This window comes from Girardinichthys multiradiatus, chromosome Y (assembly GCF_021462225.1).
Source record: "Girardinichthys multiradiatus isolate DD_20200921_A chromosome Y, DD_fGirMul_XY1, whole genome shotgun sequence".
Taxonomy (NCBI): domain Eukaryota; kingdom Metazoa; phylum Chordata; class Actinopteri; order Cyprinodontiformes; family Goodeidae; genus Girardinichthys; species Girardinichthys multiradiatus.
Window position 1 is genome coordinate 37028768 of NC_061818.1, and position 142631 is coordinate 37171398.

Here is a 142631-nt window from a genome sequence, read left to right on the forward strand (position 1 = left end):
TCCAAGTGTTTGCTGTGTCCCCTAAATGGCTCATAGGTAACTTCAAACAGGACCTCTTCTAAGTTTTTTTCAACAATGCATTTTTTTCTTGCCACTCTTCCATAAAACCCAGATTTGTAGAGTGCAGGACTAAAAATTTTCTGGTCAGCAGATTCTCCCACCTGAACTGTGGGTTTATGCAGCTCCTCCAAAGTTGTCTCCTTCTCTTATTAGTGCTATCCTTGTCCAGACAGTCAGTTCAGGTGGACACTGCCATATGTTGATAAATTTGCATTTGTGCCATGCTGTTTCCAACTTCAGATTAATTATTGACCAATCCTCCATGAGACATTCAAAGTTTGAGATGTTGTTTTATAACCTAAAACGTCTGTAATATCTCCCTGAGAAATTTGTGATGTGTAATGTTTTCTAAAAATGTCTGAGGCCTTGGCAGAACAGTCGGATTTAAAATTAGGTTAAATTACACACAGATGGACTGAAGGCCATGTTTCATTTTCCTTCCACTTAATAATTCTGTGCTTTTCATATTGGTTTATTTCATGAAATCCCAATAAAATACCACGAAGTCTTAGAAAAGAAGAGTATGAATGCTTTGGCAAGGCACAATATGTCACTATAGCATTGAAGGTTTACATTAACAATGTGACAAAATAAGACAAAAAAAATAGATATTGGTACTAATGATTTACATAGATGTTATACACTCATACAGATATGAATAATATGCCATTAAGTATTGTTTATATAGCCGATGTTTTTTTGTTGTTGCAAGATCGTGTTTAAAAATGTCTTCTCTGTCTTTGTTTCAGAACCATAAGATCTCATAGTTACATAGAACAATGATTGTAGAGGCTAAGATGAATCCCAATGTATCAGAGATGGTGAGATGTCTGGAATGAAAATCTATTCAGTTGAAACTAATTAGTATTTAACATCCATCTCATCCCATATTTCTACTCAAAATCAGAATCATCTTTCTTTTAAACTTTGGTCGCATCCTTAAACATACTTTAACACAATTCCCTTGTTAGGTTACAATTACGTTTTATCATAAGCAATCATTGTAAAAATAAAAACGTTCATCCCCTTTCAGTGACAGGGTTTTACATACCAGGAAGAAATAAGACAATGTGGTTTTTAATAGATCCTAAAATTATTTAAATCTATCCTCAAGAGCTCAAAAGCTTCTGTAAATTTAACAAATTTAAATTGTTCATTGTTATTTAGAAGTGTCTTGGTCTTAATTTGATATTTAGATTTTTTCCTCAATCTCAGTAATTGTATACTAAGCTAAAATAAAAATCTTAGCTTAGCACCAACACCTAGCTAACTAGCTGCTAGGTGTTCCAGAAGGAAATGTGTTTGTACCAATAAGCATGTTTTCTAAAAACATTGTGAACTTTTCTCTCATCTTTTGAATGAGCATCTTCACTGATTTCCTGTCAACATGAATGCTGTATGCCTAAAATTAAATCCAATAATTTTCCAGGACATCCTTCCAGAGATGGACCCTACATGGACCACCACTATCCTTGTGGTTCCCTGTGTGGTGGTGCTAACAGCTGGATTTTTTTACCTCTATGGTGCAATTATCGGTCTGCTGTCTAAAACATCAGTACGCAATAAGGTGGTGGTTATAACTGATGCTTTATCAGGGCTTGGAAAAGGTAACACAAACATAAAAACATTAGTGTCTTTGAACGCTAGTTAAATTTCCTTGTTTTGTGTGTTTTTCTTGTGGGAAGAGTGTGCAGGTGTTTTTCACAATGGAGGAGCCAGGCTGATCCTCTGTGGGAAAAGCTGGGAGAAGCTTGAAGAACTTGAAGACGAACTGGCGAATGCTTCTGATCCTACACTTGTAAGTATAATCAGCCTAAAGTAAGAAAAGGGACAATATAAATAAATGGTGTGGTGCAGGCGAAAGCCACAGATTAGATCTTTCTTTGCTGTTCTCCATGTCCAGGAGTGTACATTCAATTCAATTCAAAAATACTTTATTAATCCCAAAGGAAAATTAAATATTGTTATAGCTCATATTATGAAGGTTTCCTCAAAGAGCCGTTGTAGATGCTAATGGCTGTGGGCAGGAAGAATCTCCTGTAGCGCTCCGTCTTACAGCAGATCTGAAGAAGCCTCTGACTGAAGACACTGTTGTTGTAGGACAGTCTCATGAAGAGGATGCTCAGGGTTCTCCATAATGTTCTTCATTTTATGAAGAATCCTTCTTTGCACAATGATCTCCAGAGGAGTCCCCAGAACAGAGCCAGCCTTTTTTATCGGCTTGTTGAGCGTTTTTAAGTCCCTGGCTCTGATGCTGCTTCCCCAGCAGATGATGGTAGAAGAGATCAGACTCTCCACAACAGACTTATAGAAGATATGCAGCATCTTGCTGCAAACACCAAAGGACCTAAGCTTCCTCAAGAAGTACAGTCTGCTCTGTCCCTTCTTGTAGATGGCTTCACAGTTGCATCTCCACTCTAGTCTGTTGTCCAGGTGAACACCGATGTATTTATACTCCTCCACCACCTCCACTTCTTCTCCCATGATAGAAATAGTTTTTGACTTATTCCTGTTTCTCTTAAAATCTACAATCATCTCCTTTGTTTTAGTCAACGTTCAAGATGAGATCATTGTTTCCACACCATGCCACAAAGCGGTCCACCACCTTCCTGTACTCAGCTTCTTGTCCATCTCTGATCCAACCCACAACTGCAGAATCATCTGAGTATTTCTGCAGATGACAGGAGTCTGTCTTGTCCTGGAAGTCTGAGGTGTACAGAGTGAAAAGGAATGGTGAGAGTACAGTCCCCTGTGGTGCTCCTGTGCTGCTGACTACCTGGTTAGACTCATAACCCTTCAGTCTCACAAACTGTGGTCTGTTTGTCAGGTAGTCTTTGATCCAGGAGATTGTTGAGGCCTCCACCTGAGTCTTCTGGAGTTTCTGACAAAGCAAATCAGGTTGGATTGTATTAAATGTTCTGGAGAAATCAAAGAACATGATCCTCACAGTGCTACTGGCTTTGTCCAGATGACAGTGGGTTTGTTGAAGCAGGTGTATGATGGCATCTTCAACTCCAACTCCACAGCGATAAGCAAACTGAAGGGGGTCCTGATGGTCCATTGTTTGCTTACTCAGGTGGGCCAACTATAGACCTGTTGTCCTGACATCCCATATCATGAAGGTCCTAGAGAGACCTAGGACCTTCATGATATGGGATGTCAGGACAACAGGTCTATAGTCATTGAGGACTGATGGGTGAGTTTTCTTTGGTAAAAGAAAATGACATGACATAATTGCAGATTTTTTGATCATCTCCATTCATTTTTATCATTCAGTGGCAGGGCTGAAGAAGCTTCCAGTCATTGTCTATGTGTGTGTCTGTGAACACAGATCTTGTTATTTTTCTGATGAAGAAACCTAGACAGATGAGTCACTTAATGATTATTTTGTAGCTTTAATAAATGATTCTGACTCAAATTTGAATGAATGTCATGTTTTCTGCAATGATGAGAAACTGCTCCCATAGTGATTTTGAAATCTTCATGATTATTAGTATCATTACTGTGATAGTTTTCATCTTTAGGGTCATTTAAAGTGCCATTTTGATTTCTGGGGGGTTTTCTGGTACGTATCATTGGTACTCAAGGTTACCGAGGCCGGCCACCTAAGGGTTTATCTAAATTCTGCCAAGATGTCATCCTCATACTACTGGCCTGCAACTTGTTTGTCTCGCCTCCTGAGAGATTTAAAAACTCTCTATAAATGTTTGATTTTAATCAGTTTAGATAACAATTCTTTGAATGTTCATGAAATCATCCTGAAATGTTCTCTTTTAACAGCATTGTTGGATGTTTGTGTGTTTCTACTGCTTAATTGATCATTGATCATTGGTCGTTGGAAATTAGTTATAAATCTGATTTAAGATGGAATCAAGGATTCATTCTTATCAATTCTTCCATTTTAATTGAAGTGTTAATTATCTAATTATCTAAACCCTAGAAATATACAAAAACTTTCTTGTGTTTGTTTTTATCTGACAAACCTCACACCCTGAGAAGGTCAAGAATGTATCCTTCTGGCTGATTTAGAGATGAAGAGACAGACTGTGAGACTGACTGGTGTATGAACCTTATCCACTTGATGTAGTCTGATCATGCTGCAGTGGAGTGAAAGCACTCAGTGACACGTCAGATTTCATACGATAAACTGCAAGATTTTACTTTTAACAAATGCAACTAGAGTAAAATGTATGTAAAGATAGTTTTTCAACCCAAACATTTGGGAAAGGGCTAAACTGAAACACAACATCAAGTTGTGTCCTCATCCTTACTGCCTTTCCTCAGACATTCCCTCCGAAGATTGTGCTGCTGGACTTCGGAGACATGAACAGCATGACAGAAGCCATCGCGGAGATCCTGGATTGTTATGGTTGCTTGGACTATCTCATCTTCAACAGTAGCATGAAGGTCAAAGCTCCTGCACAGAGTCTGTCTCTGGAGATGGACAAGCTTCTGATGGACAACAACTACTTTGGGCCCATCACTTTGGCCAAAGGTAGCTGATTGGAACATGTTAAACTTGAGCTTTTTGATGATGATGATGTTACAGCACCGATGGTGACACCTCTGTTTCAGGTGTGATCCCCTCCATGATCTCTAGGAGAAGTGGTCATCTGCTCCTGGTTAACAGCATTCAAGGGAAAATCGCTGTGCCTTTCCGCACTGCATGTGAGTTTGGAGGCAAAAAGGTTAAATAAATTGTTTACTCAGAGGCCAGATTCAGAAATCATTATAAAGCCGGGATCATGGTGAGTTTTTCTTCAGCTGGTGTGTATTATTTATGGATATATGGCAGTCAAAAAGCCAGATTAGCCATTGGGTGTGAGGTGGAGACATCAGCCGATTAAAAACTTTCTCACTGGTTCCAAGATGATATCTGCAGTTATGTAAGAACACATAATTGGCAACTCTTCATAAAGGTGTGTAATCTTTTGAGAGAAGCTGTACCTGTTGCAGACCTGGGTGTGAATCACACCATGTCCAAACTGGACCACTGCTTCTGGGGACTTAACTGTTTTTGTCAGTGATCGTGTTTCACAAGGAGGTTGAAATGTTGTTTCCCAGACGCAGCTTCCAAACATGCCATTCAGGCTTTCTTTGACTGCCTGAGAGCAGAGGTGGAAGAGTTCGGCATCTCTGTCAGCACCATCAACCACACCTTCATCAGCTGCTCTGCGTCCAAAACAACACAGGCTGCAACCTCGAACTCCCTGCTTTGGTCCCGTAAGTAGAACCAGGAAACCAGGCTGAGGTTTAAATCCAAACAATACTGGGCTAGTTTAGAGGTTTAAAATGTGAATCGATGATCTGTGTATCTTCTCTCTGCAGTGTTTTACACCAGGAAGCCACGTGGTGTTTCTCCACATGAAGCCACCGCTGAGATTGTAAGAACCCTGAACAACAGAAGGAAAGAAGTACTGATTGCTCCCTCTCTTCCCAAGATGGCCATTTATGCCCGATCCTTCTTCCCCAACATGTTCTTCGCTGTGATGGCTGCAGGAGTGAAAAACTCTGCTGCTTCTGACAGCATGTAAAGATCCTGCATCCTTCTATGATATCATGACAGTTGTTGCACAACATTTTATGATTGAAAATGACATGCAACCATTTAGGCTAAAGTAAAACTCTATGAAACAACTTGTTATAACCTGTTAAGGTTTGTCAACTATTAGGAGCCCCAAAGATGCAAAATGACAATCTGTCATCATAATTGCTCTTTTCTTCTGTTGTTTGTTTGATTATTTGTTTCATTTAGGGTGTTTTTCTTGCTTTTGATTTAATCTTTAGTTTGTTAGTGACATTAAGACATTATCCAAAAGTTTAGTTTATCAATACTGCCGTGTACTGTTCATTGTGTCTCAAATAAAAAAAGTAAAACTCTTCACATTAAATTGGAATTTCTTTCAAAAGGACACAATTGAGCATCATTCTGGTTAAAAAAGTTGAACTGTTTCCCATTATTGTTTATTTTTTATTTTTATTTTCAGTATTTTTCCTTGACTGGACACAAACATAATTCACATAAACTGCAAATATTTGAACTAAACTTACATTTCAGCGAAAGAGAAATAAAGGTAATGACAATGATCCCTGACAAGACAGAGCATAAATAAATCCAAATGTATTTAAAAAAAATACATTATTAAATGTAATAAAGAGCTTTATATTTTTATTTTCTACTTTATTTCATAGTTAAAACCTATACACGAATATTAATTTGTTTTAAACATAAATGCATATTTTGACATATTAAAATGTTTTTATTTGACTTTGTTTAAAGTTTCTTTAGTTTAAAATCAAAAAGAAAATATTAAACATTGAAATGTTGTTTTAATTCAAACATATTAACATGTAAAAGATTGTTTCTTTCTTTTGAATTTAATTTTATGTCATAAATATAAAAATATTACACTGTTTCTTATTAATGACATTTAATTTATCTTATTTGTATTTTTAAGGTAAATATAAATACATATTGGATTGTTTCTTTTCATTTAATGTGAAAATTTATACAGCCATATTAGAGCATTTTTTGTTTGTTTTCATTTCAAGGTTAAACATGTTAATAAACATTTTCTTTTATACTTTATTTTTAAATCAAATATATTAACATATCCATATTAGTTACCCAGAGAGTGAACCAATGTTGTTTTGGCAACAGTTTACGTTCCACCATCACCTGTTGCCGACACTGCATGTGATGCCATCAGCAAAGTTGCTGCTAAGCTACAGACACAATCTGTTTGTGGCAATATCTGGTGATTTTAACCATGCTTCACTCTTCGCTACTCGTTCAACGTATCAACAGTTTGTCAGCTGCTCTACCCGAGAAAACAAAATGTAGAATTTGTTTTATGTTTTCATTCATCTTTACAGCAAGACTCTTCCTGGCAAATCAGATCACAATCTTGTTTTTCTCTGCTCGAAATATAAGCCCCTTGTTCAGAGGCAACCTGTAATAAAGAGAACTGTGAGAAGATGGTTACAGGAAGCTGAAGAAGACCTGAGAGGTTGCTTTGAGGCTACAGACTGGGACACATGGAGAGGACACCAATGGCATGACATACACAGCAAGGAGAAGTACAAGAAGAAGCTGGAGAGCAAGCTCCACCGAAACAATATCAGAGGTGTGTGGTCAAGGATGAAGAAGATAACAGGCTTCAAGCAGAAGGACGATCGGACCGATAGATGTCTGGACAGAACCAATGAACTAAACAGTTTCTTCAACAGGTTCAGTTAGAAATAAGTTCAGCATCCTCCTCTCCTGCCCACAACCAATCAGACATCCCACCCTCCTTTGACCCACAGCTTCCCTGTCACACCTCAAATGATTTATCTTCCACCTCAGCCATGGACCCTTCTGCTTCTACATGTTTGCCTTCTGGACCGGAACAAGGCTGCAGGTCCAGATGGTGTCAGCCCTGGTGGCCTGTGCAGATCAGCTCTGTGGGATTCTGCAACACCTCTTCAATCTTAGCCTGGCCCAAAAGAAGGCTCCAGTGTAATGGAAGACCTCCTGTTTTGTTCCGGTACCAAAGAAACCTCACCCATCAGTCCTCAGTGACTACAGACCTGTTGCCCTGACATCCCACATCATGAAGGTCCTGGAGAGACTCCTGTTGGCGCACCTGAGTAGGGAGGACTGTACTCTCACCATTCTTCTTCACTCTGTACACCTCAGACCTCCAGGACCAGACAGACTCCTGTCATCTGCAGAAATACTCTGATGGTTCTGCAGTCGTGGGGTGGATCAGAGATGGACAAGAAGATGAGTACAGGGAGCTGGTGGACCACTTTGTGGCATGTTGTGCAAACAATCATCTCATCTTGAATGTAAATAAAACAAAGGAGATGATTGTAGATTTTAAGAGAAACAGGAATAAGTCAAAAACTATTTCTACCATGGGAGAAGAAGTGGAGGTGGTGGAGGAGTATAAATACCTTGGTGTTCACCTGGACAACAGACTAGAGTGGAGATGCAACTGTGAAGCCATCTAAAGCTCAACAAGCTGATAAAGAAGGCTGGCTCCGTTCTGGGGACTCCTCTGGAACCTCTGGAGATCATTGTGGAAAGACGGATTCTTCCTAAAATGAAGAACATTATGGAGAACCCCGAGCATCCTCTTCATGAGACTGTCCTACAACAACAGAGTGTCTTCAGTCAGAGGCTTCTTCAGATCTGCTGTAAGACGGAGCACTACAGGAGATCTTTCCTGCCCACAGCCATCAGCATCTACAACGGCTCTTTGAGGAAACCTTCATAATATGAGCTACAACAACATTTAATTTCCCTTTGGGATTAATACAGTATTTTTGAATTGAATTAAAACGAATATATATATTATATATTTTTTATTTTTAAAGTCATACATATTAACATATACTTGATGGTTTCTTTAAAGTTTCTGTTTAATTTAAATTAATATTTTGGAGGTCAAATGTAGTACATTACTATGATTTGTTTGTTAATTGCGCCCTCTGGCGGATGGGTTGCAGACGACTGCTCACCTCGACCACATTGCGCATGTGTGGTATTTGTAAATGGCCTTAAAAATAGCTTATAGACTGTTTACCTTTAGCCACCGGGTCATTTCATGCAATGTCTTCTCCAGCGAATCAGGCTACAGCGAACGGTTTACGGTTAAACATGACCGACAGAACCGACGCTTCACCGTCTCTCCAGGCAGCGGCGCAGGTAAATTCTCAGCCGGGGCGGAGGCTCTGCAGCCTCGGTAGATTTAGCAGGATAGTCCAGGCTCCACTCCTGGCCTCTGGAAACAGATACAATACAACCCAATGAAAACAATCCCATTTTAATTTCAGTTGTTAAATTTGATCTAAGTGGTAGTAGATCCGTATTTGGGACCTAATTTAGAAAGGAGCATCAAAAACTTATTTTTATTAAACAGTTTTACTCCTTAGATCCATCTGAGTTATTCTGTAATTAAATCTACATTACACCTCTGCAGCTGTTTTATGTAATGTAGTGCTGCACATTTGAAGATCATTAGCAGTAGTGAAGCCCTCTGGTTCTGTTCTCCCAGGGCCCAATGAATGTGCCGTGCTGTACTACAGGTTCACTGGGCAGAAGGAGGTGGACCTGATGTCCACCTTCGTTCCTGAGACCATTCGAGGCCAAGGTATTGCTGCAGTGCTGTCACAGGTAAGACGTCTTAATTTGGGTTTTATCAGGTAGGTATTTTAAATGTGACATCTAAAGGTTTTTCATTTTTTGCAGGCAGCCATGGATTTCCTGGTTGAGGAGAACCTAAAGGCACACATCTCCTGCTGGTATATAAAGAAATACATTGATGAGCTGCCTCAGCAGCAGTATAAACACCTGATTATCTCCTGACTGCTGCTTGGTATTCCACTGCAGGCCAGACTGGTATCTTCAGTCACTTCATAATCTGCACAACTTAAAGTGAGATTTGAATCAAATCAGTGGTTTTGTTTGTATATCATGAATGAAATTTTGAAGCATATTTAGAAAATCTAAACTATTTGAAATAAGATTTAGAGTCGGCATTAATATGTTTGAATTTTTTCCTAATTTATTCACGTCTGTACAATTTATTCTTGTTCGGAGATTTTTTTCTCATTCTGTTTATTAAAGCATAAATTAAAAGCCTATTTTAATTTGTATTTATCAGTGTTGCTCTAATTAGCAGACTGTAACTGCAGAGCAGATATGCTCAAAATCACTGTATTATTGTGCTAGAAATGGTTACCTCCAGCAGAGTGCAGCTGTTTTCACTTCTCATCCAAGGGAAAATGATGGTGCCACCTGTATAACGGTGACACCTTTCCACATGTGACATTAAAACCACAAACCTAATGGCTTCTATTCAGATTTTAGGTGATAAACCAACATGATGCAGAAAATAATTGTAATTGTCAGCATTGTTTACAACTAAAAACTTTAGTGTTACATGAAAGTAAATTTAGCTCCTTTAATAAAAGTCCAACTAATTGTATGCAGATGTCACCTAATTAGTAAAGAGTCCACATGTGTTTATTGCAGCAGTTCTGTGAAGGCCTCAGAGGTTTGTTAGAGAACATTAGTGAACAAACAGCATCATGAAGACCAAGGAACACAGCGGACAGGTCAGGCAGAAGGTTGTGGAGAGGTTTAAAGCAGGATTAGGTTCTAAAACAATATCCCAACATCTCACAGAGCTCTGGTTGGCTGGTATGGGCCAACTGCACACCTAAGATACGGCTGCTCCTAAACTGGCTCTGCAAGTAGAGCATTAATCAGAGGCCCATGTTGACTTTGGAGGAGCTGCAGAGCTCCATTGTGTTGGTGGAGAGGCATCTATAAGACACCTATTAGTCACTCGTGTCAAACCTGGCCTTCATAAAAAAGCGGCAGCGAGAGAGCCATAAAACTTGTTTACAAAAAAAAACAACTTCATATTTCCCTGAACAAACAATTCCAATTTGAAACATGGTGGTGGATGCATTATGCTGTGGGATGCTTTTCTTGCAATAGGGACAGGGAAGCAGGTCAGTTGATGGGAAGATGAAGCTAAATCCAGGACAATTCTGGAAGAAAACCTGTTAGAAGATTTGAAACTGGGGTGGAAGTTCACATTCCAGCAGGAGAACGATCTTAAACACACAGCCGGAGCCACAATGGAATGGCTCACTTAAAGCCCAGACCTAAATTCAATTGGGAATCTGCGGTAAGAGTTGAAATTACACACTGTCCACCTTATGTGACTGAAGTTGAGCTATTTGGAAAAGGAAGAATGAAGTCTCAACCTTTAGATGTAAAAAGCTGGTGAAGATGTACTCTAAAAGAGCTGCAGCTGTAACTGCAAGAAAAGGTGGTTCTACAAAGAACTGATGCCGAGGGGCTCAACAGAAACTCACTCCACACTTTTCAGATTTGTAGAAAAATAAACTGAAAAACATGCATTTTTTTCTTTCTACTTTATATTTATGCACACCTCTGGTTGTAAAGTGACAAAATGTTTGAAGTGGGCTACAGAATCACATTGCCACCAGTGCAGAGTTTCTCCATTATTGGCAGAAGGTGGGCATCAACACGGACCATCATAAGCAGCCTCCAACATCTGGTGATTATCTGTGTTTTCCAGCTCAAAGATCAAACCCAGGGATGCACGATATATCTGCATTAACATCGGTATCAGCCGATGTTTAACTGTTAACATATCAGTATCGGTCCCATTAGTAAAACTGGGCCGATATTAACAACCAGTGTTTATTTACATCTTGTTGCCGTTTGTGTTTCTGGAGGGGGATATCTGTGGTATCTGTTGGTTGTGTAATGCAGGACTGGGGGTGTTTTAAGTGTCGAAAGGGTTAGGAAATTTATATAATATCTGTAAATATTGGTTATCGGCCATAACATCAATAATATCAGTGCATCCATAATAACATAAAATGTATTAATTATGAATGTATGAATATTGATTTTCAAAACAATGACCTAAAAGAAGACAGAACTCATCGTCTTCTTTCTCCTTTGTCTTTATTCATTCATCAGCATACTGCATGTCTGACCAAACACATTGCTCTTATTCACGGACATTAAAGAGGCGGAACAGTTAACAGACAGGATGATTCCAGTTGGTTTTAAAGTGTCCAAATCAAAAACTCTACATCATTTTGGTTCCATAAATACATTTCCCACATTATTTTTCAGTGACTGGTAACTCCCTGTTAGCAGTCCTGGAGATGTGTAACGGCTGATGGATCCAGCTCCCAATATATATGTGTGTGTCTGTGCATTTGTGAACAAGAGAGAAACAGAAGTGCGGAAATATATACAGACTGATCCATAAATGGTGCGTTTTTTTTTTTCTCTTTTAACACTGCAATAGGGGACCAAACAATTTGACACAAAGATTTCATCGTTGATGGGTTTGTTTTTAACAGATCGGTGGAGATAGGTTGATGTGGTTTAGTTTTTGTCTTGCTTTCATTCCATGTATGTGGGGGAGCTGGGAGAGGCCGGCATCTGATCCATGATCCTGCAGACGTATCCGGCAACGTCGACTGAGCGCTCCTCGTACATCTGAATGAATGGGTCTCTCTGGTGTGTAAAAATAAAATAAAGGGGGGCATGAGAAAGAAATTCTACTGATGTATATTATATTTTCTCTTTGACTAAACCTAAACTTACCAGAAGCTCTCTGTACTTTGGCCTCTTGGATTCATCCTTTGTCAGGCTGAAAATGACAACGTAAAGCATCACGTTTGAGAGGGTAGTTTGCGTATTTGTCCACGACGGGGCAGAAGACTACACCAAAACATGAATAAAAATCTAAACAAGGCACATGTTTGTTAATGCATTGAAGATTTCTCACCACACGTTAACAAAGGAGATGAATTTGGGGGAGAAGCGCCTCTCGTCTGAGTTGCTGAGCTGCGGTGGGTCTCCTCTCACCACCTGAGTCAGCTGGTCGAACACACTGTTCCACTTCGGGTAGGGAAACCGTCCTGTGGCCAGCTCGTACTGAAATATACACACCCAAAAAAATGATGAAGAAAGCAGAGAAAATAAACCTAAGGGATAAAAACCCGGCAGAATGAAGAGCTTGTTTTCTAGACTGTCACATCCTCGTTAATTTAATGAAGTTTCTCTACATGAAACAGCCAAGAAGCTGCAGCACACAGGTACAACAGAGTCCTCTGGAAAGTACTGTGGATGAGTGCACTGAGAACAATACCTCTTACAAATAAAACTTTGCTCCAAGATAACAATAACATCCAATCCAAACACGTTTCAGGATTATAATGCAGGAAGACTTGTACATTCAGCATGTCACATGCTCTCATTACCAGTTTCCACATGCACCAGCAGCACGGTAACCATTTATAGACAGACGGATGAATGAATGGAGACAAAGAGGTGGTTAGACAAACAAATGGATGTTCAGATGGATGAAAAATTTGATAATTGGATGGGTGGATGATGGATGGATAAACTTATTTCTTCATGATGGGTTTTCTCTCGTTGCGTCAAGAAAACAACATCTCAGACCAATTTTGTTGCCATGATTTACAGGGGTTGGAGAATGAAACTGAAACACCTGTCATTTTAGTGTGGGAGGTTTCATGGCTAAATTGGACCAGCCTGGTAGCCAGTCTTCATTGATTGCACATTGCACCAGTAAGAGCAGAGTGTGAAGGTTCAATTATCAGGGTAAGAGCACAGTTTTGCTCAAAATATTGAAATGCTCACAACATTATGGGTGATATACCAGAGTTCAAAAGAGGACAAATTGTTGGTGCACGTCTTGCTGGCGCATCTGTAACCAAGACAGCAAGTCTTTGTGATGTATCAAGAGCCACGGTATCCAGGGTAATGTCAGCATACCACCAAGAAGGACGAACCACATCCAACAGGATTAACTGTGGACGCAAGAGGAAGCTGTCTGAAAGGGATGTTCGGGTGCTAACCCGGATTGTATCCAAAAAACATAAAACCACGGCTGCCCAAATCACGGCAGAATTAAATGTGCACCTCAACTCTCCTGTTTCCACCAGAACTGTCCGTCAGGAGCTCCACAGGGTCAATATACACGGCCGGGCTGCTATAGCCAAACCTTTGGTCACTCATGCCAATGCCAAACGTCGGTTTCAATGGTGCAAGGAGCGCTAATCTTGGGCTGTGGACAATGTGAAACATGTATTGTTCTCTGATGAGTCCACCTTTACTGTTTTCCCCACATCTGGGAGAGTTACGGTGTGGAGAAGCCCCAAAGATGCGTACCACCCAGACTGTTGCATGCCCAGAGTGAAGCATGGGGGTGGATCAGTGATGGTTTGGGCTGCCATATCATGGCATTCCCTTGGCCCAATACTTGTGCTAGATGGGCGCGTCACTGCCAAGGACTACCGAACCATTCTTGAGGACCATGTGTATCCAATGGTTCAAACATTGTATCCTGAAGGCGGTGCCGTGTATCAGGATGACAATGCACCAATACACACAGCAAGACTGGTGAAAGATTGGTTTGATGAACATGAAAGTGAAGTTGAACATCTCCCATGGCCTGCACAGTCACCAGATCTAAATATTATTGAGCCACTTTGGGGTGTTTTGGAGGAGCGAGTCAGGAAACGTTTTCCTCCACCAGTATCACGTAGTGACCTGACCACTATCCTGCAAGAAGAATGGCTTAAAATCCCTCTGACCACTGTGCAGGACTTGTATATGTCATTTCCAAGATGAATTGATGCTGTATTGGCCGCAAAAGGAGGCCCTACACCATACTAATAAATTATTGTGGTCTAAAACCAGGTGTTTCAGTTTCATTGTCCAACCCCTGTATGTGGATGTTAAAGCCATTTCTACAGATAATAGGAGAACCTGTTTATTTCAACCCAGAAGTCCTGACAGTGGTGCTGTCAGCTGGTGTTTAGCTGAAAACATCTATCCGAAACCAAAAAATTAGGGCTACAGATGATCCTTCAGTGTCATGGGGTGGATACAGAGCGATAAAACTGGGTTACTCATTTTTGCACCTCAACGTCCGAAGTGTTGCAAATAGCAAACCAGTTTCTTACTGATCGTTCTGCTAAACAGTGTTTTGAAATGAATGCTACTGTCTACAGGAACAAATTTTGTTTGCTTTCTGCAACAAGCTGCTGTTTGTTCTGAAGGATGCATGATTGCATGTTTACACAGCCTGGAATACTCTGAAGACCAAACTTCACTCTGCTGTAAGCTAATTAAGCATTTCAAGGACACACGCTTAATTAGCAACACAGCAACACTGTTTTTACTAAGGTGGAAATATCATTTTCCACTCCCTCCCTGGTTTCAAGTAATTTTCTGCAGAGATGTGGAAGACCAAAGCAGGATGAGCTCACCAATGTGATTCCCAAACTCCAAACATCTGAGCGGACATCGTATCCCTGCCTGGAAGCGCTGGGGTCAATTCTCTCCGGCTGGAGAAAAAAAAAAGACAGAATTTGAACTTGAAGTTTAAAAACTAAAGAAAATACAATGCACACCGGGAAATTACACACTTATACATTCCGGTGGTCTCAACTGAATGTTTTTAGTCATTATCCCCTGATTTTGAGAAGCAGACAATATGTAGGAGAGAGTTGAACAGTTCTGCAACAGGATGCAGCATGAATGAGCTACTGTTTTAATCTGTAGCACACAGGATGCCATCATCTCAGGCTTAGACACATGCAGCTTCTGCTCTGTCCTCTTTCCTCTTCACTCCAACACCAACTCAGAGTAAAGTGTGACAGAGGGCTGCAGTGCAGAGCGCAGGATGCATCTCACTGGCCCATTTACAGGCCTGAAATAGATGCTGATGTCACTGCTGCAAAGGAGCGCATCACATCTGCAGCAATGCTTGATCGCTAAAAATCACTGCAGAGGAAGCAGGTAAAAAACTGTTTTAATACAAAGATCATTTGTATTTTATTGAGCAAAGCACTGTCTATGTTTTAGAATTTCCATCAGAATATATTTCAGATTTACTGATTTAATCCACTATGTCAGACTATTACTCAGTTGAAGCAGGTTCTAAATATTTGCTGCCCTCATCTAAAAGTTTTTTACCCCAGGAAACAGGAGCTGGATAAAAATTAAATCAATCCACTTGGTGCAGCTGCTTTTAAAGTCATGCACCAAAATGATCAGGATTTTCCTTGTTTAATCTTCATGTTTGCCGAATACAACCTTAAGCATTTTCTCAAGTGGTTTAAGTGGATAGATGGTAGATATTTTAGTGATTTTTTTATTATTCCACAAAAAATAAAACATTTTAAAATGTGTATTTTTCTGAACATCCTGAATGGGTACACCTATATTTGTTAAGTCAAAAATACGAGTGCACCTAATGTTGTGAAAATTCAACAATGTGGTTCACTATACACCACAGAACCTTGACTGGGTGATCCCTCCACTCCTGATTGGATGGCACATTGATTGCACTGGGTGATCCCTCCACTCCTGATTGGATGGCACATTGATTGCACTGGGTGATCCCTCCACTCCTGATTGGATGGCACGTTGATTGCACTGGGTGATCCCTCCACTCCTGATTGGATGGCACGTTGATTGCACTGGGTGATCCCTCCACTCCTGATTGGATGGCACGTTGATTGAAGTGGGTGATCCCTCCACTCCTGATTGGATGGCACATTGATTGCACTGGGTGATCCCTCCACTCCTGATTGGATGGCACATTGATTGCACTGGGTGATCCCTCCACTCCTGATTGGATGGCACGTTGATTGGAGTGGGTGATCCCTCCACTCCTGATTGGATGGCACGTTGATTGGAGTGGGTGATCCCTCCACTCCTGATTGGATGGCACGTATGATTGGAGTGGGAGATCCCTCCACTCCTGATTGGATGGCACATTGATTGCACTAGGTGATCCCTCCACTCCTGATTGGATGGCACGTTGATTGGAGTGGGTGATCCCTCCACTCCTGATTGGATGGCACATTGATTGGAGTGGGAGATCCCTCCACTCCTGATTGGATGGCACATTGATTGCACTAGGTGATCCCTCCACTCCTGATTGGATGACACGTTGATTGGACTGGGTCATGGGCACATTTAATGAGCTGGGTGAGAAAATGATGATCTCAAACATTCGGTCATGTCTTGCTTAATAGATTACTCGTATAAGACGACAAAACATTTAAAAGCGTAACAACTGACAAGGTCATGCCCAGCTGTTGTTTTCAAGACCTTGGAATGCTGTCTGCATAGTTAGGAATTTGCTTTGACTAAACCGACTAAACCACCAGCCCTCAGAGGCCATGTGGGGTTACCTGGAGAAAAGACAGCTAAAGTGGATCAAAGTTCATATCTGAGAACTGCTGGCTACACTATATTTTATTGGATATGATTAAAAATATTTGGACTTTTCATACATAAAAAAATCTGTTTAATTGCTTTTTCCATCTAAAATATTGCTTTCAGTACCCATGATTTGGACCTGGATGGTATATGAGAGAACTAGTGTCTTAGATCATGGAAGTAAATGTATTCAGTCTTTATTACAGGTAGTTGTGTAGCAACCTCTTTTTACCCAACGAGCCTTTGGAGTAAAAACAGATCAACAACTGTCTGTAAGTGGGAGGTATCACAGGCTGAGCTCATGAGGGCAGAATCATGGAAAGTAAATTATCCACAGCTCACTGTAGTTTGAGTTGGTCCACACATTTTTAAACAATAACTCAGCCGCTAAACATCATTAGGCCTGTTGTAACCCGCAGCACTGGGATCAACACACCTGGTGTTGCCAGCTGGAAACAAGAAACTGGTGCTTAGATTCCTGCAGCCTGAGGTCACTGGCCTCGGGATGCTCCGGAGCGACTTGGATTGAGCGAATGGAGCGCCGCTGTTCCAACGGGAAAGGAGAGAGTGGAGCGGAGCTGTTGGACCGCTGGGTAGTGGTACTCCAGAACTAAATTTAGAATGGAAACTGCTGCGAGAGACCCAACAACTGACGTAACTCAGACAAAAAATAACCTCAGGTGATGCCGCCACAATAAGGTCACTGCTTGGATCCGTCAAAGCTTTCATATCAACTGTTTGCAGGAAATACAGTTTTCATCAATGTAATTTTAGATTTATTTATTGCTTTCATGGTCCAAATTGTGTCAAATCTGACCAACAATTTCAAGATCATAGCAAGATTCCTTCAAGTGCCCGACCAAGCACAAACAAGCTTTGGTTAGAAGCAGAACCTGATATTTATTTCAGCTCTACTGTAGCCAGCAAAAAACTAAAGGTTGAGCGAACAGCTGAGAAATGTTTTAATGTGAGAATAATGCTTCTGTTCATGCAGGTTTTTTACAACCCCCCCCCCCCAAAAACAACAACATGAAGAACGAGCTGCATAAAATATTTCAGAAGTATTTGAAATTGTTTTTCTTTAAAATAAAATTAGATTAGTACGTCAAATTCAGAAATATCGATAAAAAATTGCCCCAACAATCTGTCCTTTATGGTGATTTCAGTGACATTTTAAGTCCAGTTTTAGGAAAACTGCTCATACAAGTGTTGAAAATGCTGCCAAACCTTAGATAAGAATGCAGCGGTGGTTACGTTTTCAACCATACATTAAAACATCAACAAAAAGAACAAATTGAAGAAACACTTAAAAACAACCTGCTTGTCTTTAAAGAAATGACAGGAAGAAAAGACAAAACCAATGTTTGCAAACCACCGAATGCAAGTTATAAAACATTTATATGCTGCTATATATCATGTTAACAATAAAATCAGCGCTTGCATTTTTTGTAGACAATATCCATGACAGAAAAACAGAAAAATAAAAAGAAACCTATTTTAAGAAGCTTTACAGCTAAACGCCTGCTTAGTTACTGACCGCCATGTACGGCCTGCAGCCTGCATCTCTGGTTTTGGCGATGGAGTCCACCAGCTGGCCGCTGATGCCGAAGTCACAGAGCTTTATGTTGCCGTTCCTGTCCAGGAGGATGTTGGACGGCTTGATGTCTGAGTGGAGAGAGCAGAACAACGGATGGTGAAAAAGTGCAAACACCTAAACTCACAGCAGCTGAAGTCTGCTTACCTCGGTGTATTATTTTCAAGTTTTCTTTCAAGTGGTTAAGTGCCTTCACAGTCTGCACACCAAAAACAGATGTTAAAAGATGTTGATGGATAAAATCTGAGAGAAAATGTGTTTAAAAAACCCCCAATAACTTACAGCTAAAGTTATTTTTCCTAATATCTCTTCTGGAATCACGTCGTCTAACGAGCCATATACAAACTTGTAAAATTTGTCTAACGAGGTAGCCATGAGTTCCATACAAATCCAGCAATCACCCTGAAAAAAATCCAACAAATCGGGTCATTTCGAGAAGAACTAACCCACATTTTAAATCTTGTTTAACTTTAAGTGTTTCTGGAACAATTTGCTTCACCTCTCTGAACAGAGCGCCGTAAAACTGGACAATGTAAGGACAATCACTACTTCTCATCACCACGTCCAAGTCCATCAGCAGCTGCTTCTGCTCCTTCTCATCAACTGTTGACCGGATCCTCTGGAAGAAAAAATTACTTTTTTATTTAATTTTTTTCAGATTCCATGAGAGGCGTTCACCCTGAATAAAGACAGGTCACCTTAACTGCCATGATCATGTTGCTCGGTTTGTGCACCATCTTGTTGACAGAGCCATACGCCCCACGGCCTATTTCACCCAGATCCTTGAGATCTTCGGCTGTGAAGTCCCAGTGCTGCTCTGGGGAGATCTTCAGCTTCCCCGACGACTCAATACTGTGAGTTCTCAGCCTCTCTCTGATAAAACAAAAAAATCCATTAAGCATTAAACAGAAACCGGACAAAAGGCTGACTCTTATTCCCACAATAAGGTGGGGGGCTCACTCACATGTGGGGGTTCTGAAATGGAGGTCCAGCCGTGTTTAAGGAGAATCTAGTGGAGGGTTTGGTTGAGGGGTTGGCGAAGTTCAGTTTCAGAGCTTTGCGTTTACCTGAGCAGCAGGAGAAACATTAATTACTTTTTAATTAATTTAATTAATGGAGCAAACATGAAAAGCAGAGCAAAAGAAAAACAGTCATTCAAAGTAAAAAAGTAGGAATGTTAAATGTGCAAAAACAATAAACCATAAAATGAGACAACAGAGGGATTGAAAAGATGAGTACATGAAAAATTACTAGAATTTAATGGATTTAATAATTTTTATAGGGAAGGGGCGTAAGAATTGCAAAAACTACATAATCCAAAAAAACAACTAAAGACAGTAATAACATGTATAAAATCCACTAAGATTGGACTAAATTCTATCATCTCTGTGTGCAGTACGAGAATCAGTGCCCCTTGTCTTAACTTTTAATGTTTTATTTATTTAAACAGGAAACTCAAAACTCCCAGGATTGCTACTTAAATATTCCTAACAGAAAAACTGAATATCTAAAACAAAAAAAATTTGAGATAAGAAATATGAAGTAAAAAAAAAAAAAGGGACTCTAGTAACTGGGCGAAAAAGCTGTTCTAAGCCATGTTTGAATTGTTCACTTATTGACTGAAGGATGAAACACATCGCGAGTTAACCGTGTTTGCATTGGTGTTTCAATGTCCTGCAATAATTCTACTAGAAAGAGGCCAAGCAGTGCGCAGAAGTTGCAATTTAATACAATGGTGCACAAATATCAGCTGCTACAGTTAGCAAACGGTAGCACGTTTCTACTAATGCAAACGTTAGGGTTAGCATTAGCGTGCTAACACTTATGGCTGCACCACAAACATAAAACAGTAGACATTAAATTGTCTTTGGTGCCATGTAGAGAAGATGCATGTGGGCAGCCACCACGTTTTGAATTGCATCTGGGAATCGACACAAACCTGCACTGGGACTTGAATTTGGATGAACTGTTTCTCTAAAATAAATTTAAAACTTAATTTACCCCTAAATTAAAATATTTTATTTCATGTTAGTTAAGAATTATTTAGTATTTAAGTTAGCTAGTTTGTTTGCCATGAAATATTCATTAGAGATGGATTTTGTATTTTGTTTTTAGATGTTAAATAGGAGATGTTCCCTATTTGTTGTGATTAAGATGTAATTAGGGATGTTCTTCGATCTTTAAAAGAATTTTAAAAGGAGCTTATTAAAGGAATTGACCTGCTTGTTAGCAAAACCTCCTACATTGTGGCAACATATCTAAATGCGGTTTACCTCTTCTCCATCAACGGGCAGGGCCCTTAATCTGATGCTAGCTTTAGCATTAGCTTGCTAACATTAGCGTTAGCATGTTTTTGATTTAACTAACATCAAATATTTAATGTTTATGGTTGTGTTAGCATGGGTCTGTTCATTTTAAACTGCTAACACTAACACCTACTTTAATAAATGCATGACAACACTATTACTAATATTATCATTACGATGTTAGTGGCAAAGCTTAAGTAAGTAAAAGCTAATCGTAGTTTTAGCCAATATCATAAGATTAAAGTATTTGCGTGCTAATGTGCAGAGGTTATTGTGTGGGTTTTAAGACTAGCAATGCATAGAAAATAATATTCATTCCTTCTAGGTCTTACAAGTCTTGTAGTTACATCTGCACGTTATGCTTATATCACTGGACAAAGCACAATAAAATTCTGAGACGTGAATAGGAATAATTAAGTACTGCTACACTCAAGTAGTACTCAGAATAAGTAAAGACCAGGGTACCCTTACAGTGCTGTTAGAAAGTATCAGCCCAGTTTCAGATTTTTTAAGTATTTGGCTTCTTGGCACATTTAAATGGTTTAGATCAAATATTTTTTATATATCAGACTAAGATAACCTGAGTAAGTACAGAATCCAGTTTTTACATTATGATTTAATTTACTAGAGGAAACCATCCAATCCAAACCAGCCCTACCCTATATGAAAATATAAATGCTCTTCTTTTACACCAATGACCATAGATTTTTTGATTTCTTAGAAGGATTGTATTACAACTCTTTCATACCAGTGAAAGCCAAACATTATTAGTATTTGAATGTTTGGACCTTCTTCAAGCACAGGATGAATTCCTTACCACAGAGGACTTAATGATCTAATTACCTCTATTAGAAAGATTGGATTAGAACCAGCTCTTAGCAGTAAACTCCCAAGGATTATTAATATTATTTGATTTGTTTTTCTGTGTTTGATTTTCTGTATCATTGTAATGTTTTTCCTTATGTAAAGCGCTTTGAGTGCCTTGTTGCTGAAAAGTGCTATATAAATAAACTTGACTTGATTTCTGTTGAATCATAAATTACTTATAACTGCGTCGTTTTAGTTTAACTTAGATAGCCACACCCACATCAGTAGAATAATAAAAAAAAAATCACTTAAACAGAACCCATCTGAATAAATGAAGTAGGCCAAAGAACTCAAACAGCAACACATCATGCCCCAAGCTAAAGACATTTAAGAAAAGAAGAGAACCAAAGTCTTTGACATCTATCAGTCTGGGTTACAAAGCTTTCGAAATGCATCTAAAGCTCTGCAGGCCTCAATTGCCTCAGTTAAGGTCAGTGTTCATGATTCACCAATAAGAAAGAGACTGGGCAACAATGGCCTCTATAGCAGAGCTCCAAGGTCAAAACCACTGCTGACCTAAAACAACACAAAGGCCTCATATTTTCCAAAAAATATTTCTGGGAAAATATTCCATGGACTGACAAGACAAAAGTGGAACTTTCTGGAAAGTGTGGGTCATTTTACAACTGGCATAAAACAAGCGATCATTAAAAAAAAAACTAATAATAATAATAATAACGTCATACCAACAAACATGTTGCTGGCAGTGTGAAGGTCTTGGGCTACTTAAAAAAAAAAAAAAGAAAAAAAAAGAGACCTCTCCAAAGTTCGGACTCCTAATCGACATCCTGTGGTGTGACTCTAAAGAGGCTGTTCCAGCTCAATCTCCCTCCAATGTGGCTAAATTAAAGCAAGTCTGCAAAGAACAGTAGGACAGATTCCTCCACATTGACGTAAAAGATTCATCCGCAGTTATAACAAACATTTGAGGACAGCTGCTAGGTTCAAGGGTGGCACAAGCAGTTATTAGAGTTGGGGACCAATTATTTTTTCCAATGGGTCCAGGCTGGTTTGGGCAGCTTTTTTACCTTAGTAAATGAAATTCTGATTTAAAAACTGTTTCTTATAATTACTCTGGTTATCTGCGGCTGGTGTGATGGTCTGAGACATTTATGTGTCTCAAAGAGGTAAAAAATGTAAGAAATCTGTAAATACATTCACCATAAAGCACCAATGGCAGTGAATAAATAAATAAGTGAACATTTCAAAAACAGCATCTGCTGCAGGACTGTTCTGGTTTCTGATTCCTCCTATTTTTCAAGGCAGATTTGATATTTAGAATTAAACTCAATACAACAGTAAGCGTCATTAAAAGGTATTTACTCCAGTATATCTGGTTTAGACTGCAGTCATTTTAGCTAAACAATGCATAAAATCTGTCAGCTTGCAACTTCTTAGCGCTTCATTTACACCTCAGCTCTTTGATGTTGTAACAAAAATACAGCAAAGCATGCTGGACTTTAACCTGAATGCAAACATAAAATGGAAAGGTAAACAAACTTAAAAAGCTAAAAAAAAATACAACGTATTGTGATGGAAACATGCAAGACCAACTGCGCTGATTTCACCTCGCTTCAAATGTTTGGACCACCCAAAACACCACAGGAATGTGTGCAGGAATAGGCCAAACAGGGCTTAAAATGACAACTTCAGTGTGTTTTCACTACACACAAGTGGATAGTTGAAGTGCACCCACACCAAAAATAAAAACAGAAACGAAACACGTCAAACAAACTCTTCTTTTGCTTGTTAGTTGCACGCTGAAAACCACAGAGTTAGAAGGGTGGCCTTTAGTTTCTGTGCATGCTTGCAACTATTCGCTTATAGTCAATTAAAATCTGCAGAGCATATCTGCTTCTGGCACAAGCCTACTCAGACCAATCAGGCTTGGATTAGTGGAGAACAGCAGGACAGATCCCCTCCATACCAAAGTGTCAGGCGGAAAGAAAGAGATGAGTGCTGTTGGTGCTGAAGCAAAAGAGGTTTGGCTTACTTGGGTGAGCTCCAGACAGGTTTATCTGAAACCCTAGAGGTGAAAAGAAAGCTTTTATTTTTTATAATCCTCAGGAGACTGCTTTGTCAGTTAGACATCAGAGTCTGTTGCTTTAAATGTGTCTCTTTAGTTCCACAGCTAAATGTTAAAAATTGATTTACAGAAATCTACCTTGCTTTGCAGTGTTATTAGCGCTTCTGGAGGATCGTTTTGCAGACAGAATGCATTTTATGAAAAGAAATGGATTAGCATGCACCTATGAGACTGCTACAAACACTTGACCACAACAAAACGAAGGTAAATAAGATGGTAAACATGAGCGGCTGGTAAAAATAAGGGTCAAAAAGATGGAATGAAGAACCATTTTCAGATGGCTTGACAGGGAAAAGGGCATAAGAAGCGTTTTATTTTCTCCGGACAGCTCACCGTCAGACAGCATCACATCAGGAGTTAGGAAGCAATAATTAAGCAGCATTAAGGTAAAAAAAAATGAAATACAGTCAGAGGAATATAAATTAAGACTACATCAGGTCGTATTGTCAAATCATTTAGAATGTTAAGCTAAATAAATCACAGCCTATAGAGGTTTTATTAATGCTCTTACATAACTTAGCTGCAGTAATTCTTCAAAAAGCAGATTTAAAAAAAAAAACATTTTTATTTCTTTACTTTTAAACCAATAAGTGACAGAAGTGTGGAGCTACCTGTTTCACTCTGACATCTCCAGCAGGTGTTGGACTCTGAAAGTTAAGATGAGAGACAGTGTTTGCATAGAAATACAGCAGCAGTGCAGCAAAGGGAGCTGAACATTGAACATCTTCAGGTTTCACTTCTACCTCCTAGAGCAGCGGCTCAAGGCAAAGCTAGCTCTTTAAATCTGTTGGGAAACATCCAAAACTCACCAAACTTCAAGCTCCAAGCTGTGTGAAGCACAACTTTATTGTGTTTAGGTGTTTAAGACAATGTTGGGATAACCTTGACCTGCTCAACACCAACATACAAACCATTCAGTCTTACTGGATTCTGTTGTTTGTTTATAAATGCACTGAAGTGGATTCAATAAGATTAAAACAAGCCGTAGGCAGCTGGACAGAAATGGGACATTATTTATAATTAGGATAACTTTTGTTTTAAAATGGAACAACATAAGTAAACTAAAAATAACTCAATTAAGTGGTTTTATAAATGAAAAACCTCCAGTCGGTCGCGGCAGATGGCCGCTCACACTGAGCCTGGTTCTGGTTCTGCTGGAGGTTTCTTCCTGTTAAAAGGGAGTTTTTCCTCTCCACTGTCGCTACATGCATGCTCAGTATGAGGGATTGCTGCAAAGTCAACGCCAGTGACTGTCCACTGTCTCTACATGCTCATCCAGGAGGAGGCAATGCTGCAAGTCACTGACTGGATGCAATCTGCTGGGTTTCTTTAGACAGAAAAACTTTTTATCCAATTTGAATAAATAACTGAATCTGACTGTTCAATGGTTACGATTAATTGGAATGTATGAACCTGACTGTTGTGAAGAGCCTTGAGAAAACGTGTTGTGAATTGACGCTATATAAATAAAACTGGATTGAATTGAAAAGTTTCAGTTTGAATCAGTTGATCAATGTAGAACAAATTCTTTACAAAGTAACATCAGGGAACACAGACAAAGTGAATCGGTTCAATTTATATCCAATTACCCAGAGTCCAAAAAACTGCAGTCATTTCCAGTTCAACAGAGTTAACTTCAAGCAAGATAAAATCCTAGTAAATTGAACAAAGTCAGATTTAAATAAAAGGAAACTTACATACAGTCCATTTCAATTAATCTAGTTCCAATTCATTAAAGTCCACTTCAATCCAGTGGTGACTTGATTCAATATTATTCAATGTAATGAACCATCATTTGATTCAGGTGTGTTGAACCAGGGACCGAACTAAGACATGCAGGATACCGGCCCTGGAGGAGTTACTTTGGACCCCACTGACTTAAACCTAAACCTCCAATAACAGACTTTTAAATCCATTTCTATTTTAAAGTGATTCAATTCAACAAATTTTAACTTTCTAATTATTCCAAGTTCAATTATTTACAGTCCAATTCAATCACACTCATTCTAATTCGTTAAGTCAAACTCAGTAAGGCTTGAAGTCCACTTCAATCTGGTACTTAGGTTCAATTCAACACGGTCCAATTTATATTTACGCATTATAAATCCAGTTTCACACAGTCTAACTGAATTACAAGTCTGCTCCAATTCTACAGGGATTTCAACCAGACTCCAATAAGAGACGTTCCACCACAGCCCAGTTTACATCAAATTTGAATTACATACAGTCCAATAAATTCATTTAGCAATAATTTCATTTAAAATAGTCAGATTTAGGTCAAAGTCCAAAATCAGGCCTTTCAGATCAATCAAGTAAATTAAAAGCTATGAGCATCTAGTCCTATTCATTAGGGATAATACAAGTCCAATTCATGTCATTCAATTCAACAAAATTAGGTTTAAATCAAAGCCAGGTAGATGTTTCTATATTATCCAGTTTTAACTGAATATGACCACCTGACTTAGGCAAAAAATCTCTTTAACCAATTTCAATTAGGTTTATTCCAATTCATTATGGTCAACCTCCATTATTTAATCATTTAAATCAGTTTAATGTTGTCATGTATAAACAAAAGCCTATTAACATGGATTCCCATTTATTTTAGTTTGAATCCAGTTCAGATGAACACAGATTAACATGGAGGTTCAACTGCATACAGTCCATGCAGGGAAACTTGCTCCAAATATCAACCATGCACTTCAATCTGGTATTATTCCAATATAGTTTAGCATAGTTTGGTTTTAATTCAACTCTTTCCAATTCCATTTGAATTGGATTAAATACTTCAGTCTAATTTTAATAAAGAATCATTAAACTTGAATACTTAACAGCTTGAACACAGTTCCGCAGATTAAAACTAAAATGTTTTATATAAAGTGCAAATCAAATGAATTAGAATGAACCTGGGTGAATTGGACCGTGTGTGTTTGGACTTTGATTTTAAGCTGACTATGTTGGATTAAACGGCCAAATTCTGCTCTCTTTCTTACATTCAAAGTCCAGACACACACAGTTTGATTCAATGTCAATACAGCACACACTAATCCAGTAATGATTTCAATCAATTCTACACAGATTTAAGTCAGAGGCCAATAAGATTAAATCCACTTCAATTCTACTAAATCCTATTCAACTGAGCTTAATTCAGTATAATTCAGCCTAATTCAGGCCATATAAAAGTCCAATTCAACGTATTCTAGGTCAATCCAGTTCCAACCAGTCCAATTAAATTTCAAGATCCACACTAAACGTTTTAAGCACACACTGCAATTCAATTATATTTCATAGATTTTAATTTATTCACGTGTGAATAAAATGTTGTACATCCAGAGTAAAATAAAAGACCATTCTAGTGAAGATCATCACAGATTGTTCTGATCCTATACAGCCCAATCCAATAAATACAAGATTAATGCTTTAGTTAATATAAAATGCTATTTTGTACTGGCTAAAATCAAGCGACTGCATCAAACCTAAACAATTAACTGCAAAGTCACTCAGTAAATTCCCCAGAACATCAGGAAACCATTGTTCCCATTAGGTTAGCTTGTGTAATCAAGAAGCCGCTGACTCGTTGTGTAAAATGTGACAGCTCGATCATTCCTCTGGGAATATTTGGCAGCCTAAGGAGTAGCCTCCCTGGGTTAGCCGTGCTAACATTAACCTTCACAGCAACCGAATGAGAGCTCCCTGACTCACCCTGCATGCTGCTCATGGTTGTAGTGTGCTGGGACTGGGACTGGGACTGCTGCGGCTGCTGGAAGTGGTGCGCAGCCGATCCTGCGTTGTTGCTGCTGCTGCTGCTGTGGCTGCTGGGTGTTGTTGAGTTGTTTGAACTAGCAGTCGCCATTGTTGTGTGTTTGAACTCCATCAGCAGCGCCGGGGGCTGCAATGCAGAGAGACTCGGACAGCAACTTCACTCCCTTTTCCTCCTCGCTGCTGTGGAAATTTCAGCACCACTAACGGCGGCTTAGCCCCGCGAAACAAAAACAGGCGACGAATGTAAACGAGTATAAGTCCTTGAAATGACTAAATATGCGTTAACCCTGGGGGCTGCGTTAGAAGCGCCTTATCTAGGGACAAAAACAAACAGCCAGCTAAGCTAAGCTAGCTAGACGGGCTAACAATCAGCTGACATTTCAACACCCACAAACCGCAGCAAGATAGCAGCTGTTAGCCGGGGAGGGACCGGATGTTTTGTAGCAGCTCTTTCAACATAAAATACAAGGCCATTTATTCATCACGCTTATGTAAACCCACAAAAAAAAAAAAAAAAAAAAAAAACACTACTGTACGTTATTGACGTGTTTAACTTGCTAATTCTGCTCCCTTAATTTAATCAAACTGTGTTAATTTTCGTTGGCCCCTTTCCTCAAATCCTGTTTGCTAAAACAGGGCACAATAACTTGACGTTGTCACAAAGTGCGGTAGGTTATAATTTCTATTTCAGTGGAGAACAAAATAAAACAATGTCCCTCTCTCATATCTGAACGACTGCTATTCCGGGCAAGGCATGCAGTTAAACATGGTCCTTTTTCAACAAGATCTCTTATAATATACAGCTCCTCTCAGCCTGAGGCTCTGGTTCAAAATTGGAAAAGGTGGATTGTTTATTCCAGATCATCATCTGGCATAATGCACACATTGTTTCGATCTGCTGTGTTGAAGAAAAGGCTCAGCCAAGATGCACAACACTTTCTTTGCATCATATCAAACATGTTCTGGCTGTTCAACTGTGCGTTGATAATGCTGTATACCAGTGCTGCATTGTGCAAAAAAATCACATGTGAGATTCCTCAGGGCTCCATTCTCGGGCCACTTTTATTCAATATACGCTCCCCGTAGTTTTTGTTCCCTGTGTATGCTGACACAAACCTTATATTTCTGTCATCATAAGATCAAAGTCCCTTACAATCACAGAGTCAGTGTACATCCATAATACTAATGACTGAATGGAAAAAAAAACTTGCTTCAGCTTAATACTGAAAATACAGATGTGATTGTTTTTGGCCCCATAAAGGACAGTTTAGAAATCAGCACTCAGAAATATTCAATCAGACTAAAGACCAAAGAGTGTGCCAGAAGCCTAATTTTTAACAGTAACATAAAGTGCACTCTAAATCAGCCTACTGCTATCTAAAAAAATATTGGCCAAAATAGGGGTTTCCGGTCAGATGAGTACACAGACAAACTGGTGCATGCTTTTGTTTCAGAGGTTTAGATGATCCTCCAGAAGCGCTAATAACATTGCAAATGAATTATTGTATTGTCTTTACCATTTACTGCAACAAAAATAAATCAGACAACTGCAGCTCATCTAAAATGCCAGAGTCCTGACCAACACAACAAAATAAGATCATAACACATCAGTCCTTAAATAACTCCCTGTTTATCAAAAGACAGAATTTTAAATCTTGTCGATCCATTATAGGGCACTGAACAGTCATGGGTCTGAAAACATTTCAGAGCTGCAGACCAGGTAAACCCAGATCCCTCAGATTACCAGAGACCTGCTCACACAGTGTCCCAAGGGCCAGAACTTAAAAAAGAGGAGGCAAAATTAACTTTACATGTACGGTCTTCAGCTCTAGAACCAAGTCTTAGTAAAGCTGGAATGTGCAGAAACTGTTGGTTAGTTATATCAAGACTAAAAACATTACTGTTTACTGTAGCTTTCCATCAAACACCAAAGATTATTTAATTGGTTATTTTAAATTCAAATTGCATTTTATTTTATTTTTTTGCTTTTTATGTAATATTTTTAACTGTTAAATGTATCTGTGGGCTGCACGATGGCGCAGTTGGTAGCACTGTTGAAGGTCCTGGGTTTGACTCCTGGCCGGGGATCTTTCTGCATGGAGTTTGCATGTTCTCACTATGCATGCGTGGGTTCTCACCGGGTACTCTGGCTTCCTCCCACATTTCAAAGACGTGCCTGTTAGGTTAATTGGTCTCTCTAAATTGCCCTAGGGTGTGTGAATGAGTGTGTGCGTGGTTGTTTGTGTGTTGCCCTGCGATGGACTAGCGACCTGTCCAGGGCGTACCCCGCCTCCCGCCCATAGACTGCTGGAGATAGGCACCAGCTCCCCCGCGACCCACTATGGCAGACGCATAGAAAATGACGGACATGTATCTGTTTTTCTTTTTATGTATGTCTTGTTTTAAGCTCCTTTATTTTATCATGAAGCTATTTCACTTACCTTGTTTATAACTGCGGCTGTACATGACTGGCCCTATTTATGTAATCGTACTGATATTTTACTGTATCTTGATTGCATTTACATTAGTACTGATTATATTGGTCAGTGGAAAATTGTTTTAAACATGCTACACAAACAAGGTTTGATTTGATTTGACAGCAATACGAAAATAAATGTAATACATAAACACATTACTAAATATGATAAATAATTTTGTCCTTTTTATGTTGCTTAGCGCAGTTTTGTGACTGAATTATATTCTGACAACAAATGCCGGATGGCATTCCCCCGTGTTTCCGCAACGTCTTTGGAAGAGCACAGTGAGATTTGTTCAATAACACATCACTCGTGGAAAGACATTTGCGATTAATATCAAAATCATCCATTTTTTGCTATTAGACTAGAAAAATATCGACCATTGTTACATATTTTGTACAAACACAATGTGTTCTTTCAGCTGAAGACGTTGATATCGAGCGAACCCTCTTCATCAGTGCAGCGGCGGTACGTGCGTCGGCCTACTGACGTCTGTACGTCCCGTATGCCCGGGCGGGGAGGGGAAAGAGCACCGTTCCAAACAACAATGGGGGAAGTTTGTGAGGAGAAAAACTCAAAGTCATGGCTTTCTGTTGTTTGGCGAATAAGTAACGTTGTAATGTCTGTGTTCTTTGTTCTGGCTTCATATGTGCAGGTTAGTCCTTGAAGAATTAGTGTTTACTGTGACTGGGCTCTTTTAATGGTAATAATATCAGTTGTTCTGATCTCATTTTGCAGATCAATGACCCAGATGCAGGTTTATGGATGGTAGGTTTAGGGGCTTTGCAGCTTTTCCCCTTCTGGGTGTGCAGGTTGTGCTTGACGTGTTTCTGTTTCAGGTGGGTTATGGAGTCCCTGCTGTCCTTTGTGCATTTCTTGGCTTCGGACCGCATGTGACAGGTAGGCAGAAAGGGCTGGATGAGCATTTGCAGACTGCATTGGATTTACACCCTCTTTCTTGGTTTTCACTCTTGAGGACAAATTATTGAACTCTGTACCGTTCCAGCACATTTTACTAGTTCTAATAGCACCACCTAGTGGCTGATATGGTGACATTACAGCTGGTTGCTTTTTGGTTTTTAATTCCAGAAACTTTGCCCTGGAGGCGAGTTGCTGATCTCCACCTAATGATCTCCAGCGCAGCTATCTTCATATTAGGATTCAAACTTTACACAGAGCGAGTCACGCAGATCTTTCAGCAGGAGGAGGGCCGGTATGCTGCCATCTCATGCTAACTGGATAACAAAGAAATAAAGCTGTGCCTACAGGTCCTTCTCAAAATATTAGCATATTGTGATAAAGTTCATTATTTTCCATAATGTAATGATGAAAATTTAACATTCATATATTTTAGATTCATTGCACACTAACTGAAATATTTCAGGTCTTTTATTGTCTTAATACGGATGATTTTGGCATACAGCTCATGAAAACCCAAAATTCCTATCTCACAAAATTAGCATATTTCATCCGACCAATAAAAGAAAAGTGTTTTTAATCCAAAAACGTCAACCTTCAAATAATCATGTACAGTTATGCACTCAATACTTGGTCGGGAATCCTTTGGCAGAAATGACTGCTTCAATGCGGCGTGGCATGGAGGTAATCAGCCTGTGGCACTGCTGAGGTCTTATGGAGGCCCAGGATGCTTCGATAGCGGCCTTTAGCTCATCCAGAGTGTTGGGTCTTGAGTCTCTCAACGTTCTCTTCACAATATCCCACAGATTCTCTATGGGGTTCAGGTCAGGAGAGTTGGCAGGCCAATTGAGCACAGTGATACCATGGTCAGTAAACCATTTACCAGTGGTTTTGGCACTGTGAGCAGGTGCCAGGTCGTGCTGAAAAATGAAATCTTCATCTCCATAAAGCTTTTCAGCAGATGGAAGCATGAAGTGCTCCAAAATCTCCTGATAGCTAGCTGCATTGACCCTGCCCTTGATAAAACACAGTGGACCAACACCAGCAGCTGACACGGTACCCCAGACCATCACTGACTGTGGGTACTTGACACTGGACTTCTGGCATTTTGGCATTTCCTTCTCCCCAGTCTTCCTCCAGACTCTGGCACCTTGATTTCTGAATGACATGCAGAATTTGCTTTCATCCGAAAAAAAGTACTTTGGACCACTGAGCAACAGTCCAGTGCTGCTTCTCTGTAGCCCAGGTCAGGCGCTTCTGCCGCTGTTTCTGGTTCAAAAGTGGCTTGACCTGGGGAATGCGGCACCTGTAGCCCATTTCCTGCACACGCCTGTGCACGGTGGCTCTGGATGTTTCTACTCCAGACTCAGTCCACTGCTTCCGCAGGTCCACCAAGGTCTGGAATCGGCCCTTCTCCACAATCTTCCTCAGGGTCTGGTCACCTCTTCTCGTTGTGCAGCGTTTTCTGCCGCACTTTTTCCTTCCCACAGACTTCCCACTGAGGTGCCTTGATACAGCACTCTGGGAACAGCCTATTCGTTCAGAAATGTCTTTCTGTGTCTTACCCTCTTGCTTGAGGGTGTCAATAGTGGCCTTCTGGACAGCAGTCAGGTCGGCAGTCTTACCCATGATTGGGGTTTTGAGTGATGAACCAGGCTGGGAGTTTTAAAGGCCTCAGGAATCTTTTGCAGGTGTTTAGAGTTAACTCGTTGATTCAGATGATTAGGTTCATAGCTCGTTTAGAGACCCTTTTAATGATATGCTAATTTTGTGAGATAGGAATTTTGGGTTTTCATGAGCTGTATGCCAAAATCATCCGTATTAAGACAATAAAAGACTTGAAATATTTCAGTTAGTGTGCAATGAATCTAAAATATATGAATGTTAAATTTTCATCATGACATTATGGAAAATAATTAACTTTATCACAATATGCTAATATTTTGAGAAGGACCTGTATAAAGTCTAAGGGTTTTAAAACATTTGGAAAGGCTTTGACACCTTCCATAATAATGCATACTAATGTTCAGGACAAGCTTGACCCTCTGCAGTTGATATATTAAAGTCACAGAGCAGTGAATGAAGCTAGTGTCATTTTTATTTTTATTACACTGCTGAAAAAAATAAAGGGAACACTCAAATAACACATCCTAGATCTGAATGAATGAAATATTCTCATTGAATACTTTGTTCTGTACAAAGTTGAATGTGCTGACAAGAAAATCACACAAAAATTATCAATGGAAATCAAATTTATTAACCAATGGAGGCCTGGATTTGGAGTCACACACAAAATTAAAGTGGAAAAACACACTACAGGCTGATCCAACTTTGATGTAATGTCCTTAAAACAAGTCAAAATGAGACTCAGTATTGTGTGTGTGGCCTCCACGTACCTCTATGACCTCCCTACAACGCCTGGACATGCTCCTGATGAGACGGAGGATGGTCTCCTGAGGGATCTCCTCCCAGACCTGGACTAAAGCATCCACCAACTCCTGGACAGTCTGTGGTCCAACATGACGTTGGTGGATGGAGCGAGACATGATGTCCCAGATGTGCTCAATCGGATTCAGGTCTGGGGAACGGGCCAGTCCATAGCTTCAATGTCTTCATCTTGCAGGAACTGCTGACACACTCCAGCCACATGAGGTCTAGCATTGTCCTGCATTAGGAGGAACCCAGGGCCAACCGCACCAGCATATGGTCTCACAAAGGGTCTGAGGATCTCATCTCGGTACCTAATGGCAGTCAGGCTACCTCTGGTGAGCACGTGGAGGGCCATGCAGCCCTCCAAAGAAATGCCACCCCACACCATTACTGACCCACTGCCAAACTGGTCATGCTGAAGGATGTTCCAGGCAGCAGATCTTTCTCCATGGTGTCTCCAGACTCTGTCATGTCTGTCACATGTGCTCAGTGTGAACCTGCTTTCATCTGTGAAGAGCACAGGGCGCCAGTGGCGAATTTGCCAATCCTGGTGTTCTCTGGCAAATGCCAAGCGTCCTGCACGGTGTTGGGCTGTGAACATTTGTGGACGTCGGGCCCTCATACCATCCTCATGGAGTCAGTTTCTAACCGTTTGTGCAGACACATGCACATTTGTGGCCTGCTGGAGGTCATTCTGCAGGACTCTGGCAGTGCTCCTCCTGTTCCTCCTTGCACAAAGGTGGAGGTAGCGGTCCTGCTGCTGGGTTGTTGCCCTCCTACGGCCTCCTCCACGTCTCCTGGTGTACTGGCCTGTCTCCTGGTAGCGCCTCCAGGTTCTGGACACTACGCTGACAGACACAGCAAACCTTCTTGCCACAGCTCACATTGATGTGTCATCCTGGATGAGCTGCACTACCTGAGCCACTTGTGTGGGTTGTAGAGTCCGTCTCATGCTACCATGAGTGTGAAAGCACCACCAACATTCAAAAGTGACCAAAACATCAGCCAGAAAGCATCGGTACTGAGAAGTGGTCTGTGGTCCCCACCTGCAGAACCACTCCTTTATTAAGTGTCCTGATAATCACCAAAGATTTCCCCCTGTTGTCTTTTCTATTTGTACAACAGCTGTGAAATTAATTGTCAATCAGTGTTGCTTCCTAAGTGGACAGTTTGATTTCACACAAGTTTGATTTACTTGGAGTTATATTGTGTTGTTTAAGTGTTCCCTCTATTTTTTTCAGCAGTGTATTTACTGATGCGTTTCAATAAATTTAAATATCAGTAATAGGTTTCTTTATGTCATAAATTCAATTCAAAACATTAAACTTGCATATTATATAGATTTATTATACACAGAGTAATGTATTTCAATAGTTTATGTTAATTTTGATGGTAATGACTTACATCTCATTAAAAACCCAAAATTCAGTTTGTCAAAAAATTAGAATATTACATAAGACTGATTAAAAATGATTTTTATTGCACAAATTTTATGTTATGGCCTACACCATCATGAGGAGAACTGCCTACTTAAACGTTGTCCTGTCAATGACATCCACCACAAGGAGGTTGAGCCACTAATAGTCCTTCCTAAAGAAGCTGGCTGTTCAGAGTACATGTATCCAAGCATATTAATAGAAAGTAAAGTGGAAGGAAAAAGTGTGGTAGAAAAGGGTGTTAGAGTAACATGGATCACTGCAGCCTTGGGAGGATTGTGAAGCAAAGCCCATTTAAAAGTTTAGGAGATTCACAAGGTGTGGACTGCAGCTGGACTCAGAGCTTCATGAGCCACCTCAAAGATGCATCCAGGACATGGTCAACAACAGCCACATTCCTTGAGTTAAGCTACCCACGAACCAAAGACCCCATCAGAAGTGTCTTACTTGAGATCAAGGTTTGTGTCTCTGGTTTGGGAGTCCTGGCAGCGTGTTCTCCACACATTTCACAGGTCATAGCTGACAACTATTTTGTTACTGATCAGAAACTTGATGTGGGAGATGTTCATGTGATTCCCATTTAGTATGAAATGGTAGAACAACCTTTGTTCTTACCACCTTGAGTAAACTGACAAATTTCTTGGATCTTGCCGAGTCTGTACAGATCTTAGGGAGAAAGGACTGGACAGTTGCTCACTTTTGCTCCAAAGTCCTCTTTTTAGATTAAAGTAATTTACAAAGGTCATTTACAAAGGTCCTGGAGTCTGAAAGAACGAAGAGTCACATAATACAAGCTACTTCAGGTCCAGTGTGAATTTTCCACAGTCAGTGATGATTTGGAGTGCATTCCTACCATGAAACATTGTAGTGGCAGCATCATTGTGTTTGAATGCTTTTTTTTCAGCAGGGACAGGGAAGCTGGACAGTGTTAATGGGAAGATGGAAGAAAACCTGTAAGATGGTACAAAAGACCTTTAGCTGGGGCAGAGGTTTACCTCTCAGCGTTGACAGAAACCCCAAACAAACAGCCAGAGCTACAATGGAATGCTTTAGATCAAAGCATATTCATGTCTGAGAATGGCCTACACCTAAATTTAATCGAACATCTGTGGCAAGACGTGAAAATGAATCTTCACAGTCGCTGTCTATCCAGTCTGACTGAGCTTGACTTATTTTGGAAAGAGATAATTTTAGTCTTCTCATGTGGAAAGCTGGTGAAGACATACCCAAAATACTTTCAGCTGTAATTGTAGAGAAAAGTGGTTAAGATTTTTATTGTAAAAACCTTTGTCCATTACACAGTTATCTTCTTGGTTTTTGGTTTATTATATAATTCCCAACGAAAAACACTGCTATAATGTTAAAAAATCAGAAAAATGTAAACATTGTATAAACATTTTAGCAAAGCAACGTAATCCAATGACTAATTGAACTATATGTTCCCTCCTTTCAACATTTTTTGGAATATTTGTACAAGCCTGAAAAACAAGTGTGGGGGGGAAAAAAAAGAAATATCTTGTTTTTATAGAGTGTAGATCTAACTAAAATCACTATTCCATTAGCCTCTTTATTAAAACTTTGCTTATAAGAATAGGTAAAAAAGATAAATATTTCCTTAGAGACTAGGCCAGGAAGAGGGCAGAAAGGAATGAGCAATGATGGAATAATATCAATGAATAATAATCTTTTGCTTTCCACATTCTGTCTCCATAGAGAATTTTCTGGTCTTTTGTTGACAGCTGTTTGGCTCATATTATGTCGTCACTCTGGAAGGTAATTTACTGTTCAACACAAGTTTACATTAAGCTTTTAATAGATTAAAACTTCTTGTTTTTTTCCACTGTCCTTCTCTACCAGAGCCCCTGTTGGGATGCTGCGAGTCTCCACAGCTGTTGCCATCACAGTTTTCCCTATTGTGGCTTGGCTTTACTACCACGTCAATAAGGAGCTGAGATCAAACTGGCCTTCACACTGTAAAACTGCGATTTAAAGCAGCTACTTCTGGGCTCCTCTTTCTCATGACGTTCCTTTTTTTTTTTGTTTGATGGAAAAATCCCTCGCCAAGGAAATAGTTTTTTGTGGACCTGTTTAATAAAAATGAATTAGAGCAGAAAGATTTGTCTTTTTGTTAATTATTTCCGTAATTACAATAAACAGTCTTTGACCCTTGTAAATTTGATATGAATTTGTTCCAAAACTGTAACATAGCTTTCTGTATAGGCAAGTTGTAGAGACCAAATTTATTTTCTGTCTGCATTGTCAATGATTTTGCGCTGGGTGTCAGCAGAGAGCCCCCACGCTCTCTGCGGACGACAGAAGAAGACGTGTCTAAAACGTCTGATCTCAGATCAGTTCGTTCAGACGTTAACTTTCCAATGGAGAATATCGTGACCCTGAAGAACTGACCTGAGAACAGCAGTTTTTAATCAGGCGTTTTTCCCATGTGTGTTAAGCAACAGCGGTTCTGCAAAGGTTAAAGCCGACATGAGCGTTCTGTTTCAGAACCTGGGCTGCTGGCTGGTCCAGAGTAAAGCCCCGCAGAGCCGAGCCGTCAGATTGGTTCACAGTTTAATTCAAAGGGACGCTGGGCTGAAACATACGCTGCCATCGCGGGCAGATCTCTGCTACCTGGTAGGTCAAAGCTAGGAGCTGCCGCTGTCTTTGCGACGCCAAACTCCATGAGAAAATCAGGCAAATCAACGTTTATTCCAGTTTTGCGTTGGTTAAAATCAAAATGTGGACATTATTGTTTCCGTAGCTTTATGTGTATACTCTACTATTAATTCGGTGACAAAATGTATTACGCTAATTGTAATTTTGCTTCGGAAAATTGCCTTGCGTTACTTAAAGGATTTAATAACTGCTGTACATTAAAACAAGGGGTGACAACTTGGTGATTTTTAAAAGAGGCTTGTAATATGTTTATGCCATATTTTATTCTGAATGTCCTTCCTTATCACCTGCTTCTTGCAGGTGAGTGTGAGTCGGTGGCACACCTGCAGAAGAACACAATGGCTGAAGCTTTACGGTTTAAGATCATCTTCCTCGATGCCTCCACCGCCTTCATCAGGCGAGAAGTCCAAGAAGTCAGGGGTAAGAGCATAGGAAGCTCTCTTAACACCATGAATGTGACCTTAACAGTTCAACTTAAAAATGCGAAATAATAATAAAACAAAAAGCTGCAAAATCTGGTCGCATAACTCTGAAACTAATACTTAGGAACACTTTTTGATTCAGTTTGATTCTTCTGTATTTTGTTGGGGTCTATCAACATGCCTCATTTTGACATGACAATCTTTGACGACTCTGTCTGCAAATCTTATCTATGTTTGTCAGACGTCTCTTGTCCAAAACCCTCATCAGATCAGTCCAGAGGTTCTTCTAGTTTTAGTTTTGGACTCTGGCTGGGCCAAGAGGCAGCAGCCATTATAGTGCAGAGCCAAATCTCTCCTAATATAACAGTTTATCTAGACCCACAAAACTTAAATAAAGAAATAAAAACACAATAATAATACAATTTATGAAATTAAACCATTCTGCTGTTAAAATGTGATGCAGATATTACAAAAAAAAGCATTTAAAAGAGCTGCTGAACTCCTTTCCTACTAAGTTTGTAATTAAAAACATTTTGTCATCTTTAGGTAATTTTTGGTCACAGTTATTGAGTTCCGCTGTGGAGCACTAAAAGGGAAATACATGTCTCTGGAGCCAGATGTGGCAGAACCTTGGACTAGGCCATTTTAAAACTTACATTTTTTTCTTTTATTCGGTTGTAATCTTGGACTTGCCATGTTGCTGAAAAATCAAATCCCTTTTACACTTTCTGTCAGATGCCTTTTAGATTTTGGGTCAAAACTTACTGGTATTTGGAACTGTTCATATTTTCATCCATCTTGACCGAAATCCCAGTTCCGTGTAAGAAAAAGTAAGTACACATCATGATGCTGCCACCACCATGTTTCACTGTGGGTGTTGATGTGTTGATTAAGTAACGAACACATGATTTGGAATCATACCCTGAAAGTTCAAGTTCTCCTGTTGTCTCTTAATTTCTCCAAATATGCATAACTGTCTTCACTGGGACTTGAGAAATGTATTTTTTCCACCCCTCTCCGAACTGATATCTTAGTACATAAGATTATTTTGATCCTTTGTAGCCTCTCTGCAAACTATAGCTTAAACTAAAGGAAGCCAGTGAGCAAATGTCAGGAAACTTCTCCTAGGACAGCTGAACTTTATTTCAGGTTTATCAGATTCTCTCTAATCGTATGCAGGTGTAAACTGAACAAGATTAAATGCTGAAACTGAATCAAAGCACAGCAATAGTTAACAAGGTTTGCATATGTATCCAGTAAAGTCCTGAACCCTGTTATTTCACCTGGAGTGTGTACACTGCTGAGATGGATCCGTTTCATGCGTGCTCTTGTCTTCTGTCTCCACTTTAAAGCCTGTGACGTGGAAATCTTTAGCAGTCACGTTTGCTATCGGAGGTGCTCTGCTGGGAGGGATGAAGTATTTCAAGAAAGAAAAGGAGGAATGTGAGTACCTTTGTGCATTAAAGAGGTACTAAACATCTTCTGGAAGAAAAAAAAACTTGTTTGGATTATGTTGGTAAACAGTTTTTGTGCGTAAAGCGACAGCCCTGTTAAATAACGACCTGCTTTTTTTCTGTTGATTTTCAGTGATTGAAAAGGAGCGAAACAAAACGATCGGCAGGCCAGCGTTGGGCGGCCCTTTCTCGCTCATCGATCAGAACAACAAGCCCTCCAAGAGTGAGGACTTCCTCGGTCGATGGATCCTCATCTACTTTGGTTTCACGCACTGCCCCGACATCTGCCCGGACGAGATAGAGAAAATGATTGAAGCGGTGGATGGAATAGGTAACGAAATGAGTTTTTATAACAACAAAAATATAAGGTTAAAGTTTTAACAGTTTGTCTGTGTTTGGTTTTCTGCAGACAAGATCCAGTCTCTTCCGAACTTGACGCCCATCCTCATCACTATAGATCCTGACAGAGATACTCCAGAGGCCATGGCTGCATATGTGAAAGGTACCAGCGCAGCAGAGCGAACCCTTTAACAGGACAGATTTCTCCTGTTGTTTAAAGTGGCCCACCAAAATTTCTTCGATTTATCCTGAAAATTGGGAAAAATGACACCTTATTCTCGACTGCTTGGTGCTTGGAGTTGATCAGTTTAGCTTCTGTGTTTTTTTTTCCACCAGCTTTTTGAGAACTGACCACAGGTTCTCATTGCGATCAAGTTTCTTGGCCAGAAGTCCAAAATGTCTATGTTGCCTTTTTTGTTGTGACATGATGGTTCATCTTGCTGGAAGATCTACAGATTGTCACCAAGTTGCTGGAAAAAGTTGCTCTTGGAGGATGTTTTCATTCCACCTTTAATCCACTGCAATGATTTTTGGGAAGAGTTGGGAGGTAGCCCACTCGCTTAGAGGAGAAGGTGTTTGGGTTCCTCTTCTCTGCACCACACAGGACTCCTGGTAGCTCTCATCTTAGGTGTCCCAACAATAAGGAGGAGGATTGATCAGAGAAAATAACTTTCCATTGAGGCTTCATTACTTGGTGAGATGGGTCCAAACAAGATCCAACACTTATGGTTGTGTTCAGCAGAAGGTCTTGTGCTGTCCATTCATGTACAGAATTTCAGCCTGTTTCTGAAGTTTCTCCTGGACAGAAGTGGCTTCTTTGCTGCCATTTGTGTCACAAGTCTGCTATCAAAAAGTCTTGAGGATGCCTATGCACTCACAAGCACCTGCGGCCCACGTTTAGCAAGCTCTGGACTGGTGGTAGCATGGTTTTGTTAGTCTTTATACAGGATTTTCTGTGTCCGTCTCTTTGGAGATAGGTGTTGCCATGCAAGAAGACACATCTGTCCCTTTTTTTTTAGCGGCCGTTCTACTAAATTGAGCGACGTCAGCTGGACTCTTTCACAGCATCATCCTTGCTCAGGATATGACTGTGCTGACTATTTTGTGCCGGTACAAAAAAAATGTAGTTTTTACAAAGTAAAGTTTAATAAAATACCTAATCTGCATCTGATCACTCTGCACAAGTTGCATTGGTCACTGCTAAATCTTTTTAATTTCCAGGATGCTCTGGAACAGCTTAACATTTGATAATTGTGTGACTGAATGGTTCTTATTTTGAAATAAAGATTAGCAGCCCCTCATGGATTTTTTTGGGGGCGAAGTCACAAGGCTGTGTTTCTGTCTGCCTGACTGGAGGATGAAGGATATGTTGCATATGTGGTACTGGTTCCATTGGACTGGAATCTGTCAAAGGATTTTTATCTTGGTGGTCCTGTTGGTACCTCACAGTCTGATCTCTCCGTCAGAGTTTTCCCCGAAGCTGATTGGTCTGACGGGGACGACGGCTCAGGTCGAGGAGGTCTCCAGAGCCTACAGAGTGTACTACAGTCAGGGGCCGAAGGATGAAGACAACGACTACATCGTGAGTCATGAGCTGCTCCAGTTTTATTGGAAACATTTCATCTTGGTGAGCCAGATATCTAAACTTGGCCTGCTGTTGTTTTTAGGTTGATCACACCATCATCATGTACCTCGTAGGACCCGACGGACAGTTTGTGGATTATTTTGGACAGAATAAACGAAGTGTGGAGATCATCAGCTCGATAGCAGCTCACATGAGGAAGTATAAGAAGGGGAACTGATGGGCAGCCCATGAAAGCCCACCATGAACTGACAGTTTATCTTCAGGTGTTTAATTGCTGCTGTCTTATCACTTTGTAAACACAAATGTATAAAGGCACTTTTCTTTCTTTTTACTGGTGTGCTGCTGTTTGTTGCTTTCACATCAAGCTTTCTTCTCAGCCCAAAACAGTAAAAACTTTAATAGAGGATTAGTTGTTCATTATTTGCAGCTAATGGATGAACAGTTTGGAAAAGTGCTTTTTTTCTTACATCCAGATTGCTAAATAATAGTTTCTAATTCGATTTCGGATCCACCTAGTGGTCGGAAAACAAATGACACATAAAGGGACAATGAAAATTGTCCACTACTGCTTTGTGTGTGCTTGAGAGTTTAGTGACTCAGTTTATTACGGCAACTACTCTGGTTTAAAAGGACGTTTGTTGGAAAAAGTCTTCCTAAAGCTTTGGAAAATCTTCAGCCTTTCAAGTGATTCTAATTAAATAAAATGTCTTGAAATGACACATTAATTATGTGAGTAAAAATGAAAATTGGAGACACTGCCTGGTTAGATTGGAATGTTGATCCAACTTATGGATTTTACAAAATCAATATCTAGACAATGTTTTGTGAAGTTTTACCCTTTTTTCCACCAAATGTCTGAAACTACAACTGAAGTGCTTTAATTCCAGGAAGTTTCATGTCCACCAGCGGACATGATACATCAAGATGTAGATGTTTTTGTCTACCAGAGTTTTTCCCCTGATATTTTACCTCTGAGTGAAGGGTCTCCTTCCAGTTATGTCTTGCATGCACCGTTGATGAGATCTAAAACATTACATCTGCCCACCTCAGACTCCTGTAGCTCAAAGGTAAAGAAATATTGAGTTTGGTTTTTTTTTTTGCCATCGCCCACCTGCTTTTTTTCACTTTTATCAGGTAGTCTTTTAAATCTGTTTATAGCTTCCTTATTTGCAATGTCTATATTTTGATGTAAATTAAAAAATTTCTGCAGCATCAGCTCCCACCTAAACAGCAACTACAGATGGGCAGGGGTGACACTCAGATTGTTATAATTAAAAACAGTAGTACAGTAACAGACTGTAGTCAGTGTTTATAGTATGTCAGACTATACAGTCTGGGATCTTGACAACCACCTATATTGATTTATTAATATCCGTTCAGCCTACACACCCGTTGGGTTTCCTCCTTTAGAAACTGGATTAGAAAAGCAAACAGTCGTCCAGCTCTCTGTCCAGACATCACGCTCATTCCTGGAGGCGAAGGGGAAAATATGGAGCTCTCACATTTTTCATTTCTTGCTAAATAGATTATTAAAACCCATAAGTGTTTTTCAAGGCATTCTTTTCTTTTGTTTTCTTGAAGTTTTTGTTGCTTACATTTGAATATTGTCCACTAAGTAAGTGAATCAAACATGTTTTTTTAATGGATCAAACATTTTTAGGTAGAAATAACTTGTTTGGTGGAATTTAATTAAATTTATTTCCATCTATTTGTACGTTACTAAATATGACCTTTATTTTTAACCAGATAAAGCCTCATTGAGATTAGTAATCTCTTTCCAAGAAGGACCTGGCAAGACGGCAGCAGAGTTAATAAAACAATGATAAAACACACTCATACATGGCATAACCCGACAGCATATGTGAGAGCACAAGATCAAGGCTTAGACTCAAAATCAATTACAAGAAGTAAACCTTTTCCCGGTGTTTTGAGATTGCTTTGAACTCACCAACACTCACCAGCTCTGGCAGCTTTGAGTCTTTCTGGAATTCATGTAGGAAATGTGGTTTATTAGCCTAACTGTGCCTCTGGAAACCATCAACCCTGCTTTAATGTTATTTATTTTTACAGTGAAAGTAAGGGAAACTGGATTTGGATTGATATTGCGATAGATCTGCGAGGCCTCCAGTCTCTACCAGCACCTCCTGCTGCTGGCAGATCAATTGTTCTGTCAGTCTTGGTACACTGTATTTTTGTAGCTTTGCAGCAGAAATAACAGGGTCCATTTTGTGTCTTAATCCACAGTAACAGAGCCAAACAGAATAAAACAATGGCAATGGAAATGATCAAACTATCTGCTTTATGTCCAAGATGCTTTTTGGAAAGTTATTCTCATACATTGTGTTTTAGAGATATTCATTGTCTGTAACTTGCATCTTTTGCAGCCAATCCAGGAAAGAGGGTTCTAGCTGGGATTATTTTACAGCGACAGAACCACAACGTCTGATGGTATGACGTCGCTTACACTCTAAGATCTAACAATAGTTGCTCCGAACCTTTTGTAACTGCAACTGTTTAAATCATTTTGGTCATGTTGTACATTTATGCACAGAATGAAGAATTAAGTCAGGCTTTTGTTGAAGTTTATATAAACACTGTTTGACCGAATAGATTTTTGTCACTGTGGTTACACTCTAAAACATAAATAGAATTTTTCCAATCTTTTTGAATTTTACAGATAAAAAACTGAACTCTTGTTTCTTATTAGCAGTTATGCTATACATTTTTACACGAGTATGTTACCAGCAGAACTCTGAGGGTAACCTGCTGCTTTTTGATGTTCCTAGGACTCGTCTTGTGAGATGAGGAGACAAAACTTTATCTGTGTGGCTCCCAAAGTGAAATAATCACTTTGAATGATTTTATGTTTCTTTTAAAGACTCTTTAACTTGGCTTTTAATTCCAGTTGATGCAAAGTATCAGGCTGGTTTTATTAAGATATTTTTATTTAATCTTTTATTGTTTTAACTGCTCTAATTCTGTTAGTTTTGGTGTAGATTTATTTTATTGCTAATTGCATATTTTTTATTTCTTTAATTTTATTGATCAGTGCAGCACCTTGGTCACTCTGGGTGTGTAAAGCGCTTCATAAATAAAGCTTGACTAATTGATAAAAAGTAAGCAAAATGACTTGACAGTTTTAGAAAATCTGAAACTAACTTTGTTTCATTTTAAATGAATTTGAATGAAGACATTTCTGTGTGCATCTGAGTCTGTGGTAGCAGAGAAAGAGAACCCACTCTTATCAGGGTAACAAAGAGGTATTTCACAGCAAGGAATCTTTTTCCTATGGTTACCCTCTAAAACCTAAGTAAAATCATTCCTAACATGGTGAAAATGGTGAATGAATGTGGCTGACACAAGCCTCTGTGTTCACCTGATTCTGTGGTAATAGAGACAGAAAGCGGATGTCTACAGTGGTGATTTTCATTGCGATTACACTCTAAAACAAATAAAATCACCTCCTGAAAATGTGGAACATAAATTTGTTGGATTTAACATGCAATTTACAGCTATAAAATTGTAATTAATGAAGCTGTAAACCTCTGATACTATAATAGCAGTCACACTGTTAAACATTAGGAAAATCAATTGTCCCAGCGGAAGTGTAAACACCTTCAAACAATTTGCCAGTGGCTTAAAATCCTAAGATACTGTTGGAATAAAATTCTTCAATTACATCACATTTCTCTCCTCAAAATTTCATGGCTTTCCACACTCAGGTATCTCTGCTGTGGTCATGCATGGATGGGTTAGGTAGGTTCTGGTTTAGGGTCTCTACAGTGATATAATAAGTATAAAAATAATACATCATTTTCATATGTATATTTTAATGCATTTAAGGCAACATACAACAACTATGACACACACAGAAAGCAGTTCCTGAAGATAACTGCTCCACCTTTAAAGTCAGGATGTGTAAAATATGAACGTACACTGCTTTAGTGCCCTCTGGTGGTAGAAAAATACCTCTGCAATAGATGGCATATTGGAGTAAAGCACTTATTCCAACTGTAATCAGCATAAAGTCTAAAATAATCCATTATCAGATTAAATTTTGCACAAAATGACTTTAACTAAAAACAAAAAACACCTTTGGTTAGGAGTATGTTGCAAACTAACTCAGTTTCAAACAGAGAAGGATCTGTTGTCTTCATGGCAGCCCATGTTGACTACTCTCCGCTGTCTTTTGGCTGAAAAAAAAATGAAAAAACATAAAGTAACTGCATAACTTTATAACAGTTTACCTTTGGTGTACTATATGAATTCCACACCTTGCCCAAATCACGACTCTTTGCTTTCATTTTATTTATCTGCGACTCAGCAATGTCTGCCCGCTCTTCAGCCTCCTCCAACTCGTGCTGCACCTTCCTCAGTTTAGTCAGATGGTTGTTGGCTTGCTCTTCCTGTACAACTCAATTTAAAAAAATAACAATAAATCTGCGCAAATGCCTCTTTAACCGACAGAACATAGTGATAGGTTACTTACAGCCTCTTCAGCCTGGCGCTTGTACACTTTAACCTTCAGCTGGAGTTTGTCCACCAGCTCCTGCAGCCTCATCATGTTTTTCCTGTCTTCCTCAGACTGGTTTGTGGTTTTGAAGGGAAATTAAGGATCCTCATATCTTTTATCTTTTGAAAAGTTCTCTAAAATTAGAGGTTCTTCTTACCTGATATGTTAGTTCCTTGATCCTGCGCTCAAGTTTGCGAACACCTTTAACAGAGTCAGACCCGTGTCTTTGTTCTGCTTCAAGCTCATTCTCAAGCTCTCGGACCTGCAGAAGAAGATCAACAGCTCACATGTCTGAAGTCTCCACTGTCCATCTCTTAGATTATAGTGCATCCAGAGGGCTGGAGATCTGAAATAATTTACCCTTGCTTCCAGCTTTTGGAGTTGCTTCTTCCCACCTTTCATGGCCAAATTCTCAGCCTCATCGAGACGCTGCTGCAGGTCTTTCACCGTTGCCTCCAGGTTCTTCTTCATTCTCTCCAGGTGGGCGCTGGTGTCCTGCTCTTTCTTCAACTCCTCAGCCATCATGGCAGCCTGAAAAGTTGGGTGTAAAAGCCAAAAGCCAGCTGCTTTCCACAGGGTGAAATACATATATAAATCAACTTACATCAGTGATGGCCTTTTTAGCTTTCTCTTCAGCGTTCCTCGCTGCCTGGACACTGTCGTCCATCTCGCCCTGAATCATAGACAGGTCAGCCTCCAGCTTCTTCCGGCTGTTGAGCAGGCTGGTATTCTATAAGCAGACATTGGTGTGCAGGAACACACTGATTGTGATAAATGCTTATAGGTCAGAGGTAAAAGTCTAACTAACTTTAGCTTCTATACTTCATTGACATGTGAAGCAGTAGGAAAGTATTTTTAAAAGTGCGAGGGGGTGGGTAAGCAATCAACATTTAATTGTGCAAAAACGTAATCAGCCAGTGATTGAAACTGGCCTCAGACCAATAATCTAACCCAACTCTAACCCCAATGTCAAGATTTTCGTTTTCTTTCTCTGTCAAATGCATTAAACCAAAATATCCCACTTTTTCAGTCTGTTAATGCATCAGCAAATAACCTTTTAATTTGATCCACTTCGTTTTAAGTTTAGTAAAAAATTACAGTTCGGGACATATGCTTTGATGCATCCTGTGATCCCTTCGTTTCCATCTTTCACTTAGCCTGCAGCTTCTTTTCTCTATAATAGACAGCGTTTGTTACATTAAATTTTTAAACTAGAAAACATTTACACAAATTAGTTGGTATAACTTATAGTCATCAGAAAGAAAACCGGAATAAATCAGAATAGATATTTCAGATGCCTTAAAACAATATTAGCCTTTAAAGAGATGACGTGATTGATTTTATAAGTTGAAACCTGTATAATACCAGCTACAACAACATTCAATTTCTCTTTGGGATTAATAAAGTATTTTTGAATTTTGAATTGAAATATGTCTTGGTAACTATTTCTGTGTTGGTTTGGCCAAATTTTTTCGATCATTATCTTGATGAAAGACCCCATGATGACCCAGTTTTCTACAGCCAGAGAACCAGATCGGTGCAATATCATTATGACACTAAAAGCCTGCGTTCCATTAAAGTTTTTGTTTTCTATCATGCTGTTCCTGAGTGGCAGTGCAAACCTCAGCTATATACATCCCTAAAGGTGGATGTTCTACGTGGAAACCTAGAATGATCATGAACAGACAAGTGCTATTCAAATAAACTGTTTGGCAGCTGATGTTTCTTCAGTACTATTCTGACTTTTTTCATGTCAAGGTTTAGTGTTTTCATTGTTATTGTCATAAATTTGGCAGAAAAAACTAACTTGGGAAATTTAAACATGGCGCTCACTATATTTAAAAGGTTGCTAGACTCCATGACGAAAGCAGTTCTTTTCTCTGGTTTAGCAGAGTCTTGGTATTATGGTCTCAGAGCCAGATCCACAGCTTTGGGCCATGGAGCAGAAGTCCAATCAATCACTACAAATCCATACTCACCTGACGAAGGACTACAGGGAAAATGTATTGGATGGATGAAAATACTGAACCTGTGAGTGAAGCAGCTGCACTCTCTCACTGGCATCCAGCAGCTCTTGCTCTGCGAGCTTCCGACTCCTCTCAGTTTGTTCCAAAGCTGCGCGGATCTCCTCCATCTCAGCCTGCATGAGGCTGTTTCTGCGCTCAGACACGGCAACCTCCTCTTTCAAGTCGTTGTTGCTCCTCAGGGCATCGTCAAGGTGAATCTGGAGCTCCTGAACAGCAAGAATTATCAAAAGATGCATCGCTGGATTGTATTTTATCAGGGTTCCTGCACGTTTTACGTGTCATTATTTTAATATTATGTTAACTTAATAGTGTTGTATGGATGGATGGATGACATGATGGTGCCAGTCTGACCTTTTTATATAAAATCAACATAAAAAGCTGGTTGGGGAAGCTTGTTTTTCAGAAATCTAGAACATGACGGAGAACAAGTCCACCTGGTTTTAAAGCAAATATATCTAGTTCCTTACTAGCTCTGAACAGATATCGCACCTTGACCTGAACTTGTATGTTCCTCAGTTGTTTCTGAGCCTCGGATGCTTGCCGGTTGGCGTGGCTCAGCTGGATCTCCATTTCATTCAGGTCTCCTTCCATCTTCTTCTTCACTCTAAGGGCGTCATTCCTGCTCCGAACCTCGGCGTCCAAATTGCTCTGCATGGTGTCAATGATTCGTTGGCTGTTCCTCTTTAGCTGTTCGATGTCTTCGTCCCTCTCGGCTATCTTCTTGTCCACCTCGGACTTCACCTGGTTTAGTTCCAGCTGGATCCGCAGGATTTTGGAGTCCTCGTGCTCTAATGAGGCCTGAGTTCATAAAAGAGATGCGGTTTCAGTCGAGCGTGGAAGAAGTCACATGATTATTTATGGCTATTGATTTTCTTCTAACACACCTCAGCTTCTTCCAGAGCAGCCTGGGCCTCTAACTTCTCCTGCTCAGCTTGCTTCTTGGATTTCTCAAGCTCATGGATGGCTTTGCCCGTTTCTCCCAGCTGTTCTGTGAGGTCCATTATTTCCTCTGCAATGAAAAGAAAATCTGGTGATTTGTTATCTGCCACCAACAAAGCATTGGTATGAACCAAAAATAAGGCTTTTTACTCACGTTGCAGATTTTTATTCTCTCGTTTGAGGGTCTCCAGCTGCTCCAGGCATTCTTCAAAGACATTCTTCATCTTGAAGTTCTCAGTCCCCAATGACCGGAGCTCTTTTAGAGTGGATTCCAACTCTGCTTGACCCTCCTTATATTTCTGCTTCCACTCAGCCACAACCTGTACACACAGAAGCAAATGCACTTCTGTCACTGTTAAAGCAAAGTGCTTTTATCTGTACAGACCAAGGTTGCTTAACTAAATCGTTAAGGTGAAGTTCTGTGAAGTAGCCTTCAATACAGAAGTTATAGTTTTCTCACTGCAGCTTGACTCAAATGTTTTCTAAACTCTTGGTGAAACTGGAGTTATACCAGCAAGCCTCAGGCTAATAAAACCATCAGTTTCAGGTAAGACAGCAGCAACAAACCACAGTTTCATGGAAATGTGTAGAAGTTTAAAATCATTCCTTCATGGTAGGATGACCGAGCCTCATGTTGACAAGAACATTTCTTCTTGGTTCTCCAAATTCAGTTTTTTGCCCTTAAGGGTTTTGATTGGGGAGCTGTTGGCTGGACTAGCTGAAACCACTGGTACGGCTAAAGGTGTTCATCCATAGTTACTAAGGTTAAAGGAAAATGTCTTATTTCAAATGTGTAATAATATTGCTAACATTGATTTGATTCATAACCATGTCCATATGTGAACAAGAGCTAAACTGAAATACTGCGACACTCTAAAACGAGAGATCCAACTTAAATGAATTGCTTCAACTGGTAACAAGTCACTGAATTAAGTTTATTCAAGTTAATTCATTTGTTTGTTCAACATGAAGAATTTTTCCATTTTTCATTTTCATTTAATTTCTTTCAAATAAAGAATTCAAACGCCTTTAAATAATTTTTAGGGAAACCCAACACAAAATATTAAGTTTTTCCCAAATAAAAAAACTAATTATTTAAATGTACATTATTACTCACGCTATATTAAAATACAGCTTTAATATAAATTTATCTTAAATGTGTGTTTTAGCATGTTATTTTAGTTTTAATAATAGGTATAAAATATTTTCTTGGTAATCAGAAATTCAAGTTGGCTAAAAAGGAAATCTCCATTGCATAAAAGAAACATTTGAAATTATATTGTGAGAACATTACAAATTCATTAACAGTTTTGCACAACTTCCATCCACCCATTTTCTAGACCCGCTTCTTCCATACAGGGTCACAGGGGAGCTGGTGCCTATCTTCAGCAGCCTACAGCTAAGAGGAAACGTACACCCAGGATGGGTCGCCAGTCCATCGCAGGGCAACACAGGGACACACAACCATTCACACCTAAGAGCAATTTAAAGAGAGCAATTAACCTAACAGTCATGTTTTTGGACTGTGGGAGGAAGTCAAAGTACCTGGAGAAAACCTACGCATGCACGGGGAGAACATGTAAACTCCATGCATAAAGACCCCCTCCAGGAGTCGAACTCAAGACCTTCTTCCTGCAAGGGAGCAGTTCCACCATGCAGCCCTTACTTTAAAACATTAAACTCAGAAGGGATATTGGTTTTCTCCTGAAGTGGGGTTGTGAGTGTTTATAAATACTTAATATTTTTGACAACATCATTCTAGATTTTGGAAGAGTTTTTCATGCTTATTTAATCACATCAAACAGCTCAAACCTCATAATGAAACTTGACATGGGATGTTTAAATGATACATTACTGTGTGACATTTACTTAACCACAAAGAATGCAAAACCTTGTTGAAGCCCAGATTTTTATGCAGACTGGTTGTTACCAGTGATGTTTTACAACTATAAATTATAATCAAAAACTGCTGATCACAGGGTTGGTTTATGTTGTGAAAAATTGCCTTTTGTCATAGCTGCCTTCTGAGTAGCCAATAGATTAGCTTGGGTCCCTGTCAGAAATTCAGTTTTGATGACAGTCAGACTTTTTAAGGGTATCTTTTTAGGCACTAGTGACATTTATTTTTAAATGTTTCTTTAAAGTAGATTGACAAGAAATTGGGGGGGGAGAGAGCTGGGAAGAGGAATACAGCAAACTCAACATGTTGGGATTTGATCCCCTGAAAGCCAGTGCTGAGAAGTAAGGCCCCTATACATGGTTCACGTGTAACCCCCTGTACCACCAGCACCGCACCAGACCCAATGAGAGTTAGATTTTTATAGTCACAAGTAGTTTTTTTAAATAAAAATGCCAGCTAGTGCTGGGATATTATGCGTTTTTTACATCAAATCATCTGTAAGCACCACCTAACACACTTCTGTTAGGATACTAAAGCTGCATTAAACTCAACTGGTTCACTTGAACTGAAAATAAAAAGTTACTTTCAGATGAAAATGTGTGACTTTTAAGTTATTGAACATATCAAAGTAAGTTGTCATCACTAACCCGAAACAATTAAGTAAGATTAATGTAGATAAGTTCTGAACATGAACTACAGCCCAAATACTCTTTTTAGAGCGAACAGTGTAGATTCACTAAGCTGAAATTTAATTTGCCAAGGGTCAGATCTTAGAATCTTGACTTTTCCTCATTCCTGGTGGCTTGACACAAAACAACTAACAATCAGCAATCCAGCATAGAAAGACTGTTCTCTTTCACCTAGTAGTGGATGTGGCTTTCATCTCACTCTGGAACCCCTCCTGTTTATAATTCACAACATGGTCATTATGCAAACCATGTTCTTCCAGGTTGACATCTTAGGGATAAAGTTTACATGGCTTTGACAAATACTAAGGAACATGGCTGAAACAGAGCTGTAGAGTGATTCATATTGATTCATAAATGTAAAAAAGTGGCAAATATCACCTTGGAAAAAATCTAAACGCTGTTTTTCTTGAACCACATTTTGGCAACACTTTGAACCTCAGGTTATTCACTTTAATTCAGGCAATGTTTAAGTATTTTCTTATGTTTTCTTGTGTTTTCTACAGTTACAGAATAGGCGAATTACCAAGTTAGGTGTGAAAAAGTAATGGTCCAAAATAGGTGGACGAGCAGAAAAGCAATAACTGTTTAAATCATGAGCGGGTTCACAGCGGCCCAGTTTCTTAACTTCTGGACACCCACATACATCATGTTGTAAAAAAATGTGCCCCGCATCTGAAGCAGTTCTACAGTGAAACTATTCAGCCTCATGAAGGCCCCCCTTGTGACCAGCAACAACCTACATCAAGTACTGGTCACACTGCTTTAACGGTACGATGCTCCTGCAACTATATGATGACACTTTAGCTCCACTCCCATTCTAGGTGTGCCTGGAATGAGTCTGTCTGGTCTCTACCAAGTATTTTATAACTGTACCTGTGTCGTTGTTCTTTAGCTGTTTTTGCATACTAAAAGTCACTTGGATAATGTGTAGACAAAATGTCTTAGTGTGTGTTATCAAACCTTGTCAAAATTTCTCTGCTTCTTGTCCAGAGCAGCAGCAGCAGTGTTGGACCTCTCCATGTCCATCATCAGGTCCTCCACCTCACCCTGCAGACGCTGTTTTGTCTTCTCGAGAGAGGAACACTTTGAGTTGACAGCCTCCACGGCTTCTTCTGCATCCTGCAGACGCAGAGCTAACCTTTTCCTGTGGAAAAACATTGACTGTGTCATAAGAATCCCCGCAAAGTGCCTTGTTGTGAACCGATGTGGACATTATTCCTACTTGGCCTCCTCTAGCTCCTCGGTCCGTTGGATGGCATCGGTCTCATATTTGTTTCTCCACTGAGCGACCTCGCTGTTGGCCTTGGACAGGCAGCGGTGCAGCTCGGCTTTGGCTTCTTGTTCCTCCTCATACTGCTCTCTCAGGAGCTCGCAGTCGTGACGAGCTGACTGCAAACTGTGTGCCAGCGCATTTTTAGCCTGAGCAGAAAGCAAGAAACCTTATTATCACTATAATATAATAAGATAATATATTATATAAGGTGCCTATGGTTATTTTTAGGACCTTACCTTCCCCTCCTCCTCATGAAGTCGCTTCAGCTCCTCAATCTGCTGAATGAAGCCTTGCTTTGCTCTGGTCAGCTGTAACATTAAGGATTCCTTCTCTTCCAGATGGCGAGCCATCTCACCTGGTGGATTAGTAGAGATCAGTGTATCTATGAGGATATCAGATTTTTCTCTAGGTTAGAGTGGAATGAATAAAATCTCACCATTTTCTGTCGTTAGCCGAGCTTTCTGGCTTGAAAGATCATTTATGAGCCTCAGATGCTCCTCCTCTTTGCTATTCACCTCACTCAGTTGATCTTCAAGTGAATGGCACATTTTCTCCAAATTAATCTTGAAGTTTGAAAAAGGGAAATGTTACTTCCCTGTTGACTAGGAGGGGAAAATTAGATGTTAAAGTTCACAACCAACCTTTGCTTTGGCCAAAGTTTCCATGTTACTTGATAAGTCGTCCAACTCCAGCCTCAACTCGCTCTTCTCCTTGTCTAGCTTCTGCCTGACTCTCTGGATGTTATCCAGCTGGTCTCCAATCTCAGCCACGCTGTCTGCATGTTTCTTTCGCAGAGTGGTGGTTGTGGCTTCATGCTGCAGCGAAGACTCCTCCAGGTCCCTACGCAGTTTGAGGAACTCTGCTTCACGCTTCTTGTTTATCTCGACCTGAGCGGCAGTGGCTCCGCCAGCCTCCTCCAGCCTCTCGGTGGCCTCCTCCAGCTCCCTGGACAGATCGGATCTTTGCTTCTCCCCTTTAGCTCGAGTTGAACGTTCAGCTTCAATCTCCTCTTCCAATTCCTCAATACGAGCCTTTTTAAAAATTTTATAAAATGCTAGTTAGAGAGCCAAAATATCACAATCACCCAGGATGAAGACTTGAAGAAATTCATTTCCACACTGTAAAATTTTAATCTTCTGCTCTGGCTACCACATGGTCCAGGACACCTAGCCCCAACGTGTGCTACGCCTAATATGTTTTTAAATTGGTATGTGTTTCTCTACAAGTTTTCTTTGATTTCCATTAAAAATGCTTAAATACCAATGCTTCACCAGTAGTTGCAACACTGTCAACATTGAGAGCATCAAAATGAACAAAAGAGCATCTTGAGAATAGTTAAAGCAACGCTACGCTAAATATTATGTTTCTTTTGACGTAGTTTACCATTTGCTATCAGGGATGTCTTCAGTTTACAGGCTTCCTACACTCTTGTCGGAATTTAATATTCCAACCTTGACTTTCCAGACTCAGTTTTCCAGTGAGCTGGACAGACGGACGGACAAAACTGAACTCATGATGTTTTCAAAAGAGTTCAAGCAGGAGAGCTTAGCAATGACGGTGGGCCAGTTTTGACCACACCGTAAGACGAAATGAAACTTGGAAAATGTGGGAAATTACTTATTTAAAGCATTCAAATTTTCACAAACGAATCCACAGACAGCATCCAGTTCAGCCTCAAGCAACAGATGTAGTGCAAGCTGTAAACACAGAAAGAAAACGGTTCATCTGATGTGATCTTTCTCACCTGGAGCTCTTTTATTTTCTTCTGCAGCTGACCGTTGACTGCTTGTTCATCTTCTATCTTTCTCTGCAGCTGTGAGAACTCAAAATCTTTTCTGCAAAATGAACCAAACCTCACTGTTCATTAGCATGAAATATAATCACATTTTATTTTGAGAAGTGTATGTTTTGAACTCCAAATGCAACATCATGTGGGGGGGGGGGGTCATTAAAGGGGACAACATTAACATCTTACTTTTTTAGCTTTTCATCTAGCTGCTGTTTGTCATTTTCCAGATCCATGATGGATTCCTGAGCAAGTTTTAGATCCCCTTCCAGCTTCCTCTTGGCTCTCTCCAGATCCATGCGGACCTTCTTCTCTTGTTCCAGAGAACCTTCCAGCTACAATTAAGAACTTTTAGAGTCATTTAAAGGTACATGAAAACCACGATAATCTTTGTTGTTCTGAGCAACTCACATCGTCTACTTGCTGTTCCAGTTTGGTTTTAGCTTTGGTCAGAGAATTTACTTTGTCCTCCTCTGACTGCAAATCGTCCAGTGTTTGCTGATGAGCTTCTGTCAGAGCTTTCTTCTCTTTGGACAGTTTGGACATGTTTTCATCTTGACTCTGGAGTTCCTCAGTCAGGTTTTTCACCTAGTCATGGATTAGAAGGACAATGTTATTGTCTTCCTGAGGTACTTGATCCAATTGTAATTTATCTGCCAACCTTGTTTTCTACAGCGTGCTTCTCCTTCTCGACTTTGGCTAAGGTGAGCTCCAAGTCGTCGATGTCCCTCTTCAGTTCAGCGCACTCGTCTTCCAGCTTTCTTTTTTTGGCTGTCAGCTCAGCGTTGACCTCTTCCTCATCTTCTAGTCTCTCCATCACCTCCTTCAGTTTGGCTTCTAGCTGAATTTTGCTTTTGATGAGCCCTTCACATCTCTCTTCTGCATCCAGTAGGTTGTCAGCTTCCTGAAATCCAGTTTGCGTATCAGTACCAGAGAAAATAAATCATAGCAGAATATAACACACTCTTTGGTTTAACCTACTGCTTGGACATGAAGCAGTAGATCGTTCTTCTCTTGTACAATCGAGACCATCTTCTCCTCAAGCTCCTTCCTCCGGTTCTCTGATTTCGCCAGGTCCTCCTTGAGTTTAGTGAAATCCACCTTCATCTGGGCCATCTCCTTCTCTGCTTCTGCACTCTTCAGAAGAGGTTTTAGCTTGAAATACATCTTCATCCATGGCCAGTGCTTAACGTTCATGAAAGAGCGGAAGTTGTACTGGATTGTGTAGATGGCCTCCCTGTTGGAGTAAAACATCTGCCTCAGCCATTTTATTGATGTCTTCAGTAACATTACAGATTACACATTTAAAGAGCTAATGAGGATAAAATAAACACATTTAAATTACATTTTAAACCTGAATTTTTGTTTTTACCATGTAACACAGGAAACGTATTATCTCAAGAGCTCTACATTTGGTTGTTGTCAGTTTTTCTTTCAACTTTGGTAAAATCATTACACTGGACATGTCACTTTTGAGAATGTTTTACAAGCAGATACCTTTTCACTAAACAGACTTATTAGTTTAGAGGAGTGTTTCCACTGTGGGATGCAGGAAAAAATCTGACAAATACGGGTAGAAACACAGAAAACAGCCCTGGTAAATCCATCTACTATCTTCAGTCTTTATGCTCAACTAATCTAAGCTAAGCTAAGCTAAAATAAGCTAAAGTAAGCTAAACTAAGCTCAGCTAAACTAAGCTAAGCTAAGCTAAACTAAACTAAGCTAAGCTAAACTAAGCTAAACTAAGCTAAGCTAAGCAGCTTTGTTTGCTTGAAAGACAGAGACATTAGCTGTCACTGCATTCTACCTCCAGTCTTTATGCTAAGTTATGCTAACTAATTGCTATCTAGCTTGACATTAGCCTACTTTTATCTCACATAAAAGGTAGTTAATCTACATTTACATTCTAACGTGTTTAAACTTTATGTATTTATTTATGAATTTCTATATTCTTACATGGATTTGCTAAAATGTCTTTAGGATCATATTTTTAATTAAAGCAAACATGCAAACCTATATTTATGTATGGGATAAAATAATTGTGTGCACAGTTTTAAAACTATTTGGAGCAGAATTACCAAAGTTCTGCATAGTTCTAAATAGATATGTTTATCTCTTTCTGTTTGAACTTTAAATAAATAAGATTAAATCTAAAACAAAGCAAAGTGTGTTTAACTATATTGTTTATTTGTATAGACATTTCAGTCTGCTTTTTGCTTCATAGTTTTGTAAGAACCCATAGAAAACAATTGATTAAAATTTAGGACTCGATCAATAATTTTCTCCTATTACTTTAGGTAGCAGTACATTATACAGTGTGTGTAAAATTAGCAAAAAACAATATAATAGAATCTAGGTGAAAGGATTGAGAAAGCCCAGCCGGCTATAGAAACACAACCTTTTGATTTAAACCACTGTCATGGCAATAAATTCATTTCTGCTTGTATAATCTAAATATCATCTCAAAGGTATTTTTCTATATTTTCAGTGTGTCTCCTAATGCTGTAGGACTTACATTTTTTTTATTAAATCAACCCAAAGTTCAGAGTATGCGCACTCAAACTCAAATTCATTCCTATTCTTTTCAGCTCTGACTTTCTTTTCGAAAGCTTTCTTACCTTCTGTCATCTCTGAAATAAAAACTGTAAAATGTGCATGTGTGGCCACTAGAAGGTTCTCCCAATCGTGGTTCAACAAACTTTGGATATGACTTTCAGTTTTACACAATGACTGTTAGGGATTTGTTTGAGGCCATTCCTGTTTGTATTTCTGTCTGTTTAATAGGAAGAGTGGTGCTTTGGTGCCCCTTGTGAGAATACATTGTATGTTTTTATGTGTGTATGTGTTTCGCCTTCATGCTTAAAAGCAGTTAACATGTTTACTTTCTGGCCACCATCTTCTGATACTCCATTTGTACGAGGTATCCGCGACACAAAGCCTGAACAGACATCACAACCTGGGCTAAACGCTCGTCTCTCATCTCTTCCAAAGCACCCAGCAGGCCGGCTTTAAAGAACACCTGAAATTAGAGACCATTATTTCTGTATTGGTTATTTTCTCTCAGTATTTTTATTGTTAAACAAACAAAAACAAAAACCTTAGTGTGTCCAAACTTGTACTGCGTATGGTCCACATCAATTGAGCTCAGCAGCTTCTCTGCAGCTTTCTTGTTATCCATGAACTGTCCCTCCGGAACTGCGCTGGCATTAAGAATCCTGTATCTGAGAAAGGAATTTTGATCTGAGTATGAGGCTTTACCTTAAGCAATGTTTAGATGTGGCAATTTATTTACCTCTGTTTGAAATCTCCATATAGGATCCTACTTGGAAATCCTTTCCTGCAGATCCGAATACCTTCTAGAACACCATTACATCGAAGCTGGTGTATAACCAGCTGGTTCTCCATTTCACCTAATTCAAGAGAGATTATTTCCTGTCTTCTTAATATGGAAAAAAGTCAGTTCAGCTTATTTACTTTCCGCCAGTTTAAGTTAACAGCTGTCACCTCATTCCCTTTACATAACAAATAATTTACACTACAGGTCAAAAGTTTTAGAACGCCTTTCTCATTTAATGGTTTTCTTTATGTTTTGGACTATTTACATTGTACCTGGATTCTCAATGAAGGCATCAAAGCAGTGAATGAACGCACATGGAATTATGTAGCAAACGGAAAATTGTAAAAGAACTTTAAATATGTTTATATTTTAGATTCCTTACAGTAGTCGCCCTTTGCTGTGATGACTGAAATATTAACCTTTGACCTTCTCTCAATGAACCTCTGTGAAGTTCTTTCAAGACTCTCTGGAAAACCATTTCAGGTGACCACCTCATGAAGCTCATGGAGAGAGCGTTAAGAGAGCAAAGCAGTAATCATAGCAAAGAGTAGCTATTTGGAAGAATCTAAAATATAAATATGTTTTTATTTACTACATAGTTTCATGTGTGTTCATTCACAGTTTTGTTGCCTCTGGTGAGAAACTACAATGTAAACAGTCAGAAAAATAAAGAGACCCATTAAGTGAGAAAGTGTATCTAAAACGTTTGACCGGTAGTGTATATTAAGAAACATATAATTAAGTCACCCGGCCGGGGGTCTTTCTGCGTGGAGTTTACATGTTCTCCCCGTGAATGCGTGGGTTCTCTCCGGGTACTCCGGCTTCCTCCCACAGTCCAAAAACATGACTGTTAGGTTAATTGGTCTCTCTAAATTGCCCTTAGGTGTGAATGAGTGTGTGCATGGTTGTTTGTCCTGTGTGTGTCTGTGTTGCCCTGCGATGGACGGGCAATCTGCCCAGGGTGTACCCCACCTCCCGGCCACAGACTGCTGGAGATAGGCACCAGCATCCCCACGACCCACTATGGAAGAAGCGGTAGAAAATGACTGACTGATAATTAAGTCAGTCCAATACAGTGTAATCATATAGACATACCTCCTCCTAAGCATGGACAGGGCAGAAGTGTAAAGGAACAACTTATTTTTAACAGGAAGAGACCTCCACCAGAAACAGACTCAGTTTGTGTCTAACACAAAAACCACAGAATTACCTGGTGTTTTGGTTTCATTTGGTATCAAGCAGCGCACAAAGTGAGGATGAGTAGTTCTCAGATTGGTCATGAGCTTCCCAAGATTCTCCTATTAGAAAATTCAGGTGTCTTTATTCTAATCTTATTTCTGAATTTCAGACTGGTGTAAAGCACAGGATTGGTTGGGAATGTTGTTACCCTGAACAGAGCTGATACTGTTTGGAAGGACGCTCCCTTCTTTTTGGATCCCTTCTTAGATCCCCCTCCAGCTGCATCTGCGTTAATAACAAATATCAAACAAAATGTTAGATTTTCCCAGATTATTTTATGAAATATACTATAGCATTAAGGAGATAACAAACCAAATGATAAATCCACTAACCATCAGTTCCAGAGAAGCTTGCATACAACATTGCCAATATTCTGTTTGATGACTTTTGATAAAGTTGAACCACCGACTCGTTGAGCGGGTCCTTGTTCTTTTCAAGCCAGCCAGTGATGTTGTAGTCAACATTCCCAGCATAGTGCACCAAAGTGAAGTGAGCTTCAGGCTTCCCTTTGACCACTTTGGGCTTCAAGAAACAGTTGTTCTTGCCAAGATGTTGGTCGTACAGTTTGTTCTTGAAAGAAGTGTCTGATGATTTTGGAAACATGCACTCCTCTTCAAGGATGGAGAAGATTCCCATAGGCTTAAAAACAAAACATTCCTATAAATAGCATGACAAAGCTTGCGAAGCTCTTCGGTGTAATACACAAGATTTGCCATTACCTTTTCAATGAGCTCAATGCAGGCTGCCAGATCCATACCAAAGTCAATAAACTCCCATTCAATCCCTTCCTTTTTATACTCTTCTTGTTCCAGCACAAACATGTGGTGGTTGAAAAACTGCTGCAGCTTTTCGTTGGTACAATTTATGCAGAGTTGCTCCATGCTGTTGTACTGAACACAAAGGATGAAGATCATATTTAAATTAAGTCACAGTGTATAAAGTTATGTTCTGGGAAACATACGGATAAATCCCAAACACCTACATCAAATATCTCAAAGCCAGCAATGTCCAAGACTCCGATAAAATGTTGTCGAGATTGTTTGGTGTCGAGCTGCTGGTTGATTCGTAAGACCATCCACAAAAACATCTTCTCATAGACCGATTTGGCGAGAGCACCGATGGAGTTATATACCTAAAGATGGTGGAAAGATGAAATGAAAGTTTTGACTCAAGACCAAGTTTAAACTTTCAGACCAATGCAACACATTTTTCCCTCATTTTTCAGTATTCCATTTACTTTTTGTAACACACCAGGATCACTGGCAGTGAAACAGCCCACAGCATGATGCTGCCGTGACCATGCTTGACCCTTCTCAAAGGGTCAGTTCTTCAGCCTCACTTTGACTTCTCCAGACAAACCTCTTGTCACTGTGGCTAAACAGCTCAATTTTGGCCCGTCTGTCCATAGATCTTTTCTCCAGGATGCATTTGTCTTGTTCAAATGGGCATTAGCAAATATCAGTCAAGTTAGGGTCACGTGGTTGAAACATGGATACTTGGTGTTCGAACAGGACAGTGATTTCAAACATACAAAACTGGTTTGGTGGCATTAAGCCTCTATAACAGCCTTCTAAAACCTCTGCCCTCGAGCCTGTTAAAAACTCAAGGGGTGCTAAAGGACATATAAGCTTCAGGTATGTCCTTCACAAAGTATCAATTTTAACCCATTCAAAAATGTGTGAACTATATTTTAACAGCAGGTTTATGTCAGGGAATCAACCAAATGAAATGAACTCAAGAAGAGTGGTGAAAAATATACCAGAGGCTTGTTAATAAGCAAAAAAAGATTGTGGCCGAGGTGCAGATTATGACCCCTCTGAACCTCTACCCCCAGCTCTTAATTTGAAATTATTCATGTTGTATGTTTAACTATTTGCTCTCAACAAAATTATTGGCAAAAGGTCAACATAAAAAAATAATAAAACAACTCCTGGAAACAAAGAATCACTAAAAGACGAGAAGAGATTTTGATGATACCTGCTGCACATTTTGCCCTTTGGTCACGAACTCATTTCCAACCTTTACTCTGGGATAGCAGAGGTTTTTCAGGAGGTCAGCAGAGTTCAGGCCCATCAGATACGCAGCTTTATCAGCCTCTGCAAAGACAGACAAATTAAACGTCTGTTTTCAAACCAATCTATCATAAACTGCACTTCATCATCCCGACCTTCTGTGCCATCAGGCTCGGCCTGCTCCTCCCGCTGTTTTTGCTTGAACTTCATGTTGCCGTAATGCATAACAGCTCCAGTCAGCTTATAGACAGATGCTTTCTCATCAGCCAAAAAGCCCAGGATGTCAAAGGCTTCCTGTGTTTAAATAAAAAAGGTTAAAAGGCAAAGCAACATGTAAAGCTACTGAAACCTGGCAAAGAGCACCCTGCGTTTATATAGAATCAACTCACATCCGTTGCCACTAACTCGTCTGCATCGTTGATGCTTTTCACGCTGATTTCCCCCTGACTGATGAAGGCAAAGTCATACGGGTTGGTGGTGATGAGAAGCAAATCTGAAGAATGGAAAATCCTGTTCAAGTGTTTGTACAAATTACAAAAAATGAGACAAATAAGAAGGAAAAACATTACCGATAAGTTCAGGCTTCTTGTTGCATGTGAGCTGGTAAAATATGTGATAACTGCGCTCAGCTTTGAGCTGAAATGTCACTCTTGATTTTTCCAGTAGATCTTTAAGAAAAAAGAAAAACATGAAGATTTTCTGCTTCAAAGCAGCATACTGTATTCACATCTGTCCTTTTTAATATAACCTCACATGTTTCGATGTCTGCAGATGCCAGTTTGCCAGTCGTGCCAAAGTGTATTCGGATGAATTTACCCTACAAATGAAAAGGTGAGTTATCTTAAGCTGATCAAACTCCAGTTTAATCAAAGTAAAGCTAGCGGGCTGACTCACAAAGCGAGACGAGTTGTCATTCCTTACAGTCTTGGCATTCCCAAAAGCTTCCAGCAGTGGGTTGGCCTGGATGATTTGATCCTCCAGAGTCCCCTGATGAAGAGTCAACATGTGAATGTGTTAACACCCCTCCCGCCTTGCTTTCATTAAAACAAAAGAACTGTCTCTATGTGCTCACTTTTATTTTGCAATTGGTCTCCTTTTTCTTGTCTGTTGCCACGGCGATCGTGGCAAAGTACTGAATGACACGCTTGGTGTTGACGGTTTTCCCAGCACCAGATTCCCCACTGAGAATAAACATTCAAAACTCAGCTCTATTTATCACGGTGGCCTCAAAAATAGAAAATCATCCCTCTTAAATAAACTTACGTGATGAGAATTGACTGATTCACACGATCTAAAACCAGAGGACAGGGATGTTCAATTCAATTCAATTCAGTTTATTTATATAGCGCCAATTCACAACACATGTCATCTCAAGGCACTTCATAAAGACAGGTACATACATTCCTATTAATCCTAACCATTGAACAGTGCAGTCAGATTCAGTTATTTATTCAAATTGGATAAAACATTTTTCTGTCTAAGGAAACCCAGCAGATTGCATCCAGTCAGTGACTTGCAACATTCCCTCCTCCCGGATGAGCATGTAGACAGTGGACAGTCACTGGCGTTGACTTTGCAGCAATCCCTCATACTGAGCATGCATGTAGCGACAGTGGAGAGGAAAAACTCCCTTTTAACAAGAAGAAACCTCCAGCAAAACCAGGCTCAGTGTGAGCGGCCATCTGCCACGACCGACTGGGGGTTTGAGAGAACAGAGCAGAGACACAAAAAGAACAAAGAAGCACTGATCCAGGAGTACTTTCTATGGGATGGAAAAGTAAATGTTAATGGATGTAGCTCCTTTAGTCGTTTCACCTAGAAAGAAAGAACAGATAAACTCTGAGCCAGTTTTCAAGGTTAGAGTCTGAAAGAGAGCACATATAATTAGTTACAGTAAAAGCTCAGTCAATCGCCATGTCTAGGAGAGAGAAAGGGTTAAACACTGAAAGACAGGACCATGTGGATCATCGGTAGAGGGTGAACATTAAGTTGTTGCCAGCAGAAGCTTGGACAATGCCCCTCTCCAGAAAGGTGTCCCAGGTAGACACAGAGCCAGGCCAGGTGTAGCTTCTAGGAAGAGAAAAGAGAGAACAAGGTTAAAAGCTGAAATAACAGCAAATAATGCAAAATTGGAGAGTAGTGTGAGAATGTAGCGAAGAGGGTGAAAGTGGTCATTTTGTCCTCCAGCAGCCTAAACCTATAGCAGCATAACTACACAGATAGCTCAGGATAGCCTAAGCTACTCTAACTATAAACTTTATCAAAAAGGAAAGTTTTAAGCCTAGCCTTAAAAGTAGACAGGGTGTCTGCCTCACGAACTAAAACTGGGAGCTGGTTCCACAGGAGAGGAGCCTGATAACTAAAAGATCTGCCTCCCATTCTACTTCTAGAGACTCTAGGAGCCACCAGTAAACCACCAGTCTGAGAACGAAGTGCTCTGTTAGGAACATATGGACCAATCAGAACTCTGATGTATGATGGAGCTAGATCATTAAGGGCTTTATATGTGAGGAGGAGAATTTTAAATTCTATTCTGGATTTAACAGGGAGCCAATGAAGGGAAGCTAAAGTAGGATAAATATGATCTCTCTTTTTAATTTTCATCAGAACTCTTGCTGCAGCATTTTGAATCAGCTGAAGGCTTTTAACTGCATTTTGTGGACATCCTGATAGTAAAGAATTACAATAGTCCAGCCTTGAAGTAACAAATGCATGGACTAGTTTTTCAGCATCACTCCTGGACAGGATATTTGTTACAAACAAACAAGAATTCTTTAACTTTTTGTGCTGGTTTTGTTGTTGGATTACCAGTGAGCATGAACTGGTAGGCGTTGTCAGACAGGGCAAAGATGTGAGGAGGAACCTCCATCTTCTTCTTGCCTCTGTAGGCCCGGACCACCTCAGGGTTGTAGACTGGCAGCCATTTGTAAGGGTTAACGGTCACACAGAAGAGTCCAGAGTAGGTCTGCATGGAAAACACATTTTAAAAGTGTCACACAGTGGGTAAAAGTCATACAGAATTCAATATAAAATAATCAGAGCACATATACGACGGATTCTTCATAAAATGAAGAACATTATGGAGAACCCTGAGCATCCTCTTCATGAGACTGTCCTACAACAACAGAACGTCTTCAGTTAGAGGCTTCTTCAGATCTGCTGTAAGACGGAGCGCTACAGGAGATCCTTCCTGCCCACAGCCATCAGCATCTACAACGGCTCTTTGAAGAAACCTTCATAATGAGCTACAACAACATTTAATTTCCCTTTGAGATTAATAAAGTATTTTTGAATTGAATTGAATTGAATTCAATAATCCATGTGTAATCTCTTACATAAAACCAAGACTGAACATACATAAAATTAAAAGCATCAACATCTTGCAGTGAAATAACTTTTTATACAGATTTCTGGATATATTTTGAGCTTTTCTGTGTTTTTTTTAGCAGTTGAACAAATTATTTTTAATCAATTTGTGCTTCTTTAAAGGTGTTTTACACCTTTTTCAACATTACATGATACAATACAACACAGAGTAATACCATGGACTATGAGTACATGATGAAGGATTGATGCAATTATCGGGGCTTCTTTATATAAATAGAATATATTACAAAAGTAGAAATATATCTATATGACTGGATTAAGCTGATTTGACCTATTTGTTCTTGTGAAGTTCCTTAATATGACTTGTTGTGAACTGGTGCTCTATGAATAGATTGAATTTAATTGAATAACAGAATGCCATACAGTATGATATGAACAAAATAAAATGACACAATACTATATGAAATTATATGATTCAATGTGATCAATAAAATATAATACTATATGGAATGACTGGATACAACATACTGTGATACTATAAAAAATGCAACACAATATGAAATGAAATGATACAATATGATACAATGTAGTAAGATATGTGATATGAAATAACACATGATATATGATACATGATACAATACTATGCAGTATGATATGATGCAGGGTGTAACGTAATAAACATGACAGAGTGTGTTATAGTATGACATGATATCATGATGTATGACACAGAATATAATACAATACCAGGCAATACGAAAATAAAAACTTTACAGTACAATAGAAACAACCTGATGACATGAAATAACACTATATAATGCAATATATCACTTTTTTTACTATTATTTTTACTAGTATTGTGTGTTATAATTTTTCATCGTCTTTGTATTTATTGTCTCTGTTGCTTTGCACCTCTTTGTGATTTTCACCTGCATTCTGGCCTCTAATCACCGAGGATGTTTAACATTTCCTTGCATCATTTGCAGCCTTAGTTTATGGTCAGTTATACTTTTTCATCCAGTTTGAAGTAGTTTGCTTCATAAATCTGTTCCTATCGAGCCTGCTAGGTTAATCTTCTGGTGTTACATTTGCAATGTACACCAGTAGAGATACCAAAGTCCTAAAATTCACTATTGAGGGTTAAATTGAGATAGAAGGCTAGCTTATTAACACATTTTCTTGTATGATAATTTTTCCTTTGAGAACATTTAGTACGGTATACAAAACCAGAACTGAAAACATGCATGACTTTTTTCTGCAAATGATTCGATAGGGAACAGAGGTTCAGTAAATGCTGCTCTGCAAAAAATGTGTTCCTACATAAAATCTGAAGCTCATTAGTCTTACTTGACCTTTTCAGAAATTACTTCCACTTCTGATTAGCTGAAGAAACATTTTTATTCATGTCCACTTCAGTACAAATCACTAAAAGCGATGGAGGACAGCAGCGACAGACAGTTCATTCTGGCTGATACCAGAATACCAGTAATGGCATCATTAGCATATGATGAATATTTAGGCTAATCATTGCGGGAAAGGAAAAAGTATGCAGTTGAATTTAAATCTGTCCATTTGTAAACCAGAACAATATATTGTATTGGTTTGATCTGATTTTATATTTTTTGTTATAAATCAGATATTTTTGCCTTGTAAATTGCATTTGTTGTAAAGATATTACTACATCTATGAATGTCATACATGCACTATAAAGATTTCATGAAATGTTCTTTACAATAAAACACACAAAATCCAAAAATATATACTCCATTTAATCTGATCATATAGACAGATCCAAAGTCAATTGCATACATTCTAATCCAGCACTATTTACATATTTTTACTGAAATGACTTCAATTTTTAGATTTTTTGATCTGTAGTTGTAAAAAGATGGATTTAGCTGCTTTCAGAGCAGTTTGTAAAACTAATTCATTATGGGGTTGCATGGGAAAACATTTTAAACCTCACTAACAGGTTTTCTTGCAGTTATATTTGCAGTTAAATCCTTCTGTCTTCACAGAGAAAAATCATCTATTTTATGTGTGACTTACGTAGATCATCCAGGCTGCATATCGCTCCTTCAGGTTGAAGAGCACTGCAGGTTCATTGAGGTGCGTCATCATCACCATGTCCTCAATCTTATCAAACTTCGGGGGATTCATTGGAAACACCTGGTCCTCCTTGACAGTTAAAGTCTGGAAAAGACATTTAAATGTAGATAAGATCAGAAAACACAACGTGCTCTGGCAGAAGTAATAGATCATATTCAGAGGTGTGTTTCAGTGTATTCCTGCTGTTCACCTACTCTATCATCAATGGTCTTCACGGTGACTTTGCCCTCAACTTTGTCCTGGATCTCAGCCTTCACATACAGCTCCTTTTCATCGCTTACAAAGCATGCCGTCTTGCTGTCAAACGGGCGGTTCTGAGCCTCAGCTCGCTCCTTCTCTGACTTGCGCAGGTACTGGGCTGCTGGGCCGAAAACTGCCATTTCCCCATCAGAGCTCATTTTCTTCTGCTGGATCAAACGCCACACCTTCAGCAGCACATAGATTATTTCATGCATGGAAAAGCATTGCTATACTTACCAAACTGCAAGTTATCAGAATGGGAACTGAAACACTCAAGTTGCCTCAAGGTTTTCAGAAAGGCTGCACAGTAGTCGCTACAGAGTGCAAGAACAAAGCAGTTGTCCCTTTGTTTATATACCGTAGCTCTGTCCTTGACGAGAAGCCTTTCTCCTTTACATGGGCATCCGCCGGTAGAGGTACAAACGTGCTGCTCCTCGTACACAAGGATGGGTCAAGGATTAGGCACAAGAAGCAGCACTGCCATATTTAGCTTTTGACGCCATGGATCATCAGATTTTAAAAATAAAAAATCCTGAATAAAAGTTTGAACAATAGGGCAGGTGGACCATACACTGAAGCTTTGAGTATTCCAACACAACAGTCCTGGGTTTTACTTCCTCCTATAGTTTAAATGGAGTCCTCTTTTCTGTCCAAAACGTTCACCAGTGACAGTTCACAAAATATAGTGCAGTTTCCTGTTTTGTAAAAAGACATATTTTAAGCATGTGTTCATTGGTTATCAGTTTGTGTTTTACAGTTTCTTACCTTAGATTTAATGTTCTGCTGCACAAATAAAAATACTGTCGCTTACATGATGGTTTTGTACAATATTTTGTTTCCTTAGAGTATAAATGAAATTGAAGACTGCTGTTGGACATAACTTTATAGATGGATAGATGGATGGATGGATGGATGGATGGATGGATTTTTTTCCTTAGTGCAGGATTTAAGTGTGAAATTTAAATAAAATATATTTTTTTGCAAAAGTAAGAACACTTTGCATTAACCTTGTGTGACCCTTTGTCTTGTTAAAGGAAGATACTTGAATTGAATTTCCCCACTAAAATGTTTGCCATTTTAGCTTTTTGGTTCCTTCAAATCAAAGAAGTTCAACCTCTACCACAGTGTCTACTAATAAAGTTGCTGCATAAGGAAAGCTTAATGTTTCACTTGTTTAAAAGCATGTTATGAGTGGGTTCCAACCAGCTATTTCTGTGAATGAAGCAGAATGGGGTGATTAGTATCCGGACAACCTTTAAAAGTGGATTTGAAGAGGATTGATTATATTTCTTTTAGAGGATTATGTCTGGCAGCTGCAGCGGAAACAAAGGCCATCAAAGCCTGAGTGGGATACAGTTGTTTTAATAATGAGACTGTGGCAGCGCTCCAAGCTAAACAGGCCAGTGTGAGGAGAGCATTGTGCACTGCTGGTGAGCGAGGACGGTCAGTGATCTTCACAGATCAGACAATAACCCTGGACAGTTGTTGGTGGCTGACTTTCAGCTGAAGGCTTTGTTATAAAGTTTTGTAGCTGTGGTGTCACAGCAAGGTGAAGTAAGTGACTGGATCTAAGTTAGGTCCCTCAAATTTTCTCTGAACTTGGTTCAGTTTTCCTTTTAAAATGCTTAAAAACACAGAAAATACCATGGCAAAAGTGACACATTTTAACTTAAATTCTGAGTTGTACTAAAACAGCGTTATGATTTTTAAGATTTTTTATTCAATGATTGCTTAAAGTCTTAGTCATAAATTATAAATCCTTTGTAGAGATCCAGTCCATACATGAATGTAATCTTAATTTGGATCTTTTAATGTTTTCTTCAATTATCATTTAAATAAAGAATTTGGGGCCCAATCAACAAGGTTGTTTCTGATTAGATATTAGACAGGCATCTCCAAGAAGATAACAAAGATGTAACAACTTTGAAAAATATAATTTAGCTGTTTTTATTTACATTATAATAAATATTCTTCTTCTAGTTAAAAGAAACATCAAAAATATTGCTTTAAACCTAAATCTCACAGAGGTATGAATCTTTTTAGGCAGGACTGTATATGAACAACTCATGAACTGAAGATCTTATAATCTGCAGGTTTTTTTTAGAAATGGCAGCTTTAACTATTCCAAAACCAGCTTTAATGCATGTTTGGGATCATTGTTGTTGCTGTCTGATGCCTGGGACATTGAAATATTCTGGCTTTCTTTCTAGTTAGCTACAAAATTAAAGAATATAAATAACTTGAAAGTAACTGTGTAGCAAAGGGTAGGCAACACAGTCTGACTAAACCAACCAGATTATCAACATGTAACTTTGGGCTATTGCCAAACCAATACAGTCAGTCCATTCTGCACCATTTGGGTCATTGCTGACGTGCTTGTATCCTCACAAGATGGATCCTCCCATTTTTATCCGTTAATTCTTCTGTTTATCTTGCAGCCTTCCAAGGTGAAGCTTATTTTAGATGGTCTACTTGCTTTACTCTTCGTGTACTTTGCATGCAACAGGTGGACGGGCTGACAATGCTGAACTATGCTTGTACAAATAATTCCCTACAATAAGACTCTCATTTGACTCCAACGTCTTTGCACTGAGGTGTATTTGATCTACATTTTAAACCAAAATTTCATAATAACATTCTCTTTAACTTCTTTTAAATCTTATTTTTAGACTTGTGAGAGAAGAGGTGTAAAACAAAGAGTGATTGTTCTTTTATTAAGTAGGGAATAATGCAGAGTTTGTTTGCCCTGCACAACTTCTTTGAGCCTCTACATACCTTATATGATATTATGTGTACATACTATATATATATGTATATATATTTCTCTCTCTCTCTAGATCGATCTATCTATCTATCTATCTATCTATCTATCTATCTATCTATCTATCTATCTATCTATCTATCTATCTATCTATCTATCTATCTATCTATCTATCTATCTATCTATCTATCTATCTATCTATCTATCTATCTATCTATCTATCTATCTATCTATCTATCTATCTATCTATCTATCTATCTATCTATCTATCTATCTATCTATCTATCTATCTATCTATCTATCTATCTATCTATCTATCTATCTATCTATCTATCTATCTATCTATCTATCTATCTATCTATCTATCTATCTATCTATCTATCTATCTATCTATCTATCTATCTATCTATCTATCTATCTATCTATCTATCTATCTATCTATCTATCTATCTATCTATCTATCTATCTATCTATCTATCTATCTATCTATCTATCTATCTATCTATCTATCTATCTATCTATCTATCTATCTATCTATCTATCTATCTATCTATCCTGCAGCGAACATTGAACAAGCACGCGCCTTTTTTGCTGCGAAAGCGGCGAGGAGACGCTGGGGAAACCAAATCTGATGGGGAAACGCGAATCGACGTAACACCGGGACTACATGTACTGGCGGTGAGGAGTGTGACAGCGCATGCGCAACGTGAACCGACTAACTCTGTGCTCCATTAACCAGCCTGAGATCACGTGACGCCAAGTCGCTGATGTAAATTCGTATTCTCATAGAAAATAAATCGTATTCATAAACTGTTATAGCATATTGTATTCATAAACTGTTATAGCATATTGTATTCATAAAGAATAAACCACAACTGTAAACTTGAACTTTGTGTTTGTAATTTCTTGAAGCTGTAACATTTTATTTTGTATTCTTACAGAGAAAATATATAATACCTCTTTTGGATTTTACTTATGCACAACTATTAACTAATATGCACACATTTTCATCTTTACATACACATTGTTTTTGACAGCGTTCTTACCCCATACAAACCCAATTTATTTTTTACCCATGCACCAACCTCAGTGGGCCATGAATTTTATTTCATATGCTTACAGAGCTTGATTTGTAAACACAAATGAGATAAGTCAGTAACATGTGCTCGTAACTTTGCATGTACATGCATGTCTGCTAAGGACACAAGTGCCTTCCTTCTTCTGAGAGAGACAGAACTCGTCTGTTATCAGTTTGACCCGGCTGACACTCCTTCAGAACATGTAGAGTCCACTCCATTAACTGAACGGAACAAGCTGGTTAGACAGAAATGTTCTTGTTGTGTCCCAAAGCATTCCTGGTTTTGTCCAGTGCAGACGGACAACCTCTGGCCTTTATATGGTCTGATTAAAACTAAAGCATGTGTTTCTGTCAAGCCTTTATGGTTCTGAGAGGGAGAAAAGCTACTCATTTGCAAAGAGTTTCTGTGTCTCTCAGCTGCAGACTCTGTAAGACTGTGGACACTAATGACATCTCGTAGTCCTCTCTGTCTCTTCATTCGTTCTTCCGGTGGCGGGCTGGCGAGCTACAGCATGGTAGGACCCTTATTTCAACTCTTTACTCAGTAGACTTTAAATAAGATAATGTTTATACTGTGTGCCATTAAGTACAACCTATATGTTTATTTGTAGGTATAATATTTACATATGTAAATTTAAATGAGTCAAGAACATGATTTATATGTAAAGCTGAAAATGATTCTAGAATTTGTATCCACTCTTAAGGGACAAATGGGCTTTAATTCAATATACAGTGCGGCCAGAAGTATTTATACTCAGCAGATTTAGATTTAAAACTATTTTCTTTCAACAAAGAAGATGGTTTCTAATAAGAAATGAGACAGACATCTCTCAAAATATAATAAAAACATGTAAAATGATTGTCAATTTAAGGGATATTAATAAAAACTGGACAGGCAAAATATACTAATCCATTTCTTAGTAATCAGTGGAAAAATCTTGCTTGGAATTGTATGAATCAAACTTCTCTTATAATTGCAAAGCAGCTTTTTTCGTGTTTCCACAAAAAAATTGACAATTTATATTACCGGTCAAACGTTTTAGAAGATTTGCGTTACATCTAGTCAGAAGAAACATGTTAAAATTTAAAGTATATAAATGTTTAAACAAATCAATTAATTATTACTTAAATACATCATTACATGATTAAAATAAAAATAAATATATGAATAATGTTTAAATAAATGTTGTCAATAAAAATCTTAATTTTATTTTCCAGAAAATATTGTTATTTGTTTTTATTCTTGTTGTTTTTTTTTTTTGAAAAAGGTACTTTTATTCTGAAAAACGAGCCTCCTCGGATCTCATATTTCAGTTTATTTAATGACTATTTTCTATGAGAAAGACCTAAAAGAAAAAGCTACATTTGTTCCTACATGTCCCCTGGGTGAACATGCCTCTGCACTCGTGGAGCAGAAATCATTCCTCACAGAAGTCTTCAGTAATCCTATGACATACTAAACGTTTCACATTTGTGCTCCTTTTAGGAGAAATCCAGGCAGCGTTAATAATGTGTGGATGGAGCTCCAACATCACAAGGTGTCTTTGTGAATGTTTGCTCTTTGTCAGATTTAAGTCTGACGTTGGCTAATAAACATGGAGAAACACATTGACATCACATTCAGAGCTTGCAGATTGACGAGACAAAAAATAAGCTGAAGTAAAATAAAGCTTTGAGAAAAGTTATCAGCTGTAGCTGCATCTAACTTGCAGGAAAGACTAACTGCAGGCAGCTGGAATAATACATTATCTCATTGAGCTTTCTTCTTGTCCTATTCTGTGTTAAGTGGCTGCACATGCTAAGCTTCATCTCTCTTTCCTTCTATATTTGCTGGTGTTTCAGACTCTCATCTGCGGCCTAGAGGCACAGTAACAAACAAAGATTACACAAATTAACACTGCTCAAATAGTGCATATAGAAGATATTGCTGGGAATATATATATTTTTACTCTTATGATAATCAGGCCCCGTCTTTTTTTTTTATCAAACTCAGAAATGCAAAAGCTCCTCCTTTATCAGTGAAGTCAATTCTCTATTTCCCTGTTAGTCTTCGTCAGACAGCAGAAACTCCAAGATACAACCTTTCTTGTTAGGCTCACAGAGTGAACAACAGAGGAGGGCTAATCCTGGTTCCAGGGGCTAGCAGCACCCAGAGAATTGTGGGGTTTTTGAGATATCTTGCAGATCTATATGTGTCTGATTTTCTAGCAAGTTACTGTGAAAAATCTGACTTCTTTAGGCTGCATTTCTGGTTTCAAAACCTGAGGAATCAGTGAGAAAAGGATTAAAAAGCCAAGATAAGGTCTAAAATGGTGTCCGCTCAGTAACAACGAAGAAATCTTTGATTTTATCTGCTTGTGTATTTATGCTTTATTTGTGGTACATCTAAATTTTATCTTGAGGTCTTGTTCAGGAGTGATGGTAGGATGGGGCAGGAGAATTATAGATGAGTTGGGGTAATGGACTGCAGCAATATAAGTCTTGCTGAGCCCACAAGCAAAACTCTCAGTCTACCAGTGTGTCTACAATGCAATGCTCACCTATGTTCTTGAGCTCAGATCATTACTGAAAGAACAAGGTTCCAGATACAGTCAACTGAAATAAGCTCAGGAGTAGGACGCTCAGAGTAGAGCCCTTGCTCCTACCTTTGCATGCTTTCCAGGCACATTCCTAAGCTCAGACGCCACAGGGCAAACCCAGAACATCCTGGAGGGGCTATACAGGTCCTTCTCAAAATATTAGCATATTGTGATAAAGTTCATTATTTTCCATAATGTCATGATGAAAATTTAACATTCCTATATTTTAGATTCATTGCACACTAACTGAAATATTTCAGGTCTTTTATTGTCTTAATACGGATGATTTTGGCATACAGCTCATGAAAACCCAAAATTCCTATCTCACAAAATTAGCATATTTCATCCGACCAATAAAAGAAAAGTGTTTTTAATACAAAAAACGTCAACCTTGAAATAATCATGTACAGTTATGCACTCAATACTTGGTCGGGAATCCTTTTGCAGAAATGACTGCTTCAATGCGGCGTGGCATGGAGGTAATCAGCCTGTGGCACTGCTGAGGTCTTATGGAGGCCCAGGATGCTTCGATAGCGGCCTTTAGCTCATCCAGAGTGTTGGGTCTTGAGTCTCTCAACGTTCTCTTCACAATATCCCACAGATTCTCTATGGGGTTCAGGTCAGGAGAGTTGGCAGGCCAATTGAGCACAGTGATACCATTGTCAGTAAACCATTTACCAGTGGTTTTGGCACTGTGAGCAGGTGCCAGGTCGTGCTGAGAAATGAAATCTTCATCTCCATAAAGCTTTTCAGCAGATGGAAGCATGAAGTGCTCCAAAATCTCCTGATAGCTAGCTGCATTAACCCTGCCCTTGATAAAACACAGTGGACCAACACCAGCAGCTGACACGGCACCCCAGACCATCACTGACTGTGGGTACTTGACACTGGACTTCTGGCATTTTGGCATTTCCTTCTCCCCAGTCTTCCTCCAGACTCTGGCACCTTGATTTCCGAATGACATGCAGAATTTGCTTTCATCTGAAAAAAGTACTTTGGACCACTGAGCAACAGTCCAGTGCTGCTTCTCTGTAGCCCAGGTCAGGCGCTTCTGCCGCTGTTTCTGGTTCAAAAGTGGCTTGACCTGGGGAATGCGGCACCTGTAGCCCATTTCCTGCACACGCCTGTGCACGGTGGCTCTGGATGTTTCTACTCCAGACTCAGTCCACTGCTTCCGCAGGTCCCCCAAGGTCTGGAATCGGCCCTTCTCCACAATCTTCCTCAGGGTCCGGTCACCTCTTCTCGTTGTGCAGCGTTTTCTGCCACACTTTTTCCTTCCCACAGACTTCCCACTGAGGTGCCTTGATACAGCACTCTGGGAACAGCCTATTCGTTCAGAAATTTCTTTCTGTGTCTTACCCTCTTGCTTGAGGGTGTCAATAGTGGCCTTCTGGACAGCAGTCAGGTCGGCAGTCTTACCCATGATTGGGGTTTTGAGTGATGAACCAGGCTGGGAGTTTTAAAGGCCTCAGGAATCTTTTGCAGGTGTTTAGAGTTAACTCGTTGATTCAGATGATTAGGTTCATAGCTCGTTTAGAGACCCTTTTAATGATATGCTAATTTTGTGAGATAGGAATTTTGGGTTTTCATGAGCTGTATGCCAAAATCATCCGTATTAAGACAATAAAAGACCTGAAATATTTCAGTTAGTGTGCAATGAATCTAAAATATATGAATGTTAAATTTTCATCATGACATTATGGAAAATAATGAACTTTATCACAATATGCTAATATTTTGAGAAGGACCTGTATATCCATTCTGGCTCGGGATCTCCAAGCCAGAGGGGATATATAGAAGCTAATGTTCCTATATATCCCTGGTGGAGAGTGTCCCTGGGGAGTGGGATGCCCGGGTTTCCCTCCTGGACCTGTTACCCCTGTGACCCACTAGAATGGGATATTAAGAGGATTGACACAGTTTGACATTCTTCCAGTACAGAGAATACAGCTGGTGTGCTGTACAGAGAGTTCATAGCGATCACCACTTTTCAAGCCATGTCCCTATTGGGCTTTTGTACATAATCAACACAGTAACTAATAAATGAAATTGAAGACTGCTGTTGGACATAACTTTATAGATGGATAGATGGATGGATGGATGGATGGATGGATGGATTTTTTTCCTTAGTGCAGGATTTAAGTGTGAAATTTAAATAAAATATATTTTTTTGCAAAAGTAAGAACACTTTGCATTAACCTTGTGTGACCCTTTGTCTTGTTATAGGAAGATACTTGAATTGAATTTCCCCACTAAAATGTTTGCCATTTTAGCTTTTTGGTTCCTTCAAATCAAAGAAGTTCAACCTCTACCACAGTGTCTACTAATAAAGTTGCTGCATAAGGAAAGCTTAAGTAACATTTAGATTACCAGCAAGATAAAACAAAATTAAACTATAAAATAAAATACATATACTGTCACGATCCACTGGTATAATTGGTTTAATTTAATTTTTCTTATTTTCTTGTTAGGGTTTTGCCTTGTTCAGTTCACTTCTGTGTTGGTTAGATGTTGCCCTATCTCGTTTTATCTCTCAGTCTGTTCCATGTGTATTCTAATACATTTTTCCTTTGGTTGCATTTGTCTTTTCCCCCTTCTCAGCGCTGCTCTTTTCTTCTGCCTCAGCTGCTCCACATGTCCCCTGATTGCTCTGCCTTCTCTCTGCCTCGGCTACAACTCCTTCATCTGATTAGCTCCTCTAGTTTGCCTGTTTCTCTACCCCTGGCTCAGCGTATATCAGGTGTCTGCTTCAACACACCTGAGTCAAATAATCAGGTCATTAGCAAGAACCTCTGGAACATGGCTGGATCCTGAGGATGTAATTGAGCCATTTGATTCAGATGTGTTGGACCAGGAACACATATAAACGTTGCAAGACACTGACCCTTGAGGACTGGAGTGGAAGACCCCTGCTGTACATATTCTTACTGGTTCTTTTTGCTCTCCACTGGATGCTTCTTTAATTATGCCTGTTGTTTTCTTCGTGATTCAGTTCAGTCCTTTGTCTGTGCTCTGAGCTCTGTTCTCCTTTTCCAACCTGTAAGTTTCAATATTTTTACGTTTTCATTAAACCAGCTCTGGCCTCACAAATCATGACATATCCAGAATATAGTCAGTATAATAAGTTCAAAGTAATAATCATACCACAAAATCAAAGAACCAATTAAACCAATTAAATTCAATGAACTAGAACATTATTGAAAAGTTTATTTATTTCAGTAACTCGGTTCACTTAGTGAAAAACATTATATAAATTAATTACACCCAGTCTGATGTTTCCAAGCCTTTATTTCTGTTAATTATGATTATTTTCTGCATATGGGAAATGGAAACACAATATTTAAGATCAAAATATTACATCAGACCAAAGAAAAACATTTCTAATACAGAAATGTTGGTTTTAATTAAAGTATGTTTAATGCCTGCTTACAGGATGTTATTTCAAAAGATACTTTTAACCTGGCTAATGAGCCTCATCAGAAAGCTTAATGTAATTTCTTGAATACGACTGTTTGAGTAAACTGACATGAATCACGACACAAAGAGTTAATGTGTGCAGTTTTGTGGAACGCAGTAGATGGATGGAAGATTATAGTTTTGCAGCTAAATAATTATTGCTCTGATATGTTTTTTTCAAACCAACTTCAGCATGGTCTGCAAACTGTGGAGGGCACAAACGGAGCGTAGCAAAGGCCGGTCTGGATCAGATGTGAACCTTGAAACATTCTTAACCACACAGGTGGTGTCCAGAGGTCAAAAAGGCTGTGGAAGATATGATATTGTTTATTATTAATGATTAACAGCTTTTTTATATGAGTGCCATTTAAAATATGTTAAACTTCTGTCAAACATAGAACTTCTGTGGAAGTCTGTAAAAGACCATTTCTTTTTAAAAGACCACATTGAATGGACCCCCAAGGGCCATAACTCACTTAGCTTAAATATGTCCAAACATCTCCTTAATGTTCTCCAGCTCTTTCTGGGGGACCCAAATGTGTTTGAAGGTCAGAGGGGAAATTTAGTTCCTCCAGCAAGTTCTGGATGTCCCCTTGGGCCCAAAAAACCTCCAGAAAGAGAATGACGGTTTCATACTTATAGCTGGCTGACAAATATCAATAAATCCCATGGCCTCCAATAGACCAAACGATGCATTTGACTAATTGCAGTATTGAATAAAGTCTCCAATACCAACAGTTTGAAGTGATGGTTGTAAGTGCAGCTCAAAGACATTCAACACTTATACATGCAGAGATGGTCGATAGATAAACAGCTAATGATTACAGCCACGCTGTAGCTGCTCGGGGTAGATAGCCCTCTGTCAACAAGGTGTAAACACACCATTAATAATTTATTGCTCTGACTCACAGTTGCCTGTCTGACACGTCCAGCATACTAGGAGGAACGTTAGCTCTGAATGGATGAGTTACACTGAACATAAATAAAAACAGCAGAGCTGCTGCGAAAGGTAGAAAGCAGCAAATGAGCTTTAATCAAATAAAATATAGTTTTCAAATAGTGTATCCAAGACCTGTTACTATGCCACAACAAAATAAGGCACACTGGGATCTGATGGATGAGCAAGAGAGACATGAGAGTGTTGTTGTAGTTGTGATACAGAATCAATTTGTTGCATAGAAAAGGGCCAACTTTTACCCGTTTAAACCTGGGTCGAAGTGCTATACTTTACTGGGATTTTATGTCATAAAACATAAAGTGATTAAAGATTTTCCACATCACAATCTGAAGTTTAGTGTGCACTTGTATTGAGCCTACCATTATTCTGATACCCTAAATAAAGACCACTGCAAGCGGCTGCCTTTAGAAGTCACCTGATTAGTCCAGCTGTATGTAATTTAATCTCAGAAAATTAGGGAACAAACAGCATCATGAAGACCAAGGAACCCAGCACACAGGTAAGGAAGAAAGCTATGGAGAAATTTAAAGCAGGGTTAGGTTTTACGATATCCCAAGGCATGAACATCTCAAAGCGTTCTGTTCAGTTCATCATCTGAACATGGAAGGTGTTAGGTTCTGCCATTCTGGAGTTCTGTGATTGTTTACTTTATTAGTTAGTTCCTTCTCTTGTGCTTTCTGTTTAGTAATTATGCTCATTTATGCCTAGGTTCTTGTATTTGCTTTCCCCAGCAGGTCTGTGCTACCCAGTTTTGTTAGTTCTTTTCCCCCATGTCCTTAGTTCCCTTCTGTATTATTGTCATTGGTTTTTAGTCTTTTCCCCAGGTTTGTTTTTTTTAGTTTAGTTCTCTTAGTTTAGTTCTCTTTGTTTAGTCTCGCATGTTTATTTCCCTTCTGTCAGATCATTAGTTGCAGTCAGTCACTTAGTGATTGTGTTTATTTACTATTTCCTCCAGATTTGTTCTTTTCAGGTTTTGTCATTTAGTTTAGGTTACCTTTGCTCTGTCCCTCATGTTGATTTCCCTCTGCCTTGTATAATTGGTCACATTCCCCCTCAGTCTCCCAGCTGATCAGTTCCTCACCTGTTACCACTTCCATCTGATTATCTGCCTTCCTCTCTCATTTGTCCACACTCCAACTCCCTCTGTTTATTAACTGGTTTGTTTGCAATATTCCTCGCTGGTTCCTCATGAAATGTCACGTCTCTCCTCAAGCTCCTTATGTTTCCCTGTATCGTGCTAACCAGGATTTTCGTTGGTGGTTTCTTCAATGGCTATGTAAGTGGTTACTACGAGCCTAATTAAAGAAGATATAACTCACAATATGCCAAGCCCTAGTACCTGTTTGCATTTTGGTCCGAACCCACATCAGACTATGACAGAAGGAGGATGGACCAGCTGCAGACCTACCAGGACATGGACGTCCACCTAAACAAACAGTCAAGGCTACAATGGAAGGGCTTAGATCAAAGCATATTAATTTACTAAAATGGTCTAGTAAAAGTCAAGACATAAATCCAGTAGAAAACCAGTGGCAAGATTTGAAAATGAATGTACACTCCGCATCAAATCTGACTGATCTTGAGATATTCTGCGAAGACGAATGGGCAAAATCTCACTTCCTTCATGTTCCATCTGTGTTACAAAGAAGATGCTTTCCTAAAATTACCTTTTATCGGAAAAATGTAATCCTTTGTTCAAATAACATTTGAAGCATACTGTCAGGTATACAGGGATTGTCTCTTAGATGATGCAGCTGAACAGCCTTTACCTGAAGAAGGGAGTGCCTGGCTTAATTTATTGCTTTAGAGATTAATTAGCAAAAACCCACAACTATTAAGTGTTTACAAGATGTTGCACAAGAGCTTCATTTTTCAAAAACAACTGTTTGTTGTTCATTTTTGTTGTGCAGTTTGCATCCCTTGGCTGTGACTAAAGCAGCTAAAATGCTGCAGAAATCCACATCTGCATCAATCTGCAAGCAGCTGAGCAGAAAAGAAAGAGCCAGCGAGTTGCTTTAATGTTACATCAATCAATTCTTTCCTCCCACTCTGCCCTGTTATCCGAACATGATACGGCTCTTTTACAACTCCGGCAATAATCTGCCCCTTTGCAAATCTCCCCCATCGCCTCCATCCTTCCAGATGCCTGATGGGAAAGCAGCATCCTGAAGTATCTCTGTCAGCTTCAGCTGGCAGGGATCTGAGGAGGCCACGCTCTGCTACATCTGAAGATGAACAGCCAGTCAGCCAGCGATCCTGGCAGATTAAAAACGACTCTTCCCTTGTAAAGCACACTGCAGTAATTTCTACCCCATATCCTCAGAGCGATGCCTGAATAATACGGCTTCATGGCTGCAGAGGCTCCTAGGAGATTGCTGATAAGGTGGAGGGTGTATTTATCCATATTTATCCAATTACTGGATTCTTTTTTTACTACATGAATAACACCATTATTTAGCAAGTGAGGAGTGCTGAAAAGCAAAATGAGAGTTTGATGGTAATACTTTTGTACATCTTGGAGGCTGTTGTGCCCAAGTGTTCACATTATTAATCTTCACTGGGTCTGCATGTTTGTGGAAATGTCGTAACTCAACATAAACTTTAATGATGCAGCAGCAGCACATCATTATAGACTTATTTTGTATGCCAGCGTTCCCACACTGAGTAAACTCAGTTATCTGCATTAACGGCCAAATCATTACACCAAACTGCAAGAGTTTTTATTTATGTGGCTCCAGCTGTACGTGCTCTGTATTAATCACTGATAAGAGCTGATTGTTGCTGTGCAGCAGCACTTAGAGGGCTCCAGCCAACTTTATCACCATGACAGAAATGTAGGAGACAAATCTGTTAATTATACACATCCTAATTAACATGTTGGAGATACCGGTTCTTGTCTCCTTAGTGTTGGCTTCTGTTCCTACAGTTGTTTTTAAGAACATGGAGAATGCTTTTCATTAATTTCCCTCCAAAAATGTATGAATAATTTTTTTTAAATAATATAATAATATATAAAGAATTAAGAGACCAAGTTTAATTTGTTTAATTTAAGTTGGCGGTTTCTAATAAACCAAGTTTAAGTACATTTGTTTTGAAAACAAATCTTAAACATAACATTTATTTTATTTTATTTTTCTCATTATTTATCTTGGGTTTCCTCAGATAGAAAATCTATTGGCCAATTTGAATAATACACTGAATTTGACTGCATTGTAAAAAGTAATTTAATCATAAATTAATTAAGCATGATAGACAAACAAAAAAGCACAAAAAACAGAATGAGTGAAAAATGTTGATTCATGCACTTTTCATTTTCACATTTTTCCATTTTGTTCCGTTTATGTTAACTTCAGTGCTTTAATTTTTCTTTTTCTGATTTTGCTGCATGGGGGCAACTTCAATATGGACAATTTCTATAAATATCAGGAGAAAGTTGCATGATGAGTTCATGTAAAACTGGTATCTTTTTACAGAGTTCCCCTGCACCCCAACCCGACCCTGACAGGCAGCTTCCTTCCTGTGAACGGAGAAGCTACACATCTCCCGAGGAACTTAAGTTCCATACCAACAGCCCTAGTAAAGGTAATATCTGTGCAGCTGTAACCATACTGGTGGGCCAAATTACAAGTATTTTGTTTTGTTCCATGAAGAGATCCAGGGGAGAAGAAAAGTGTGCAAAAGCTCTGCAGATCTTAAAAAGGACTAACTCTCTGCAAAATGGTTTAGGTATCTCCATCCAGAAATATCTAACACTTTCAGGAGTTTATGTAACATTACAAATCAGATTTCTTTGTGTCCTAAATAAAGGATAAAGCAAGCTGTTGAGTTAATCTCCATGCTGCTGATTTAGTTTTCCTGAAATCAGCTCTCAGCACCTTAACACTGCAAACTGGACTCATTATCATTCTCTCCTCATCATCATCAGGCTCCATCAGGCCTGCAGATTCGATCCACTTTAATCTGATTAACTTGAATTTGCTCCATTCGAAGAAACAAAGCAGTGTGGGCCACTTTCTCAGCAGTGAGATTCGAGGTGGAAGGATGGTTCTGCTCTTTGTCTCCAACTCTCTGACAAGAGAATGTCAAATATTAGATGCGCAATGGTAGATGACCTTTTGAAAACATCTGCTACTGGGTTTGTATGTTTTACACCTCATTTAGGGAGGAAAACACAGTGGGAGAAAACAGGTTCCCCTGGGACATACTGAAGCTGCAGGATCAGAAACTCACAGTTCGAGCACACACACTTTGAAGAGAAAAAGAGAGCTATATTTATACCCAGAAACCACATGCTGCAGCAGTCGCTTCTCATATTGTTGGTTTATTGTTGTGTCATGTGGGAAAACGGAGCTTCAGAAAGCTGCAGCACAACATGTCGCACTCATAAAGATGTCAGGGTTTTTCAGAAAGCTGTTCGTAGCTGTCAGTCCCTGTCATTTAATGGAGACATTTGCACAAAGGGGGATCAGTTGGAATATCTGCATGTAGTCCTTCTGGAGCTGCAATTATGGTGGTGGGATTTGGAATAATGAGAAAGATTATTTAAGAGGAGACGAGTCTTTAATGATTGTTACTGTGTGAAAGACGTGGATGTTAGCTGATAGAAGAAACTGCTCAGCTGTGAATACATCTATATGTACCAGATGTGCTTCATGTACTGCTTATAAAGATGTGTTTTATATCCTTGGTGCCCTCTCTCATACCCCCTGGTTCCACCATGGGTCTGCTTTGGGAAACCGAATGAATGTGTTAAACCAGGATAAGCATTGTTCTGATTCTGGATGGGAAGTCGATACCAGGACGGGAGCTGATGCAAGAAGACCAAGTTATTCTGATCTTCAAAATCTCCCACAAGCACTTCCCCCATCAACACATCAAAAATACAATTATTTAGAAAATTAGAATGAATGACAATAAAATCTTTGTTTCTTCTTAGTGAGTGATGTCAAGATAAAGCCTGAGATCTATAGGTAGATAAGAGAGCTATCTGCAGCAATTAGGATGAAGGAGTTCAGCCAAAGCAAGAAGCTTTCAATCTACCAGTCCACTAATGTTCCAGTTCCAACCATCACTGATGGATGACCTTGAGATATGGGTCATGACTGGAAGAACAAGATCCAGCAAGCAGTATGCTGCAATGAGCTTCCTCCGTGCGGGATTGGGTGGTGCCTTAGAGTTAAGGTGAGGTGATCCGTCTTTCAGGGGGGAGGTCAAAGATGAGCTGCTATGGGTGGATGATAAATGGATAGTCTTTGGGTTGATTGATGAAGGGATTGCTAAAAAAACTTAGATGACATAAATATGAAACTATTTCAGAACTGAAAATGAACAAAGCAAACCTGAACAGTATTTTTAATCAATACGATCTCAAACCTCAGCTGAGTTTAAACTCTTGAAATTAATTTTCAGATCCGCTGATTTTCTATCCAAACCTATCTGAATACTTAAGAAGCAGAATCGTCGTCTTCATGGCAGATTTTACAGTTAAAAATTGTGCTCTGCAGAGTGGAATGATTGCTGATTATATGTCTGTTTGACAGATGGCTGAATTATAAGCAGCAGTAAAGAAAAAAATGGCTTAATGTTCATTTTTGCACCTATAAATCTCCAACATAGATAAGAACAATCATCTGTTTGTTTCTCAGACAGATCAACACAGACCTCTTCTTCCTCTGCTGAAGTTAGCACATAAAATCTGCTCTTGTAGCTGCATCACATGCTAATAATCAGACAGGAAAGGAAGAAGTATGAAAATAAAAAAGTCTCTGAAATTTAGCAATCAGTAACAACATTGCGACGCCTTTCTTCGTCAGCTGAAGCCCCACTGGGACAGCTGGCACAACAAAACTCCTAACCATATGGTGAAGCTGGGCCTTCTCATCCTCAGCCACCCAGCTTTGGACACCGTTACTGAAAACAAAAACACAAAGTAACAAAAAAACAGCCCAAAAAGGTAGAAATATAAAACAGAGGCTGGAAGAAAAGGAGCCTAAAAGATGTTTTATATATATATTGAACAAGGTGAATATGAATGTTCAGTTTGTTAGGTTGGGGCAGTAGGAGCTACAACCTCCTACGATCCTATTTTTTCACATCACCTCAGTTATTCACTATTAGCTCAAATTTTCAAATTTCTTCAACTCAATTTGACACAACTCAGCTAAGAGACAAACCAAGCTGTAACATTCACCCCTGTGTGAACACAACTGGAGGAAAAATCTCAACAAGAGGCTCATTAAGCTTCACCACTACCAGCATCTTCACTCACCCAATGACATGGAGTCAGATAGCAGATGGTTTTCCTCCTCCTGCTGGCATGTGGCCCAAACACACTTAGAGGAAGAATGAGCAGGGATGCAGTCGACTGCAGGGGGTTTTGTCAGCATTTAACCAGACAAGTGCAACGCTCCTTACAGAGAGAAAGAGGTTTAGTAAAGGCCAGGTCTGAAGCTCTGAGACTGAAGCTTGGGATCTGACCGGCTGCTCCAGACAAACAGAGCCCCCCCTCCGCCCAAAATAAAACTCCATCAGGAGGGAGGTGTGCTATGAACACAGGCTGGGTCTGCACAGTCTGCAAAGACACTAAAGTCACAGAGCAGTTCTGGTCAGGAATTTACATCCATTTATAAGACTGAAGAAATTTGGGGCTTTTCGTAATTTATTTAAGATGTTTTTCCAGGTTATACAATCAAGTTGAACTGGTTATACAACAATGATGTTTAAAAATAAGAACTGAATACACAAGGTTAAATTTATTGTGGATTTGTTTTTCCAGAAATAACACATCCAGGCTCAGTTTGTTGTAATGTGTTGGTGTTGCTGGCCCAAACACAAGCAGGAGGCAGCGGGACCATGGTGAGGTGGTTCAGTAAAGAAGCAAACTTACAAAAAGCATAGCACAGATGCACAAAAGTGCCACTGAAAAGGAGAAAACCAGATGAGAAAAATACCAGAAACAGGAGGATCCAACAAAGAAGTGACTCAACAAGGGAGGCCGAAAAGCTGGGGAGGTTGATTACTTGAATGAGACACAGGTGAGTGCAAATACTGAATCCCCTGCAGGTGTGTGGGCTGCATGACTGGAGGAGCTGAGGGAAAATGACTTAATGACAACATCTATGAGAGTCCTACAAGGAAAAATAGATTAAATAAACAAAGACAAACACTGACAGAAGATAAGTGGCAAAAAATACCCAGCAAATTGGGAATACTATGAAACTATACAACTACTGAAAGTAATTAACTTGGCTACTAAGGATCAAGACACAAATATATATGGATACACCTCCAGAATTGTTGGTTGGTAATTGGAACATCTAGTCTGACCACACACTTTTTGTAGCCATAAACAAGCCTCTGGCATTTCACGGAGTGTTTGACCACTCTTCCTCGCAGAATTGGTAGAGTTTAGATGAATTGGTTGGCATCCTGGCACAGATCGAGCCTTTAAGCGTATTTCATCAATTTTTCTTTCATTACAAAAGCAGTTTGAACGTATGTTTAGGTTCATTGTTCTGCTTGAACACTCAGCTGTGTCCAAGAATTTGTATGTAGCTCACTGTCATTACTCCATCAATGTCGTGCAATGCAAATGCAGAGAAACAGCCCACAGCATGACGCCACCTCCACCATGCTTTAGGTTGATACAGTCCTCCTAAAGTTAACGTGTCACTTTGAATCAATCTTTGTCTCCTTTGGAGATGAAACATTTCCGTTGAAGGCATTTGGTGATGTTAAGAGAGACACTAGTGTTCCAACACCTACCAGCTCATTGCAGGCTTGGTCCAGGGTGGTTCCTGAACATCTCAATGAATGTCTTCTCATCCATCAGTGTCAGTTGGAACTGATGATCTCAGAAGCTGCAATTCTCTACAATTGACCTCAAAAGACTTTCCCAGCTGGTATAAATCTTAACTGGGGTCATGTATTTTCTGCTTTTCTGATTATTTTTCAATTCAGTGAGTTCTCTCAGTGAAATCCTGCTGCAAAGTGAAACTACTAGCTGCACTCAATCTCAATCACTAATCAAATAAAACAAACATCCTTAAACATTCAGCACCGTTTATTTAATGATGTACACAAATCTGGAAGCTTGTGAATGACATTTTTGCTTTTTTAAAATCACTGCAGTTCTTCTACTCTGGAAAAAGAATGATTCAAAAGAATTATTAAAACCCCCCAAATTAACATGACATTCATATGCATTATTACTATATTTTAACCAACCGCCTCAGAGGAAATAAAAATTTTACATAAAAGCCAGTTCGTAGTTTTTTTACTTGACTTTTCCATCATGCTCATCACTTTTCTCTGACTGGAATAATAAAAAAAAAAAGTTTTACTTTTGTTTTTTGGATCTGTTCTTATAGTTTCCTCTATCTGTTCACCTGCTTAGCGTTAAGGGTGTTCGATTAAACTGCAGAGCCACCTTAATGACCTGTAAGAGGTCAAATGTGTAAAAGACAAAGTTATATCTACCTGGATCCAAACCAGGCTGTAGTGTTTTGCCAGGCTGCAGATAACTTTTGCTTTAATTCAGAACTGATAAATCATATTCCAGCAGTTTTCAGCCTTATAAAACAAAATTCTCAGGCATCAACTGTGCTTAGGTTTTGTAAATTTGTTTCGGTTTCCTGCTGCTGTCGGCAGTACATCCTGCTGCCAGCCAGGGAATTTAATTTCTGACTGCCAGCTAAGGAACAGGAAGCTACCCACAAATCATTCTGCTCATTAAAGAAACACAATGAAATAAGTAAATTATTAAGCCTCAGCCCTTGGAAGCTCAATTCCTTAGATTTAGAGGGAGAAAGTCTTGTTTCACACTATGCTTTGCGTATTGGAAATAGAAAGAAACATCCAACACAAATCATGGAAACCTCTTGTTCTATTTAAGCTTATAACTGACAATTCATCAGACCTCATACTTATTGATGGACTACTTTTGTGCAGAGCTGCTTGTATCAGAAAAACACGAATCCCCTATTATTAAAGGGTTACCTACAGAGGTTAACCGAGGTCATCGGTGTTCCCGTTGCTCATGTAAGCAAATTGATGATCATCTCTATTTTTGGAGCCACCTCAATCTGATGAAGGCACCGGGCTCCCGCCAGCATCCTCAGCTGACACGTGCTGCCTTGATGCAGGGGAGGGGGTTGCGCTCTGTCGGTCTCACGTGTTTACCTTCAGCTGAGAATGGGCCGCTTTGATATGCAATGATTGGACAGCTCATGAATCACCAGGGATGGAGGGGAAACCATTATGGAGGCCATAGGATGAAGGCAGGGTTGTTATCATGGAGCAGTTAACCCTCGAGGCTCAGGTTTGTTAGAAACATAATGTGGGATGTGATGTGGATGTAAGGCCAGGAAATACACAAAACAAATTTAAAATGAGAGGAATGTATTTCTTTCTGCTAATTCTCATCAAAGCAAAATGATGGAGTTTTTGCTTCAGTATTTATGTATTTTACTTCTCTTCATCTTCAGGTTTAGCAGAATTAATCCTGCAGTAAAACATTTTTGTGCTGTTTGAGTTTTTCTGAATAATTTTATCTACTTGTTGCATTTGGTTTATATCAGATAAGGTTTTTAAAGATTAATTAAATGAGATGAATAAATTAGCTGGATTTTAGTTGAACACCAATGGCAGCATTTCACAAGCTACATTTGTATGAATGTTTTTGGAGTATAATAATCAGAGTGCACCAAACTAAGCACAAAGATGAAATGGTGTGATTTAGTGAAAGTGCAGACCAAGGATGGGGGTGTACCAGAACTGATTTCAGTAAGCTGGCACATCTAGATTGGACACCAAGATGCACAGATGTGTTACAGGCAGCTGCTGAAGCTTCTGACTATCAGAGCAGTGAGAGAAGATCAGAGGCGGCCTTGTAGAGATCAGACAGCATGACCAGCAGGTCACAGTTTGCCTGATGGCATTGTGCAATTACTTGGCATGTATTACCCAGCACATGGTGCTTACTGAATATGACACAATGTCTGTTGACGCCCTCATACCCCCCCCATGGTCCAACATCTGGCCACTATGACATCTGCATGTTCTACATGCCAGGAACTGGCATAATATGACAACCTGGCCTCATACAAACCCACAATGTGAACAATGTCAAACTCCTTCAAGGGCTGCTAATGTCGTCTAATGAGTCTAAAAAGGATCCTCTGTGTCTGCTGACCTTCCCCTACTCTGTCCACTGACTGTCAGACCTGCCTGTAAAACAACACATTACTTGTACTAAAAAGCTCTTTGCATCTACTAAATCTGTGCAAACCACAGTTTAGGTGTCAATACAGGTCCTTCTGAAAATATTAGCATATTGTGATAAAGTTCATTATTTTCCATAATGTCATGATGAAAATTTAACATTCATATATTTTAGATTCATTGCACACTAACTGAAATATTTCAGGTCTTTTATTGTCTTAATACGGATGATTTTGGCATACAGCTCATGAAAACCCAAAATTCCTATCTCACAAAATTAGCATATCATTAAAAGGGTCTCTAAACGAGCTATGAACCTAATCATCTGAATCAACGAGTTAACTCTAAACACCTGCAAAAGATTCCTGAGGCCTTTAAAACTCTCAGCCTGGTTCATCACTCAAAACCCCAATCATGGGTAAGACTGCCGACCTGACTGCTGTCCAGAAGGCCACTATTGACACCCTCAAGCAAGAGGGTAAGACACAGAAAGACATTTCTGAACGAATAGGCTGTTCCCAGAGTGCTGTATCAAGGCACCTCAGTGGGAAGTCTGTGGGAAGGAAAAAGTGTGGCAGAAAACGCTGCACAACGAGAAGAGGTGACCGGACCCTGAGGAAGATTGTGGAGAAGGGCCGATTCCAGACCTTGGGGGACCTGCGGAAGCAGTGGACTGAGTCTGGAGTAGAAACATCCAGAGCCACCGTGCACAGGCGTGTGCAGGAAATGGGCTACAGGTGCCGCATTCCCCAGGTCAAGCCACTTTTGAACCAGAAACAGCGGCAGAAGCGCCTGACCTGGGCTACAGAGAAGCAGCACTGGACTGTTGCTCAGTGGTCCAAAGTACTTTTTTCGGATGAAAGCAAATTCTGCATGTCATTCGGAAATCAAGGTGCCAGAGTCTGGAGGAAGACTGGGGAGAAGGAAATGCCAAAATGCCAGAAGTCCAGTGTCAAGTACCCACAGTCAGTGATGGTCTGGGGTGCCGTGTCAGCTGCTGGTGTTGGTCCACTGTGTTTTATCAAGGGCAGGGTCAATGCAGCTAGCTATCAGGAGATTTTGGAGCACTTCATGCTTCCATCTGCTGAAAAGCTTTATGGAGATGAAGATTTCATTTTTCAGCACGACCTGGCACCTGCTCACAGCCAAAACCACTGGTAAATGGTTTACTGACAATGGTATCACTGTGCTCAATTGGCCAGCCAACTCTCCTGACCTGAACCCCATAGAGAATCTGTGGGATATTGTGAAGAGAACGTTGAGAGACTCAAGACCCAACACTCTGGATGAGCTAAAGGCCGCTATCGAAGCATCCTGGGCCTCCATAAGACCTCAGCAGTGCCACAGGCTGATTGCCTCCATGCCACGCCGCATTGAAGCAGTCATTTCTGCAAAAGGATTCCCGACCAAGTATTGAGTGCATAACTGTACATGATTATTTGAAGGTTGACGTTTTTTGTATTAAAAACACTTTTCTTTTATTGGTCGGATGAAATATGCTAATTTTGTGAGATAGGAAGTTTGGGTTTTCATGAGCTGTATGCCACAATCATCCGTATTAAGACAATAAAAGACCTGAAATATTTCAGTTAGTGTGCAATTAATCTAAAATATATGAATGTTAAATTTTCATCATGACATTATGGAAAATAATGAACTTTATCACAATATGCTAATATTTTGAGAAGGACCTGTAAATGCTGTCTGAAGCAAGCAATTAGAGTCTAACTGTATGACACATATTGAAATGAAACATCATGCATGCATCCACAAGAGAGTCCACCCCTATTTATATATACAAAGCGGAAGGTGGTGAACCGCTTTGTGGCATGGTGTGGAAACAATCATCTCATTTTGAACGTGACTAAAACAATGATTGTAGATTTTAAGAGAAACAGGAATAAGTCAAAAACTATTTCTACCATGGGAGAAGAAGTGGAGGTGGTGGAGGAGTATAAATACATTGGTGTTCACCTGGACAACAGACTAGAGTGGAGATGCAACTGTGAAGCCATGTACAAGAATGGACAGAGCAGACTGTACTTCTTGAGGAAGCTTAGGTCCTTTGGTGTCTGCAGCAAGATGCTGCATATCTTCTATTAGTCTGTTGTGGAGAGTCTGATCTCTTCTACCATCATCTGCTGGGGAAGCAGCATCAGAACCAGGGACTTAAAAAAACTCAACAAGCTGATAAAAAAGGCTGGTTCTGTTCTGGGGACTCCTCTGGAACCTCTGGAGATCATTGTGGAAAGACGGATTCTTCCTAAAATGAAGAACATTATGGAGAACCCTGAGCATCCTCTTCATCAGACTGTCCTACAACAACAGAGTGTCTTCAGTCAGAGGCTTCTTCTGATCTGCTGTAAGACGGACCGCTACAGGAGATCTTTCCTGCCCACAGCCATCAGCATCTACAACGTCTCTTTGAGGAAACCTTCATAAAATGAGCTACAACAACATTTCATTTCCCTTTGGGATTAATAAAGTATTTTTGAATTGAATTTAATTGAATTTGATATATGTTTGTATATTATAGTCAGAGCTAATTGCTTTGGATCCTCAAAAACCAGAGCTGCTTGCATGAGGCAGAATGCTTCAGAAATATTATGGCTTCCCAATATTGTTTTTTTTTACTAATTAAAGGTGGAATTGTTGCAAAATAATATTCTACTCTTAATTTTATTAAGGGGCAAATCTCAATAATTTGCATGGTAAATATCTAAAGTGGTTAACATTTAAAAAAACTACATTTTGTTTAATTAATTAGTTTGAACTGGCTAATTGTGTCATTTGTCGGTTGCTTGATAAGTGCCTGCTCACTTTTGGCAGGTTTGTGCTAAACTTAAGACCCAGGCTGTCCTTTACATCAATACTATGTGTGTTTGCTTCCAGCCAACAGATGCAGCAGCAGCACAAAAATGAGGAAATCCCCTGAGACAACCAACGTTCCTCTGAGGAACTCTGGATGGTGTAAAAGGGTAAAGAAGAAGAATCTATAATTCAAATCATCCTCAGTTTGAGCATTGTTTCTCATTGTTGTTTTACTTTAATGCTCATTAGTAAAAAAGACCCTGTTTCAAAAGTAAATGTAGATTATGTTCATATAAGACATCAAGTTTGGGATTCTGCAGAAATATGGTCTGAGCTTATTTTGTAAGGTAGAACAAAGTGGAGGTAAACTTTCTGCTATGATTGCAGCCTAATCAAACCCAGGCATTTAATTTCACTGCAGTTCTAGTCAAATGTTTTGATATAAATATGCCCTGAGTTGTGCCTGCTCTACCTCGACAATGAGGAAATAATCAGCATTTTATGGTAGTTAACTTCAAAAGCTGCTTCTGAAAAAAAATCTTTTCATTGCATTTAAACCCTCCGGACATCACTTGACTGGAAGTATACGTTGATTTAAACTTTATTTTATTAACCGCTGATGGCCCTGAACAATTCCAACCTTTAGTGTTTTGAAAATAATTAGAGCAGCTCGTCCTGTGAAAACACTTTCAGATCACAGTAGCATCTCTGCCCACTCAAAGCAGGGCCGCTCCCGCAGCTCAGATGAACCTGGGCCAACACTGATTTCATGCCAACCCTCGTGACTGATTCAGACTCAGATGAAGGAAGAGAATCGATGGGCGGACAGTCGGGGACAATCAAGCCCAACGGGCAGCTGAGTTTTACACTCCTCATGTCAGAGTTTGCAGGTAAAGAGGCCAACCAAAGTCAAATTTCACACTGGGAACAGTGGGAACACTGGGAACACGGATCACGGATTCTAAACCTAGGCATGTGGTGGTAGGAGCGGCTGGCCACCATGTTCTGCACGACTAAGGTGAGGTCTCGCTCGCTCCTTGGTGTTTGGGTAATGGTGTTAGATCAGTGCAGGTATGGAAAAGGTGCAGTGATCTTCTCTGTTCGCTGAAAGCACAATCGCATCTATCAGCCTCACGTCACATTTAACCCTTCAGGTGCCTACAGCTACAGAGAAGCAGCATCAGTAATTAGCGATTTAATGATCATCTCATGGCCTTTTGCTCCAACCCGGCCACCAACACCTACACCACTGCTGTTCCATCCCCGTCACACTCTGGTTCTCTTTAATTTCCTTCGGCATCTCTGTCCATGAGATGGCTCAGTGGTCTTTATTTCCTTAAGGGGAGGTGCATGGTGAAGGCAAGGTGTTGGTGATCTGGTCAATGGAGGGGAGCTTTGCCCTTAACAACCCTTAAACGTATGTGACAGCAGCTTAACCAGAGGCTAGACTTCGTCACATTCCCTCAGCAGCCCTCCTCCTCCTCAGCATCCCTCTCCCCCTCCCCACAACACGACTCCTCTCCACTCGCTCTGCAGCTTGTGAGACTGGAAGACAGCCTCAGTGTGTGTGTGTGTGTGGAGGGAAAGAGCGGAGAAAGGCTTACCCAGAACAGAGAAGCAGCAGGAGGAGGTGAGCGGGATGATGATGGAAGCCAGCTTTGACACTGAGGAGAGTTTTGATGATCCCTCCTGTCTTGCTCCGCAGCCCCCTGGCTCCGTGTCGCCAGCCAAGAGACAGATCAATGAGGTCAAGGAGACCAAGACCACAGTGAGTATTCTGGATCATTATCTTCCTCTTAATGTAGTCTCTCATCTCCTGCTTTGTTTATAGTGATTTTCCCTCTCATGGATTGACATTCCACTTGAAGCATGATGGGTCTTCAAGGAGTAGAGTAGAGTCGGGGGTTCCCCATCATTTATGTTGTGTTTGAGTGGTTTACACATAGTTAAATGTGAATTTAGACCTTAAAAAGCCTTAAAAAATGTCTTTTTAGTTGAGGCAAACAAACAAGGAGCTGCTGTAGAATCTTGTGGTATTTTGTAGAGTGTGTCAGGTAAACTGATCTCAAATGTAATTATTGCGGGTCAAGCAGGAAACCTTGTGGACCCAGAACCATTGAGATTGTCCCCTGCATTAGTGGGAAGAATGCGCTGTTGTTTTCTTTGAGGTGTTCTGTAACTTGTCTGAAGATGCTCACACAGATGTAGGGGGTTATGCCCGTTATGGGGAGCTGTGGGATGGTTGAGGGAACCAGACAGAGGTGTTGGTTTGTGTCTTAGGCTCGGCAGGCTCGCTGACCACCGGAGCCATTAGTGTGGACTAGCATTGTGGATAAAAAAATCCACCAGACCTGTGAGGGATGCAGCAAGTCCAGTTTCCATGGTGACAAAGTCAAAAGCACTGATTAATGGTTGTTGAGATGGAAAAACAACCACAAGAAAAGAGGGGAGAGACATAAAGATGTTTGCTGATGACACTGTTTGGGCAAAAAGGAGAAATCTTCCCCTTTAAGACACGTCCGTGGATTTCAATCGTTTCTGCAGCCTGATGAAAAAAACAGGTGATAACAAGTCAATCTGTGACACCCTCTGCCTCCCAGAGGTTTCCTTTGTTCACCACAGTGTAACTCACATTACACAACCCCAGCCACAGTTGTCATGGAGACGCACACATCCATGACGGATGGCAAAATGGACCCATGCAGGATCCTTCACACATCAGAGAGAAGCAGCTACTCTGCAACCTTGTTTTCACCTTCAGTGTGTTTCTGTGCTACCAGTCTGACAGAGTCTCAGCTTTTAAATCCAACGTTGGCTGGCGTTTGGTCCAACTTGTTGCTGAGCATCATTCTGTCCCGGTTCCTGGTGTGTGTGCGTTTGCTGCGTTGGTTGACAACAACCCCCCCTCCCCCCCTCCCCCACACCCACCCTTACCATCAACTGATATCTATGCCCAGCGCTTCCTGCCTCCTCCTTCTCCAAGCCTGAGTCTGTCTCCCGCATCGCTTTTGTCTGCTCCGCTCTGACATTCAGACCACAGATGTAGCTCCTGGCCCCCACCCCCCATCCTGGGCCTGGGACAACAGACCTGTTTGTCCCTCCTGTTAGCGGAGCTGACAATTTACTCGAGAAGAGTGGTGTTACTTCATAACAATATTACTCAAGTTAAAGTAAAAAGTATAGCGCAGTAAATCTACTCAATTCAATTCAAAAATACTTTATTAATCCCAAAGGGAAATTAAATGTTGTTATAGCTCATATTATGAAGGTTTCTTCAAAGAGCCGTTGTAGATGCTGATGGTTGTGGGCAGGAAGGATCTCCTGTAGCGCTCCGTCTTACAGCAGATCTGAAGAAGCCTCTGACTGAAGACACTCTGTTGTTGTAGGACAGTCTGATGAAGAGGATGCTCAGGGTTCTCCATAATGTTCTTCATTTTATGAAGAATCCATCTTTCCACAATGATCTCCAGAGGTTCCAGAGGAGTCCCCAGAACAGAGCCAGCCTTCTTTATTAGCTTGTTGAGCTTTTTCCAAGTCCCTGGCTCTCATGCTGGTCCTAGAAGTACATATTTTTCAAAAAGCTACTCAAGTAAAAGTAACTGGTTACTATCCACCTCTGATAAAATCTCACAAGGTTGAATCACACAGAGAGGGTGATCTTTGACTATTCCTATTTCAGCTCATTGTCCAGCTCAACCAACAGGATTCCTTCAGTATTTGGTTCTGAGGACCATTGATGAAACATTTTCTGTTTAGTGGCAAAGTCCTCCAGATCTCTATTTAAATGTCTTGGTATTTCAAACACATTATGATGCAGTCTAACAATTTTTCTGGCCCTTTGGAGAGAAAACGAGCCCACAGCATCACAAGTCCTCCACTGTACCTTAAGGTACGCAATAACTGCTTTTCCACATGTTAGTCCTTTACTTTATGCCACTAAGTTGTTGACATTGGCATCAACTTAGTTCATTTACATTTAAAAACATTTTAACAGTCCAAAAGTGAAATGAAATGAAGTAGTAACAAAATGTGGGTGATATGGGTGTGTTTAGGAGCATTGGAGAGAAGTCTGGCAGCTGCATTTTGTACCAGTTGATATTTGTGGCGAATGGACTGACACTCCCCTACAAAACAAACTGTAATGGACTGTCGTTTTTGAGACTTTTCTGTCAGAACCCTTAACTTCTTTAGCAATTTGAGCGACAGTAGCTCATCTGTTGGATCAGACCATACAGGCCCTCCTTCACTCCTCTCGTGCATCTGGTTCACCATTGTTGGATTACCACTGACCACCCAGTCATCTAGCCAACATAATCTGGCCCTTGTCAAGCTCTCTCAAATCTGTACGCTGCCCATTTTCCTTGCGTTTAACACATCAACTTTAATAGCACATTGTTCACTTGCTGCCTAACATATTCCAACCACTAACAGGGGTCAGGAGGAAGACATAATCAGTGTTATTCACTTCACCTGGTGGTCAGTGGTCATAATGTTTTGCCTGATTGCTGCAGGTAAGAAAGCCTCTGATAGATCATAAAGATATCTTGACTGAGAGGAACAGTTTGGCAGTATTTCAGACTCTACGCTGAAACCAGAAACAGCTCCGTTCCTACTTCAAATGTTTTGTTACTGGAAGGTAAATTTGTGGAGGAAGCAAAGGAGGGAAAGAGGCGAGGGGATATTTTAGCACAAAAGTAATTTGTCGCTTAGCAACAGTAGTAGAGTATTACACACCCACATCTGCTGAAATTTGCTGCTCAGAAACGGCTGTTTGATTGGCTGCAAAGACATCAGTTTTTACATTTCTCATGGGCCATTTGCTTTACAACTTTGTCATGATTTTTTGCTCTTTCAGCAAATAAAAGGTGCACAAATAAATGGATCAGGAGTAAAATATGTAATGGAGTAAGCAGCAGTCCCTCTCAGCTGAGGCACAATGCGCATGAGTGCTGGATGAAGACAAATGTTCCAATTAGCCAAACAAATCTGCTTATTATTAGCTGCAGTCAGCTTTAAACATGAAAAGCAACTGCAGCATCAAGAGTCTGAGGACTACTACTTTACCCGTCCCAAGAATGGCCTCGGAGAGGCAGATTTATTACACGCTGGGTCACAAAGGTAATCTATATTAATATTTAATTCCCAACCCCCGGAGCACCTCACTAAGCGGCCATAAAACAGTAAGTTAGCCCGACAGGCTCCCTGTAGATGAATGGTCTCATTCTGAGCGGGATGTGAGAGGTAGAAAACAATGCTTGTGATGGATGTGTAATAGAAAATCTGGTGCCCATGACAATCAGTGCGATCTCTGAGGCAGAAAATGAACAAAACAACTGGTCGGGACACAGAGTAAATCACACCGCTGCTACTTTAGATTACTGCTTTGCATGTCTTTATGCTAATAGTGGTTTGTTTGATATAATCTTTTTTCCTCTTTTTATTGAAATTTCCAAAACAGACCAAAAATCTCTGCTGTGTCGTTTTGAAGGCTTTCTTCAGCTGGAGGTGCATCAAATCATGCAGGGATTAGAACAAAATATCCTGTTTTACAGATGCTGGAACCAACATAAAAACTATGCTGTCAGTCTGTTTCTGCTCTCTGAATTAAATACTTAAGTCCAATAGAAAAAGAACATCCTTCAGTGTCTACATAAAGCTCGAGAGAGAGCTAATTAGCTCTATATGTCATGAAGTAACGTTTTCTGCATAATGCAACATTAAAGGCTCCTTCATTAAATGATAAACACAGCAGATGTTATTAACAAAAAGATTATCAGATGAAGCTGTGTTTTCTTTTCAGCCATAACAACAGAACATCCAACCAAGAGATGTGTGAATAAAACAGAGGATGGATTCCTAATGGCAGTTTTATGGGATCATTATTAATAAATCAACAAAATGACAGTGAATTTAACCTCAGTGATAGGTGCTGCTTCTTAAAAACAATGAAGTCACCATGTTTTTTAAAACACCTCATAAATGTCTGAGGGTCTTATACCAGGCTGTGTGAAGAGAAGCAGCACCTTCGAAAATCTTGAAATGGTCAAAGTTTTCAGAGGATGTATTGTATGCAAGCCAGAAGCCATCAGCACCACTTCTGTCAAATGTTACGGTGATTTGTTATCATTTAGAAAAATAACAGTTGACAAAACCACCCCTTCCTATTAGAAATACAAAGATTATCTGATGAAATAAAGGCCTATTTACTTTAAGATGCTTATTATTATCAATATGCATCAACAATTAGCTATTAGCACAGTCATTGAATGTAAAGAGAGGATGATCTGACCCATTAATGTGCTTAACTTCCAGCCAGATTGTAGCACATTGTTTCTGCCTCCATCCACATCCAGATTTTATCAGCATCACATTTGACACATTTGCCTGTCTGTAAATGTCTGCCGTATTACCAGAGCTAATTATACTGTTAACAAATGGAAAGTCAAGTAAATGAATGACTGAAATACTTGAACACAGCTACGCATCCCACCAGCAACAAAAAAAAACAACGTTTTACTTTACTTGCAGGCATTTGTTTTCTAAAGAAGGGCAAATTACAAGATTATGGTTTTTTCCCCCTGAACTGCATCTGAATAAATGATTGTTCATCAAATCTGGTAATTTAATATCTTGCTTTATATTTTTGGGCACTAGTGGCTGTCAGGTGTTTACAGATACACAGATATACTCTACAATGAGCTGCAGATGCCCCTAAATTCAGTAAATTTTTCATTCATTAGTCCGTGTATGTTTCGGTAGCATTGCTGTTGTTATATATGTTTCTGCAGGTGTAGTAGCAGTATTCTAGGGTGTTATCTTGTATTCTCTTCATCCTGCTTTCTCTCCTCTATTGTTTTCTCCTCTACCTTTCTCATTTTTGCCCCACCTCTCTCTCTTGCTTCTTTTTTCCCATTCGTTTCTGTCTCAGTGTCCATTGTATTTGTAATAATCCAAAAGCAGTAAAAAAAAAGAAAATGAGCTGTCAGGAAACGGGGTGGAAAGAGGGGAAAGATGCATTAAACAGTCAACGGGCCGGGACTTGAACCCGTGACAACCTGCGTAGAGGACTAAGGAGACATTGGTCGCACGTTTTATTCTTGCGCCACCGCTGCACCCCAAATCGGGAGATATTAACTAAATCACAAAGTTTACATGATAAACATAAGGGTTTTGTTGTGTGGGTTTGATTTATTGCTTGTCTCACAGTGTAAAGCCAGCCTTGATTTCTGAAACCTGATGCCTGTTTTTCATGTGTAACTCATCTCTGAAGGTTTGATGAAACAGCCAACAGCACAAATCTGACATTTTGTCAAACCAGACCCTCGCCTCTTTCACATATAGATCTAAATGGATTTGTACCTCATGTTTTTCAGAGCTATCTCAGTCTGATTTGCCATGACACATTTTATCCAAACTCTCAATTTTGCACTGGAACTGGCAGGAAGTGGACAGGCCGCCACAGTTGTTGGATCTTTTTATAAATTTGTTAACTTCAGAACTGAAGCTACCATGATGACTCCATCAGAGTGCATAGACTGCAGTTTGATGGTTATGGCAATAAAATTTAACAAAAAAAAGCCATGCATAACAAAACTGGATCATTGTGTTTGATATGAAAATTAAAAAAGCTATCGGAACCAGTCTGGCCCTTTTTGTAATATCAGGTATCAAGTGGGATTAATCACATTCTTTGGCTTAATTTTACCAGCTACACCCAGACCTTATTGCCGCCTGATATGTAGACTCATGAAGTCCCTTAAATTGAACCTGTCTGACAACATGAAGTAGGCTAAAAGATTATAAAAAGCGGGTGCAGCGGTGGCATAGGGGTAAAACCATGACCCGTATTTAGAGGCTTCAGTCCTTGATGCAGCCATCGCGGGTTCGATTCCCAGCCCAGGCGACCTTTGCTGCATGTCTTCCGCGTCTCTCCACCCCTGTCCTGCCTGCTTACTGCCATAAACAACTGACAAAAATAGAGGCCACTTGTGCTGAAAAAAAATATCTTAAAAAGCAGCACATCATGCTCTAAACTTAAGAAAATCTAAAACAAATGTGAAACGAAGTCAATGACGTCCATCAGTCTGGAAAGGATTACAAAGTCACTTCTAAGGCTTTGGGACTCCAGTGCACCACAGTAAGAATTGGAGTTCCAAGGCCCGAACCGCTGCAAAACAAAAAGAACACAAAGGCCCGTCTTACATTTACCAAAAACATATTGATGATCCCCAAGACTCATGAGGCGAAAGTTGACCTTTTAGGAAGGTGTGTGTCCCGTTACATCTGGTGTAAAACACAGCATTCTACCAACATTCATACATGAAGGTGGTAGTATGATGGTCCGGGACTGCCTTGCTGCATCAGGTCATAGTTGGTAGAACAATAAAAACTTCTCTCTACCAGAAAGGCCCAAGGGGACTTTGATTACCCATTGATCCAAAGCACATATAAAATACACCACTAAATGGCTAAACAAAACAGGATTTGAATTGGTGTAGTTAAAGTCTGGACTTAAATCATGTTAAGATACTGTGATATGACCTTAAACAGGCTGTTTGTGAATAAAAACTAGTAATTGGCTGTAATTCAAAGAGAATTTTAACATGTTCACAGCATGCTGGCTGTTTAGAGAGGTGCTTGTAGGTGTGCTTCTTTTTCATCTGGCGCTGCATTAATCAATCTACGTTTAGCTGAAATCTGCAGCACTGTGAGAGGCTCAAATAAAGGATTTCTTGCTTAGCTGGAAGGATTACTGCAGGGCTGAGACGACATATAGATTAAACACATTAAAAGCAAAAATATCTCTTTGATTTATTTTGTTTTTGCTGCTTTTAAATCAGTTTTCCTTCCTGAATCTTTTGAAAGGTGCTTCATGTAAACAAGCTCTCCACACATCAGCTTTCCAATATTACTCCTCACTGCGTTTCAGTAAACATTTGAGTACACTACATACTGTTGTGTAAAACACTTGAAAAATTCCCTGTTGTGCTTTTATCTAAAATATGAGAAGAAAAAGATGAAAGCAGCTCGGCTGAGTCAGATGTTTGTCGCCAGGCACCGTGTCCACAGCGCAGCGCTGAACGCAGGCTGTAAACACTGTGAATCAGAATGTTTCTGTGTGTTTGTGGGTGAAGCATCTCATCTGCATGCCCGTGCAGTCCAAGGCCGAGGCTGACATGGCACACATGCCAGGAGGGAGGGCTCGCAGATGGCCAACATTACATAATTGCAGCCGCGGGAGTAATTGAAGACGCTGCAGAGCGAGGAGGCTTGATTCAGGATGTTTATCAGCAGAAACACAGAGTGTTTAATAGAAGGGAAAAGGTTTCTGTGTTTCTAATGAATGTGGTGACCCCTCAGGTTACCACATTCTTGTACTCACATCTGACCTTTTTGGGCTCATCTGCATGATCCAAATGAGGCTCAGCCCTGTGAGCTCATTTCCACATTTTACTGAACCTCCTCCACATAAATTCCCATTCAAATGTCTCTTTTCAGCCTTCAGTCTTCATCTGTTGTTGTCCTTTTGTTGCAGATAAACTGTGTGACTTTCCCCCTGCCTGGAGAAGGTCCGGAGCAGCAGCTCCTCAAGCCCAACGAATGGAGCTACTGCGATTATTTCTGGGTGAGTTTTCTGGAGTGCAGGGATGACAACTCTGCAATAACGAGGGCTTTCCTAATATAGAATCCTGGAAATAAGTGAGCTGCAAACTCTCTGAACTACAGCAGCTGTTTCTGTCCATTTCTGCCTCATTTAGCATTTCTCCAATTAACTTTAGCTCTGTGACCTCCAGTGTAAACATCACAGCAGCAGGGTTAATGGCCTGATAAAGACTTTTAGTCTTGAAACTGTAGGGAATAATGTTTGATTTACAGGAGTTTGAAACATATTCCACAAATTTTGAGCAGAGTGCAGATATGAAGGCAGAAACAAATCTGTTTAAGTTAATACCACACATGATGTGTATGATTAAATGTGTTTGGTGATTATTGCATCTTCATTTTAGGATTAAACAATAGACTCAGCATTATTCAATTCAATTCAATTCAATTCAAAAATACTTTATTAATCCCAAAGGGAAATTAAATGTTGTTATAGCTCATATTATGAAGGCATTATTATTATTATGCAGCTATGATTTTCTAATTTATAGTAGGGCACGGGCCAGTAATAGAGAGAATGGTAACCTCAAAACCTGCAAAAATAGCAATTGTTTTACTTTATTACTGCAATAAAGCAAAAAGTAAAGAAATATATAAGTAAAGATCAATATCAGGATCAAATTGCATCCATTTAAAAGCCAAACAATGTAACTGTGGTTTATTCTGAGGCTAAAATAATAATCCTTTAATTTCAATTATACAAATTCAGCAGGGGAAATAATTGTTTAATCCTCTGCTAATTTTGAAGATCAGACAGAATAAACCCACAAAACAAGTAAAAAACTGACTTGCATTTAATTGAGACACCCTGTAAAATCCATTTTATTCTTCTATCTTTTTTTTTTTTTTGCAATGTAAATCAAAAATTTCACTGCTGATTTTTCTGAAGCAGATGTGGTTACATCCTATATAATGGAAACCAGAAAAATGAAACCAGTAAAAAACAGATTATCCATCCATCTTCACAATCAGTCTCTCAGAGCGGCTAGTGGTGCTCGTCTACAGTGCATCCTGGGCTTTTTCCATGTTTAATGTAACATATATTTGGTATAATTGAGCTGAAAATCAAATATTTTTAGTGGGAATTGCAAAAAGTAACAAAGCTGCAATTGTCGGGTTGCATTAGTGTGCACATCTGCAGAAAAATGCGTTGTTTCATGCACCTTTCTTCACTTTCAACATTTAGTTTTCTTGGGAACTTGCCTGACATCAACTATAGTGAATCTGGGGAACCTGAAATGAAGCTCATTTGTACTAAGAGGATTTTCCTGACTGTCATTATTAATTGGGTGAAACACGGGTCAAGAATAACATTAAAAAAACTACACAATTTTCCAAAACTGGCGACAAGACTGAAGCTGGCCAGGGGAGACTGCCAAGAGGCCAATAGTAACACTGATGCAGGACTTTCCAACTAGTACTAAAATTGTTCTCCACATGACAGCAATACTCTTTATATTTTGTATGTCTGGTTTAAGACGTAGGATTGAAGGTAAAAGCCTTTTTTGATGACGCCAAAATCAAATGCTTTGGTCACGATTCCAAACAATGGCAGCACACTGCTCTCTATAAGGGATGGGTTAAATGCAGAGGAGAAATGTGGTTGTAATGTACATGTGCAATGACCAATAAAGATGATTATTATTATATTATTATTATTGTTTGGCAAAAAACAATTTGTAATATCACTAAAAGAACGATGCCCACAGCAGAACATGGTGGTGGCAGCATCATGCTCTGGAATTACTTTTCCTTCGATGGAATTATACTATTTTTCAGGACAAACGATATTATGAACAGTTCTCAAGTGAAAAACGTTTAGTTTCGAGCTAAAACCTTCAGACGTCTGCTAGAAAGCTGAGGATGAAGAGTGATTTTCTTTCAGCTTTGCAGTGAGTCCAAAGCAAAAATCCAAATCAACAACAGAAATTGAAGTTTTCCAATGACCTAGTCAAAGTTTAGCGTTAAATCTGACAGAAAATTTGTGGGGTCTCCTGAAGAGGGCTGTGGACTAGTCAAGATGTGGTATGCTAACAGATCACTGCCAAAAAACACCAAATTTAACTTTTATATTTAATATTTTGCCTCAATAACTGATTAGCTTTTTTTTTTTTTACAGAATAAATACCAGATTAAAGGTGGAAAATGTCTGAAAAGGTTTTTCGTAATTACATTTTTTTTCAATCATAAAAATCTGGCATTTAATAGAGGTGTGTGAACTAAGTAAAACAAAATGGTCTGATATCTTAAAAACAAACCATCACAATCTTCCTCACTCTGTTGTTTTCTATCAAATAACTCTAGAAACAAGTTGAAGAAGGATTTATGGATAGCTATAAGGTTACATTTCATCGTAACAGGGGTGTCTGTTGTGAGTAGAATGGTTGTTTTATAACTTGATGCCCATATTTATTACTTGGAAGCAGTGGCACAAGTCCTCATATCACCATGTTTCGGTTGAAGAGCTGCTCAATAGAACCGCCAATAATCCAGCATTTGTGGATTTATTATCCTCATATCAGCTAATCCATAGCATGACTCACTGCAGCACTACTTGAATAGCTCGGGTTAGAACCATCTCAGGGATAAAACAATATCACTTTGCTGCAAATTCAAACCTAGCTATCTTTTTGTCTTATCCAGAAAAAACGAACAAAAGAAAATCCAATTGTACAACCATCAACACCTTTTGTTGATGTTTAAAAGAATCTTAGCTGCTGAATGTGCTGCATAATGCAGATTAAAGTACTTACATTTGGATTATGTCCATTAAGAACACATACAAATTAATGTAAATGCATTTCATTGTCTCCCAATTTTAACCTCTAATATTTTTGTTGTAAATCTGATGTGTATTGCAAAGATGCTGTTTTGATTTAAATTTGATGTTTCCTCATCTGCATCTGGTTCTGCTGTTTGATGGCTTTCCGTCCGTTCGTTGACCTGCTGCTTGAAGCTGCTGTGCAACAACAATCTGACACTTCTGTCCCACGCTTGCTGTCACAAAAAGCAACACAAAGCTGCCACACATGAGCCAAACAAGTTTGACATTCATGCACTGAAAAAACGCACATCCGCCCAACAGTGACTGACGTGTGAACACCAACGCGTGTCCTCCTTGACAAGATGAATCATACATTGTTTATGACTCACCGCCCTGAACTTGCTCTCTTAAACCCCCTCTGACTGGGCCATGCACGTGATCCACTGCAAGGTACATAAACCAAATGTACTCCTCTTCCTCAGGCCGACAGGAAGGACCCCCAGGGGACCACCCATGTGACGGGTTTCGAGGTTCTCCTACAGAAGCAGCTGAAGGGGAAACAGCTGCAGAAGGAGATGGCTGAGTTTATCCACGAGAGGTAACAGCTTTAAAGAGTGAAAATAAGTTTGTTGTTGGGTGATTAAATTCATTAAGTAACTAGTGTCAAGCACAGAGCTGCTCCACAGGAAGAAATATTCCCACAGCAGGAGCCAGAAAGGACATTCAGGTGCTTTTCTATGTACAAAGTTACTGACAAGTCCCTTATATTCATACCTTGAAAACATTTCCACATGTCATTAACTCCACTGTATTTTATTTTAATTTTACATGATATACCAACTCAAAATACAGTATGATTGTGAAATAAAGAATTTCAGAATTTCTTAAATCTGAAAAGTGTGTTATGCGTTAGGATTCAGCTTCCTGAGGAAACACTTTGAAGAAACAGCTTTCACTGCTATGACGGCTGTACGTTTTCTGTGGCTCGTCTTTGCCAGCTTTGCCAGATTTTTCCCACTCCTCTTTGCTGGACAGCTGAAGTCCAGTCAGATTAGATGGAGAACATCAATTATCAAGTCTTGCTGCACATTCTCAATCGGATTTAGGTCTGGACTTTGACTGGGCCATTGAAAAACTTGAATGTGCTTTGATCTGAGCCATTGCATTGGTAGCCCTGGCTCTTTGTTTAAAACCATTGTTCTGAGTTTTTTCCCCAGAGAATTTTGCATGGCCAGAAAGTTGAGTTTTCATCTCATCTGACCAGAAAACTTTTTTTTTAACATGTTTGTTGTGTCTCCAACCTGATTTGTGGTAATCTGCAAGCGGGGTATGCCTTTCATTCAACAGTGGTTTTTCACTTTCCACTCTTCCACAGCCCTCTGGTACCTGAACTGTGGATCTCTGCTGCTCCTCCAAAGTTACCATGGGCCTCTTTGCTGCCTCTATGATGAATGCTTTTCTTGCCCGTGCTGTCAGACTAGGTTGACTGCCTTGTTTTGACCAGTGTGCAGTTTTGCCTTACTCTTGATGATGATTAAATGAACAGAGCTAACAGAGCTGTTTCAATGTTTGGGATATTGTTTTATAACCCTGATTTAAACTTCGCCACTGCTTTTCCCCTAACTTGTCGGCTGTGTTCCTTGGAAAGTAACTGGCTTCACTGGATAATATTAAAAGGGGCTGAATATAATGGCAAACAGTACTAGATTTTTACGTGTAAAAGACCTAAAAAAGAAAACATGATTTTTTTTTCCTCTTTACAATTAAACGTTGTTTTTTGTTGGTCCAAAACGTAAACTGCCAGTAAAACAGTGAACCTTTCATTGTAACTTGATAAAACAAGAAACAGTTCATGGGTATGAATACTTTTGGAAGGCACTGTAATTGTTTCCACCTGGAAAAAAAAGCCTTTTTTCCACTTTCTGCTCTTAGTGATGGGAAATAAATAATTTGCGTTGTACACACTAAAATCCATTGTTTTTTAAGAATCCTTCAAGCGTGAGCGACCTTTTCTGCTGCGTTTCTCCAAGCTGCTTGGCACCTGTGAGAGTCTGAACATTAAGTCAAAGAATGAGCCCTGTGACCTTCTTTAGGTGGCGGAGGTATTCAGGTGTGGATGGTAAATGTGAGGCTGCTGGAGGAAGTGAATGTAAAGGGCACTAACGTGTCTCTTCTGACTGAATCTTCCTCAGGGCGAACATGAGAACATTGTTGAAACGGAAAAAGAGGCGAGAACAGTTGCTCTGAAAAGGACCTCCTCTGTACAGCTTACAACCAGCTTGTTTATGTGCTGTCATTTAAATTCCCTGAAAGGTCATGGTCTGCCGTGGAGCCAGTCAGCTGACAGTCCCACATCTCTGTTTCAGGATAAAGATTGAGGAGGAATATGCCAAAAATCTCTCCAAGCTGTCCCTGAGCCCGCTGGCAGCACAGGAGGAAGGGTGAGTGCCGAAGCGCCCTCTGCAAAACAGTAGGCAGGCTTAGTAGTTACCAGATAGCCTTCTAAAGACAGGAACTTCTCTGTTTGAGTGATGCTCCCTTCACAAACCGCTCCAATCAGTTTTTTTAAAGCCCTTAAAAATCTGTCTTTTCTGTATTTTTGGTCTGAAAAGCAATATTAAAATAAAGGAATTATGTGATATACAGAACTCACTCAACAATAATGTTCAGGATGCTTTTGTTTTTCTGATAGTGACCAATATTTGATCTCTCCTAGCCTTTCCAGACAATCTCAACACCCCAAAATAGGAAAATCAGTTATGAGATAGCTGCTAGAATGCTCTAACAACACAAAACAAGTCAAGGTTTTTGTTTGTTTCAAAGAAATAACTGATTTGACACATACATCTACAAAAGGCTGATTGATAAAATTGCCCAGCTTTGAAGAAGAAGAAAAATCTGACTGCCTATTTCCTGGAGTTCAGTTGTTGTAGCCGTCTTGTGCAAAATATCATTTATCTGATGCTGATGTTTTCTCAGTACTCTCGGAGAGGCCTGGACTCAACTGAAGAAGAGCCTCCATGATGAAGCTGAAGTCCACCTCAAGTTCTCCAACAAGGTCATTTTTCTTTATTCTGCACCGTATCAACCCAGCTCAGCCAGAGGAAAGTAGCTGAATGTGGCTGGAAACATAAGTAGAAACAACTGTAAAAAACAGGGAATCAGAGTTGATTAAGTTTGCAGAAGCTGGACAAAAATTCCAGAGTATTTACTCAAACATTTATAGCAGGCATTGATGACATGATCTAACTACTTTTTATTTCAAACAGAAAAGCTACAATAATTCCTGCAGCTGCTAAAATAACATCTCACACTGATTATTAGAGTTATAACATTATGCATAACACATTTTCATTGTTATTTCTAATTTAATACACATACCTATGGAAAAATGTAGAATAAACACCTTCTAACTTTAGCAGCGATGTCTTTCAGTGGAATTTGCATTTAATATATTGTGCTTTTGTTGTCTGTCTTATAAATAGGGAAGAAATATGGTAGCTTTCTTTCAATCAGCTGACCATCAGTGTGCAGCAACATGCAGCAGTGCTTTGCTGGTCTCCGGTCCATGCAGCAGAAAACACTCTGGTCATTACATTAATTTCTGTGGTGTCTGGTCAAATTCTTTTAAACTCCAGGGACCGTATGATGGAAAGTTTTAGCTGTAGGCTGAAACTGGTCCAAACTTAATATGGACCAATAGCCTAAAAGTAAATTAGAATGTAAGACATATTGAATGCTCAAAAATTCCTAAACACTTTATTAAAATCTAATATCTGCCAGTTTGCTTGCATGTGATGATTTTCATGTTTTTGGCAGCCTAGGATAAAAATATATATTTACTTCAATGGTGTATCCTCCATCCAACCACATTCTCAGGTTTATTCCATCTTACACTGAAGAAAATGACCTGACTGAGAGCTGTAAGCATGTCTAAGCTTTAAAACCAGAGGCACCCCCCTCATCTTATTAATTAGCTCTGAGTTCTGGGAGGCCCATTCCCAGGCAACGACGGCTTCGCCTCTGTTCCACCAGAGCTGTTTGCCACGATAGTCAGGAAGGGCAATGAAGAGTCTTATCAAGCCAGCAGAAGCTCCAGCTCGTTTTGCTCTGAGTTTGTAATAAGGCACATTCAAAACTCTGGCTTCTGCACGAGATAAGCATTCTGCACCACAACGCTGCAGAACATTTTTGGAGTTTATAAAAGTAAGGATTTCTGAGCGGAGACTAACAATGCATTGTTTCCTCTTACAGTAATGCTTCTGCCTTTGCACAACAACAAAAGAGGCCAAAACATAAAATGAACTGTTTAGCTTCACATATGTAAATGCATTCATTTAAGACAGGGTCTCTGACTCCAACCTGCTAAACATTTAATAGTATTTAAACAGCAGTAAGCAATAACTAAATCACAGCATTTATACATTTTTGAGGCAACTTCTCATATTGATTTTTGTGATCTCTAACGCAGATTTCAAGAACCAAAGAGATTGTTTGTTCGGGGTCACTAAAGACTATAGAAATTAAATAAGATGGAAAGTAACATTTGTGGCCAATAATTAAGATAATTATTGATTCTACAAACTACAACTAAATGGTTAAAAGAGAAGGTTTAATGAATAAGAAATTTGACGTTCAGAATACTAAATAAACTGATTAAAGTCTAAGACCTATGGCGCGCTACTCAGGAGCAGAAGCAGGTTTTATGTCCTAAAATCCGAATGGAGTCCAAATCCTTAAAATCAATCTAAGAGAAGACAGAAGAAGAAACAGAGGATTTTATTTAGAGGAACCATCGTCGGCTATCAACACCAGAACCTGTGCAACAGAACAGGAAAAGAGTGACTACTGTGGCCCGAAACTTGGCTGTTTGCTCTCTCAGTAAACTGACTGAATCATTCCAGGTTTACGGTTCCCCTACTCTCTTCTTTCATCTTCTTCCAGCCAGAAGGTCTCTGAGACTTTAAAGCAGTTGGATCTTGCTCAGTTTGTTGGGTATCTTGGTGCTTCTTCACCTTGGATTTGGAACCAGATTGGATAAAAAAAAAACTCTTACTTAATGATATCTACTAAATAAGTCTAAACACGTCCAAGGCTTGGACGGAAAACTGGAATCTTGCAGAGGTTTACACAAAAATTAGATGAACCTACCAAAGGGTACGATACAACAAAAGCCCCTTGGAACAGAGTCTGAAAGGATGATTTAGATTAGATTCAGGGATCAGGGATTGTGGGTTAAGATTAGGGGTAAGGAGGTCAGGTTGAGGGGATATGATCTGGGAAGCCCACATGAGAGCTGGAAATAAACTACATGTGGAATGAAGTTCTACATCTAGCTTAGAGGAGAAAGACAGGTCAAGCTTAGAAGAGCAAACAATTTAATCAAGACTGCTAAATGTTTTTCCTCCAGTCTCTTTGTGTGTCTGGTATCCAGCTTTTCAGCAGCAAATCATGGAGATTTGGACAAAAATATCTACATTTTTACACAACTTCTATGATTAAAAGGTGAACTTTTTAAGTTTTCATGACATTTTATGATCATTTAGTCGTGGCATCATTTGAAACATACGTGAAAAAACTGATGAAAACCTGAGTTGGGAAACAATTGTATGTCAATATCTATGCCTAAAAGGAGGAAAAATCCTTTGAACAAATCTTTTACTGAACAGAAAAAAGTCAGGTCTGAACTGATGATTTGTTTCTGCAGCTGCACACAGAGGTAGAAAAACCTTTGCTGACATTCAGAGGAGACAACTTCAAGAAGGATCTGAAAAAGTACGATCACCACATCGCTGACCTCAGGAAGCAGCTGACAAGCCGCTTTGCCAGCGTGGAAAAGGTAAATACGCTGCAGAAACCACAGAAGGCTGTTTGTTTACATCAGAGAGATGACACAACGATGACAGCTTCTAAAACTCCCACCGTCAAGGCACAGTTTTGTGTTTCTTCCTCCCACCTGCTGAATCAGCTCATGAATGGAAGCTGCTTTTGTTTTTCACTTTTTATTTTCGTGGCATCTTGTGGTGGGTGGCAGCCGTATGTGGCTCCTGCTATTTCCACCAGCAGAAGGAGAAAAGAAAGCAGTACAACTAGATGGTTCATGTCTGGCAGGTTCAGTGATTTCTTTTTTTTAAAGGTCTGTGGAAATATGCAGAGTGAACTCAAAAACCCTTTAAAAACTGTTTGCCTTCCCACAGATTTATTCTTTTCAGCAGTTTTATCAGCTTTATTCGCCAAGTTTGTGACACGAACAAAGAATTTGACTTCGGTTCCACTTTGCTGTAAATGAACACATTTAAAATATGAATACATAAAAAGAATTGTTGGGATACAAAAAGTTATTTGTTGTAAATATGTATATATTTATTGTTTTACAAAAGAGAAAGACAAGGATGAATTGTTGCCAATATGCCTTGTATGGATCTGGGCACGGATGAATCTGAGTGTTCATCAGAGAAACAGTCTGGAGGAAGAAACGTCTCTGTGGCGGCTGATTCTTGTAAACAGTGCTCTGTAGCGCCACCTGAAGGTTAAAGGCTGAAAAGTTTGTGTGCAGGGTGTGTGGGGTCTGCAGAGATGTTAGCTGCCCTTTTCCTGACCTTAGACCTGTATAAGTCCTGGATGGAAGGAAGGTCAGCCCTGATGATTCTCTCTGCAGACCCGATTGTTCATTGCAGTCTGGACCTGTCCTGTTTGGTGGATGAACCACACTGAGATGGATGAAGACAGGACAGACTGAATGATGGCAGTGGAGAAGATGACCAGCAGCTCCTGTGAAAGGTTGGACTTCTCGAGTTGCTGCAGGAAGAACAGTCTCTGCTGGGCCTTCTTCCGAACAGTGTCAATGTTTGAGGACCACCTCAGTAGACACAGTGTTGTAGAGGATGGTTAGTGGAGGGAGTGTTGGGGTGTTCTCCAGAAGTCCACCATCATCTCCACAGTCTTTAGCGGGTTAAGTTTCAGTTGGTTCTGACCACACCAGGGGACCAGTTGATCAGCCTCCCGTCTGTACGCAGACACAAGGTGGTTTACAATAAATTATAACAAGACAAAGATAACCAGAGCAAATACAAAAGGAAATTTTCGAATGATGATTTCATTTATTAAGTGAAAAAACTATCCAATGCAGCCTGGAACTATGTGAACACGTAACTGTCCAAATAAACCTAATAACTGCAGCCAAGTACTTTTTCATCGCAGTGGAAGATTTTAATTAAAAGGGCTGAATTCATTCTTTAAACAACCACAGTAAATCTAAGGATAGAGATGAGTGACTCTTAGCGTGTGTGTGTGTGTGTGTGTGTGTGTGTGTGTGTGTGTGTGTGTGTGTGTGTGTGTGTGTTGCAGGCTCGTAAAGCCCTCGCAGACCGGCAGAAGGATCTGGAGGTGAAGACACAGCAACTGGAGATCAAACTCAGCAACAAGACAGAAGAGGACATAAAAAAGGCGCGACGAAAATCCACACAAGCAGGTCAGAGGTCAAAGAGTCAAGTTTGCTGCTACATAAACTTAAGATCACTCTCCTGCTGTCTGTCTGGGTGCCGCGTCATAACATGATTCTTTGGTATGTAAGGAAAGACCTAAAGAGAAGAAAAGAGTCATTTTCTTTCAGTAAAAGGAAAAAATCCCTTCAGATCCAGACTGTTTGACATTTTAATCAGAAATGTGTCACTGTAATCGTTCTCCTGGGCAGTTCTGCTCCATACTGGACAGACTCTGCAGAAACCTTTTCTCTGTGGCTGTTAGTAGATTAGTCACAGTCCAGAGCCTTAATCGATGGTGTTCATGAAGCACAATTAATTAAAACAAGGTCAGCCTCAGGGTTCGACCAGGTGTATTTACATGAACTAAATGAATTTCAATAAACCTCAATGACTTTTCTTTTTGTAGTATCTGAGTTTAAGGGAACAGGAACAGCAATGTTATGGTTTGCGAGATAGAACCCCAGAATGCAGACGAGCAGGCAGCGTGAAAAAACAATTTAATGAAAAACGAAAACTCACTCTAAAAAGAGGCAGGAACAAAACAACGAACGGGAAGGCAGAACAGGCAAAAAACAGACATGGCCAGGCTGGCGAGACAGGCGTGGCGTGACTACAGGACAATAGCAATATCTGAATAATGTTTCCGCCATGAACAACTGAACAGGAATGTATATATGGAGAGTAAACCAGGTGGAGCTAGGAGACAGATTAGTTTGGAGCAGGTGAACCGGATAAAGATAATTAACAGACAGAACAGAACGTGGCTGGAGCAAGAAAAGAGACTCTTGAATACAAACAAAAACTAAAGCATGACCTAGAACCAAAAACCAAACTTGACAAAACATGAACAAGACTAAAACATGACCAGAAAAATAATAAATAGAAGCATGATTCAAAAACTGTGAGAGAAATACAAGAAAAACCCAGAAACCAAAAACTAAACAACCCCAAATCATAACACAGCAATACCTCGACAGAACGTATTGATTTAGTCGGATCTTTTGGGATTTTGATTAAAAAGAATATACAGACCTGATGTAAATGTTCAAATTACAAATAAAAATGGATCTTAACGTATACAAATAGATATACAAAAAAAGTGGTTAGGAAAGCAAACATTCTTCAATGAAATGATTGTGCAAAAATATTTCTATTAATTGTAAGCATATTATGAGTATTTGTTTACTTACTTTCAGGGAGTACTTTGCTGTTTTTAAATGCTCTGTGAATATATTTGGCATGGCTCGACTTGGCCCGCACTTTTATGCAGTGCTGAAGTTTGGATTTCTAAAATAATAAAGAAATTATCACATTTTAGATGTTTTACTATTTGACAAAATCATAATGTTTAAGAAAGACGGGTGGTCTCCATGTTTTATTTAAAGGTTTTATTAAGAAAATGGTTAAAAGCTGGACTTTATCGATTTATATTAAATTCATCTGTGAGTCGGGGACAGACTCTCTGAGAGGTGATATTTTGGTGTCCCCTGGTGGTCATTACAGGCTTTACAGCAAAGATCAACAAACATGCAAAAAGAGACAAAGGGAAGACTGTTTGAAGCTTGTAGATATAAATAATTTAAATGATCATTGAAGCTGACCTTTTTCCATGTTTGATTGTTTACAGGAGATGATCTGATGCGTTGCCTGGATCTCTACAATCAAACCCAGTCCAAGTGGTTTGAGGAAATGGTCACAACCAGCATGGTAATGTGTAATGTGGCAATCCAGGAGACTCACATTAGTATGTCAAACAGCGTCTGGTTCAGTAGATTTTTCATAATTGTAATTAATTACATGTGATTTTCAGTTCTTATATGTGAACGATGTAAAACCTTCACCTACTGATTAAAAAGTTTCTCCAGGCACTCAGAGGGAATGGTCTCATATGGACATAATTTGGTTTTACATTTCCATACCCGTCATCAGTCTTCATGTGGCCTAAATTATGTCCAAATCGGATCATTCTGTGAATATATGAAAAGGTTTATTTTTGGCACTGATTCTTCGTCCTGTTTCCCCTGCAGGAGCTGGAGAAACTTGAGGTTGAGCGGGTTGAATGGATTCAGCAGCATCTGCGTCAGTACACAACTCTGCGGCACGAAACAGACATGTTCAACCAGAGCGTGAGTTTGTTTCTCTTGTTGATTAGTTGTCCAGAGGCTGCTTTGTTTTATTGCTTTACAGATATTTTCTTTTCTTTCAGGCTTCTTTATTGCCACATGTTTTCTATTATTCAGTTTCTGTAAGAAATGTTTTAGATCTTTTTCTTCTCTGCTGTTGTTTTGGTATTTATCAAAATTTAGTAACTTTTCGAATGTTGTTTGATTTGTTTGTGGGTATTTATGACATTGTAAATCTTATACCATGTATGGCTTTCGTTTCTAAAGTCCAATCAGTTTCTTTTTCATAGTTTACATACTAAAAATAAATTTATAAAGTGTATGTGCAGAAATGCCTTGGTTTACATTATTATTATTTGAACCCACGGACTCTTTAAAGGCTTATCTGGGTAGTTTTAACCAGATATCAGAGAGGAAATGAAGACTAAATGAATGAGAGCTTTCAAGGCTCAGCAACAGCGCAGAGATTTTAACTCTAAAACAGCACCGCCATAATAAACCACTGGATCTGGAGACTCTGTCGCACAAATTTGTTAGTTTATGGTGCAAAGTAGTGACTGCATTCCATATACAGAGATTTTGGAGTAATTTTACAATGTGGTGACCCAAGTGGGATCAATCAGCAACAAAAGCACTAAAAATAATCGACTTACCAAATTCACCAACACAAACAGCATCTTGAAATCAACTGATCATGAAAATCTTGGTTAGACTGGTTAGAGAAAATTGTTTTGTTCTTTCGGTTTTACCGTTCAGGATATCAACAAGTAACGCTTTAATCAAACAACAATCCTGCTGTTATACAGCCCTCTGGTATACTATAGTTGGTTGAGATTAGCTGACAGCAGTGCTGAGTTTGGCAGCAACTTTTTACAGATTTGTGTTGGCTGCTCCTTGAAGGAACTCTCATCAAATCACTGAGTCGTCCTCCAATGTGTCCCTGGAAACATTGCTTTCAGATTGCCAAACTAAAAGGCATAAATGTCTCAGGCCACCTCTAAAGGTGGTGTGATATAAACCATCCTCAATGCATCTCCAGTGTTTTCACTCCTTTATTTAGTGCTGTGCAGAATCCATCTGTTCACTCAGGCGCATGTTAGTGCTAGATGTAAATGGGACCTAAAAGGATAAGAGAACTGGGGTTTCAAAATGCAGACCAAAGTCTAATCTCTATTGGAAAGTAAAGAAGTGGCCCTGGACACAAGCCTGAGGTGGAGGAAAAACTGGAATCTTATAAAGATTTTCACAAAAAGACAAACAGAAAAACACAAAATGCAAAGAAAAACATTTGGTCTAACCAAATCCCTTCTTTGACCCCACAGAGAATCAATTCAAATTTAAATTCAATTCAAAAATACTTTATAAATCCCAAAGGAAAATTGAGACTCATATTATACAGGTTTCCTCAAAGAGCCGTTGTAGATGCTGATGGCTGCGGGCAGGAAGGATCTCCTGTAGCGTCTGTCTTCCAGCAGATCTGAAGAAGCCTCTGACTGAAGACACTCTGTTGTTGTGCAACAGTCTGATGAAGATGATGCTCGGGGTTCTCCATAATGTTCCTCATTTTATGAAGAATCATTCTTTGTATCTACGGGGTATTGTCAAGAGGAAGATGAGAGATGCCAGAGCCTGCCATGAAGATGAGCTGAAAGTCACTATTAAAGCAACCTGGGCTTCTTAAACACCTCAACAGAACCACAAGGTGACCTCCTCCATGCCACACTGTATTGATGCAGTAATTCATGCAAAAGGAGCTCGTGGTCCTGGACCTACTTTCCAGTAGGCTAACACAGTTCTGTGTTTGCCGTTTTTATTAATCATCTTCTTCCTATTTCATAGTGGCAATAGGTGACATGTTGAAAGGTGTGATATATTAGTACAAAGTACAGCGAGACAGTAAGTAATTGTATCTTCATGAACAAAGCTGCAAATCCTCCATAAATGACAATAATCAACATGGACTCTGAGCTATAATGATACTTTGTGTATTAGAGCAGTAATCTCAGGCCTGAAGACTGAAATTTAAGGAATTTATCTCAACTTTTGTGCTTCCAGACGGTGGAGCCGGTTGATCAACTGCTGCAGAACATGGATCCAGCCAAAGACAGGGAGCTGTGGGTGAAAGAGAACAAAACCAGTGAAGTTCGGCCTGTGGATTTGGACATATAGACGACCCAGACCTGGATATCATCTGACCCGCTTTCAGCATCATGACACGTCCACAGAGTCCCGGAAAGTTTCTGATTGCACTGATCCGTGGATGGTGCATGTTCAGACTCCAGATCTCATCCTCTCTGACTTCAATCACTAGGAGGGAAAAATGTAATGAAGTTGGAGTCCTGGAAAAAGAAATGGATCAAAGTACCAGCATGTTCCTTCTAAATTTTAACCCTATCACATAAAGCATTAGCTTACTGAATGCCATATGACGTACTCTGCTGTTTAACTGTTGTAAATTATAAAAAAAAAATCTATGTTCTTTAAATTCTTTTATTTAGCTTCAATCAATTTGTTTCCATTTTGTGCAAACCAAGCAAAAAGAAAAGAAAACGGAAGTCTGATTATGGATATTACCTTTATTTTAGATACAGATTCTGAAACTGAATGAGGTATTATAATGAATATGATATATTTTCATATTTTTCCTGGTTCATTTTGGTGGAAATGCATGTTTAACTATCTTGCTTTTAGCATACGGTGACTGCTGCACACTTCTCTTCAGTCATAATGGGTCACAATGGTTGTTTTCTGTAGTTCATGGAATTTGCACAAGGTAATCTGTGTCCTGTAATTAGTTTAGACTCTTTCTCAACAGCCAAAACATTCAGCATTAATATCCAGTAACCTCAGTAGTTCAAAGCACGCAATGCTTTGGAATGTAAATTCAATTATTTGTGTCCCAAACATGTGGTTGATAACATTTAGGCCTGGGTTCATTTTGGATCCAGTCTGGAGGAAAAAGGTGGTCCAAGTCACACTGAAACACCTTTTAGTGCCTATCAGTTTATATTCCTGGAATGTCCCTGATACATTCTCTGCATCAGTGTACATTTGTAGATACCGGTTAGTTGTATTTTGCTGTGAAACGTTTTAACTGATCTGCAGATGTTCAGGCTGACAAGGTGTTTACACTGTAAAACATTGTTTATTTTTGGTAAATGTGCAGGGAGTATTTTTATGGCGATGTTAAGCAGCAGAAAGCATAACTGATTAAGTTATGTGCTGATCAACCGACAACAAGATTATGCATTTTGAGATTTGGTTGATCCAGTGCAGCAGAAGGCGGCACAGAATCAGAAAAAGCCCATCAGATCAGAGTCTGCATGTAAAGTTTGTGTCTATGTTTACCTGTGTGCATTTATATGTTGTCTTGGCATTTTCCTGTGGTCTGTATGTCTTGGGTTCACGTGCTCATTTTAGGACAACTACATAACACAAAAATATAGACAAATGTAAACAAATATCTTAAATATAGATTTTTATTCTTAGTTTTGTGAAAGAGGAGGAAAAATTACCCTAATTTAAATTTATAGGTGAAATGTATAACATTTTACTTTAGACTCACTTGGCTTCATCTGCAGATTTTAGGTAGTGTATTTGTTGTAGAGGTTTCATCGTCGTGCGTCAGTGTTGTGCACTAAATGTTGTTACGTTCCAACTAAATGTTGCTGACAAGAGCTTGATGATGACGTAATGGTTGACCTAACTGGCCTGTCTGGTGAACGTTTACATGAAATCCAGTGTTTTAAGAATGTTTTGATCATATGTGACCTCTGTCCAGATCGTGAACCGAGGAATGCAGTGTACAAAATAAATCTCCTCTTTGAAAATTAAACGGCGCAGTGTCATTACGTAACTGTACTGGGAAGTTGGGATTTTAGAAATGTTCCATCTGTAGGAAGCTGAAGCGAAAAACTAAATTAAATACCTTTTACAAGGGCAACAGGTGCAGTGAATTTAATTTATAGTCCATGTAGTGCATGTTATTTGAAATTAGAATGTGTATTACATATTCCTGAATACAGGTCCTTCTCAAAATATTAGCATATTGTGATAAGGTTCATTATTTTCCATAATGTCATGATGAAAATTTAATATTCATATATTTTAGATTCATTGCACACTAACTGCAATATTTCAGGTCTTTTATTGTCTTAATACGGATGATTTTGGCATACAGCTCATGAAAACCCAAAATTCCTATCTCACAAAATTAGCATATTTCATCCGACCAATAAAAGAAAAGTGTTTTTAATAAAAAAAACGTCAACCTTCAAATAATCATGTACAGTTATGCACTCAATACTTGGTCGGGAATCCTTTGGCAGAAATGACTGCTTCAATGCGGCGTGGCATGGAGGCAATCAGCCTGTGGCACTGCTGAGGTCTTATGGAGGCCCAGGATGCTTCGATAGCGGCCTTTAGCTCATCCAGAGTGTTGGGTCTTGAGTCTCTCAACGTTCTCTTCACAATATCCCACAGATTCTCTATGGGGTTCAGGTCAGGAGAGTTGGCTGGCCAATTGAGCACAGTGATACCATGGTCAGTAAACCATTTACCAGTGGTTCTGGCACTGTGAGCAGGTGCCAGGTCGTGCTGAAAAATGAAATCTTCATCTCCATAAAGCTTTTCAGCAGATGGAAGCATGAAGTGCTCCAAAATCTCCTGATAGCTAGCTGCATTGACCCTGCCCTTGATAAAACACAGTGGACCAACACCAGCAGCTGACACGGCACCCCAGACCATCACTGACTGTGGGTACTTGACACTGGACTTCTGGCATTTTGGCATTTCCTTCTCCCCAGTCTTCCTCCAGACTCTGGCACCTTGATTTCCGAATGACATGCAGAATTTGCTTTCATCCGAAAAAAGTACTTTTGACCATTGAGCAACAGTCCAGTGCTGCTTCTCTGTAGCCCAGGTCAGGCGCTTCTGCCGCTGTTTCTGGTTCAAAAGTGGCTTGACCCGGGGAATGCGGCACCTGTAGCCCATTTCCTGCACACGCCTGTGCACGGTGGCTCTGGATGTTTCTACTCCAGACTCAGTCCACTGCTTCCGCAGGTCCCCCAAGGTCTGGAATCGGCCCTTCTCCACAATTTTCCTCAGGGTCCGGTCACCTCTTCTCGTTGTGCAGCGTTTTCTGCCACACTTTTTCCTTCCCACAGACTTCCCACTGAGGTGCCTTGATACAGCACTCTGGGAACAGCCTATTCGTTCAGAAATTTCTTTCTGTGTCTTACCCTCTTGCTTGAGGATGTCAATAGTGGCCTTCTGGACAGCAGTCAGGTCGGCAGTCTTACCCATGATTGGGGTTTTGAGTGATGAACCAGGCTGGGAGTTTTAAAGGCCTCAGGAATCTTTTGCAGGTGTTTAGAGTTAACTCGTTGATTCAGATGATTAGGTTCATAGGTCATTTAGAGACCCTTTTAATGATATGCTAATTTTGTGAGATAGGAATTTTGGGTTTTCATGAGCTGTATGCCAAAATCATCAGTATTAAGACAATAAAAGACCTGAAATATTTCAGTTAGTGTGCAATGAATCTAAAATATATGAATGTTAAATTTTCATCATGACATTATGGAAAATAATAAACTTTATCACAATATGCAAATTTTTTGAGAAGGACCTGTATATCTGACCCCTTGGTAGCACTCGTATAACATTGAACTTTAATTTCCAGACTATTAATTGATCCTTGAATATGTAAAAATGAATAGCATGAGACGGTGATGTCATGTTAAAAGTAAGGAGCCCTGTCCTGATGCAGCAGAACTCTATGAATTCCACCTTCTTAAAGCTGAAACAGAAATGAAGCACATCAAAAGTCATGCACATCCTTCAAAGATCCGACAAAGCACCATGTTTCACAAAATCCCATTCATGTTCTCATGTTTAAACCCACCCAACACATGTTTTTAATATGCCAGCACCATAGGAGACAGAGTGAGAGCTTGAGAGTTTATTTTCAAAAAGAAGAACCAACAAGTTAGTTATTTTATAAATAATAACAAATAAATCACAACTAAAATGTGAAACGGTGACACATATATACCTAGACATAAGAAATTAGACTGAAACAGGATGTTCTGATCTAAAAAATAACTTTAATGTATTATAATGTTTAGTTATATGACTGCAAAATACTACAACTCTTCCCACTTTACTGCTTCTCTTGACTCTTGACACCACCAAAGAAACACCTCATTTTTCTGTATCGAATACAAGTTTTATTTCCTAAAAACACATTCCCAAAATTCCCTTTGTCTGATTCAAAACAACCAATCAGAGCCACTTAAAATAAAAACACTTTTATACTTGCCATGGTAACTAGTGGAGCTAGAGCACAGCAGAGACGGAGGAGGCGGAGCCTGACAAAGTTGTATTTGTTCAAATTAAAATATCCTCAAGGGTTCTAAGTTCAGCTGGGCTAAAATAGCAAAACTCTTGAACGCTCCAAATGTCTGAAAAAACAGCAGTAATTCATTTTTAATATACCGTCGTTTATTATTTCTGTCTCTGAATGGCGAATGTTTTTAGACCATACATTGCAATTGTTGCTGCAAATATTATGTATTTCTTCTAATTTCTTCAGTTGGTTTTACTTGTATCAGTTAAATTGCAAAAACAAAATAAATCAGGCGAATATAAATTAATTGTGCTGTCTGAAATAAATAAAAATATATATAATCAAACAATGTTTTGTTCCCCTGTGTCAAGCCTCTCTTATCCTGACTGGACTCAGCAGCACATACGCTAATACGCAAGTGTCTCAACTGACCTTCAGCTTTTAATAGGATTGGTTGATACAGGCGGACTGTTAACCTGAGCCTAATTCCACACATAAGGAGCTCTTGTTCTGACTTTTTCTCAATTAGGCTAATGAATGAACCAAAGTGTGAAAAAACACCCAGCTGTCCAATCAGTAAGAGTAATTGATTGGTGAGATTATAGCTGGCAGACAAACGTTAAAATTGGTTAAGATGTCAAGATACACAGGTAATCACTTTTAATGACATCATAAACTACAAAGTTTTTACAAGCTCCTATAAAAAAACTCCTACATTACCAGGATTTAAAGGTTGCCCCACATTAATTACCAATTAGCTAACCTGAAGTGAAGCATCTAAGCTGCACAGCTGCAGTCTTAGTTCAAAACACATTTTCAGATCTTTGTCTTTTTTACTATCTGATATAATCATTCATTGGTTCAGCTGTAAACCAAAACAGCCTTCACAAAAGAAGAGACGTAGCTCAAACAGACAAATGAAAGAGGTAAACAAAAAATTATGGTTATTAACAGTCTTAAATCACAAGAAGATGCAATTTAATCTCCTGAATCATTGCTTCTTTTCTTTCAGCTTATCTTTGATTCTCTGAGGTTCATCATATTGTATCAAGCGCAGGATGTCCTTGTTGTCCATCACGCCCTGAATGAATTCTCCCTCCGTGATTTTATCTGCAAAGTAAACAACAAATGTCTCTATAAGATGTTTTTTGTCTAAAAGCCGCTGCAGAGTGGAATGAGAATGATTTAATGAAGTGTAGGTTACCGTTTTCCTTCTTTCCAAAAAACGCCCAGATCTTTTCAGCCCTCTTCTCAGGAGTATTTTCATCGTCAGGGAGTTTCTTCTGGTCCTCTGCAGGGATCATGTTGAATATTGACTGCAGGAGAAGACCACACGTTGCTTTCAACAAATCTCGCTTGATAAAGTAAGGAAATCTTAGCTATTACCTTAAAAAAGATCATGAGACAGTTGTTATTTCCAGTCTTTTAAATACAAGTTGCTCCATGACTTTATTTAAGTAATTTTTACTTGAACTGAAATAAGAAATATTTTAAGAAGGCCTCAGTACCCTGACGATCTCTTGGATTTCATTTTTGCTGATGGTTCCATTGCCGTCCACGTCATACAAGGCAAAGGCCCACTCCAGCTTCTGCAGAGTCTTTCCTCCAGAGGTGAGGTGCAGAGCAACAATGTACTCCTTGAAGTCCAAGGTGCCGTCTGCATTTGTGTCAAAACTCCTGAAGACATGCCGTGCATATGCTGTTGGGTCCGCGCCCGGGAAGAAGCTGGCATAGATGCCTTCAAACTGCTCCTTGGTGATCTTCCCGCTGGGACACTCTTTCAGGAAGGACTGGTACCATGTACAGAGCTCAGCTTCGGTGTATTTGGTGTTGGACTTCAGTTCCTCTAGGAGCTCCTTTGACAAAGCACTGCTCTTCGTGTTCCCCATCCTGCTCAAAAAGGTGTAAACCTTTGCCCTTCTTCCTGCTTTCCTGCGTTTGAGGTTTAAACTTGTGCAGAGTGGAGGCTCAGAGGAGTTTCTCTGCTTTGCTGCCAAATGAGATTATGGTCATCACTATCTAAATCCAGACAGCTGCCTTACAGAGGATAAACACGTCACAGTGCTATGACACCTTTTTCTGGGAGACACATTCTAGATATATTAATTAGATCGCTTATGTAGTAAGAAGATCTTTCTTCTAAATCTAGAGTAAAAAATATTTTATACAATTATAACGTAATTTTGAATTTATTTACATACAATTTTAAACACAAATTTAATTTTGCTTTAGTAAAATGTTTCATCAGTGGTCTCTGTTTATTAAATTTCAGGGTTTCATTTTCTTTTACTTATGACTTGTTTTTATCGTTTTCTTTTTTATTTGTTTGAATTTCCTCTTTTATTTTGAAAATCCTGGCTAACCAACCTGGAGGATATTCCTTCCTGCTAATTTAAAACTGCAGTTTTTCTTCCTCAAGCTTGAAACGACTGAAAAGGTTTCGATTTCTGAGTTATCATATCAACATTTGTGTGGTTTCTTTAATAGTCCAAAGTTTAATATAAATTTTAAGTCTTTAATTCCAACAGATATTCCATATTTAGTATTATTTTTAATTAATATTTAAATTTGCAGAGTTCATTAAATGTTTTCTCCATTGATTTTTATTTTAGAAAATTATGTCGTTGATTTTACGGCAGCAAAAACCTGCGTTCTCTGTATTGTTTTATTGTACTTTGTTTAGAAAACTTTAATCCAAAGGTTCTTGTTACCTCATCCACCACCAACTCATGGATTTGTCTTGATGCCTCTTACGAGTGTTGCTCTACATGTGAGGTTCATCATCCAAACCTCACATGTACTCTTGAAATTAATCATAACCTGGGTGAATTTGACCTCTAGTCTTGGTTGATACTAGTTTTTTTCTTTTGGAAAAAATGTCACACTTGTTGAAGTATTTACTGCCAACCATCCATTTTCTTTTAGAGAATCGCAGACGTGTTCAACACAAGGCCAGAATATTAGCCAGCACTGACGGAGCAGTGAGGGGCTGACCCGACCCACTGTAGGTCGTCCTGTAGCCCCTGCTTAGCGTTGACTGCTCGCCTACAATGTGATAAGATTATCCACATCTCCACTGTAATAATCTCTGGCCAGATTGCAAGACCATCTGTTGCAGCGGTGCCAAAACCACATCAAAGTAAAGGGTAATTAAAGAGACGTGAAATGTTAGGGTAACAGTTAATAAAAATACATAAACATGCATAAAACCGGATTAATTCTAGATAAGGATGGGAGATTATGGCCAATGTACTGAGAAATTTAAAGCTTTAAGAATAAAAATGATTGGAAGGTTGGAACATTCAGAGCTATTTTGTAATTGACATGACCCAGTTTACCAATATTCTGCACATAGTACCCTCCAGCCTTATTGGTTTCCATTTTGTTAAAGTCTTGTGAAATCCCTAAAATAAATTCGTATTTTATTCCATCACAATAATTTTACACAGATTTTTTTTTTAAATTCAACTTTTTGTTTAAGTACAGTACTTCAGTGGGGAAGAGCTCATGTGAAGAAACCAGTCATAATTACTGACACCCCTAATAATTTCAGTAAAATAAATGTACCTAAAGCATTTTTGGGCTGCATGGTGGAGCAGTGGGTAGCAGTGTTGCCTTGAAGCAAGAAAGTCCTGGATTTGAGTCTCTCTTTCTGCATTGAGTTTGCATGTTCTCCCTGAGCATGCATCGGTTCTCTCTGGGTACTCCGGCCTCCTCCCACAGGCTAATAACATGACACAAAAGTTAACTGGTCTCTCTAAATCGCCCTTCGGTATGAGTGTGTGCGTGGGCATGGTTGTTTTTTCTGTCTGTCCATGCAGGTCCGCTGGCAGGTTTTGCAGGGTCGGGGATGGCACAATCTTTTAGACCCATAACCCCACCGACACACACACACACACACACACACACACACACACACACACACACACCTACTCTCACCTCTAAACAGTCCAGCCAGCCCCTTCCATTGATATCTGTGGCAAGCACTTTCTGCCGCCTCCTTCTCACAGCAACTGTTTCTCCGCTTCGAGATGGGCAGCCCCTCTGGCATCGCTCAAGAACATTAACGTTACTTCCAGTGTGGCCCTGCCAGAGTCCTGACTTAAATCTAATGGATAATCTTTACTTTGAATGAAGTAAAGATTAAGGAGATGATAAGGAGATCCTTTAACCTCAGACTTGGAGCTCGTCGTCAAAGATAAATCATCAATATACTAGCGGAAACAAAACGCTGCTCGGCAATTACAAGAACGGTTTAATTGCTGTGATGCCAATAAAGCTTTTTCTGCTGATTATTAAGAAGTGTATAAATCATTTTTAAAATGCAATTTTTAAATAAAATTTTAAAAATAAACTAATATTTTTCTATTTATACTTCTTTTACTTTTTTATTATCTTTTGAGGGACACATGTCTCACCTACTATCCAAAACAAACATCTGCTTTATAATAATTTAAAATGTAATTCTCTCAACGGCATGAATAATTCTGGGTTTAACTGTAAGTGATCATGTTTCTTCTGTAATTCTGCAGCGTCCCAAACAACCAAATAGTCGACTTTTTCTTACAATCTTTTTTAATTTAAGGGTTTGTGTTATTTACCAGACAGTAGATGACCTGGCAACATGAATGCAGCAACCCCCCTCATCTGCTTCTACTAAATCATATCAGGAAAATGGCAAATCATTCTTTAATCTTTAAATATCATTACACATGTTGACATAATCATTTAGTTTTGTCATGGAGAGCTTTAAACACAGCATCCTTTTCCAAGAGGTAAAATATTTCATTCAGTCTTTGCATCTGTCAGGTAGTATTATTATGCAACATACAGCCGGCTTACTGCCTCATCAGATGTAATGCTGGACTTACTCACTCTGTGTTTATATCCTTTATGACATGGTTGCTGAGGGTCGGAATAATCTCTTTATTTTCAGGCGAACTGCTCAGATGCTACAAGTTATGCACGCACAGTGCAACAGCAGAGTGCAGGCGGTCTTTTGCACTTATTTTCACAATTTAAATCCAAATGTAGGATTTAAATTTTAATTTTTGGAGATTTGAAGTGTTAAGCAGTTTGAGGTGGAATGAAGGGATCATTGTGGAGTGCAGCTGGTTAAACTGTCTGCATGGTTTAACTTCAAATTTTAGACAAATAGGAACCATCTTGGCAGTGCTCAGTCTGTTTGGTTGTAGTGTTTTATGGCAGTTCTGGACCTAAGGATTATACTTTATGGTGCCAGAAAACCAAAACATAATGTTAATTCATTAGGATATCATTTAAAAGTTAATTTATTTGATCATTTATTTTCAAAAAATAAAGGTCATGTATAGATTTATTATCAAAAGATTTAAGTATTCATTTCTTTTAATTTTGATAATAAAGGCTTACAGCTAAAGGAAACCTAAAATTCACTTTCTCTGAAAGTTTTAACATTATATTGGATCAAAAAACAAAAATATTTAGTACAGAAATGTAAAGTTAAGGCCTACATAATTATGGCCACTGAATTGATAGCAAGTAAACTGCAGCCAACAGGCCTGACCTGAACCTCGTAGAGAGTCTATGGGATGTTGTCAAGAAGAAGATGCAGGACACCGGAACCAACAATGCAGAGGAGCTGAAGGTTCTGCTAAGCAACCTAGACTCTCTGAACACAACACTTCAGCAGAACCACAAGGTGATCTCCTCCATGCCATGCTGCATTGATGCAGTAATTCATGCAAAAAGAGCCTTGACCAAGTACTGAGTAGTACATGGGCATACTGCTCAGTAGGAGCACATGTCTTTTTTATTTGTCTGAAGTAATATTTAAAATAAAAACTTCAACAATATCACCTTTAAGGTGGATAACACATCGTTGGAAACCTTTCAGTCTAGTACAATTGTACCGGCAAAGTGGCGGGACAAGGAATAATCTCATATGTACGCATGCAAATAAATAAATAATGAAGACTTTGACTTTATTGATCTCACAATGGAGAAATTATCCTCGGCATTTAACCCATCTCTGAGGTGCCAGTGGGCTGCCATTGTGCGGCGTTCAGGGAGCATTCAGGGGCTAAGGGTGTTGCTCAGGGACCCAGAGTGGCAGACGGTGGGATTTGAACCAGGGTACTTGTAGCCTCTCAAGCCAGGCAATTACACAGAATAAGAAAGTATATCATCCCAGCTCCTTGCAAATCTCAGGGAGCCATTTCTGTTCTGCTTGTGTATTAATTACACCTAAGTCAATATCAGTGTTTTCCCTGACAATCTCACATGTGTGTTAGATTTTCTAACAACTGGTTCAGAATATAACTACAAGTTCTGTTCAAACCAAAAGGAAACAAACAAACTGATCAGATTTATAAAGCACCTCAGGATATACATTCTCTTTGTTTTTGCATGACCATCAGCAGGCTGTTGGAAGGAGATTTATCCCCCCATAAATACACACACACACAGACACACATATTATGGATGGATTTTCATATGAGATTGTGCACATTATGTCACTGGTCAAAGTTAAACCGGCACTTGATCTTCTGCCTCTGGCTGCAATCAGTTTGAAAATGCTGGGTCCATGTAAGCAGCGAGAGCCTTATTTTGGATTATAATCTCAGCTCGGAGAATGCTCAAAGGAAGTTTGGGTCATAATTTGCCATTTGTAATGGATAACATTGCTTGATGAGATTTGCTGAAGGGGAGGAGCAATGGCTTTAATTTGATGAGAAGCATAAAATCGATGGGGGGCGGTTAAACTTCGCACAGAGAAAATATGGGTTTCTCTTGTGTCTGTGGAGGTTTGGTGAAGAAATGCAGGACAACCAAAGAGCTGGGGGAGGGAAGCTCTCAATTCTCACCCAAGGAGCCCCAAATGCAACAAGATTATGAAGATTTGACATATCTGCTCGGAAGCAAAACACTGTGGCTTCATATTGAAAGCCAGGATTAGTCGCCTTTTCATTTCATCTCCTCTGGCCTGGCCTCAACCATGAGGCTAGAGCGTGGCCGGCGAGCTTCCCTGGCAATTACCTTCAACTTTGTGGCTTTGGCTTTTGCCCTGTCAGCAGTGACCACCAGCTACTGGTGTGAGGGGACCAGGAAGGTGGCCAAACCCTTCTGCTCAGGACCGCCTGTGAAGATGAAACAGTCGTACTGCATCCGCTTCAACAGCTCCAACCTCAACGACAGCCGGCAGGTGCAGTACATCTTTGAGACGGGAGAGGAGAAGTTTATTCTGAGGAAGTTCCACACTGGAATATTTTTCTCTTGTGAGCAGGCTGCCGATATGAACGGTAGGTGAACGCCTGACTTTCAGTCTCTGACAGAGTGATGGCGGAAGACACAACAAAATAATCCATAACATATGCCCATGTCCCTCAGTCCTGATCCCTATAGGAACCACAGCTCGGTAGGGTTCCAATGTTTTCCTACAATGGATGTAATTCAATGGGTCATTTACAAGCTTCTCTTGAACTTAACAGCCTGCAGAGGAGATATTCAGTTATTTAAATCGGGTGTGTTTGCACAGGAACACATTTATAATATACAGGGCAGTGCATCCTGTGGATTGGTTCAAGAATCACTGACATCTGGGATGGATTATTTTGTTCTTTCCCACATCCATTCATAGCTCCAGGTCAATTCCCCCTTTACAGATATCGTACATACATACTGCCATTTCCTACCTCACTATGCCCCTTCTGGGACTGTAAATAAACCATGGCGTGATGCATTAATTTTCATTAGATACGGTTTTAGGAATTATAGGGACAAATGCACACAAAAATGCTTTACTCATGTGTAATCATTTATGATTATCTGAAAACATTGCATTACACCCTAGTCCCATTAACTTTGGCTGTGATCCTATTTGGGTCAAGAGACTCATAAAGTATAAGAGATTAAGATTTCTGAGTAACCACTAGCTTGTAGATTTTATTTATTAGAGTCATATAACCACATTATCTTGCAGTAGTCTACAGAGTTTTAAATTAATGGTTCTCAAAGTGTGCATAAACAACCCCCCAATATTTCATACAAAATGACCAAAATGCGAAGGTATGAAATAGCAAAGGGATGAAATGACCATGCATTGCTGCAAAGTTAATGACTCAATGCAATCAACTGTTCACTGTCACCACATGCTAGTTCAGGTAGAGGGATTGATGCCAGGTTTGCTGCAAAGTCAGTGACTTGTTGCAAATGATTTCCTTAGATTAAAAACACATTTTTACAGATTATCATAATGAACTGAATGAATGCATTGGGTTATAACAAGGATTGAATTGTAATGTATGTAACTGACCATGAATTCATCTTTGTGACTGAACTAAATTGATTGCATACGTCTGTATATCAAACGCATCTGTTTGTCTTATAAGGTGCAATGAGACAACATTTCAGAATCAGAATAAGAATATCCTTTATTGTCATTGTCACAAGTACAACAAAAGTGAGAATAAAGCTATCTGGTTAGAGTGTGAGCAATAAATAATTTATATAAAATAGAAGCAGTTGTTTAAAAAGATAAAATAAAAACATATTCTGGCTGTGTTGAGTTTAGCTATTGCAACATTTGTTCTGAATTGGTGTTATATTCGTTACTACTTTGGACTCTTTCCATCCAGGGCAGTGGACCCCAGGATTTAGAAACCCTGATAAATGTTAAAAAACCATTTCAAAAATCAGTTCCTGCTGCTGAACATTTTAACCGTTTGGAGCCAATGTTCCTCCCTCTGCAAGCTGGGAGTTTCTCTTTCATCCTTTAAAACCGTGAAGATGTTTGATTGCTAAGCCTAAACCGACTTTAGTTGTGAGCATGGTAGATGGAGAGATTTTTTTTCCTTTTTTTGTGGCACTAGTGGTCTTAACTTTTGTAAGTTTTTCAACAGTAACTGGCAGGATAGAGGTGGAAAGAGGGGAAGAGATGCAGCAAAGGTCACCTGGGCAGGGAGTTGAACCCACGACGGGCTAAATCAAGGACTGTAGCCTCTGAACATGGGTCGCACGGGTTACCCTTGCGCCACCGCTGTGCCCCAAGTAAGAGAGAATGTTAACATGTTAAGCTATTTATGAGCAAACTTTACTAGCTTTTACAAATTATTGAAGCCAATACTTTATTTACTATATTTGCAATATATTTATTCGATATCACACTAAGAGAAAGATAGCATGCATGCAGAAACTAAGGACAACCTAATAGAAAATGAAAGGACAGATCAGAAAATGAACACAAGTGCTCAAAAAACAACAGCAGGTAGTCCTGAAACAATTATGTAGCCTTTAGTTACCTACATAAAGCAAAATCTCTTCAAGCAGAACATAAAGTCAAATTACTCACTCTTATTTTTCTTCCAGAAAATTATTTCAGTGGAAAAGTGGCAGATTGGAAGCAACAGAAAAAGTCAAGTCAGTCATTTTCTATACCGCTTCTTCCATAGTGGGTCGCGGGGAAGCTGGTGCCTATCTCCAGCAGTGTATGGGCAGGAGGTAGGGTACACCCTGGACAGGTCGCCAATCCATCGGAGGTTAACACACAAACAACCACGCACACACTCATTCACAAACCTAAGGGCAATTTAGAGAGACCAATTAACCTAACAGGCATGTCTTTGGACTGTGGGAGGAAGCCGGAGTACCCGGTGAAAACCCACGCATGCACGGGGAGAACATGCAAACTCCATGCAGAAAGACCCAAGGTAACATAGTTGCAGCAGTGCTACCAACTGTGCCACCGTGCAGCCCACGCTATGAATGTATGTATGAAAGGTATATGGAAATATACTGCATTTGAGCAAGAAGGAATATCAACAAGGGGCTGCACAGTGGCACAGTAGGTAGCACGGTTGCCTTCCAGCAGGAAGGTCCTGGGTTTGGGGGATTTCTGCGTGGAATTTATTTATTCTCCCCGTGCATGCGTGGGTTCTCTCCAGGTACTCCGGCTTCCTCCCACAGTCCAAATGGTAAATAGTAAATGGTCTGCACTTGTATAGCGCTTTCAAGTTCCCACAGACCCCAAAGTACTTTTCACTACAATCAGTCATCCACCCATTCACACACCGACAGTGGTGAGCTACATTGTAGAAGTTTACCTGGCTGCTAGTGTGGCTGCCATACACAGGCGGCACCAAACCCTCTGACCACCATCAGCAGACACGGTGGGTGAAGAGTGCTGCCCAAGGACACAAGAACTGTGACAGACAGAGCGGGGATTCAAACTGGCAACCCACAGGTTACAGGACAAACTCCTACCACTGCCCCTAAAATTGAAATCAGTTTTAACCTGCAGCACACCCAGATGTTGTGCCTTAAGCTTAGCTTCAACTGAGCTGATGACATCACATGCAGTGTAACGGTTTCAGATCATCAAATAAATTTACGTATCAAAAATAACCTGAGTTATTACAAAATGCAGTTTTTAAATGATGATTAAGGAAAAATAGGTATCCAAACAAACCTGACCCTGTGTGAACCTAATGACTGGTTGTGTGACCCTCTGAGTGTCATGATTTGTGGGTGTTTTGGGGTTGTGTTGGTCTTATTTCACAGTTGAAGTTTTGAATCATGTTTCTGTTTATTTTCCTGGTCATATTTTTGTTCATGTTTTGTCAAGTTGGGTTTTTGGATCTGGTTATGCTTTCGTTTCATGTTTTTCTAGTTATGTTTCTATTAGTTTGTATTCTTGAATTCCTGTTTTGCTCAGTCATGTTTGTTCTCTCCTGTCAATTAAGTTTATTCGGTTCACCTGCACCTAGTTAATCTGTCTCCTTGCCTCACCTGGTTCACACTCCATATATACAACTCCGTCCTGTTTATTCCTTGCGGAAACATTTTTCAGATCATGCTCTTGTTCTGTTATTCACGCCAAGCCTGTCTTGCCAGCCTGCCCATGTCTGTTTTTGCCTGTCTTGCCTGTCCGTTTATTGTTTTGGTTCCTGCCTCCTCCTGTGAGTAAGTTTTTGTTATTAAATCTTTTTTCACCTACCGTCATGCTGCCTGCTAGTCTGCATTCTGGGTTCGTCCGTTGCTCAAGTCCTGACACTGAGGCGACAAATACTATCAAGTCTTTCTGATAACTGGCAATGAATCTTTCTCATTGGTTTGAGTTTTGGCGTAACTGTTTTAGTTCAGTCACAGGGTTTTAAAGCATCAACCGCCATCAACCGTCAAGGTAATGCCACATCATCTCAGGCTGATTTACACCTGGACTTTGACTAGGCCTCCCAAAACCCCCATTCAGCTTTTTTTTTTTTTTAAAGTTTAACCTGGCCAATGTATAAAGTATTGTCCCAACATTCTTGGGGATCGTCAAGATACTTTTCGGCAAATGTGACGCAGGCCTTTGCCTTCCCTTTGCTCAGCATTGTTTTGACCTTCAAACTCTCCGGTGGAGGCCCTTTTGCCCCTGAACACTGACCTTTACTGCAGTTGTTCTCAACTGGTTGGTTGTAATCCAAAAGTGGACCACAGACACACAGACCCATTTTCAGTGATCCTCTTTTAGAGTAAAACAATGCCAAGAATAAATTATATGTAGAAGGTGGTAATAATGTCCTTTAATATGAGCTGAAACACACTGACTGAAACCATAAAAGAAGACATGCAAAGTTTGTTTACGTGTGAGTTACATGAGCATGGCGAAGGGGATGACAAGTGGATGTGTGACCCCTTTAACATTGAAATCTTAACGTTACCCAGCAACAAACAATCAGCTGGTAGGTCTACCACATAATCACAAGCAGAAATCTGTGGAAAAACAACGCTCTTTTTTCTGGAATTTTAAAAGAGTGTAAATAATGTTTCCCAGTTGGGTGTCAGGTTAGGTTAACCAGGGATTCTTAATTGCACTTAAGTCTCATTTTGTCATAATGCAGGTTTGTAGTAGGGCCAAAGTGCAGTGATGGAGGCAGGAGGCAGAGGAATGAAGGTAAGATGAGTCTTTAATTGTTCTCGTACGCAGACCAGGCAGGAAAACCAGAATCAGGCTGAACCAGATCAAGACCAGGACATGGAGTGACCAGACATGACGAGGGTAACAAGGACATAAACAACACAAGGATCCATCCCCAAACAATGAAAACAAAGGGACTTAAATATAAACTGATAGGACAGGGAGAACCAATGAGAAACGAGGACCAGGTAATTAAATAAGCAAGGAACAACCGGGCTAGGCTACGGTAAACAGGAGGATGGAAACAGAGGGTAAACAAGGACCAGACCAGGAAACTAAACAAAACAAAACGCAGAACCCAGGCTGGCATGACATGTTTGTCTCTTGTTAGCCCAGTGATGGCCTGGCAGCCTGTCTATGCTGCCTCCCACCTTCCTTTTTGGAATAAAAAAAATAGTTTTTAACATTACAATTAGCAAAAACTTTACTTTTTAGGAAATATCTCTTTATAATATATTTTTAGCAAATGAAGACTTTTGTTCTGATGATATAAAAATTTCAATAGTATGTTTTATTTATTTAATATGTCTTAAAGTTTTCTGTGTTTATTTATTTGACAGGGTTTGACTGTCGAAGTTTTGCTGAGATTGCACCTGAACATCAAAGAGGTTGGTAAAATCATGACTGTGGTCGCATTTAAATGTTTGTTTTTCTTGGAAAACATTAAAGATTACGCTATTAGAAGGGTTTATTGGCAGAAAAAAAGAATCACAACTGTTTATAAGACCAATGATTACCGCACTTACCGTGAAGCCTGTTTAACCCGACTCCTGACTGGATGTGAAGTCTGTTCTAAGAAACCAAAGATGAAAATCCTAACGATATAACGAATATCAAACTGCTACGGTTTTACCAACAAAGTGGTTCCAGTTCAACGGCCAGAGACCCAACTATGTGCTGCCTCATTATGTCACTTAATAAAATTCCCATTTCAGTAAAGGTTTGCAGAAATCACTGGATTTGTCTCATTATTCCTGCAAAAATCTTAATTTCATGTGCCTTGTGTTTTAAACAACAGTATTCGTGATGCTCTTTTCATTGCTGACCATCATTTCCGATCCCTGATTGGTCTTCATGAAGAGGAGTTAAACACAGGCTGTTTTAACCAGGATATCTACACACCGGATGGCACAAAACCTTCCAAATACCACTAAACTTTAAACAATAGTAGAACAAGACTTGGACCTTTTCACATTGTTGTGTTGTTTAAAAAGATTAAAAAAGGGGCTAAAAACATCCATTGACAATGCATGTTTGGAAGTTGGCAGTCGAATTACGGATGGCTGTGTCGACGATTGGCAGCCTCTGTACATGGGCTTCTTTCTCTACTACCATGCCACAGCGCTCCTTGTTTGCTCAGAACCATTTTGGCAATTGGATTTTCTCACCAGAAACCAGATATTAAAACCAAAAAAAAAACAGTGATTATTTGATTTTTGTTTAAAAATATAAAATATAAGACATTTTTCTTTTTCATGCTCAACAAAAGATGAAGAAAATTTTACTTTACATTTTCTTTCCTTTTGTTATATAGAAAATATAAAAACTCTAGCTCAGAGAAACTAGACAGACACCAAATTCTGCAGCAATTATATACAATCAGATTCAATAAAGAGTAATATTATGAAGTTCATTTATTTTAGTAACTGAATTCACTAAGTGAAACACGTTATATGGATTAACTACACACAGACTGATGTTTGTAAGCCTTTATTTCAGTTTGTTATGATGATTTTCTGCTTTCAGCTGATGAAAACCTGACATTTACGACTAAAATATTACATCAGACCAATAAAAACATGTTTAATAAATAAATTTGGGCTTAATGAAAACTATGTTTAATACCTGCTAAAATATTATTTTCATAGGTTGTTTTAATCTGACAAACGAGCGTCATGCTTCTTATTTACTGAATATGACTGTATTGTGACCTTAGGAGGCGTGTCTTCTGTACACCTTGTCTTGCTCTTAAAGAGGAATATTCAAATAGCGATTTTAGTTTGCATGAATGGGGTGAACGTAATGGTAAATGCAGTGAGGCGTTAGCCAACAGGTATACTGTTCCCAGAAACACAGAGCAATCAGGCTAACATGTCTGTACACATTATGTTCATTTGCTTAATAATAATAACCTAATATCTTGTTTTATAGCTCCTTTAGAACATCTGACACCATACCATTTTAACACAAAATTTCAGCACATTTTATTCTGAATGCGATCAAGTAAAAAAAATTTTGGTGTTTAAAAACCATCAATTTCATCTGACTTTTCCGCCTTAGAACAGAATAAAAAGCATTCAGCATTGACATGAGAGGCGGGATGGAAATACAGACACACAATCTGACAGCTGCTGTCAAACGATGTGAATAAAGATTTTTATTCACTACAGAAAGAGAGGAGGGTCAAATAAATGTTTGTGGTTTAAACTGTTTTCTTTAAGATTATATTTTCTAATAAAAGCCATCCGAATATCCGATCTTCTGTAGCCTACTTCAACAGATACTTCTCATTTAGGTAGGTTGAATAATAGTGCTATTTAAGCCACGATAATAGTATTGTTATTGTAAAGTGGGTATAAGACAGAAATTATTCAGTAATTTTTTACTTCTCTTAAATGTCGGAACTCTGTTTTCTTATCATTCTGACGAATATTTTAGAGGCTAAAAGTAGATATTGAGCAATCCACATTTTAGGTGGTTATAAGCAGAGATGCACCAATCAGAGATCTGGATTTGTAAGGCTTTGATAGGTTTTAACCAATTCCAGTATTTCAAGAAGATAAGAAAGCCTTCGAAATATATCTATAAGATAAGCCTTCAAAATTTCTTTTTCTAGTCTTCCTGCTGTGAACGATCAGTAATGTTTTATATTGAGTGCAGAGGTGATGTCACAAAGTGAGTGAAAGAGAAGTTGTCTTTAGCAATTAGCAGGACCAGTGTTATTAGCATTACAGACTCAACTGTAAATATTAGTCTCTGAGTTTGTTTCCTGGAGCCGAGGTGTCCAAAATGCGGCATGTGAGCCATTTGATCCCCTTATTTCAGTCATCACAGCAAAGGGAGGCTACTTTAAGGATTCTAAAATATAACATATTTAAAGTTATTTTACAATTTTGGGTTTGCTACACAATTTCATTTGTGTTCATTTGCAGTTTTGATGCCTTCATTGAGAATCTATGTATAATGTAAATAGTCATGAACATAAAGAAAACCATTAAATGATAAAGGCGTTCTAAACCTTTTGACCGGTAGTGTGCATATATATATATATATATATACATATATATATATATATATATGTATATATATATATATATATATATATATATATATAGTAACCCATATCCTGCTTCCATAGAGAGAAAGATTTTCTAGACCAGCGAAATGAAAAAAGATTGACCTTATAAATATAGGCAAATCAATTTTTTTGATGATGAACCCGTGCCAGGTTTTGAATCTAGAATAATTTAAAGATGTCTCCTCCAAAAAATCAGACTACTAAAATCAGACTACTAAAAAACTGATGTCTAGTTTGTTGTTGAACAGCTAAAAAATAAATAAACTCATTATGAAATCATATTTGGGTTTAAAAAAACAAGATTTTTCTGCCCCACGACTACCTTGAACTTTATGATCTTGGCTTGCATGAATAAAGTTTGGACACCCCTGATGTAGAGAGTGTTGACCCTTACTTTACCTCTGAGACTGAAGATTGAAAGCTCCACAGGGTAAAATAGAGAAGCTTGGCAAAAACATGTTTAGCCTTCCTATTATCTGGTGACATCATTTCTAGTCACCGGCCAATTTCTTAGTGCATCTCTGTTGTAAGTCTCCCTGATCCTGGTTTACCACTAGAACCAGTTTAATAGAGAAATCTCAACTTGAGCTTCAAACTACTTATTGTCCCTTTTTTCTTTCTACGCACTCCGTTCTTTCTACACACAACCTGTCAATATTCTTGTATATATATATTTTTCCATTGTATATATATATATATATATATATATATATATATATATTGTATATATATGTTTTTTTATAACTAACTTTATAAAAAAAAACTTTTTATAACTTGTATAAAAAGTTTTTTTATAACCTTTTTTTAAATAACTTTTTATACCTTTTTATAACTTTATAACTTTTTAAATATTTATTTTCTTTAATTTGCACTACTTGCCTGCACTGTTTTGTTCTGATTTTGGAAATTTCGTTGCACCCATGTGGAGCAATGACAAATAAAGAATTCTGATTTCTGATTTCCTTAGTGCCCTTTGCTTTGTGAATGCGGCTGAAACAAACGTGTCTGTTTTACCTCTGTGTTAACAACCACAGGTGCACACATAAAAAGGCAAACCCTACATGTTACATACAGAACATGCCTCTGATCTATAAATAGTCTCATGAAAATGGTAATTCTGAGACATAGCTACATATTAAGTCTCCATTCATATAGGTCAGAATGAGCGGAAATACAAACTTTCTGTCATAAACACTGTAAAAGATTTAGACTCTAAATCTTTTACATTTTTTTAATTTTAGAGGATGGTCCTGGGTAGCAAACTTCTTTTCTCCACCGGTTTTTACAGCACAGGTGCATCAAAATTATTTCAGTAATTCAATTGAAAAAGGGACATTTGTATAACATGGATGTATTACACATGAGTGATATATTTTAAGTATTTATTTCTGCTAATGTTGATGCTGATGTCCTTTAGCTAATGAAAACCCAATGTTCAGTTCTTAAAGACATCAGAATATCCCATAGGACCAATAAAATAAGAACGTTTAATACAGTAATGTGCTCCTACTGAAATATATGTCCATGTACTGTACAGTATATTCACTCAGTACTTGGTCTGGGCTCCGTTAGCATGATTTACTTCATCAGTGCAGCAAGGCATGGAGGCAGTCAGCCTATGGTTCTTCTGAAGTGTTCAGGAAACCCAGGTTTCTTTAATTGCAGCTTTCAGCTCGTCTGCATTGTTGGTTCTGGGGTCTCTAATCTTCCTCTTGACCATACTCCATAGATTCTCTGGGGGTTTAGGTCAGACCAGTCAAATCAATCAACTCTGCTGGAAAATAAAATCAACATCTCCATAAAGCTTACCAGCAGAGGGAAGCATGCAGTGCTGCACAAACCTTATAAATCTCCACCAATGACAAATCTTTGTTTTAGACCATCCCTCACAATCCTCTCAAGGCTTCAGTTATTCCTGTTGCTTCTGCACATTTTCTTTCAAACCTTTTCCTTCCAATCAACTTTCCAACAACATGCTTAGATACAGAACTCTGTGACCAAGCAGCATTGGCCTATTGTGGTGTATACTTCAGTGTCTGTGACTCTCCATTGGATAACTATCAAGTCAGCATTCTTCCCCATACTACAATTTTTATTTACATTTTTTATTACCTGTAAGTCTTGATCATCCAAATTAACACAAAGAAACACTTAAGATTCATCACTCTGTGTTTGAATCTGAGTTTCACTTTTTCAATTGAAATACTGAAGTAAATTAACCTTCAATGATAAGTCGAATTAACTGTGCTTCACCTGTTCACTGTGTCGAGGTTTGACGCAGTGAACAGGTGAAGCTCAGGTCTGATTTAAATTTCCTGATATAAAAGGAACACGCCTCTGGGATTATCTATCAGTTTCAAAGTGAAATAAGGACTGCAATAACTGATCTCTGTTTTGTTTGTTCCTAGGAGTGCTGTGGCTATGTGTCGTAGCAGAGAGCCTGTACCTCGGTCTGCTCTTCATAGGCGGGGTTCTGATGATTTTGGAGCAGTGTCGCTGCTTTAGCGTCATGAACAAGTTGAAACTCAGTGCCTTCGCTGCCATGTGCACTGCTCTCTCAGGTAACAGCAAAACAAACTATGAAAGCATTTGGTTCATGAAGAAAGGAAGAATACAATAGGGCGGGGTGAAGTTTCTTCCAAAAGGATGCTTGGGCATCCCACAAGGACCATCTCACTGAAGGCTAGGGAGTAATCGTTCAGCCTTTTGTTCACTTCTATAGTATGATTTATGAGTACATAGGACATTTTAAGGGTCAGCTGATGTCAACAAACTGTCCTTTATCTTAGTATCTCATATGGCTGTTCACCACAGCAATAAAAACTAAGGAGCAGGGCAGCAGGTCATGGTGGCTGAATGCGACGAGGCTGAGAGTCAAGCAGCTGAAAAGCTAACTGATCTGTGGCCACTCGCTGCCTCGGAGGATTTGCTGGTATGTGGAGTAATCGGATTGGAACCGGGGCAGCGATTTTGGACTGTGCCAAGATCTGCCCAGAGGACCTCCCTCCCTCCCCCACTAACTCCCCCTCTCAGCGCTTGACTCCCATCCCATCCCCCCTGTTGTTCTGTGTTAATCCCAGAAAAAGCAGCTGCACAGAGCGAGAGTCAGAATGAGGCAGCGGAGTTCACCTAAACCCTCTGTTGTTTTAGTATACATGGTTCCTACTAAGTCTGGATAACTGGGAATGTATGGAATTTAATTTATTTTTCCAGGTTTGGATGAATAAGGAAAAATAAATTAAATTGTGAAAATCCATCCATTCAATTCAATTCAAAAATACTTTATTAATCCCAAATTCATAAATTTTATTAATCCCAATCCCATCCATCCATCCATCCATCCATCCATCCATCCATCCATCCATCCATCCATCCATCCATCCATCCATCCATCCATCCATCCATCCATCCATCCAACCATCCATCCATCCATCCATCCATCCATCCAACCACTTGTACATTATCCTTCTTTCTTCCTTCCGTTTTTTGTTATTAGAAACCTTTATATCCATACTATCTAAAAATTTGCTAAAACAATCCTAGAACTCTGAAAATTTGATTTGAAAAAGTATGAAATATTGACAGAAAATACACTATAAACTACATAGTACAGCTGGCCTTATGTCAGAGCACTTCCTACATCTTTTAAAACCCCATTTGGTTACTTATTAGAAACCGAATGTTTTTTTTATAAAAAAAGAAACAACTTCAGTGTCTGTTTTGACTTGTGTAATGAGCATTAAGAAGTAAAAAAATTGTACTTAATTCGGTCAGTAACATATGGAATTCTGACATATAATTATGCAGGAACCTGTAGGTAAAGCAGTGTTTCAAGCCTTAACCCTCTGAGCAATAAAAGCTAAAATTGCACAATAACATATGGTTTTCCAGGGCATAAACAATCTTGAGTCTGCACCCAAGATCCCAACAGGTTTTTCTTTCTAGCTGTGAAATAGTGCATATTTTTAACCCAAATAATTGAAATTATATTTCACAGCTTACACACTTATTTCACACAGATAATGAAAGAAATTGGAAAAGAAGCAGCCACTGACAAAGCTTGGTTTCTGCGTCGGCACATACATTTAAATTGGGCTCGCTTGTTCTCTGCTGGTCAGCTCATCAATACAATAGTTTGAACAGTTTCTCATCAGGAATTTTACATGACTGTAGCATCTTGTGGGTCACTGAATGATATCATCTCAAGATGGCAGTAAAATCAAATCTAGTTATTACCCAGTTTGTTCTAATTATTATTACAAATGTTCAGCACTTTTACCATCTGATGTTAAGCAAATATTTATGCACCTTGAACTTTTTGTAAGCAACAAGCCATATGGGGGACACCACAAACATGCAGAAGAAGGTGCCCTGTTCAGATGAGTCCAAAATTAAGCTTTCTGGTCTATATGCAAATACCGGAAAACTACTACTGTAGGGATGCAGGGATGAGGAAGCTGGTCAGAGCTGGTGGGCAATAGATGGAGCTAAATAGAGGACAATAATGGAAGAAAACCTGTTCGGGCTGCTAATTACTTGACACTGGGGCAAAGGTGCCCCTTCTGGCAGGACACAGAGCCGAAGCTACAATGGAATGGTTTAGATCAAAGCATATTTATGTGTTAAAGTGGTCCAGTCAATGTTCACATCTAAATCCAATTGAGAATCAATGGATTGATGCTCACAGATGCTCTCCATCCATTCTGACTGAAATGAGCTTGTTTGTAATGAAGCATGGGCAAAGAATTTAAACTGCAAAGTTTGAGGACACATAAATATGCTTCGATCTAAACCATTCCATTTTTTGCATTTATTTTGTAAAACCTTTTGGAAACTTTGTACCATTTTCCTTCCATCACAAATAATACCCTACTTTATGTTGGTCAATCAGGTAAATAAAAACAAATACATTGAAGTTTGTGGTTGTAACATAGCCAAATGAGAAAGGTGCAAGAGGTTTGAACACTTTTGCAAAGTGCTGTATGACACATCCATCACTGGCTTGCACCTCCACCACATCATGTCCAGAATGGACTCCTCCTTCTTGGAGTTTAACTTCTGTCAGTGAGTGTCGGCTCTTGTGCTCTTTTTTTCTCAGGCCTTTGTGGGATGGTGGCCCATATGATGTTCACCACCATCTTCCATCTTTCTGTCTCTATGGGACCTGAAGACTGGAGACCCAAGACTTGGGACTACAGCTGGTCTTATGCGTAAGCACTTCCTAAATCTTTCAAAAACCCATTTGGTAACTTAATATAAAACAGAATAAATTTTCATTAAGAGGCATCAACTTTAGTGTCTGTTTTGAGTTCTGGAATTATCATTAAAATAAAATAAAATTGTAGTTAATTCAATCAATAAATGAACTTGATGAGGACTAAAAGGCTCATTCACTATTTATTTTAAAACATTATATAAGGGGTATTGTATTTTAACTGGAATTAATTGTAGTGTCAGTTTGACTCTAACTTTTGATCTTGCTTCTTGCAGCTTAGCGTGGTGTTCTTTTGGCACCTGCATGGGCTCTGCAGTGACAACCCTCAACAGATACACAAAGACCATCATAGAGTTTAAATACAAGCGGCACAACATTGAGAAGAACCTGATGATCAAGCAGAAGATGATGGAGCTGGGTCTCCCCGAGCAGATGTGGGACATGTACTTGACTGCTGTTCCTGCTGATGTGGAGATACCACCAGAACCGCTGGTAAACGGCCACAAGCCTTCAACAAGAACACAGTATGTGTTTGAAGAAATGGACCATCCACCAGAACAACAAGTGGAGGCATACTGTTAAAGACAGTCCAGGCTAAAGGAGAAGATCATTTACTCTTTTTGTTCCTTGCTTTACAACTAATGTCCTTCTGCCAGGTTTGGACCAAGTTTGGCTTCCATGTAACATACATTTAACCAAGACAACATGCTTCTACTTTAACGTGCATCCTTCTGCTTCAACCTGAGCTCAATCTGCCTTCTATTATCCAAGATGCATTAAAACTGTTATTTGCAGCAGATGCACTGAGAGGAACAGTGGTCCTGAAACGTATGAACTGTACCACCTCTCGTCAGTCATGGCTGGATCCCTGTACCAAAGCAGGAATCAATTCTTTAAACTCTCTCTGGGTTCCTTACAGTATTTATTGTATTTTTTTTTTACTGTAAACCTTCATTTTGGAGGTTAAATGGCTGAAAAGAGAGGGTTCCGCTGCTGTTTGAAAAATTCGCATTTAGAAGATGTGAATAAAAAAATGTGCAACTCATGTCATTGATGGGTATCTTTACAACATATGAATTAATATCATTAAAGTTTATCCAGGTTCCTAGGCAGTCTGGAAAAGTCTGGGTATTAAATGGAGTGGCAGTTACATTTATTCATGTTTAAATCATGTCTTTTATCTTGGATTTACCACGTCACACCTGGATTGTAATGTTTTACCTGTTAGTATTTTGTTTTTTGACTTAATAACTGAATGCAGTCTCATTCAAACATTAAAAAAGGGACATTTCACAGTTTGTTTGGACACTCTCAACTCAGGTTGAAATGAACCTGTTGTTTTTAAAATGGGCCAGGTTAAAATGCCAAACAAAGCATTTTGCAAATGAGATAAAGCTTGTGTAAAGCACAGAATCTCTATTAATATACTCCAGCCCTCATTGGACAAGTCCAAATGTTATAGATTCTGGAATAAACCTGAACTATTTTTGTCCAAATAAACGCAGTGAAATGACCCAGTACCACACTCCAAAAATCAAAAGGCAATTTTAGAATAATTGTTTCATATTTTTGGAGCACACAAATAGGACCCAGTTCCTATTTAAGCAGTTAAATATTTATTATTTTGCTCTCAAATATCAAGAGTGTTAAACAAAATGGAAATCTGAGTCTGAAACACAGAAAATTGAAATGTGTAAGAGCCTTGGATTATTTCTTTGAGAAAGATTTCTATCTATTTCTCTGTTGTGGATGCTTGTTATCTTGTTTGTTTGTTAATTTTAGGGACAGAAAGAATGACTCAAAAAAATGCTAACCAACAGAAGTAGCTTAGGTCCCCGGGGTCAGGACTCGAACCAGGGACAGCTAGGTCGAGGACCGTAACCTCCATAAATGGGTCGCACTCTCTCCCGCTGCGTCACGCAATATTTGACCACGTTTCTCTGTAGAATTGGTCTACTTAAACTGGTCGGTTTCCAGGCACAAACCCAGCTTTTAAGGTTAGTTTATACATTTTGAATGGGTTTGAAGTGGGAGCTTTGGGAAGGTCATTCTAAAAGCTTGATGTTGGGCTTCTTTATCCATTTCAAACCCATGTTGGATGTGTGTTTGGGAACATTCTCCTGTTGGAACACAAAATTGTGCCTGGATTTCAACCATCTGGTTGTTGCTTGGAGATGAAGTTGAAGAACTTGGAAGCAGACATCCTGCTTAATTTTTTTTACCTCCTTTTTAGCAATGCCCAAAATCATGATAGTGCCACTACCCTGCTTGACAGTTTAATATAGTGTTTTTGTGTTAGAAAGCCTCATCTTATTTGCTCCAAACATGATTCTTGTCATTGTGGCCAAATACCTCCATGTTTGTCCCATTTAACAATACTATTTTTCTCCGGAGTGTGTCTGGCTTGTCCACGTAGGCAAATTTGGAGTAGGGGCTTCTGTATGAGTCAGCACCTTCCCAGTCAAAGTTAGTGTAATTGGCTGTACTGTAGAAAGTGACTTCACGGTTTCCACTTTTTGACAGGTTTTTTCCACTCAATGTGACTGCTGTGGGTCTTCTTCCAGAACTTGGTAAAGTAGTGGCACATCTTACCTAGTTGCTTGAACTGATGCTGTTGGAATCTGCAGTTGTTTAGAAATGGCTCCAAAAAACTTTCTCAGCTTGTGTTAATCTATAATTCTTCTTGCATATCCACTGACATCCTTGGGCTTTTCCATTGCTTCTAGTTTTGGTCAGTCCCAGAAATGTTGTCAAACAGATCCTTTTCATTCAGAGAAACTACTAGCTTCAGTCAGTCATGATTACTAAAGAAGGGAAATGGGCCTTTGCCTTGTCATGTTAAAAGACATTACGCACCACAGATTTGGATGAATGTATGTATAATTTTCAACCTGTTTGGAATAGAAAAAAATCCACAGTTAATCCAAACTTTTAATCTGTGAAAAGTGGATGTAAACATCTGACCAGAAACATCTGTTTTTACACTTCCAATGGAAAAGCACCAGCTTAGGTGCCTATCTCCAGCCTTTAGGTGCCTCAAGTTATTTTTACTTTTCCTGAAAAGTTATATTTTTGGAGATACAAGGTTTTGTCTAATGCATGAAAGGGAGCAGGACAGAACTCAAGCATGCATGGGAAAAACATGCAAACTATGGCTGAAATAAGGTTGAACTATGATCATAAGTAAAAATACTTTGGACACTGTAGACACTGTCTTTTAAGAGTTAATCGTCAGCCATCATATTTGCTGTTGTCAATTATTGTGCCTTCTGTGATGTCAAATGCACATCAAATACACATAAATTGAATTAGTGCTGTTTTTCCT

General features: G+C 39.3%; 9 protein-coding genes and 1 long non-coding RNA gene across 13 annotated transcripts; 7 read left to right on the forward strand and 3 right to left on the reverse strand.

Annotated features, from left to right (window-relative positions):
- The first annotated feature begins 1489 nt into the window (after positions 1–1489).
- On the forward strand, positions 1490–5942 carry LOC124864609 (dehydrogenase/reductase SDR family member 7C-B-like). Its single transcript, XM_047359457.1, has 6 exons — positions 1490–1667; positions 1746–1858; positions 4345–4555; positions 4636–4728; positions 5125–5283; positions 5389–5942. The coding sequence occupies exons 1-6, from the start codon at positions 1505–1507 to the stop codon at positions 5592–5594; spliced, it is 945 nt and encodes a 314-aa protein (XP_047215413.1). The 5' UTR covers positions 1490–1504; the 3' UTR covers positions 5595–5942.
- Positions 5943–8549: 2607 nt separating this feature from the next.
- LOC124864472 (protein NATD1-like) lies at positions 8550–9693 on the forward strand. Its single transcript, XM_047359260.1, has 3 exons — positions 8550–8755; positions 9105–9223; positions 9299–9693. Exons 1-3 carry the CDS (start codon positions 8602–8604, stop codon positions 9413–9415), a joined length of 390 nt encoding a protein of 129 aa, XP_047215216.1. The 5' UTR covers positions 8550–8601; the 3' UTR covers positions 9416–9693.
- Positions 9694–11590: 1897 nt separating this feature from the next.
- Positions 11591–27921, reverse strand: LOC124864757 (dual specificity mitogen-activated protein kinase kinase 4-like). Of its 3 annotated transcripts, XM_047359661.1 has the most exons (13): positions 27426–27921; positions 24338–24373; positions 23634–23666; positions 19432–19534; positions 19166–19340; positions 18967–19086; positions 18750–18869; positions 18615–18666; positions 18411–18538; positions 14911–14988; positions 12399–12547; positions 12215–12260; positions 11591–12124 (listed from the first exon to the last, which is right to left on the reverse strand). In XM_047359661.1, the coding sequence occupies exons 1-13, from the start codon at positions 27595–27597 to the stop codon at positions 12011–12013; spliced, it is 1326 nt and encodes a 441-aa protein (XP_047215617.1). In that variant the 5' UTR covers positions 27598–27921; the 3' UTR covers positions 11591–12010. The 3 variants fall into 3 exon arrangements, with proteins under 3 accessions (XP_047215617.1, XP_047215619.1, XP_047215618.1); XM_047359663.1 differs by lacking the exon at positions 23634–23666 and having other exon boundaries at positions 19432–19522; positions 27426–27920; XM_047359662.1 differs by lacking the exon at positions 23634–23666 and having other exon boundaries at positions 27426–27920.
- A 1909-nt stretch (positions 27922–29830) lies between these two features.
- On the forward strand, positions 29831–30410 carry LOC124864037. Its single transcript, XR_007037252.1, has 3 exons — positions 29831–29875; positions 30162–30246; positions 30384–30410. It is a non-coding gene; the product is annotated as an uncharacterized LOC124864037 (long non-coding RNA).
- A 47-nt stretch (positions 30411–30457) lies between these two features.
- Positions 30458–36860, forward strand: LOC124864035 (transmembrane protein 220-like). Its single transcript, XM_047358641.1, has 6 exons — positions 30458–30617; positions 30701–30730; positions 30802–30862; positions 31052–31175; positions 36460–36519; positions 36604–36860. The coding sequence occupies exons 1-6, from the start codon at positions 30468–30470 to the stop codon at positions 36734–36736; spliced, it is 558 nt and encodes a 185-aa protein (XP_047214597.1). The 5' UTR covers positions 30458–30467; the 3' UTR covers positions 36737–36860.
- A 230-nt stretch (positions 36861–37090) lies between these two features.
- Positions 37091–41550, forward strand: LOC124864034 (protein SCO1 homolog, mitochondrial-like). The gene is made up of 7 exons (XM_047358640.1): positions 37091–37377; positions 37720–37839; positions 39194–39284; positions 39429–39626; positions 39705–39797; positions 41101–41216; positions 41302–41550. The coding sequence occupies exons 1-7, from the start codon at positions 37231–37233 to the stop codon at positions 41434–41436; spliced, it is 900 nt and encodes a 299-aa protein (XP_047214596.1). The 5' UTR covers positions 37091–37230; the 3' UTR covers positions 41437–41550.
- A 3481-nt stretch (positions 41551–45031) lies between these two features.
- Positions 45032–67347, reverse strand: LOC124864033 (myosin-4-like). Its single transcript, XM_047358639.1, has 40 exons — positions 66846–67347; positions 66563–66775; positions 66309–66452; positions 63744–63900; positions 62199–62226; positions 62008–62116; positions 61830–61922; positions 61689–61752; positions 61505–61603; positions 61325–61428; positions 61091–61229; positions 60901–61019; positions 59906–60055; positions 59643–59813; positions 59256–59562; positions 59072–59148; positions 58895–58982; positions 57640–57757; positions 57445–57568; positions 57230–57366; positions 55328–55583; positions 55008–55250; positions 54758–54934; positions 54536–54681; positions 54305–54395; positions 53202–53591; positions 52997–53123; positions 52797–52915; positions 52510–52706; positions 52248–52431; positions 48853–49018; positions 48644–48768; positions 48249–48557; positions 47762–47965; positions 46337–46462; positions 46093–46263; positions 45890–45994; positions 45709–45804; positions 45494–45625; positions 45032–45412 (listed from the first exon to the last, which is right to left on the reverse strand). The coding sequence occupies exons 2-40, from the start codon at positions 66764–66766 to the stop codon at positions 45392–45394; spliced, it is 5817 nt and encodes a 1938-aa protein (XP_047214595.1). The 5' UTR covers positions 66767–66775; positions 66846–67347; the 3' UTR covers positions 45032–45391.
- Positions 67348–91313: 23966 nt separating this feature from the next.
- LOC124864951 (growth arrest-specific protein 7-like) lies at positions 91314–116341 on the forward strand. 2 transcript variants are annotated; one of them, XM_047359893.1, is made up of 11 exons: positions 91314–91490; positions 92178–92240; positions 100008–100097; positions 103382–103497; positions 105266–105340; positions 105879–105957; positions 108607–108738; positions 110247–110370; positions 112011–112090; positions 112411–112509; positions 114562–116341. In XM_047359893.1, the coding sequence occupies exons 1-11, from the start codon at positions 91473–91475 to the stop codon at positions 114673–114675; spliced, it is 990 nt and encodes a 329-aa protein (XP_047215849.1). In that variant the 5' UTR covers positions 91314–91472; the 3' UTR covers positions 114676–116341. The 2 variants fall into 2 exon arrangements, with proteins under 2 accessions (XP_047215849.1, XP_047215848.1); XM_047359892.1 differs by lacking the exon at positions 91314–91490 and having other exon boundaries at positions 91543–92240.
- A 2112-nt stretch (positions 116342–118453) lies between these two features.
- Positions 118454–120839, reverse strand: LOC124864510 (recoverin-like). The gene is made up of 3 exons (XM_047359318.1): positions 120364–120839; positions 120060–120171; positions 118454–119965 (listed from the first exon to the last, which is right to left on the reverse strand). The coding sequence occupies exons 1-3, from the start codon at positions 120742–120744 to the stop codon at positions 119847–119849; spliced, it is 612 nt and encodes a 203-aa protein (XP_047215274.1). The 5' UTR covers positions 120745–120839; the 3' UTR covers positions 118454–119846.
- Positions 120840–125411: 4572 nt separating this feature from the next.
- Positions 125412–140351, forward strand: LOC124864666 (germ cell-specific gene 1-like protein). The gene is made up of 5 exons (XM_047359531.1): positions 125412–126135; positions 131354–131401; positions 136500–136652; positions 139190–139301; positions 139582–140351. Exons 1-5 carry the CDS (start codon positions 125832–125834, stop codon positions 139886–139888), a joined length of 924 nt encoding a protein of 307 aa, XP_047215487.1. The 5' UTR covers positions 125412–125831; the 3' UTR covers positions 139889–140351.
- Positions 140352–142631: the final 2280 nt, after the last annotated feature.

Coding starts and splice junctions, on each gene's coding strand:
- LOC124864609 (XM_047359457.1), top strand. CDS start 1,505: ATGGACCCTACATGGACCACCACTATCCTTGTGGTTCCCTGTGTGGTG. Junction 1,668..1,745: donor TTTATCAGGGCTTGGAAAAG/GTAACACAAACA, acceptor TCTTGTGGGAAG/AGTGTGCAGGTGTTTTTCAC. Junction 5,284..5,388: donor GAACTCCCTGCTTTGGTCCC/GTAAGTAGAACC, acceptor TTCTCTCTGCAG/TGTTTTACACCAGGAAGCCA.
- LOC124864472 (XM_047359260.1), top strand. CDS start 8,602: ATGGCCTTAAAAATAGCTTATAGACTGTTTACCTTTAGCCACCGGGTC. Junction 8,756..9,104: donor CTCTCCAGGCAGCGGCGCAG/GTAAATTCTCAG, acceptor CTGTTCTCCCAG/GGCCCAATGAATGTGCCGTG. Junction 9,224..9,298: donor TTGCTGCAGTGCTGTCACAG/GTAAGACGTCTT, acceptor CATTTTTTGCAG/GCAGCCATGGATTTCCTGGT.
- LOC124864757 (XM_047359661.1), bottom strand. CDS start 27,597: ATGGAGTTCAAACACACAACAATGGCGACTGCTAGTTCAAACAACTCA. Junction 24,374..27,425: donor AACCATGAGCAGCATGCAGG/GTGAGTCAGGGA, acceptor CTTAACTTTCAG/AGTCCAACACCTGCTGGAGA. Junction 12,125..12,214: donor CAAAGTACAGAGAGCTTCTG/GTAAGTTTAGGT, acceptor TTTACACACCAG/AGAGACCCATTCATTCAGAT.
- LOC124864035 (XM_047358641.1), top strand. CDS start 30,468: ATGCCCGGGCGGGGAGGGGAAAGAGCACCGTTCCAAACAACAATGGGG. Junction 30,731..30,801: donor CAGATGCAGGTTTATGGATG/GTAGGTTTAGGG, acceptor TTTCTGTTTCAG/GTGGGTTATGGAGTCCCTGC. Junction 30,863..31,051: donor CTTCGGACCGCATGTGACAG/GTAGGCAGAAAG, acceptor TTTTAATTCCAG/AAACTTTGCCCTGGAGGCGA.
- LOC124864034 (XM_047358640.1), top strand. CDS start 37,231: ATGAGCGTTCTGTTTCAGAACCTGGGCTGCTGGCTGGTCCAGAGTAAA. Junction 37,378..37,719: donor GGGCAGATCTCTGCTACCTG/GTAGGTCAAAGC, acceptor TGCTTCTTGCAG/GTGAGTGTGAGTCGGTGGCA. Junction 39,285..39,428: donor CAAGAAAGAAAAGGAGGAAT/GTGAGTACCTTT, acceptor GTTGATTTTCAG/TGATTGAAAAGGAGCGAAAC.
- LOC124864033 (XM_047358639.1), bottom strand. CDS start 66,766: ATGAGCTCTGATGGGGAAATGGCAGTTTTCGGCCCAGCAGCCCAGTAC. Junction 61,923..62,007: donor AGACCAATTGCAAAATAAAA/GTGAGCACATAG, acceptor ACTCTTCATCAG/GGGACTCTGGAGGATCAAAT. Junction 52,916..52,996: donor TCGGCTAACGACAGAAAATG/GTGAGATTTTAT, acceptor CTAATCCACCAG/GTGAGATGGCTCGCCATCTG.
- LOC124864951 (XM_047359892.1), top strand. CDS start 92,112: ATGATGATGGAAGCCAGCTTTGACACTGAGGAGAGTTTTGATGATCCC. Junction 112,091..112,410: donor AAATGGTCACAACCAGCATG/GTAATGTGTAAT, acceptor TTTCCCCTGCAG/GAGCTGGAGAAACTTGAGGT. Junction 112,510..114,561: donor CAGACATGTTCAACCAGAGC/GTGAGTTTGTTT, acceptor TTGTGCTTCCAG/ACGGTGGAGCCGGTTGATCA.
- LOC124864510 (XM_047359318.1), bottom strand. CDS start 120,744: ATGGGGAACACGAAGAGCAGTGCTTTGTCAAAGGAGCTCCTAGAGGAA. Junction 120,172..120,363: donor AAATCCAAGAGATCGTCAGG/GTACTGAGGCCT, acceptor CTTCTCCTGCAG/TCAATATTCAACATGATCCC. Junction 119,966..120,059: donor TTTTGGAAAGAAGGAAAACG/GTAACCTACACT, acceptor TTTACTTTGCAG/ATAAAATCACGGAGGGAGAA.
- LOC124864666 (XM_047359531.1), top strand. CDS start 125,832: ATGAGGCTAGAGCGTGGCCGGCGAGCTTCCCTGGCAATTACCTTCAAC. Junction 126,136..131,353: donor GCAGGCTGCCGATATGAACG/GTAGGTGAACGC, acceptor TTTATTTGACAG/GGTTTGACTGTCGAAGTTTT. Junction 139,302..139,581: donor GACTACAGCTGGTCTTATGC/GTAAGCACTTCC, acceptor TGCTTCTTGCAG/CTTAGCGTGGTGTTCTTTTG.